Here is a 121896-nt window from a genome sequence, read left to right as displayed (position 1 = left end):
AAAAATATATTATTCTTATTAAAATTTGTAAATTTATTATAATAAATAAATTTAATAGATTTTTCTATATATTTCATAAATAATATGCAAAATCAATAAATCAAATATTAAAAGTATTATTTTTTCATCTAAAAGATTACTCATTAACTTACCAACGAACATGTTCACAAGCTAACGAGCCGAATACTGTAAAGTTTGAGTTTGGTTTGTTTATCTTAACGAGCCTCATTAAACGAGCTCAAACGAGCTTTTATCGAATCGAGTTTCGAATAGCTCACGAACGGTTTGGTTCGTTTACATCCCTAATGGCAGCTACTCAAACTTGCAAGGAGACAATATGGATTAAATGGTTATTGGAGGAGATTGGGCAAAACAAGAGAATGTTTCTTTGCTTTGTGACAGTCAGAGTGCCTTCCACATCGCAAAGAATCCAGCCTTTCATTCCAGGACGAAACACATTGGAGTCAAATTTCACTTTGTGTGGGAAATAGTAAAATAAAGAAGTGTGTATATGCAGAAGATCCATACAAAAAGATAACATAGCTGATTTTTTGACAAAGCCAGTGAACATTGAAAAATTTGAGTAGTGTAGATCCTCAAGCGTTCCAGCGGAAACGTAAGCAGCAAAGAATAGCAAGACTGAAAGGATGTGTAGAGATATGTTTGATTCTCAATCAAATCTTCAAGTGAGAGAAATGTCGGCAATTAATTGATATTGATGGGGGTTAGCAGTTGATTGGTGATTGGAGGCTGTCATAAAGACAGCCACAATACGCGTAGGGAGGGAGCTCTATAAATAAAGCTCCTCTCCTCCTCATTCCAATCATCACATTTTCAAGTTCTTCTCTCAACTCAATATATTCGTATTTTAGTGCTTAATTCTATAATATTTATGAGTTGTTTTGTTCTCGTGTATTAAGAGAGTGTGTGTTCTCTTTGAAAACACAGTGAGTTGTTGTACACCATAAAATATTATAGTGGAAATTTTTTTCATCTTTCCCGTGGTTTTTACCCTGATAATTTTTAGGATTTTTCCACGTAAATCTCGGTGTCCAATTTATTCTTTATTTTCATATTTATTATCTCAAATTGCCGCGCATGGAACCAACAAAACGTGTGCATTTGACATAAAAAATAATATTTTTCAATCAAATCAGAATATATTATATAATATACTTCTGACGGGAAAATCACAGTTTAAATCATCACTACTTTCTTATTAAAATACTTTCAGTCCATAAACATTTCTACTCGACACTTTCAGTCTTCTCAACTTTTAAAAATTTAACAGTTGTCCTCACCATTAGTTTTATGGTTAAATATAACTTATATTTATTAAAATTAGGGACAAAAATGAAAAAAATAGAAACTAAATTATGATTAAAGATAAAGAGCACAAACAATCACATATATACTATATATTATTATATATAAACAAAAATTTATAATAGTTTTAAATATATTATTTAAAAAATAAAAATAAAATAAAAAGATCAAAATTGATTAAAATGTGTAGTTAAAAATTTATATATCTAATAATATACCTAATAATCTTAAAATATAGAAATTATAAATAACGTATTATCTTTTATTAAAAAAATCATAATATAAATTTTATTAGCAAATACTAAATTTTATAATTTTTCATAAATATAATTAATTTTTGTTAAATATTAATGTAAGAATATTAAAATTTTCAAGTATTAAAAATTTCAAAACTTATTAAAATTAAGAAATGATCAATGTTAGAATATTATTATTTTTAAATCATGTGGTTAAGCTTATTTTTGAATTAAAGTATTATTTAATTTTTATGTTTTATGATATTTTTATTAAAATTAAAATTTAAAGTTTTAGGATTAAATTTTTACCATAGGGATTATTTTTTTAAAATTTATTATCACAATTTTATATTTACACATATAATTATATATATGACATGTTTGTATTTGATATTTAACACAAAAAGAATTGTATCAATTTTAATATATTACTTTTAAACAAAATAAAATAATTATATAGATTGTTTGACCGTTAGTATGAAATATATCGAATACATAATTTATTTTTATTATTATTATTTTTAGAAATTATTAGATAACTCGTCAAGAAAATTTTCATATTAAAAATTTTCTATATTATCTTGATCTTGAAAATATATCAAGTATTTTCCATGCAAAAATCCTAAAATATAAAAGTATATATAAAATTAAAATACTTTTTTATTTAACCATAAAATTAATGGTGAGTACTAATTGTGTTGCATTTTTTAAAGTTTAAGGACTAAAATTATTGTGTTGAAATGTTAAGGGCAAAAAAAAATTTATGTGTCAAAATATGGATGACTAAAACTGTATTTTTAACTACTTGTGATATAAAAGTAATATTTTGATTCAAATCAGCACATATGACATAATATGTCTTCATAACATATCTAACAAAAATGATATTCTTGCGATGAAAAACAATATTTTTGACATAAAAAAGTAATTTTCTCATAAATCAATCTCACAAAAGTTTTTTGTATTAAACTTGAGCATAATAGAGATAAAAGAAAAACGTTGTGATCTGTACGTCTTTATATTCGATACCATTTATCCTTGTGCATTTTGATATTTTCCCAAATTTTACCTTTATAAATATCTATAATTATAATATTATCTTATTTATAATATAAATCCAACTAATTACAAAACTTTATTAATTCCAAAAGAATCTTTAAAAAAAAAACAAAAATATGTGTGTGTTATAATAATAATAATTAAATAAGGATAAGAATTGGGAATGGTATGTGTCATATGATGGTATTGATGTAGGAATTGTACTCAAGGGTCCACTTCTTTTATATTCCGGCAGCCACCAAACAGGAGGCCACATTTTTGGTGTCGGAATTGAGTATCCTTTTCTTTAGATTCTTCTAGATTTTGTTTGAGACGATCTCACAAATCTTTATCTGTGAGATATGTCAACTTTTTCGATATTCACAATAAAAAGTAATATTTTTAGCATAAAAATAATATTTTTTAATGAATGACCCAAATAAGATATTTGTCTCACAAAATACGACTTGAGAGACCGTCTCACACAAGTTTTTGTCATACATTATATAACACACACATATATATATATATGTTAAATCTATATTTTTGAGTCAAGTGAGATGATCGGATTATCAAATTTATGAGTAAAACGACCTGATTAGATCAAGAGTTTTGTATAATTTTTTTACGAAACTCGATTTATCAATTAATTATACAAAGTCGAATACTCTAAATATATTAATACATAGATTTCATGAAAGATACATGAGTCTGGATTTGATTAATTTAATTTTTGATTGATGTCGTGTACAATGATTGTTGTCGCACGTTAATGTTCATGCACGCAGAAAGCAATTTGCCTAATTCTTTATAATTTACTACAAATGGTTTGGGGTATTCAATTAGTCGATCCTACTCCCAACATGACCTAATTATTAAAAATTGATTTCATCTGATTTTTTTTTTCAAATCAAATTAGACCAGCCGACTAATTTTATTAATGAATATTTATTATGTAATCTAATAAAATTACTTTAATCGTGAATATATATGTATAACAATTATCTTTATTTTATCAAGGAGGTGGGCTCCACACATGACTCTAAAAAATAATAGATCAATCGCGAAAAAAAAAAGGGGTCCTGTAATTAAATATATTAATTAGGAGAAGCTTTGAGGCACACACTTTTAATTTGATGCGACTGTACCATACTCTAAATTTTATATTGGTTTTATCTTAATTGGCTTTATATATATATTGCCTCACTTTTAATTTGATGCTACTGTACCATAGTTTAAAATTTATATTGGTTTTTATCATAACTGGATATATATATATATATATTTGTGTGTGTGTTGGATCAATTGAGTCAAACTGAACTGATAATGAGTTAAATTGATAATGAACTAAACTGAACATGAGCTAAAATGAAAATTTTGTAAGATAAATTCGTTTGAAACTTAACTGTTATCCAAGTATACCGAACTGATAGCTGAAGATCAACTGAACTAAAAGATAGTTGACCTAAACTAAAGAAACATCATCCGAAAAATCAGTTAGACTACTCAAATTTACAAAACTGAAATACTATATCAGATAATTATTGAGTGCTTAATATTTTTCATTTTGAAAATATTTGTAAACTAACAGATAGTTTGTTCTTTAGTATTATTTAAATGAGTAAGTTAAACTAGGAGTTTCAGTTGGATATTGATAAAGCATTACTGAATAGGATTGTTATAAAAATTGTAATTTCCAAAATATTATAGTGAACTTTCTTTTCACAATGAAGGAGGTATGCATATGAGTTATTCAGACCTCCGAAATTACATAAACATATTTGTGTTATTTAAATTTCAGTCAGCCTACTACTAACAATCCAAATGTTTTTCTTACTTAGTCATTTTTGAATGTTCAATATATCAGTCCAGTTTCCTTCCAAACAGAACTTATCTCATTGCCAACTGAATCAAATTAACTTTGCGAGAATTACAAAATTCAAAGTTGTTAATCCATCCGATTTTCGAACAAACTAGTGTGATGGTTTTATTCAACACTTTTTTAATCACTCGCATGATGCTAACTATATATATATTAGAAAACAATGTAAAAACATCAATATAGAGTCAAGAATATTTATTGTAATTTAATTATGTAGATAATATTTAAAATAATGCTATAAAACATACCTTTTTACATATTTTTAATTAATTTAAAATGAATTAATGTTTATATTTAAAAAAAATCCGACATATCATCATTGGACGCGTATCATGATTGCTGTTTGTACGATTTCTAATTTACATTTATTCAAGAAATTAAGTTCCATGTCTCTGTTCAAAATATTTGAATTTTTTAAAATAAAAAAATGCCACATATTCTAAAAAACGAAAAATAATAATTGTGAATTCTGTGTAATTATTGAATTCATATTTGTCATATTTATGAATATATATATATAAAAAAACAAACATATAATATTCCACTGGCCCTAATAATAATGCATATAGTGGGATAAAATTGAAATTGGCAAGAGGGGCCCACCCCTAAAACCCAACCCCCCCTCACCACCACAGGTCATTTGCATGAGATAATGCTTTTCTTTCCTGCTCTTATATTGATGCAATTGTCCACATTCAAATATTATTTTTTAAAATTCAATTTTATCCACACACTTATTTTTTAATTATATAATTTCTATGCGTCACAAATATTTTTATCATGTTATAAAAAAATATTTTGATTTTTTTATATACTTTTATGCTTTGTTATAATTCTTTTTGATTTATATTATTTATATGTCACAAATAGTTCATACGTTTGATTCAATTTTATAAATTATTAAAGTTATTAATTATTATATTATTTATATCTATCGATTTATCATTTATATATTATACATCTTTTAGCATATAATCTCACGGGCAAAACGATATATTTATACATATTAAAATTCAAATAAGCTGATGTCGTGAATGTATATGTAATATATTGTTTTTCGGTATTAAAGTGTACTTTTCAAGCAGAATACAATTAATACAAAATATTTTATGTATCTTGTTGATATTATTAAAGGCAAAAACTTGTGTGAGACGGTCTCACAGGTCGTATTTTGTGAGGCAGATATCTTATTTGGGTCATGTAATGCCTGAAGTAAATATTACAAGTTGTTGATTTAGTAATGTGAGATTACTAAATAATTAATGATTTTTAAAGAATGAAATATGACATATTTTGGTCATATGAAGTCCAAATGATTTGAAATTTTGATAAAACGTAGAAAACTGAAAGATATAGAAGTTCCATGTTTTGAGTTTTGGAAAATTTGATCGTTTGACTGGTTTAAAGAGATATACCGGTGTTAAAATGTTAAATATTAAATGTTATATTATATTATATTATTTTATTAATATAATATAATATAATATTTAAAAAATATATATATATAAAATATTAAAATTTGAGGCGGTGATTTCATTTCACGTGAAATGAAATGAATCACAATTCGTGTGCAGTGAACGAGAGGGGAGAAAAACGGAGACAGAAGATTTTTTTAGATTTTCTTTTCGATCGTGCGACTTATCGGTTTATCCAATCGACGAACCGACTTCAGTTCTGGAATCGTTGACATGAGGTCTTCGATTTGAGGTATAAATTTTATAGTTTTGGTGATGTTTGAAATTCGTCGATTTCTGGAATAAATCTGATAAATTGTTAAATCATACTGAAATTGAAGATTGTTGAATAGTGTATGATTGTAACGAAATAGATAATATTATTGTGTTGTTGTTATGAATTATTCCTAATTTGTTTTAATTAGGGATTTTTAATCGTTGGACTGAGATTGAAGAGTTGTTTTTCAGTTATTGTTAATTCTGATTATATATTCGGAGTCTACGAAGTATAGGCTACACATTGATATAAAGTTTTCGTAATTTGACGGATGTTGTAAAATAGCCTATTATTTGAAGTTAATTAATTAGGGTGTATTTGATGGTAGTATTTTGAATTAAATACACCAGATTATTAAATTGTTGAACAATACGAATTTATAATCGAGTTTTATATTTTGTTGAATTAATTGTTGTTGGGCTATTTGATGTTATATATTGAGGCTGTTATAACTGTGTTGATACGGTGACAATGATCTGATAATTATTGTTGAATTATTTAGATACATCACAAGCCTCAGGATCAAAGAAATAGCCAGATTGTATATATACTCGATTATCAGGTACGTGTTGACGTACGAGCATATGTTGTTATTGTTTAGTATTGATGAATACTATTGTGTTGAACGACGATAAATCACTGGATTTGGGTGATTTGGTATTATATTTGTTGTTTATTATTGTTGATGTTGTTGGTTATCGTTGTTGGGAGACGTCTCGTTGATGTTGTTTGTTCAACGATATTGCTGTCGCTGGAGTTGGGATGCGACGTATCGTGGATGTTGTTATTCGTTCGACGATATTGCTGTCGCCGGTGTTGGGGTGCGACGTATCGTCGATGTTGTGGTTCGTTCGACGATATTGCTGTCGCCGGTGTTGGGGTGCGACGTATCGTCGATGTTGTTGCATTGTGATGTTGTTGAGATTGTTGTTGGCTGATTGTCCAGAAACGGCAAAGGGGGTATTTCTGTTATGATTTCAGTTATATTTTATGTCGTTAATATAACTGTTATGTATTACGATGATAATTGTTGTATATGCTCACCATTTGGGGGCTGTTTCTGTTTGGCAGGTTACAGGACTATGCGTGAAACATGATAGTGGTGAAGGACTAGGTGTGTCTAGTCAAACAGTCCTGTAGTTAATAGTAAATAGAAACAATATGGTTCATTGTCTTATTTGAGTTGTATGTGTGTATTTATTAAACTGTTTCTGCTACACTGACGTAGATAGTGTGGTGATGGCATTATTTTATCGTATATGCATTATATTATTATGTCGTCGAAAAGAAAATTTTTATGCATATGACGTCATATGTTGTATGATTACGTGGCGAGATTTGGGGCGCCTACATTTGGTGGTATCAGAGCATATGTTAGATGTCTGTGATGGTTAGGAGTTGGGTTTGTGATGAGGGAGTTGGATGACGATATTATCTGCGTGTGTCTGTGCATTTGACTTTTTATTGATGATTTCTCGATATGATTGATTGTTCTTTAGTTGCGTGTACTTTCGTGCGAAAGGTGTGATGATGATTACTGGATTGTAATTGTTAAATGTTATGATTAACAATTTGATTTCCAGTGATGGCAGCTAGTGAACAGGTACATCCACACGAGGAAACAGACGAGGTTGACATTGGATTTGGACAGATAAATCCATTGCCACCTCCTCCTATGGGACAGGCACCAGCAGATCAGCCTTTATTGCCTGGTGAGTTGACTTTGGCACAGTTCAGCAGTTATCTTCCGCCGAGATTTGATAGTTCTGAGACCGATGAGCGAGCAGAGGAGTGGATTGAGAGGATAGAGTAGATATTTGTGACTACACCGTGTGCTAGGTCTGCTTGGTTACGATTGGCTACATTTCAGCTTTCGCGGAATGTACTATTGTGGTGGCAGACGACTGAGGCCGGATTGAGAGCTCAGGGTCGTACTGTTGATTGGGATGTGTTTCGGTCTCGTTTTCTTGATAAATATTTTTCTATAGCAGCCAGACAAAAGAAAGAGAAAGAATTTGAGGATTTGAGACAGGGTAGTATGTCTGTTGTTGAGTATGAGACTCGATATTCTGCATTGTTGAAATATGTGCCACATATTGCTACGAATGTTCATGCTAAGATGAGGCATTTCTTGAAAGGGTTGAAGTTAGAGTTATTTGATCATGTGCAATCAAACAACCCGGTATCATTTGAGGATGCAGTGACGAGGGCTGAGATGGCTGAGTTAGTTATGCAGGAGTATGGGGCTCAGGGACGATTATCAGAGCCGACTAGGGAGTCATTGCGACCTCAGGGACAGTCTTTTAAATATCAGAAGGGTTCATCTTCTTCTTCAGCTTCATCTGGGAAACGTCGATTTGATTCACGACGTGTTGAGAGTCGTGGGGGCAGTTCTCAGTCTGTTCAGGGGCAGAGAGGAGAGTCCAGAGCAGTGAGATGTTATCGTTGTGGGGGACCTCATCTGATCAGAGAGTGTACACAGACCGAGATCACCTGTTTTGAGTGTGGCGGTGTTGGTCATCTGGCGAGACAGTGTCCTAGTCGTGAGGGACAGCGAGAGCCTAGGAGTGCTAGAGGTAGATCCTCAGAGAGAGGAGGACGACAGCCTCAGCAGTTTACACCACGACCTTCTGGAGGACAGCCACGTATGCAGGGAGCTGGTCCGCCTCAGGCACAGGTGTATGCTTTGACCCGGGAGCAGGCAGAGGAGGCACGAGAGGAGATGATAGCGGGTAAGTGTTATTTGTGTTCTTATCCTGCTTATATTCTTATTGATACAGGTGCCTCACATACTTTTATATCGAAGAGGTTTGTGGTTGAGCATCATATGCGCTCGTCTCCATTGTCTATGCCTCTTTCTGTTTCGACACCTTCTGGAGTTGATATATCAGTTGTATCTATGATATCAGATGGTATTATTTCTTATGAGGGCTATGAGCTGAGATCTGATATGATTATTCTAGAGATGACTGATTTTGATTGTATTGTGGGAATTAATGTGCTGAGGAGATATTGTGCGACAGTTGATTGTTATCAGCGGGTGGTATATTTTTATACAGATGAGAAAGAGCGTTGGACATTTTATGGGAAGGGTTCTCGTCCCCGTGTTCCGTTGGTATCTGCCATCCGGATGTCTCGGTTATTGGAGCATGGGCATGAGGGTTATCTTATTTATGCTGTAGATGTGACAGAAAAGAAGAAGGAGGTGGGAATAGAGGAGATACCTATAGTTGCTGAGTTTGCCGATGTATTTCCTGATGAGATTCCAGGCTTCCCACCAGCCCGTGAGGTGGAGTTTGGGATCGATTTGATGCCAGATACTTCCCCTATTTCTCGTACTCCTTACAGAATGGCACCAGCAGAGTTGAGAGAGTTGAAAGCCCAGTTGCAGGACTTGCTTGACAAGGGATACATTCGCCCTAGTATATCGCCTTGGGGTGCACCAGTCTTATTTGTAAGAAAGAAAGATGGAACTATGCGGCTTTGTATCGACTATCGACAGCTGAATAAGGTAACGATTAAGAATAAATATCCCCTCCCTCGTATTGATGATTTGTTTGATCAGTTACAGGGAACCTCGGTATATTCGAAGATTGATTTGAGGTCAGAATATCATCAAATACGAGTTAGAGAGGAGGATATCCAGAAGACAACATTCAGGACCAGATATGGGCATTATGAGTTTTTGGTTATGCCGTTTGGGTTGACGAATGCTCCAGCTGTGTTCATGAGTTTGATGAATAGGGTATTTCAACCTTATCTCGATCGATTTGTTACTGTGTTTATTGATGATATATTGATATATTCCAGGAGTGAGGCTGAGCATGCAGGGCATTTGCGTTCAGTGTTACAGGTGTTGCGAGATAGACAGTTGTATGCCAAACTCAGTAAGTGTGAGTTTTGGTTGGATCGAGTGGTCTTCTTGGGTCATGTTATATCGAGAGATGGGATTTCTGTTGATCCAACGAAGGTCGAAGCCGTGTTACAGTGGTCTGCACCTACATATGTACCTGAGATTCGTAGTTTCTTGGGTTTAGCAGGTTATTATCGTCGATTTATCGAGGGATTTTCAAAGATTGCTAGGCCTTTGACACAGTTGACTCAGAAAGGTGTGCGATTTCTGTGGTCTGAAGCATGTGAGAGGAGTTTTCAGGAGTTGAAGCACCGACTGACGACTGCACCGGTTTTATCAATTCCTACAGAAAATGAGAGGTTTGTTGTTTATACTGATGCATCATTACATGGTTTGGGATGTGTTTTGATGCAGGATCGACATGTTGTGGCATATGCCTCGAGACAGCTGAAACCACACGAAACAAGGTACCCTGTGCATGACTTGGAGTTGGCAGCCATTATCTTTGCCTTGAAGATATGACGACACTATTTATATGGTACCTCGTTTACGATTTATACTGATCATAAGAGCTTGAGATTTTTGTTTACCCAGACAGAATTGAATATGAGAGAGAGACGATGGTTAGATTTGCTGAAGGATTATGATTGTGAGATTGAATATCATCCTGGTCGAGCCAATCTTACAACTGATGCATTGAGCCGTAAAATGAGTTGTACTGCAGAGGATGTGAGTCGTTTATCAACTTTGATGATGTCTTGTTGTTCCTTGGGATATGATTTTGATATCTCGACGACTCCTATCCAGGTATCTACCTTATTAGCTGAACCTGATATATATGGTTGTATTCGTGATGCACAGATGACAGACGAGAGAGTTCAGCGATGGAGGGAGTTAGTTCTCAGAAACAAGATACTCGTTTTAGAGTGGCTGATGATGGCAGTTTGAGGATGAATGATAGATGGGTAGTTCCTGATATATCTGAGTTGCGCCAGGGCCTGTTGCGGCGTGCACATTGTAGTCGATATTCTATCCACCCTGGTGGCAAGAAAATGTATAAGGATCTACGCTCTCAGTTTTGGTGGAAGGGAATGAAACGTGATGTGATTGATTTTGTACGTCGATGTCTTAATTGTCAACACATCAATGCTGAGAGGAGAAGGCCGGGAGGTGAATTGAGGAGTTTAGAAGTACCGACTTGGAAATGGGAGCACATATCGATGGATTTTGTGACTCATTTGCCAAGAAGCACTGGAACTATTGATGCTATTTGGGTGATTGTTGATCGATTGACGAAAGTTGCACATTTTATACCCTATAGCATGAGTAGTACGTACTTGACGATGGCACAGTTGTATATACGAGAGATTGTACGGTTGCATGGGATTCCTGTGTCTATTATTTCTGATAGAGATCCTCGATTTACTTCTCATTTTTGGGAAGGATTGCAGACTGCGATGGGGACAGAGTTGAGATTGAGTACGGCATATCATCCCCAGACAGATGGTCAGACTGAGCGTACTATTCAGACGCTGGAGGATATGTTGCGTGCGTATGTTATGGATTTTAAATCTGTTTGGCAGTCATCTATTCTATTGGTAGAGTTTGCGTATAACAATAGTTATCAGAGTAGTATTCAGATGGCTCCATTTGAGGCATTGTACGGGAGACGTTGTAGATCTCCGTTATACTGGGATGATGTTGATCGAGCTGCAGTTACCGGTCCTGATATGATTCATGAGATGGAACAGAAAGTAAAGTTGATACAGCAACGATTGAAAGCAGCTCAAGATAGACAGGCCGCCTATGCCAATAAAAGACGAAGGCCCTTAGAGTTTCAGCAGGGAGATCGAGTATTTTTGAAAGTTTTTCCTTTTCGTGGCACTGTGCGATTTGATATAAAAGGAAAGTTGGCACCGAGGTATGTTGGTCCGTATGAGATATTGCAGCGGATAGGCACTTTGGCTTACCGATTGTCTCTACCTCCATTTTTATCTGGTATTCATGATGTGTTTCATGTGTCGATGTTGCGGAAGTATGAGCCGGATCCTTCACATGTATTGGATATTTCTGAGGTTCAGTTAGATCCTGATGTGTCTTATGTTGAGAGACCAGTTTGTATTTTGGATCGATCTGAACGGAGGCTTCGTAGTAAGCTTATACCGATGGTGAAGGTTCAGTGGGAGCACAGAGGTGTCGAAGAGGCCACTTGGGAGACAGAGCGGCATATGAGAGAGCTCTACCCCTACTTATTCTGATGGTATGACGTATCTGTTATTTATGCATTTTATTACTGTTGTTGATTAATTTCGGGGTCGAAATTCATTTAAGAGGGGGTAGAAATGTAATGCCTGAAGTAAATATTACAAGTTGTTGATTTAGTAATGTGAGATTACTAAATAATTAATGATTTTTAAAGAATGAAATATGACATATTTTGGTCACATGAAGTCCAAATGATTTGAAATTTTGATATAACGTAGAAAACTGAAAGATATAGAAGTTCCATGTTTTGAGTTTTGAAAAATTTGATCGTTTGACTGATCTAAAGGGATATACCGGTGTTAAAATGTTAAATATCAAATGTTATATTATATTATATTATTTTATTAATATAATATAATATAATATAATATTTAAAAATATATATATATATATATATATATATATATATATATATATATATATAAAATATTAAAATTTGAGGCGGTGATTTCATTTCACATGAAATGAAATGAATCACAATTCGTGTACAGTGAACGAGAGGGGAGAGAAACGGATTTTTTTAGATTTTTTTTTCGATCGTGCGACTTATCGGTTTATCCAATCGACGAACCGACTTCAGTGCTGGAATCGTTGACATGAGGTCTTCGATTTGAGGTATAAATTTTATAGTTTTGGTGATGTTTGAAATTCGTCGATTTCTGGAATAAATCTGATAAATTGTTAAATCATACTGAAATTGAAGATTGTTGAATAGTGTATGATTGTAACGAAATAGATAATATTATTGTGTTGTTGTTATGAATTATTCCTAATTTGTTTTAATTAGGGATTTTTAATCGTTGGGCTGAGATTGAAGAGTTGTTTTTCAGTTATTGTTAATTCTGATTATATATTCGGAGTCTACGAAGTATAGGCTACACGTTGATATAAAGTTTTCGTAATTTGACGGATGTTGTAAAATAGCCTATTATTTGAAGTTAATTAATTAGGGTGTATTTGATGGTAGTATTTTGAATTAAATACACCAGATTATTAAATTGTTGAACAATACGAATTTATAATCGAGTTTTATATTTTGTTGAATTAATTGTTGTTGGGCTATTTGATGTTATATATTGAGGCTGTTATAACTGTGTTGATACGGTGACAATGATCTGATAATTATTGTTGAATTATTTAGATACATCACAAGCCTCAGGATCAAAGAAATAGCCAGATTGTATATATACTCGATTATCAGGTACGTGTTGACGTACGAGCATATGTTGTTATTGTTTAGTATTGATGAATACTATTGTGTTGAACGACGATAAATCACTGGATTTGGGTGATTTGGTATTATATTTGTTGTTTATTATTGTTGATGTTGTTGGTTATCGTTGTTGGGAGACGTCTCGTTGATGTTGTCACGTTGATGTTGTTCGTTCAACGATATTGCTGTCGCCGGAGTTGGGGTGCGACGTATCGTTGATGTTGTTATTCGTTCGACGATATTGCTGTCGTCGGTGTTGGGGTGCGACGTATCGTCGATGTTGTTGTTCGTTCGACGATATTGCTGTCGCCGGTGTTGGGGTGCGACGTATCGTCGATGTTGTTGCATTGTGAAGTTGTTGAGATTGTTGTTGGCTGATTGTCCAGAAACGGCAAAGGGGGTATTTCTGTTATGATTTCAGTTATATTTTATGTCGTTAATATAACTGTTATGTATTACGATGATAATTGTTGTATATGCTCACCCTTTGGGGGCTGTTTCTGTTGGGCAGGTTACAGTACTATGCGTGAAACAGGATAGTGGTGAAGGACTAGGTGTGTCTAGTCAAACAGTCCTGTAGTTAATAGTAAATAGAAACAATATGGTTCATTGTCTTATTTGAGTTGTATGTGTGTATTTATTAAACTGTTTCTGCTACACTGACGTAGATAGTGTGGTGATGGCATTATTTTGTCGTACATGCATTATATTATTACGTCGTCGAAAAGAAAATTTTTATGCATATGACGTCACATGTTGTATGATTACGTGGCGAGGTTTGGGGCGCCACAGGTCATCCATGAAAAAGTATTATTTTTTATTCTAAAAGTATTACTTTTTATTGTGAATATAGATAGAATTGACTCGTCTCACAGATAAAGATTCGTGAGACAGTCTCACAAGAGATCTACTCTCATTAAAAGGGTATATGTTAACAATGTTGAACTCTTTTTCCAATAAGAATAGCGACAAAATATTGCAGTTTTTTTTTTTACTTGGAAAATTCTTGTAGGCATGTGAACCTTAAAAAGTAAAAGCAAAGCATTATTAAGTCACATTTATCATCCTTGTAAAGGCAAAAACATGCCAAAGTATTTAGCTTAAAAGGTATTTTTATTATATACCCTGCATTCTTAAAGCATTTTTATGAATTTTTTTGGGTGATATAAAAACTCTTATGAAACTATTTCATTCTGCAACTCTATGACAGAGATCTCTGACCGACCCGATTAATGAAAAGTGATATTTTTTATGTCTGAAATATTAAATTATTATTTTTTTGTTAATTATGTTATGAAAAAATGTTTTGTAATATATGTTGATTTGGATGAAAATCGTTATTTTTTAATGTTAAAAGTATATATATTGTTAATTTGAATAAAAAATATTATTTTTTTATTACAAATATAAATTGTGTGGAGATATAAATCCTTGAAACTATTACTCATAATAATTACTTAAAAGTGTCTCGAATCAAAATATTTTTTTTGGAAATACAACATTAATATGACCATAGGGGTAAATCCGTCATTTCACATGAGGCTAAGCGTGTACGTACAGCAGATACTGTATATAAGACTCTGCAGTGTTTCTGAAAATGACAAAAATTAGCCCCCTCCCCACTCCCCACACCAACCTGTACATATATAAATTTGACCTCTTTCCACTATATATCATAACATATACATACACATATAGATATATGCATGCAGAAATTTTACATTGTTCTAAAATAATAATCATACGCATAATCAATGTGTTTTTGTTCCTTTGTGAGAAATATGTTTTTTCTTCACTCTAATCACTTCTTCAACTTTGGAACCATATATTTTTTTATTGGGGGTCCCCCATACCCCTTCCCCTACTACCCCACCCCACCCCCCATTCGCTCTTGTCTCTCTTTCATTGTTTCTTTTTATTAAGGGTGACTCCACAACTATACCTGATGAAGAAGCTGAAAACTAAAGAGGGGAGATAAAAACAAAGATAAAGTAAAATCTTAACCTATATTATATATAAATATTGCGTAGGTATTAAATATATATTCTTATTATAAAAAGCTGGGGTTGAAAGCTTAAAGCTGATATGTTACCGAAAGAAAGAGCCTTTTCTTTATTTTTCTTTTTTCCCATGGTTGTAGCTGTATATTCAGTAGCCCCATCTTCATATATCCAATCTTTGATTTCTTTAATCAAGAAAACAGAAATCACGTTTTAGTTGCATTTTTAGGCATATAATCCCTTTCGAAATCCGCACTGTAAATATTTTCGTGGAGTTTGATTAATGTTAGGCAACATTAATGACCCTTCTCTTTCTTCTGAGCCGTTCCCATCCCCAGAAGATGGAAGCATCAGTAAAAGAAAACGAAGACCCGCAGGAACACCAGGTAATTAATATATACTCTTTTTTTTTTTTTTTGTTTCTATGTATTTATGTGTGTGTGTGAGTTCAAGAAATCGAGGGTTTTCGTTATTTTATAATATTTAATAGTTTCTTGGTGTCGAATTTCTATTATTTTAATAGATCCAGATGCAGAAGTGGTGTCACTATCTCCAAAAACCCTTCTTGAATCCGATCGATACGTGTGCGAGATCTGCAACCAGGGTTTCCAACGTGACCAGAATCTGCAGATGCACAGGAGGCGGCACAAGGTTCCGTGGAAATTACTGAAGCGCGAGACCCCGATAGCTCGGAAGCGTGTCTTCGTCTGCCCCGAGCCCAGCTGCCTGCACCACGACCCCTGCCACGCCCTCGGCGATCTTGTGGGGATCAAGAAACACTTCCGGCGGAAACACAGCAATCACAAGCAATGGGTCTGCGAGAAATGCTCAAAAGGCTACGCCGTGCAGTCCGATTACAAGGCGCATCTCAAAACTTGCGGGACTCGGGGGCATTCTTGCGACTGTGGTCGCGTATTCTCCAGGTTCGAACCTCTAAAAACAAGTGTATATATACATACACGCTATCTTGGCTTGTTGGTAAAGATTATGTGGCAGAATGAAATCTGGGAGTACTGTGTCTTTTCAAAAGATTTTACATTGTATTCAGTGCAGAATGTTTTTGGTACAATTCCTTAGAGTTTAAGTAAATTTATTTCACGCCTCTTATTTATTCAATCAAGTGTATGCGTGCGTGTGATTGTTCTTGGAAGATTTTCTCGATCAACAAATTAATATTATTCTAGAACATTTATGATTAAAGCCAATTAAGTTTACAAACATTTATGTGTGTATAATTGCATGGAATATGTCATGATTTTATAATATTCTTTGGTTTAATTACCTATAAATTCATTATTTTTTAGACAGAATTGATAATTAATGAAGATTGGCTTTTATTGAGTAATTTAACATATTTTCTTCTGTGAGTATCGATCTTCAATATCAATCATATTCTCGGAATTTGTATTTTTTCATTTGAATTTTTTTCTTTTGAAATGTTATAAATAAATAAATGTATGTGTGTATTCATTATAGTCGGTACTTGATTTTTGTAGAGTGGAGAGCTTCATCGAGCATCAGGATGCTTGTAGCATGGGGCGGCTCCGCTCGGATTGCCACTCTCTACACCCGCCGCCGGTTTGCTTGTCTCGAACAGCGTCGAGCCCCAGCCCGTCCAACGGCGGAGCCACCAACATGAATAATTGCACTCGCCAATTACCGAATCTTGAACTTCAGCTCCTCACTGAACGCAACACAAGTACCGCAATCAGCATTCCCGATTACTCGATGAAACTCGACGAGGATCACTCTACACAGCTGCAGCTGTCGATCGGGTCTACCGAGAACATAGGAAAAAACGAGGCCGATGACCGTAGAAACGTCAGCAACCGATGCTCGCCGAGGGGGAGCAGCAGTACAAGTGAAAAACCCACTTCAGCGGCGAGGCTGAAGGACCTAGCGCAGGAGCAGCTCAGAGTAGCCGTGGCAGAGAAGGCTTACGCAGAAGAGGCGAGGCGACAGGCGAAGAGACAGATTGAGGTGGCGGAGCAGCAATTCGGCAACGCGAGAAGGATCCGGCAACAAGCCTTAGGGGAGTTGGAAAAGGCGCAAGCGCTGAAGGAACACGCGATCAAGCAGATGAACTCAATTGTGCTGCAAATAACTTGCAGTTCTTGCAAGCTTAAATTCAAGCAAAGTACTTCGGCGACGCCATTGCCGCTTGCAGAAGCTTCTTCTTCTCGAGAGAATTTGCCGGGGCTGAGTTACATTTCAGCTGCTCTTCGAGAATGGGAAATCAACAAAAGCGACCAAAATTGATATAAATTTTGTGGATTATCATGCAAAATATATTAACATTGTCTGTTTCGTGATATTTAGTGTTAATTTTACGGTAAATCTTTTGTGTATCTTCTCTCCACGTTGCGGTAAGACATGTGAGCAGAAGAAATTTAAGTATACAGGTTTTGTGATGATGTCAAAGATGTGTTTTTAGTGCTTTTTAAGTATTTTTCCCCTTAAAAAATAAGATATTGAGTGATCCATGAAATTTTTTTCCTCATTAAAAATATAAGGTTGTTACCGGCGAGTGAGCTCGGATTAATGGATTTGATGTCCTGGATTTCAAATCTTTTAATTTGTTATTTTACGTAAATATAATGATAATTATGATGAATTTGAAATACAACCAAGACAAAGACAAAGAATTTTCTGATATGGTCTCACGGATCGTATTTTGTAAGACAGATCTCTTATTTGGGTCATTCATGAAAATTATTACTTTTTATGCTAAGAGTATTACTTTTTATTGTGAATATCGGTAGGGTTGACCTGTCTTACAGATAAAGATTTGTGAGACCGTCTCACAAGAGATATACTCCAAGACAAAAACTTGTGTTGGACGGTCTCTGTGATCGTATTTTGTGATACAGATATCTTATTTGGGTCATCCATGAAAAATATTATTTTTTATGCTAAGGATATTATTTTTTATTGTGAATATCGGTAGGTTTGACCCGTCTCACAGATAAATATTCGTGAGACCGTCTCACAAGAGACCTGCTCTACAATCAATCTCACAAGAGACCTGCTCTACAATCAATCTCACAAGAGACCTGCTCTACAATCAAAACGAGTGTTTTTTCAAATCCATTCTTCAAATCCTATCCAAATAAAAAATGAGTAGGTCTCTTATGAGACGGTCTCACGAATCTTTATCTGTGAGACGGGTCAACCCTACCGATATTTACAATAAAAAGTAATAATTTTTCATGGATGACCCAAATAAGATATCCGTCTCACAAAATACGACATGTGAGACCGTCTCACACAAGTTTTTATCATAAAAAATTCTTTCATTCGAATGCAACATAATATATTGTGGCTTAGTGGATTTTATATTTCTTTTTCAAATTACACAGCATCAGTTAGTTAATAATGAGGTATGGTTAAATCAAATCGGTTTGGTATCGATATTCAAATCAAACTCTATTCAAATATATTTAATTCGGTTAAATCGGTTTGGGTTCGGTCTCGATTTTCGTAAAAAATATTCGGTTAATTGAATTATTAAATAATTAATTTTGAATTTTTACTAGGCTTTATATATCATTTATTATATTCATTTAATGTTTTTATATTTAATATTGTATATTATTATTTTTTTAAAGTTTTTATGAATAATATGTTTTATTATGATTAAAATAGCACATTTCAATTATGAATTGCACATATAATTTGTTATTTTATTTTAAAAAAAAATCTGGACTAAAATAACCGATTTTAATTTGGTTAGGTTAATTCGGTTGTAATGAGAAATCGCATCGGTTCAGTTAACCTCCAAAAAATGCGATTAAATCGATTTTAGTTCATTCGTTCGGTTTTTACCGAACTAATCGAATACTCACTCTAGTTATGAAGCGAACAATATATAATAGGATAACTATCGATTCGACCTCGTAGAGGCCAAAATATTAGAATTTGAACATTGGAAGGGTTTGTTAGCTTTTTAGTGTCTAATGATTTGGGGATTCTAGGGCCATCCCAAGGGCACACTCAAATTTCGAGAAGAATTGCCAAATTTGTCGGTTGTCATGTTTTTTAATTTTCACCTCAGTTACTTACCTTTTTAAAAAAATTAATTTTTAGTCATATTTATTAATAGAACGTGCTAACATTGTATTGAAAAATGTTAAAGTGATAATAAGAAATTGCTGAGATGTTTAACCCTATTTCAAAACTCCGGTGAAATCTGACTAAAAACTAACAAAAAACAAGTTACATGAATAAGACTCAACTCCGACAAATTAGAGGACGTAAAGATAAATTGTAATAAATTTAGAAACTAAATTGTTTATTTTCCTCTCAATTTCAGTTGTTAGGTCGCAAAAACCCTGTTATTGGGTTAAACTTAATATTGGCAGTTGCTCTAAAAAGACTTAAAATGGAGAAAAAATTGTAATTTTAGTTTTGTAAGTTGACTTATTTTGGATTTTATTCTTGTAATCTGTCAAAGTTTATTTTAAATTTGGTAACTTAGATTTTTTTAATCTTTTTTCCGTCCGAAACCACTAAATCCATCGAGTTGAGGCTTGAGTTATTATTCCAGTTGATCAAAAGGCTTCGGACAACAATATTATCAAAAACCCAAAAAAAAAAAAAAAAGCAAACAAAATTACCGAACGAAACCAAACTTTGACAATTATATAACTAAAATCCTATACAGATTAACTTACATAACTAAAATTTCAATTTTCCCTTAAGTGAATCATCTATATATTCATGATATGGATATATGGGATTCCCGCTCTTTTATATGTTAGTCGGAGTTTAGGTACGAGTCCTAATCTATTTTCATACATTACATAGATTGTTTTCCAAGTTTTTCTCAAAAAAAAAAAAGTTTCAATTTGCCCTACATTAGCATTATGCTAGTGATGTATATCTACCAAAATGTGTGCTTTAATTTTTTTGCAGAGAAAGCTTTTTTCAGGAACAATACTGTGAATTAAGGGGCTCTTACCTTTTCTCTTAGTTGTCAATTTATAAGGATAAAAGCTTGCAGCTCACAGTATATGTGTCCACATAGATTCGCATTCATTGCTATTTAATCTACAATATTTACTTTTTGGATTGGAACTGTTTTTCCATGTTCTTGTTTGGTTTCAACAAACAGTAAATCAAGCTCAATATGTTCAAAGGAGACTACAAAACAAGATCATTATTATTTACTTTTGTAATTTTGGTTTTTCATTTATTAAATTCCAGTTTCAGATCGTTATCTTTGATTTTTTTTCTTTTTGCATGTTTAATTCTTTTTTCCACGAGACGCTAGCATGGTGCTTACATGTGGTGTTAACGCATGCAATATCATGTCAGCACTCTAACCTAAAAAAAATAAAAATTTAAAAAATATATGACAAAAATGAGATTTTGTCAGATAGAAATATATGTAATAATGGAGAATAAGGTTTGAATACATTATATGGTCTACTCTCGACTTTTGGTTGGGATAGATTTTGTATTTGGACCATTAGAAGATCTTTGTTGGCTGAGGTGGTCAGAAAAATGTGAAGGTGACAAACCCCTGTCCTGACCCAGGCATTCCCATAACTGTTGTTACATTTGATGATGATGATAATAAAATATAATTCAATATTATTATTGTCATTTTGTAATTTTTCTCAAAATTAATTATTTATTAAATATTTCATCTTTCTGATAACTCCCCCTTCTGCGAGATTCTTACAACCAAAATGTACATATTATTCAAAATTCATCAGCCATTGTCAAGTACTGAGAGTTATATATACAGACAATACCTGGGGTGGCGTGGTGGGGGTGGGGGTGGGGGGTGGGGGGTTGGGCTGTATGTATTATCTATGTATATATATAACATGATTAGGAAAAGGAGAGGTAGTAAGAGTCCTTTAGGGGGAAGAGTTCTGAGAGGGTATAAATGTGAATGAAAGAGAACATGTTTTTCAGTGCCACAGTTGGGATGGACTCGTCTCTTTCACTTACAAACTCCCATTCATTTCAATTAATACCATCAATTTCAGTGGCCGATTCACGCAGGCATCTTTCCATTTTAGCAGACACCATACGTACGTACACACATATGTATATATATGTATACACGCTAGTAAATAGCGTGTTACAGTGTTACTTATGTGTCTTGATTGTTTGTCTTTTACGAATTTGGTCATGTCTGTTATCAAATTTCGATTTCGATTATCTATAATAATTTTTTATTTGAAGTGTTGTTGTATTGCTGCACATGTCAGTATTAGATTAGCGTGATTTTGATGTCACATCAGTGCCAAGTCGAAAAAATGACTACAATTGTCTTAAAAAAAAAAATTACCAAGCTAAAACTGAAATTTGACACTATAAATGATCAAAATCGCAAACATATTGAACCCACAATACAGATTTGCCCGTATATTATATGTTTTACATGGATTTGCTATACGTTTATTTTAAAAATATCAAAATTCGTTTTCTTGGCCAGTAACTTTATTTTATAAAGATTCGACTTGTTTAATTTTTCACAAACAATTGGCAATGAAAAAATACACGGGTTTGGTCTGGAAACATAAAACAATATATATATATATATATATAATTTTTTAGCGATTGAGTTTTGAATTTTTTTTATATTATTTAGATTATAAGGAAGAACGAGTCCCTTACTGTCCCTCTCAAAGTCAGTATATATTTAACGTATGTTTTTTTTAATATATTTATTTACCACAATAATGTGACTAATTTTTCAAATGTTGTTTGAAACTGATATTTCGAGTTTCTTAATGATCAAAACTGTATAAATTTTGTTTTTATTATGACAACAAATATACGCTTTTCTCCCACGGTAATAATGACATTTTTTTCCAGTATATATATTTTTTCCTTTTAACTTAAAAGGACAAATGTTGTATGATGGTTTGACTATATGTCTCATGTACTTTTCAAAGAAATCATCACTTTGTGGTTGGAAAAAAATTTAAATAAATTGGAGCACTTACTCTTTTGAATCCAATGCAACAACGTTATGGTTCCTTTGTGCAATTTTTGGTCAGGTTTCTACAATATTATCTGTATCGTTCTCTGTAATATTTATAATTATAGATATGTTATCATTATATTTGTGTCAAATCTTTAAAATGTAATATGATTGGGGGCATATTCCTTTGATTTATATATATAAAAAAAACTTGAATTTCCCTACATAAGCTCAGACAACACCTAATTATTCGTTTATAAGACTTGAACGTAAGATCTGGCTTGAAGATTTGTGAACTTTCTATGTTCCGAACCGGCAAAATGATACATAATACTGTTAAGATTAGAATTTGGACCTAACTCAACCCCAGAAGCTAGCTCAAGGGGGAGGATTGTCCAAGACCATATATACAACTCCCATGTATTTTATCCAACCGATGTGAGACAACTAACACACCGCTGGAATGAACATTTGGAGCGTGAAGTTTACAAATGACCCAATTATGGGCAGAACGGCTGACCCAACTATGGGCAGTCCAACACATAACGGTGGAACCTGAGCTCTGATACCATGTTAAGATTGAAATTTGGAATTAACTCAACCCCAAAAGCTAGCTCAAGGGGGGAGGATTGTCCAAGACCATATATACAATTCCTAGGTATTTTATCTAACCGATATTGGACAACTAGCAAATACCATAACTCAAAATGAGTATATCCCTACAAAGAAAATAAAAGAAGAAGAAGAAGCCATCTAAAGCCTTTGTAGTGTTGAAGATGTGCTTCAAATATCAAATTTGTCGCTGATAAATTACCTTAGAATATAGTATTTTTTCTCTAAGTTTCATTTCTATAATGTCACTCCCTTCACAACAGTAGTACTAACGGTAACAACGGAAAAATTAATATAAAGTAGAAAACAAATTTTATGACGTAGGAATCTGTGATCGTTATCTGTATGTGAAAATCCGAAAATTTTCATCAATGCGTGAAAGGAATATTTTATGCAGGTACATGTTTTGAGAATTTTAATATCACAAGCAGCAAAGAATAAACATATATTCAATTCTGAAATAAAAGAAGTTATCATGTTAATATATTATCCGTAATTTCAACACAAAACGCCCAAAAAATTCGAAAATATGAAGGGTCTCAAACAACTAAATTTTCATGCAGTTATGACAGGCATTAAGGTGGAATTATTGCCATAAAAAAGAGACATAATGGCAATCATTCAACTTCTATCCGTAGAGCCTATAAATAGTGGCTCAATACTAGACAAAATCCACACCAAAATTCTATAAATTCTCTTTTTATACAAAATTTGTCTAGGTGGTTTATCATTTCAAATTCATTCCAACATTCCGAAATTTTTTCTGTTTGATCTATTATCGGTAAGTGAGCTTATATATATTTTGATTAAGTTTGCATACTTGTTTTTCGTAATAATCTATTGTTTTAAATTACATATATTTTAAAAAGTACGATTTTTCTGAATATATGATTATTTATTACTAATTTTCATGTGCTGAGTAATTATCAACTGAATGATAGGGATGTATATTATGAACACTATTGATTACTGTTTACTATTGATTACTGGTCTCACATCTTAAAGGAAGTAACATATAGAAGACTGATATTAGTTTAACAATGAGAAACATAGTTATTTTAGTGCACTTGTGAAATATGATTCATGTTATTATTAATTACTAGATTTCGATTATTTCATTTACTGGCAAAATCTACTATTTTGTGTGTGTGTGTATAAATATATATATATATATATATATATATATATATATTGTTCTCAAAACAGGGATAATTCTCGCCCTCATTTATTAAGTGACGACTATATCATTCACTCACTCACCCACTCTAAACCCCTCTCACATAAGAATGAAGAAAAATTGAGGATGAAGAACATATCCAGTTTTGGGGATGTGAACAAAAATAAGATCGCTATTGTTGTTCATTTTCATTTTCGCTAGATTATACTTTATATTCCACTGCTATAAAACATTACGTTATTTTGGGGTTCTAAAGATAATATTTCGTTTTATGAAATAAATAGGCTGATTTGAAAATTTTGTACTTTTGATGCTTATCGTTTACGATTGTGTGATTGTTAAACAACATCGGTGTCGATATGCCTCGGTCTCGGAACATAATATTTAAGTGGCATCAGAGCTGTCAGATTCATAATCCGGTTGGGAGAAGTTTGGCGCCTTAGCGTTTATTTTAGTATTAAGTTGCGCAAACAAGGTACTTAAGTGCCTCAACGCCAAAAATTCGAGCTACTAGTGCCTCAGCACCGCTAAAAAGAGCATTAAAACAAGAAATTTGAGCCCTAGGTTCCTCAACGCCACTAGAAGGCGCCTCAACGCCTAAAAATTAGAAGTACATGCGACTCAGTGCTGCCAAAAGGCTCCTCAGCGCTTAAGTCTTTTCCTTTTTTTTTTAATGAAATTCTTGTAGACCTCATAACTTTGCGTAAGAATTTCGAAATTTGATTCCATAAAATGTTCAAGAAACCTCACGCCGTAGGCTATCCATCTCTGTCAAAATCTCCAAACTCTAAATTTTTGGAAAATTTCTCCAAAAAAAATCTCCTTCGACCCTGCATTGCAACGAAATACTTGAAATTGTTGGATTGATGCTACTTTCCCTCTATTTAACTTATTCTTATCATTTTGAATTATTTTAAACCCAAATTTCGAGCAAGAAAATTCTAATGAATAAAAAAAGATGTGAAAACCCGAAAATGTGCATCAACGCATGATGAAACTTCCAATGAATAGAGAGAGATGTGAAAACCCGAAAATTTTCATCAACGCACGAAACTTCCAATGAACAGAGAGATGTGTGAAAACCCGAAAATTTTCATCGACGCATGCAAAGAAAATTTATGCAAGAACATGTTTTGATAATTTTAATATCACAAGGAGCATAGAATGAATATGTATCAATTCTGAAATAAAAGGAGTCATTATCATTATCATCTCATAAGTAAGTCTAATCATATAAATATCAAGTTGGTGCAATCATATAAATTTCTAGTATGTTAAATAAATTGCCCACTGTCTGCCAGATACCTCTGGTTTAAATACAAACTGCACAGCTGTGCCACCTTTTTAATTAGTTAACACTCTCTCTACTGCTCACAAATAAAATAAAATAAATATTTTTTATAATAAAAAATTTAAAATATTTATAAAGGGTGAATGCTATTTGCTGGGCTATACAGGTAGAGATCCAGAAGTAATAATGACAGTAACATATACACAGACAGATACATACATATACATACATATATATGTGTGTGTGTGTGTGTGCTCTACAGTTGGTTTGTTACGGAAAATGAAGCCTAAAAACGTATAATTGTGCGGTTTGATTCTTTTGGAAAGGCGCTTTTTAATCTTTAAGATTTGATGCTTTGACTTTTGGACTCTCTCAGGGAAACTTCTCTTTTTGGATTTAAAGGTGTGAGGCTACCCCACCCACATGCTCTGTTTTCCCTTATACTTGATGCAATTCTATCATTCTTGGATAGCTCAATTATTATTTAAATATTGGGTTTACTTTATTGTTTCACATAACTAATCTCTATTTCACTAACATTAGAACATAAATTATCGAGAAAATTTCATTTTAAGTTTTATATGTTTGTCTCGTCGCTCGTACATCTTTCCTCTTGGCCATGAACCTCCTCCTTCTGAAACAAATCATGCAAAGATTTCTAGTTGTACAAATTATGCGAGTTCCAATTTTAATTTACCAACTATTTGTTTTGTTACTCTATGTTATTAAATTTTAGTATCTAAGTTTACAGTGTCGTATGTTAATGAGATGCAAAGAATCACGAGACTATTTGATCTCCATTACAATTGTGAGATGGGGCTTGTGTAGCTAGATTAGCAAGATTACCTAACCCTTAACAATTTGTCCGTAACGTTTAAACTGGCAAAAAGACACCCTCTAGAAATTAGGCCAATCAATCATACCCAAAACTATATCTCCGAAAACTTTGTAAACTTAATGAATTCGAAATCCTTCCGAGCATACTCGCTCCTCGGGTAAACTATCAAAACGCGATACATTATTTTATTTCTGAATTAGAACGTCTTTATGTAAAAATTAAACAATGAAATTAAAAGATTCCATTTTTTTTTATAATAATAAAATTGGACCCCATGTTGTTCATAGATTGATGATTAGTGTTAGTTGGGTGATGATTTACATCTCTATCTATAGGTTATATGTATAAGATAAAAAAGACTGACTCCTCTTCTCTTTAGATCCTTCCTAGCAAAGAAGATGTCATTTCAAATAAGCTTTTTGGTTGTAAATAGGACCTTTGCTAACTTTATTCCTTTTTCCTAGTGTGTGTGTGTGACATGTTACCACTTACAACACCCCTTCTTCTCTTACTTTTTGTTTGTTATTCATCTCACATATAAATACTTACATATATCTATATATATATATATATATATGTATATATATATATATATATGTATTGAGATACATACACCATATCAATTTATATCTTTTGCCCCATTTAATTTATGAAGATTAATCCAAGAAACTTTGAGATTGCTTTTGTTTGTGGGAATTTTCATCTTTTTCTTTTATGAATGTGTTTTGTCTTTCATATGAAATGAACCCACTATTGGAGATGAAGTTGATGGGAGCACATGGAGACTAAAAAGGTCTCATTCTCAAAAAAGTTCACCACTTTGCAACCAAAAAAGAAAAAAGAGAAAAAGGGATGGAGAAAAATATAAAGAGATTAAAGGGGGAACAAACCATGCTCCATCTCTTCATGGGTGAATGTACTTTCAAGTTTCAACCCTATTGTTTAATGTATATAACTTACAAAAGGATCAAAAGTTTTGATGTTCATAAATGATAGCACCCATGCAACTTAACACTATTTCTAAATACTTGTTGTTGTTACACCAACGTAAAATCGCGAAAATAATAATCGATAATCCCGCAAATATTATATTCGAAATAATATTAAATAAAAAAGGTTCTTATTGAAAATGACAAAGTTTAACGTAGACCACAATATTGCTGGTCGTGAAATTTGCCCCAAATGCTTTACATGCACCTCTTCTTGTTGCCCTCTATTTTTATTTTAGTGGCTAACACTTCCAAACTACATCATCAATTAGGTACACATATACAACATGAAACATGGATACATTTTTGTTTACAAATATGTGTCAACTTGAATTGATGGCAATATTAACGAAGCACGCCGAGATGCTGACTGAGAGAGGTATATGCTTCGAGCCTCCATTTATTTTCCGATCAAAAAAATATGAGATATTCATGATTTTCTTGATGTAATTTGTTTGTGGAGCATAGAATTCAAATTCTTTGGCTGGTGGGTTTAATTGAAATTGAACCTTTTTAAGACATACATTGGAGTAATGAGTCTGAGCAGTTAATGAGCCAAATATGGTTGTTTCTAATGTATAATGCAAGAATTTCCTACTAGATAACGACTTGTACCATCTTAGGGCAACAATTCTCGAAAATGGGTTGACACTAATTTGTTTATATGAATTTAAGCTGAAATATTCGAATTCGAGCCAAAATCGAACATGACGACTCAATCTAAAATTGAAGTACATGGGCCATATAATTTACCCAGTTAAACTTCTTAACATGAGCCCAACTAATTGAATTAAAATACAATTAGAAGCCCATTTAATATCCATGATGGATCAAATTCGTGGGTCAGGGTTAATGTGGTACACACATGATGACCCACATTTAAGGCCCATTTTGGTAACAAGACTGTAAAAGGCCCAAAAGAGCCCATCTAATGAGAACGGGCTTCTACAAATTGAGACTGTTATTATCTGAGGGTAGAATAGGTAGATCAATATCAAACTAGCCCGGTACCGGATCCGATTTGGTTAGCAAGAGATTTCATCTTTTAGATTTTGTAAAATTTCAATAACGTAGGTTCATCGATATGACGTCAGTCATTTTCCGAGGACAGCTAAATTGAACTGATTTTATTATTTTTTATTTCTAAAAAAATCTTTAGGCATTTTTTCACAGTGGTATATTTTGGTTTAGGCAAAAACTTGTGTGAGACGGTCTCACGAGTCGTATTTTGTGATACGGATATCTTATTTGGGTCATCATCCATGAAAAATATTATTTTTTATGCTAAGAGTATTACTTTTTATTGTGAATATCAGTAGGGTTGACCCGTCTCACAGATAAAGATTCGTGAGACCGTCTCACAAGAGGCATACTCTTTGTTTTAATATTGAGTATGTTGGGACGCGATAATTTTCCATGTTGATAGAGCGGTTGATACGCAACGCTTAAGTTGCAATATGTTTTAAAAATATTGAAATTGTACTGTTATCACTAACTATAATTTTTGATAAAACAGTAAACGCTCGAAGAGTTTAAAAGTTATTAGGTTGATTTCATGTACATTTATTATCTTTCTTATTAGCATAAATAGTTATAAAAACTCAATCATTTTCTAATTTTTTTTATTTTCTTTATTTTAAAAAATGATTATTCACCCAATACGAAAAAACAATCAAATTTAATTCGTTCCAAAAACAGTCAAAATTGACAAAAATGATTAATAATGAAAAGGCACATGCCAATTTGACTACAAAAGATATTTGTTAAGCCTGTTGGGAGACTGCCAAGTTGGTGTGATTTAAAACAAAGCTGTAACTCCATCATCACCTTCAGAGAGATGGGCCATCAAAATCACTTGTGACTTAGAAAAGGAAACAATATCTGGATATGTATGTTGGGTTTAGGCTGTTTAATGTAAGTTCTGATCTTGTATGTTTTTTTTTTTTTTTTGACAATTTAAATTCTTTTCACATGAGTGTGATAGAAGCGACACTGTATTCGTCGACGTCATGTATTGATGTGTAATAATTGTTCATGTCGATAGAATTTGCGTTACTTAATGATTTAAAATATTTAAGTTGAACTGTTACGATAAGTTGTATCTTTTGGTAAAGCGGCAATCGTTAGGTCCTACAATAAACATCAGAGTCAAGACTACACGTTCGATTCTTACTGATTACAATGAGCGCAATTGTTGAGAAGAAGATTGTTTGGGTGCAATAGCTGTCTGTACTGGGTAGAACAATCGAAACTCGATGTTTGCGTTGCTATATTGTTTAAAATATTTGAGTCGAACTATTATCACTAGCTATATTTTTTTTGTGAACGTCAAACTTTCGGTCCTGCGTCAGCGCACTTTTGCTGTTGTACAATTTAATAGATTTGAGTTGTACTGTTACCACCAGCTATAACTTTTGGTAAATAGCATTCCTACATAATGTCAACGATGCGTCAAAGTGCTTGTGATACTTTAAATTTTAAAAGAGTTGAGTTTGATCGTTATCACTTACTATAGTTTTTGATAAAAATGACAAACGACGAGTCCTACGTCATATAGTGTCACACCAATTTCACGTCAGATTAAGACACATAAAATTACAAATGGCTAAATATATATACTCGGATAAAAAATTTCCTTCAAATAGTATACTTTGATTATCAATATATTTGTCGGTAGCAATAGTATTTATAATATGAAGGTCCATCCGGCTTTAGCTGCCGATTGGTGGTCTGTGGGTGTTGAACCACTTGAGTTATTGACCATTATTCCATTTGACTTGGTTCACTAGGCAAATGTATTGGTGTATGTTGGATGTTATTTATAAGATTAAATTTGCATTAATTATCAACTTCGTGGCACTTCGAAAAAGAATGAAATTATTGAGATTTTTTTTTTTTCACTGAGATTTCCATTTTTAAGTAATTGTGAATTTTAAATTGACAAAAACTTGTATGAGACGGTCTCACGGGTCGTATTTTGTGATACAGATATCTTATTTGAGTCATTCATGAAAAAATATTATTTTTTACGCTAAAAATATTACTTTTTATTGTAAATATTGGTATAGTTGACCCGTCTCACAGATAAAGATTCGTGAGATCGTCTCACAAAAGACATACTCTTTCAAATTACCCTAGTGAGAAAGGAACACACGCACACGATGGATCGGCCCCATGACAAATTAGTTTCCATTTTGGTGTCACGTGAAAGCCTTTGAACACACCAAATAGAATACAATGCTAAAGTTTACTATGTTTCTAAATTCTGAGATATAATTAAGTTGTATTTGGATTGACAGATTTTAAATTCTTTGATTTGTTTGGATTGACGAAATTCAAATTCACTTAATATCAAGATAAACAATTTCAATAGTAACTGTGGAAAATTTTAAACACACCGAACATTTCTCAAATCATTTTCCAAATTAATTAACTTCATCAACCTAACAGGCTTTTAAATACTCTTTAACTTTCTTCAATTTAAAAAGAAAACAAGATGAAATATTTAAAATTCTTAAATCTAGATTTTTGGTGGGCTTTCTTCAAATGACCAAATCTACACGTCAAAAATCTCTGTATCGGATATTAAATGGCTTTCAAGATTAGGAAACAAAGGGACAAAAAATAGCACCCATATTGCTAAAATTTGGTTTCTTTCTCAACATTTTGAATGGATACTTACAAAAAAAATCCAGAGGTTTTGGTCTGTATTAAAGTTGGACCATCAAAAACATCAATAGTGGACCATTAATTTGCTTTTGCATGCAGTTCTTTTAATGACATAATGTCATACTTTGTGACCCTCACCAGCACTCTTTACCTGTGAGGATTGCAGGTATTTGTCACCTTCACTAAAGTTCAAATTTTCAAACTCTGAATTTATTGGTATTTAAGGAGAATTTGTTCCCAACTCCTCACATAATTTGATCCGCAGATACTAATAGAAATCGATTGACCAGTGGTTTGATTGAGTCAAGTTTCGATATGGCTGAGTTCAATTGTATGCAGCAAATATAGTCACAATAAGTAACTGTTGGCTCTCAATCAATACAACACAAAAGGATATAACAATGTTCAAAAAGCAAAAGAAAAAGGGTAAAGGTACAGGTAATAATTACAGCAACCGTATTCCACCCAACAAGAACAAATGGAACTCATGATAATGTAGGAGAGGGGGGAGTAGATGAGCTGTTAATTCTTGACAACTAAGAACCAAGCCCAACTCAACAAACAAATACAACTAAGCTCAAAAGGATTTAATTTCTTGGTTGGAAATGTCTAGATAGAACTTTTTAATCAGCTTCAGTTACATGATCAATCTGACCTCGCACGTCTCGTGAGCTTGATAGTCGTAGATCTTCGATCCGTCTTGCAACTTCAGAAATGGAGGGACGATTATCCGGGTGCTGAGCCGTGCAGTCGATACCGAGTTGCAAGAGTTGCACTAGTTCTTCCTCTACGTTCTGGTATCGGAGAAGTTCGAGATCAAAAACTTCAGAAGTCCACTCTTCTCGAACTACAGACTGAACCCATCTAGGCAGGTCGACTCCTTCGTCGTTTAAGAGGGCGTGTGTTGGCGCTTTGCCAGTAAGAAGCTCCAAAAGCAACACACCAAATCCATAAACATCAGCTTTTTGGGAGACTTTGCGAGGATCGGTCACTTCGGGTGCACGATAGCCGGTGACTCGGGTTGGAGAGGATGAAGGACCAACTAGATGGTTCAGTCCATAATCAGAGACTCTAGGTTCACACGACTTGGTAAGAAGTATATTTGATGATTTAATGTTTCCATGGGCCACATTGGGACCTTGAAAATGAATGTATTCGATTCCACGAGCAGCTCCAAGGGCAATGCTTGATCTCGTTTCCCAATTTAATGGTGTTCGACCAGCCCCTTTATTTCCTGAGCAGGGTAAAGGTTAAAATAGTAAGATAGCCCATTAGCACAGATAAATTATCACAAAATAAAGCAATTACTTGAAAATTAGAGGTTAAAGCTTATGCTTTTACGTGGAACACACCAAACTGCCAACTCTTACCAATATAACCAAGAAAAAAGTTACCATCCAAGAAAAAAGTTAACATCTTTAACTAAGATCAGACTTCAAGAGAACAAACAATTAATTAAACACAACAAGAAAACGAATAAAGTCAACTTAAATGAGAGAGCATTGCATATGACACTCAGCCAGCATGGATGAAGTTGTATGAATAGTAAAAGCGATAGTTTCATACCTAATCTCTACCAAAACTCTCATTTAATATATGACTTGATATGATTTCTTTTAGTGTAAAATAGCCTCCGTCTAAAATAAAAACTTTAATATAATATTTACAAAAACATGAAATTCTCATCCAACTTAAGCTAAAGTGGTCAAAATGAGCTCCTGATTTCATAACAGCAGATTTAGATAATTGATGGAGTTCTAGCCTCAACTACACATCACCGACAATCTATAAACAATTTATTCTTACCAACAATATTCATGCCAAAGAAGCGATTCGTCGATCTATCTATGCATTATGTATGATTATTACAAGCAAAAATCCATATCCAACATAGTATCACTCTAAAAGATTCTATCTTTGTAAGTTGCAACCAAATAGAAAAGCTACAATTGATATGTACAGCGAAAAAAATTAATGAGATTTTGTAGCCTTGACAATTCCCGTTGTATGATTTGAGCCAAGATCAACATAAAATATCATAAACAAAATTGAAACACGGAAATCTAAAAATCTGACTCACCATGAAGAAGTGCAGAAAGGCTTCCCATTTGCATGTAGTCATATACAAGAAGCTTCTCCTCTCTACTGTAGTAGTAAGCCCTAAGAGGCACCAAATTCTCGTTCTCCATGGTTCCAACCCCCTCAATTTTCTCCTTGAATTCTCTTTCCGAAATGGCAACATCTTTCAGCCTCTTCACAGCCACCACAGTCCCCACTTCCAAAACTGCCTTGTATGATGTCCCGAACGTCCCCTTTCCCAAAACCTCGGCCGAGGCCCTCAGCAAATCTTCCAAATCGAACACCCTCGACCCGTTACCAAAGAATACTAACTTCTTGGCAACTGCCATGTCAGCTCCATTTTCTGCCTTCCCATTCCCATTAGCACTCACTGCAGCAGCGGCTGCGGAAGCCACTGAAAATCCATTGCCCATTCCGCCATTTTCAGACTCCACAGGTTTTCTGCCCGAGTCATTTTCTTGGCTCTTGATCGCCGCTAAATCTACAGACCTAGCCTTCTTTCCGCTCCTCTTCATACACAAAAACAAAACAACAAATAGCAGCAAAATGAAGCCAACAACAGATCCTATCACGATTCCAGCAATTGCACCACCAGGCAACTTCTTTTTCCCACCTTTTCCCGAGTTTAGAATCCCATTTCCATTCTCTACAGGAGAAGCAGCCGGAGGTTCCCCGCCTACTTCAGCACATGCATTATCAAGAGGCTTCCCACAAAGCAAAGTTCCCAAAAACGCCTCTTTGGGCTTCCCCTCAAGCCCTTTCGGCACCGACCCATTTAAATTGTTAAAAGAAACATTAAACTGCGGAAGATCAGGAATATCAATGTCGGGTAAAACGCCACTAAATTGGTTATTCTCCAGGTAAAGCGTACGCAGACGAGTCAAATTGTTAAATCCAGATGGAATTTGACCCGAAAAATTGTTCGAAGCCAGATTCAACCGCACAAGGGCGTGAAGTGAAAAAATAAAATCGGGTACAGGGCCGGAAAACTGGTTCCCCTGAAGATAAAGATTACGAAGCTGAGAAAGCTGGGAGAGGTCAGAAGGAAGCGGGCCGGAGAGATGGTTGAGCCGAAGGCTGAGAGTACGAAGAGCCGTTAACCCGGCCAAAGTATTGGCAGGAATAGAACCAAGTAGAGAGGAGCCCGGGAGGCGGAGGGCCGTGACGCGGTTGTTCTCACACAGAACTCCCGGCCAGCTGCATGGGGTGGTGAGGGTGGTGTTCCAGAGCAGCGTTCGCCCCCCGACGGCGGAGCGGAAGGCCAAGAGGGCCGCCCTATCTCCCGACAAATCTGAGGAAACAGTGAAGAAGAACAAGAAAAGGAGAAGCAACATTCCGGGCAAGTTCCGTGAACCCAGCAGACGCATTGTGCTTGGGTGCAATCTACAGAATTATTGCCGGTAGGAGGAAAAAAGGGCGGCGAATCATTTGGTTGGGTGCTCCATTATGAAGTATGTGGGTAAGGAGAAAGTGAGTGAGAGTTTCAGTTGGGAGGGATGAACGCCATTAATGAATCTGCCATGCTGTGTGAATATATTCGTCTGTACTGTGTGTGAGAGAAAGAGAGATCCAGGCTGGGAATAGGGGATTGTATTAGAATATTAGTAAAAATTCGTCTGAGAATTTATCAAACGTCGTATTTTGTGAGATACATATCTTATTTTGGTCATCTACGAAAAATTATTATTTTTTAGGCTAAAATTATTATTTTTTATTGTGAATATCGATCAAGTTAACTCTTCTCACAGATAAATATTCGTAAAACCGTCTCACAATATAGTTGTGGTAGAATATTTATATTTGTAAAATGGTATTTATTATTATATAATATGATTTGAAAAATATAAACTCAGACGTGGAATTAGTTGTAAACAACACATTAACTAAATTTACAAGTTAATTATGTCTTAATTTACAAGTTAATTATGTCTTATCCAATCATATAACCAAAAACATCTTTTTTTCAAAAGCAAGAAATCAAATTTATGATCGTCAAATATATATTTTCTATTTCACAACCGCTAAAAAATATATGAATTTCTGCATTCATATCATTTATTTTATGAGTAGGTATCGTACGAGACGGTCTCACGAATCTTTATCTGTGAGACGGGTCAACCCTATCGATATTCACAATAAAAAGTATACTCTTAGCATAAAAAATAATAATTTTTCATGGAATGACCCAAATAGAGACCCGTCTCACAAAATACGATCCGTGAGACTGTCTCACACAAGTTATTTCCTTATTATATTTGACACTTATTTTTATTTTCAAGTTGGAAAATTATAATATACAATAGATAATGTAAATATAAACTTTATTAAATATAGGAAAGGTGAGTGAAAAAACTCAAAAAATTAATATAATAAAATTAGAGTAAATCGGAGAAAAATCATCATTTCAACTTAGGATTTGACCTAACATTTAGTTTGCTCCTCAATTTTTATAAAGTTATATATAAAAAAAAGCATTGGTTTTATAACTGAGCAATAAATGATATTAAAACCTCAGTAAATTATTTCAAACATGCGGAATTATTATTATTGAGGGATTAAATGTTCGAGGATATGAATTTTCTCAAATTATATAGATACAAACACATGTTTGAAATTAATTATTTGCATGACTTATTCCAAAGATAAAAATTATGATTCAGTCTAACAAGTTCCTAGAAATAGTATCAAAATTCTCTAAAATCTCTGGAAATCTTAAAGAAATCCAAAAGTCATTACATATGTGGGGACCCGGACGCGAATCAATTCTTAATCATCATCAGGATCAATTTATTAATCAAGTAATTATGATCATAAATTTTTTTCTTTTTAATGCGGAAAGTAGTGAGATCAAACTAATATACAACTCAATATAAAATAAAGTACAAGTCCTGTACTGTTTACAAATCAGTAAAGACTAAGGTTCAACATCTAATTATCAAGTGCCAAAACCCTATATACATCAAAGTCCGAAGTCTCCACTCTATCACGATCTCTCCTCATCTCCTGGACCCTGATCATGTCCCACCTGTTATCATGTACACATACAAACAAGACAACAGCCGGATAATTCCGGTGAGAATATAATCTCAATATAAATCAACGAAACATGCAATCATATGATAAACATAAAAGCATGGATAGATAACAGCAATATATATCAAAAGCTGAAACATAATCAATATCAAACTGTCGACAATGCTTGTGACTCCACGACTCAGACTAGACTCAATCCTAATCTAGGGATCCCAGTTTCCAGATGTGGGTATTCATATATCGACCAACAGTAATAGAAAAACTCCAGTTCTATCCATGTCGATATAACCAAACATCCAGTGTCCTGACCTAACCGTCATGGACTGTGGCCATATCGCCAATATCCTATCTTGTGACATCGTGCAATGTGCCCGTGGCGATCCCGTCACTATCAGGTACATCTGTCCCAAGATTTCTATACTATCTTGTGACATCGTGCAATGTGCCCGTGGCGATCCCGTCACTATCAGGCACTTCTGTCACAAGATTACTCGTCTAATACATGCTATCTATAATTCAAGAGAACAAGTACATCAATCAAATCAATGCAAATATCAATGCAATAAAGTAAAGTATGTGATTTAGGGAAACTCAAGTCTGAACCGACTCAAGTCGATCTCCCAATACCACATTGACTTATACCTTTCGTTTGTAGTCTCGGTCTGCAGCAATATCAGTTCTGAACTCAAGACTGTCTCTGTAAATCTGAAACGACATATCGAGAATCATAATATCAATGTTCTATTCTTAATTCAACACCGAATCTGATTAATCTGGATTTAATTCAAATCAACGGCATAACGGCACAATCTCAGTATCCCCGTCGATACCATATCAACCGACATAAATTACAAATCATAACTCATATCCGATATAATCTGTAATTCATTCATAATCCAAATCTGTCCGATTTCAAATCAATATACTCAGAAAATTCATAACAATTCCATAATCAGTCTGTTTCTTAGTCTGTCTTCGATTCTATGATGTCTAACATAACAAGAACATCATATATGAATCCTATTCAATTCTGACAATACCAACGTTGCATAATACACCACATGTCGATTTTTCCTTTTGCATGACTCGCGCATATGCGCGACATTACTGGCGCATATGCGCGAGACCTACTGGTCTCGGCCTTGGCAGCTCGCGCATATGCGCGAGGTCCTCTGGAAATCGCTTGCACAGGCTCGCGCATATGCGTGACATCTTCCGCGCATATGCGCGAGGTCTTCTGCCTGCTTGGCGCATGTGCGCGCATCCGGTCGCGCATGTGCGCCGATGCTACCGCCCTCGCACATTAATTTTCACACGCGATCTCATTTCGTGTCTCGGTTAGCCCTTTCATAATTATCTCGATTAAAATTCAATAATCGTAATTTAACACGATATAAAATCTCGGGCATTACATTTCTCCCCCACTAAGATATGATTTCGTCCCCGAAATCACAGACAATCGATCATATCAGTAAGAAGGAATGTAATAGCTACATCAGTGAAATAATGCTGGGAATTCATGTCTCATGTCTGATTCAGTCTCCCAAGTTGCTTCTTCAATGCCATGACGAGTCCATTGAACTTTCACAAGAGGAATCGTCTTTGTTCTGAGCTGTTTTTCTTTACGATTGATAATCTGAATCGGTTTCTCGACATAACTCAATGTCTCATCCAGTTCGGTCTCGTCTGGCTGAATAACATGAGAATCATCGGGGATATATTTTCGCAGCATAGATACATGAAAAACGTCATGTATTCCTGATAATGAAGGCGGTAAAGCGAGTCGATAGGCACGATCTCCTATCTTCTCGAGAATTTCATATGGACCAACGTATCGTGGAGACAACTTTCCTTTCTTGCCAAATCTGACAACACCCCTGAAAGGAGAAATCTTCAGGAATACTCGATCTCCTACCTCAAATACCAACGGTCTACGTTGAAGGTTGGCATATTTGGCTTGTCGGTCCTGAGCTGCCTTCATCTTCTTCTAAATCAACTTTACTTTTTCAATCATATCTCTGATCATATCAGGTCCAGTCTCCGGAACTTCAGAGATATCATCCCAATAGAGAGGGGATCTGCATTTCTTTCCGTACAACGCTTCGAATGGAGGCATCTCAATACTCGTTTGATAGCTATTGTTGTACGAAAATTCACAAAAAGGCAGTGCATCTTGCCAGTTAGTTTTTAAAATCAAGCACTATAGTTACTTAGCATATCTTCCAATGTCTGAATCGTCCGTTCTGACTGTCCATCAGTCTGTGGATGATATGCGGTACTCAGATGTAACTTCGTACCTAGAGCTTGCTGCAAACTCTGCCAGAAGTGCGAAGTAACCGGGGATCACGGTCTGAAACAATCGACTTCGGCACTCCGTGTAATCTAATCACTTCCTTGACATAGATATCGGCCATCTGATCATATCTGTACGTCATCTTGTATGGAATGAAACATGCAAATTTGGTTAATCGATCGATCACAACCCAAATCGCATCACAACCTCGGGAGGATCGTGGCAACTGTGTCACAAAATCCATGGAAATGTGATCCTGTTTCCATTCAGGAATCGACAAACTCTGTAATAATATTCCTGGTTTCTTTCTTTCAGCCTTCACCTATTGGCAGTTCAAACACTTGGCTACAAATTCAGTAACATCAGATTTCATTTGCTTCCACCAATATTGTGTCTTCAAATCATTATACATTTTCCTGCCACCAGGATGAATGCTAAAACGACTGTTGTGCACTTCTGCCAATATTTGTTGTCTCAATTCTGAAACTTTTGGCACAACAATACGATTTTCACATACAAAATACCGTTTCGAACCTGATATTCCGATTGATGACCAGTTCTGACCATTGCAATCGAATTCTGTACGTTCTGATCAACCTTATGTGCCTCTTTGATTTTCACTATCAATTCTGGTTCAGCTCGAATCGTACATAACCTCAGAGGCTGACAATCTGTTTCAAAGGTTAATCCAGACAAACAGCAGTCTTTTATCAAATTCGACACACCAATCGTCGATAAGGATAGAGAACATACCTTTCGACTCAGTGCATCAGCTGCTGCATTGGACTTCCCTAGGTAGTATTTGATTTCACAATCAAAATCTTTAAGCAAATCAAGCCATCTTCGCTGCCTCATATTCAACTCGGATTGTGAAAACAAATACTTCAAGCTCTTGTGATCAGAATATATCTCAAACTTTTCACCGTAGAGATAATGTCGCCATATCTTTAAAGCAAAGACAATGGCTGCCAATTCCAGATCGTGAATTGGGTAACGAGTTTCATGTGGCTTCAGTTGTCTCGAGGCATATGCAATGACATGCCCTCGCTGCATCAGAATACAACCCAATTCTCGATGAGATGCATCACAATAAACCACAAAGTCACCAGTACCTGAAGGAATCGTCAACACAGGCACACTGGTCAATCTTTTCTTTAATTCAAGAAAGCTGGTCTCGCATTCCTCAGACCAAACAAATGGAGCATTCTTCTGAGTTAACTGTGTAATCGGTTTGGCAATACTGGAGAAATCTTTGATGAATCGATGATAATATCCTGCCAAACCCATAAAACTCCGAATCTCGGGCACTGATGTAGGTCTTTGCCAAGAAATCACGGCCTCAACCTTGCTGGGATCAATGGGTATCCCGTCTCCGGATGTACTATGCCCCAGAAATACCACTTGTTTCAACCAGAACTCACATTTCGACAGCTTAACATATAATTTCTCCGCCCTCAAAATTCTCAACACAGTTCTTAAATGCTCAGCATGCTCCATCACATTCTTTGAATAGATCAAGATATCATCGATGAAAATAATCACAAAATCATCGAGATATTTCTGAAAGATACGGTTCATTAATCCCATGAATATCGCTGGTGCATTCGTCAAACCAAATGGCATGACAATAAATTCATAGTGTCCATACATGGTTCTAAATGCAGTTTTCGAGATATCAGAATCCCTGACTCCCAGTTGATGGTATCCAGATCTCAGATCGATCTTGGAATACACCGAAGAACCCTGCAACTGATCAAATAAATCATCAATACGAGGCAATGGATATTTATTCTTTACCGTTGCCTTATTCAGTTGCCGGTAGTCAATACAAAGTCTCATCGACCCATCTTTCTTCCTCACAAACAGTACTGGAGCACCCCAAGGAGATACACTCAGTCTGATATACCCCTTGGACCAGTAAATCCTCCAACTGTTCTTTCAACTCTTTTAACTCGATCGGTGCCATCCTGTACGGAGCCCTCGAAATCGGAACTGTTCCGGGCATCAACTCAATACCGAAGTCTATCTCTCGAATCGGAGGCAATCCAGGAATCTCATCTGGGAAGACTATCAGCAAACTCACACACCACTGGCAAGTCCGCCAATGATGGGCTCGACTTCAGTAAATCAACTGAATATACTAGGAATCCATCTGCTCCTTTCTACAATAATCGAGTCATATTTATTGCAGATATCGAAGGAATTCTAGCTCGAGAACCCTTACCGTAAAATTTTCACTCTATCAGCCATATCCGGCCTGAATCTTACAATCTTGTGAAAGCAATCAACAGTAGCCATGTACTTGGTTAACATATCGATACCGATAATACAGTCAAAATCAACAACTCAAGCACAATACAATCTATCTCAATCTCATGACCGTCATACTGTAGCATACAATGTTTCACAGACTTCACTGATATCAAACTTGTCCCTAACGGAGAAGAGACAGATACTAATGCAGCTAGGGACTCAACAGGCAATGCATGCATCAATGCAAATCTCTCATAAATAAATGTATGTGATGCACCAGTATCAATCAATACATAAGCAGGATAACCAGAAATGAAACAGTTACCTGCAACAACATCTTCAGGTGCATCCTGGGCCTGCTCCTCAGTCAAAGCAAAAACTCGGGCATGCTGTCTCGGAGGCTGGCTCACTGTCTGGCTTCCTCCTGGCCTCTGCTGTGACTGGGTCGACGGTGCTGGCTGGAAAGAATGAACAGCAGATGGTCGTCTTCCAGTCTGAGCCACTGATCCAGATGACTCTGTTGCCTGGGATCCCTGGGCACCTCTCTGGGGACATACTCGGGCAAAGTGTCCATGCTGTTTACAAATGCGGCAGTTGCCGAACACTCCTCGGCACTGTTCTGTGGAATGTTTCCCTCCACAAGTGCTACAGTAAGGTCCTGTATAACTCTGGCCTTGACCAGTCTGTCTCGAGCCACTCGAACTGGATGAGCTACTTCCAGATTTCTTGAATTGCTTTCAATTAGCTTTCAGGAAATCTTTCTTCCCACTACCACTGCCGCTTTCATATCGAGAAGATGGTGGAGACATCTGTGATCTTGGTGCTGCAGGCACAAACGAAGCCTCTTTCTGTCTCATCAGACCGGCTTCGGCTCCCTTGGCTCGGTTCAAGGCATCAGTAAAATTGTTTGGCCTCCCGGTATTCACCAAGGTAAAGATTTCAGGATTTAGGCCATTAATAAACTGATCAGCAACGGACTCATCATTTTCAGCCACGTGTGGAGCAAACCGCAACAGTGAAGAGAACTTGGCCACATATTCCTCAATGTTAAGCTGGCCCTGTCTCAAATTAGCAAATTCGGCTCCCTTGTCCTTTCTGTAAGACACTGGAAAGAACCTTTGATAAAATTGAGTTCTAAATACATTCCAGGTGATAGTCGTACCTCGTTGTTCCAAGGCCCGCTTTGTGGTAATCCACCAGTTCTTTGCCACATCGTGTAACTGGTGTCCTATCAATTTCACCCTCTTCTCATCAGTATAGTCCAAGGACTCAAACAACATCTCGATATCATCTAACCAACTCTCGCATTCCACTGAATTCTCAGTACCCTTCAGAGTTGGTGGATGGAACGACTGAAACCTTTTTAACAATGTCTCCATTGGAGTGGCTGTCACATCCATTGGAGGATTGGACGTGCTACCCTGTTCTGGTACTCTTCTCGGAGGCATATCTGATAATTAAATGGATTAGTAACCCAATTCCAACAGATCAGTTTCAATCCTCCTCGGATCATCTTACATCAGATCCATTCAAGATAATACACAATACCATATCAAAATCAGATATTTCAGGCAAGCATGTATTAAAACAATAAATCATGCTAGCAATCAAAAGCAGGAAAGAAAACTCAATCTACCCCGCTCACTAGCTTCTATCTCAGTCTAAAGGATCTATCGCTCTGATACCACCTGTTGTGGGGACCCGGACGCGAATCAATTCTTAATCGTCATCAGGATCAATTTACTAATCAAGTAATTATGGTCATAAATTTTTTTCTTTTTAATGCGGAAAGTAGTGAGATCAAACTAATATACAACTCAATATAAAATAAAGTACAAGTCCTTGTATCGTCTACAAATCAGTAAAGACTAAGGTTCAACATCTAATTATCAAGTGCCAAAACCCTATATACATCAAAGTCTGAAGTCTCCACTCTATCACGATCTCTCCTCATCTCCTGGACCCTGATCCTGTCCCACCTGTTATCATGTACACATACAAACAAGACAACAGCCGGATAATTCCGGTGAAAATATAATCTCAGTATAAATCAAAGAAACATGCAATCATATGATAAACATAAAAGCATGGATAGATAACAACAATATATATCAAAAGCTGAAACATAATCAATATCAAACTGTCGACAATGCTCGTGACTCCACGACTCAGACTAGACTCAATCCTAGTCTAGGGATCCCGGTTTCCAGATGTGGGTATTCCTATATCGACCAACAGTAATAGAAAAAATTTCAGTTCTATCCACGTCGATATAACCAAACATCCAGTGTCCTGACCTAACCGTCATGGACTGTGGCCATATCGCCAATATCCTATCTTGTGACATTGTGCAATGTGCCCGTGGCGATCCCGCCACTATCAGGTACATCTGTCCCAAGATTTCTATACTATCTTGTGACATCGTGCAATGTGCCCGTGGCAATCCCGCCACTATCAGGCACTTTTGTCACAAGATTACTCGTCTAATACATGCTATCTATAATTCAAGAGAACAAGTACATCAATCAAATCAATGCAAATATCAATGCAATAAAGTAAAGTATGTGATTTAGGGAAACTCAAGTCTGAACCGACTCAAGTCGATCTCCCAATACCACATTGACTTATACCTTTCGTTTGTAGTCTCGGTCTGCAGCGATATCAGTTCTGAACTCAAGACTGTCTCTGTAAATCTGAAACGACATATCGAGAATCATAATATCAATGTTCTATTCTTAATTCAACACCGAATCTGATTAATCTGGATTTAATTCAAATCAACGGCATAACGGCACAATCTCAGTATCCCCGTCGATACCATATCAACCGACATAAATTACAAATCATAACTCATATCCGATATAATCTGTAATTCATTCATAATCCAAATCTGTCCGATTTCAAATCAATATACTCAGAAAATTCATAACAATTCCATAATCAGTCTGTTTCTTAGTCTGTCTTCGATTCTATGATGTCTAACATAACAAGAACATCATATATGAATCATATTCAATTCTGACAATAGCATAATTTCAAAACATGTCAAAACGTAGTAAAACTTACGTCTAGTTGTAGCTTACGTCGATAGGATTACAGTACTGAGATCAGATTACGATTTGGATAGACGGATTTTGAACGATTGTAACTTGAAGCACAAAATCAATTTTCCTTCAGAGACTCTCGGTTCTTCTTCTGAGGAAAGATTTGCATGTACATATATATATATATATATATATATATATATATATATATATATATATTACCAACGTTGCATAATACACCACATGTCGATTTTTCCTTTTGCATGACTCGCGCATATGCGCGACATTACTGGCGCATATGCGCGAGACCTACTGGTCTCGGCCTTGGCAGCTCGCGCATATGCGCGACTCATTTCCGCGCATATGCGCGAGGTCCTCTGGACTTCGCTTGCACAGGCTCGCGCATATGCGCGACATCTTCCGCGCATATGCGCGAGGTCTTCTGCCTGCTTGGCACATGTGCGCGCATCCGGTTGCGCATGTGCACCGATGCTACGGCCCTCGCACATTAATTTTCACACGCGATCTCATTTCGTGTCTCGGTTAGCCCTTTCATAATTATCTCGATTAAAATTCAATAATCGTAATTTAACACGATATAAAATCTCGGGCATTACAACATAATTATGGCAATATGTTGTATGATGTACCACAAAATGCGGAAAAAATTCTTGAAAAACAAGAAGAAATTCTTGTAACAGTAAATGATATTTAAACAAGAATCCAAACTTTAGAACAAGAAATTTCTAGTAAAGGACTTCGATAGGAAGGTTCCTACCATTCTTTGGTACTGAACCTTTACACCAAAGGAGGACGACCAAGGTGATGTCAAAATCTTTAACCGAAAAAGAAAAAACGATCAATCTAATTAAAAATATATCCGACAAAAAATTAATCTGATGATAATTTTAGAAATTTTTGGACTTGATGATCTCTAAGACCTTGCTGAATCTTTTGCAAATCTCAGAATCGTAGATATGAAGATGAACACAACTGGGGGTGAACCGCCCGCAATAACCTGGTCATCTTCTTATGAACCACGAAGGAAAAATGTGGGATATCTTATGAACCGCCCTCGACCCGTCATCTCAGATTTTCATGTTGGTGGAGAAGCACACCCTGTGGCAATCAGGTCAAAGATAAGCCAAATTTCTTTGCACCAAGCACCTTATGGGAAATCTATTTAGAACATATACATCCTTATGAGATTATGCTTAACTTTGATGTACTGGATTTGAAAAAACAAAGAAGATATCATAGATGATTGAACATCGATTATGAGAATCGCAGCAAGAACACTTGATCTTAACAGAGAATGATTCATTAAACTTTTAGAATTGAATCTTACAAGATAAGTGAAAATAACATGAGACACGACTTCGGTAAAAACCAAAGAGTCAGTCTTAGCCAGAGCATCTCTCGTGAGGTAGCCAGAAGAATGGCTACCCTATCTAAAACATAATTTACATGGGTAAATTATTTTAACATTCAACATACAAAGAAGAAAAATAAATATATTCAAGCTCTATATAGTCTTGAATTATATGAAATTTGTTTAGTGGATGAATATATTATATCATTCACTAATATAGATGGAAAATTTCACGGGTCGAATAAATATAAAGATGCAACTTTTCCTCGCCAAAATGCCAAACCCTTGGAGAGAATGCTAATTAGGGAATATGTCACTGACAATCCAGATAGTTTGGCATGAAGTGCCTCTTTTCTCAAAGAAAAATTGGCACAATGGTGTCATATGGTAACATTACAAAAAAATTACAAACAGCTAATGGGTATTAAAAAATATTGTAAGGTCCGAAAATTCAAACGACGTAACCTGACTGCATGCAAATCTAGAGTTTTATAAAATGTCTGAGTTATTATTTTTGAATGCATCAAATACACGATTAGGACATGATTAGATGTTTTTATTTCATGAATTTCTAGATCTCATAAAATAGGGCTTTTAGTAGTATTCACGCTCGGGCGAAGAACAGAGATCGGAGACAGTTGAGGAAAAATAATTTATTAAATAATTACCTTTAATTATTTAATATATGGGGTATTTATTTTGCAATTTTCAAAAATGATCATTTTAAATATTTTTCACGTTGATCCATATTTCAAATTGGTAGGCGATTTTTAGCAAAACACAAGACCATTTGAAAGCTCGGGTGATATTTTTTAAAATAAATTTAAGCTAAATTTTTTACGGGTGTGCTTTGGGCTTGATGAGCCTATTTTTAATATATTTTTGGGACTAGACTCCTGCACATTTTATTTTCATTTTCTAAAACCTAAGCCCAAAAACCCTATTTCTATGATTCAAAACCGCCCACCCCTCAACCCTAGTAGCACCCACCTCCTCCAGCAGCTTCTCCACGAGTTCCAGCAGCAGGTTTGATCGGTTTTCTCAAGAATTTTCATAAGAAACAGTTGTCTCGTCCCTCTGATGTCCGTCTCTTTCATCGCTTACATTGTTTTTCGAGCGCTTAATCGCAAAGTCACGCCTTAAACCTTTGTTTCTCATTCATTACATATAAGGCCAAGGCTCAGTGGACGGATAAAACTGTCGCTGATGTCTCCACTGCCGGTTACCGCGGTTATACGTAGATGGATCCATCGACCTAGAGCTGATACGAAAGTCACAATTAATGATCTGAATTCAATAAATAAAAATGAATGCACATACGATGATATGATATGATATGAAAATGTTTATGTTTATGTTCATGTTTTTGAAGATCATGAAAGTTACTTTGTTTATAGTACTTTCATTGTTGCATGATATATGTGTACTTGTTATAATGGTTCATGTGTGTTGAGTCTTTAGATTCACTAGGTGTGATTGATGCAGGTGAGCAGTTTTTTGATGAGGAGACTGGAGGTGCTGAGGACTAAGTGGACTAGGGCTGGTGGTGCACTAGAAGCCCGAGGACCTTGCGTTTCTTCCGCATTTTTATGATGTTACACGATTTGATGAGGGCATTGGTTAAACAATATTTCAAACATATCGTATAAATCTGAGCAGAGAAGTCCACCATCAAGGAGTAGGATGTCATCCCAAATATCGAGCACATCTCGAAACACTGGAAGAACACCTACAAAGAAAACTTTCAGAAGAGCTCATACTCGAGCTAATGAAAATTTTAAATATTGTAATTGCTGAACATGTGGAGCAAGATGTCACATTTCGACCAATTGTCTAGAAAATGATAGAAGAGGAATAAAATGCTTTGATCCAACCTCGGATATTGAAGAAACAGTTTATTACCAAGATTTTATTCAAGTGTACCAATTTAAGGATATTGCCTTGGACAAAAGTATATATGAAGATGAAGAAGAAATCTTGAGTTAGGAAGAACATAATGTAATAGAATCAGAATCAAAGTCAAAATCAAAATCTAACTGAAGACGAAGTTTTTCCACAATAAACACGTGAATACTTGTCTAATTTCTTTAGCCAGAAAACAATATCTCATAACATGGTACAAAAGATCATGAGAGAAAAACTCTAACCTATATAGTTGTCAAAGACCCTCTACAGTGTATATAAAAAAGTTATTAGGAAATATTGGCATAAGAAATAGAAATCACCATCTTAGAAAAATTCTTAGGAAAACCCTAGCCCAGAAACTTTGAAAAACCCTGGCCTACAAAGATATCCTAAGGACATCCAATTGAGAGCATATAAGGACCTCCGACCAGAAAAAATAAAATTCCTCAAGATAGCTCTACACCATAATTTGTAAAGTTTGAATCGAAAGTATCTCTAAATAACAAAGAAAATTATAATAAAGATAATTTGACAAGGTGGGATAAAAATCAACTCAAAGTCAACCTTAAAATCAAGGAAGACAAATAATATTAATTTTTCATATGAAGCATATCCAGATGAACATAATTGATCAAAATGATATATAGATTATTATCAAGAACATTTGGACCTTAGATTAATAAAAGCAGGAATATCATCATAAAACAATCATGTTTTACAGTAAGAAATCATAGTGAGATCAAAATAAACAAATCCAGGTTGGTTATTAATTATCAAGAAATTAATAAAATTTTGGAATTTGATGAATATTTCATACCTAGCAGAGGACATTTGATTAGTTGTATATGCAACCCTAAAAGATTCTCTAAATTCGATTGTAAGTCCGGTTTCTATTAAATTTGGATGGAAGAAGAAAGCAAGAAGTTCACTGCTTTCTCGACACCACAAGAACATTATACTTGGGATGTGTTATCAATGAGATTGAAGAATTCACCCCAGATATTTCAAAGAAATATGGATAATCTATTTAAAGATTATTTAGTTTTATGTTTGTGTATATTGATGATGTTTCGATAGCAACTAAAAATATGGATGAACATATTAAAAATTTAGAGATTTTGTCTAAAATTTTTAAAAAAGAATTACTAGTCTTATCTGAAATGAAGACAGTAATTGCTACAAGTATGAATGAATTCCTCGGAATAAAAATGGATGAGTTAGAAATCGCAAAATTTTCCGGATATACTAAAATAAAATAAACAACTTCAAAGTTTCTTACGATTTGTTAACTTTATTAGAATATTCATTAAGAACCTTGCAAAATACATTAAAATGTTTAGTCTATTACTGAAAAAAGATGTAATATTTATATGGACAGAAGGACATACGAAGAGACTTAGCCACCTAAAGAAGATTTGTGAAAATCTTTCAAAAAAGGTTATTCCTCAAGATGGAGATGATCTAGTATTATACATAGATGTCAGTGACAATTGGTGGGCAGTTGTTATAACAAAGCTCACAACAGAAGAAGAACAATCATGCAAGTATTGCAGTGATCTATTCTCAGAAGCAGAAGTCATACGATGACATATCAATGAAAAAGAATTTTATACAGTAAAAATGTTTTTTCAAAAATGACCATTATTTTTACTAGCAAAGAAATTACTTTAAAGGTTGATAACACATATGTAAAAGCTATATTGAAAAATAGAATATAATCTAAACCCGAAATGATTAGATTATCAAGGCGGCGAGCTTTATGTCAAAATTATAATTTTGATATTGTGATTATTAAATCTCATGAAAATATTTTTGCAGATTTTTTAACAAGAGATGTATATTGGTTATATCGATGTCATCATTAAAATGCAAAGATATTTGAGAGAACACATTGAAATTCTTTAAAACGAGTTTAAAAAGCTTGTTACAAGCTTATACTCGGCTATGATCTATAATGCAAAGGCCTTTCTTCCAAGAAATTGAGAAGGCACTTGTTTCCCAAATGAAGAAGTTTCGAGTACGAAACTCTATACATGTGACAGTGGATTCAAGTACACCGAGCACAAGTGTTAATCGGGATCATCTTTGAATGAGTTGATCAAAACAAAAATTGAAGCTCCAGATCTTTATCTCAAGTTTTCAAATCAACCATTCACCTCAGGGATCGAAAATGGGTAGATCAATCTTATACTTCATACAGACAATGGTAAATATAAGGTTGTTACTAATGAATATGCAGTTTCTCCATTTCAAGTATATAAATAAAACTGAGAGATTAAAAAAAATAATAAGCATTAACCCAACCACAATCCATATTGATGTAGCAAGAAAATATCTCTGAGAATGGATGAAACGAAATTCATATACAAAAAAGATCAAAGCATGGTATGAATTCGGGGCTCTTGCCTCAGTTTATACTATATCACCGAGTTTCCCAGAAATTCAAGATTATCTTAGTGGATTCAGAAAACAGCGCACGAGACATGGACAAACAATGATGATTTTCCATAGTAGATATTCTGGAACTATATTTTTCATCACCAGAACTAGCTAGAAAAAGCTCACTCAAAGTCTTCTATTTTATCAACCTAAGGAGGCCAAATACAAATATTTAAAAATTTACCAAAGATCCCCCAATAGAAGAAACACACATTGTTGTTTCATTAACTGAAGATGACATCTTTACTAGAAGATAATAAGATCTATGAGTCTGTCTAACGGAGATTGACAGAGTTAAGTTTTCATTTATGTTTATCAGAATTCTATAAAACGATCTTTTCTGCTAAACAATATGAAAAGAAAAACAAGAAGGTTTAGAATATCTATTTAAAAAGAAAGAAATATTTTGTGGAATAGCAAGCTGTCGGGGAGCAAAGAAACTCGCTAGAAATTCTGTCACATGACTCATGTGGGAAGATTCAGAAAGCATCTGCCCAGAATGCCCGAACCAAAAGAAATCAAAATTCGGTGAAGACTTTCGACCGAGAACGGATCGAAAGCATTTGCAAGAAAAAGACCAAGTGATGAGAGATCACACAAAAAATAATTTATTGAGGACCATACAAATGCAGAATATTTCTCGACAAAGATAAAACAAACATATGATCCAACCACTCTACAATGAAGAATGGACCACCACTAAAAGATGATTTCACTAACCAGTTGGAGATAGACCACTCAACTATTCATAAAGACAAGCTACTAACTAGTGGTTTAAACAACCACCACTCACAAGATATTGTCGGCCACAACTAGCAGTGTAATTCACAAAATTTGAAGTTCGGATTTCAAATCCACAAAGACTTCTGTATATATCAATACAGAAAGAAAATTAAGAAATCAAACAAACTCTCAAAATAAACTTGTAATAGTTTTTTTTATTGTACGTGTGTTGTAATTGCGGCTACTATATGTAGCTAAGCAAGTTCTTTCTCTTCTACAGAAGGTTACTATTTAATAATAGTTTGTATGTTTGAATAAAAAGACAAATGTTTACTTCTCCTCTCATGTATTATTTTTAAATTAATCTATTTTACTATACACTCTGAGGTAGAAAACAAAACGCAGTTGTGCTAGGTGTTGTTGAAGGGATTTACGTCAGAAACCATCTATTGTGACTGTGTGGTTAGGCTGTAAGGAGCAATCTGTAAAACTCGGTGAATACAACTCGACGACACTCCAGTCAAAGATGTAAAATGTTCAATTTATTTTACAGAAGAATGATGGTACATTAAAATAAAAAATAAAAATTTAATCATGGTATATAGGTTGAAAACCTTGTGTAGTTGTATGTATTTATTTTATATACATTTAAGAACAAGTTTGATATATACAATGATGATTTTGCAACATTTTAAATAAAGGAAGAATCTTAAACTAACTTTTAAAGAAAGAAAGAGTAAAACCTAAATGAAACTAGGTCTAGATATTTGTTTACAATTTGCCCATAAAATTATACTTAATTAAATTTATACTAAAATTTGATATATATGAGAACATCACGTGCAATAGATGCTAGTAATAATTTAACTAACATTTTTACAAGCAATGTATACCATTGAAAATATTATATTTTCGAAGGATAAATCTTACATGCTTATCTAGATGAAAAATTATATGTGTGCTAATAATTATAAGACCGAATATTTGTCAATTTATAAAAAATTATAGCTGATGGTAACGGTGTAACTCAAATATTTTAAACCATATAACATTCAAATATCATGTTTCTATTACTCTAATCAGCAGGGACAATATTGCACCCAACAATTTTTCTCTCAATAATTATATTTCTTGACATCAATGATAATCGAACGCGTGACTTTGTCTTTGATACCAATTGTAGTATCGAACGATTGCTGTTTTACAAAAAATTATAGTTAATGGTAACGATGCGAATCAAAACTTTTAAATCGTATATTAGCTCAAATATCTCATTTCGATTGTTCTAACCAATAAAGACAATTATTGTACGATTGCACCTAATAATAATAATAATAATAATAATAATAATAATAATATCACGCGTAATTAATAAGAAAAGGGCGAGACATAAAAATATGAGCACTCAAGTAGATTTCTTGAATTGCATGTTTTACGGAATGTTTCAAATTAGCGGGGATTCGTATTATAATATAATTCGGAAATTTAGTCATACTTCTAGTGAATTCTATGTGTATAAAAAATTATATTTTAAAAATAATTTTAATAAATTATTTTTTTTTAACTTGAGAAATCACAAGGGAATTTCCTTTTTAAGGATAAAAAATAATAGTCAAGTAACGCCGTAAAATAACTTTTTTATGTTAATTTCATAGTTACTAATTCAGAATATAACGTACTATAGAATTATATAAACTTTTTTAAAAATTATTTCGCTAATCAGTCAAAATTATTTATTTATATTTTAGTTCAATTTGAGATCAATAGATAATAATTATCAAATGAAAAATTATTACTTTTTATTATATTGATTTATAGAAGTCAATTGTGTAGCCAAAATGGTGGCTATAAATGAATTTAAATACAAGTAATTGGCTATAGATCCTTCGAACGTGTGAATAATACATATATATTAATTAAATAATAAATACCACAGACAGGATTTTTATTACATTATATTCACCCTTCTTTCAACTTTTTTTTAAAAAAAAAACGTCATTTCAAGTGAAAAATACATTGCAAAACATTAAAATCATGGTATTAATATATGATATTTGAGTATTGACTATTTCAAATCTGTTATTAATATATGATTAATGAGTACTCGAATATGTATAGCAAATATTGATATTATCATTTGTCTTTTCATATGAAAATCAACATAGACATTGAAAATATATTATTAGTATATGACATTTGAGTACCATCTATTTTATATACTGATATATTATTTTTGAATACTCGAACATATGTAACAAATATTGATATTAATAAAATTGTTGTAATTTTATATGCAAAATCTTGCTGCAGTTGTTAGAAGGATTTTTTGTTTAATTTTCCTTAAATTTACTGTTTTCTATTGCTAACTTTTCTGTGCGAATTTATTGGTTGAATACTTGAATCAAAAGTTTCTTGGATTCGGTGTGAGTAATATTTAGTTAATCGGTTTTGGGAAACGTGAGTCACAATCAAATAATATGGAATTACTAAATAAATTAAATGAGAACAAAAGTTTCGAGAAAAAATTGTTAACTCGATAAAAATAAATTGAGTCAAATAGATTAATTAATCAAATCAGTTCGGAAGGAATTTTGTTTAACATATAAATAAGAATCGTGTGTATCGTATATAAATGTTATCTCGAATATTATAACAATTTGTGTAACATGCCGTTGAATAATATAACATATAACCAATTAACTTAATATAAATAATACAAAGATAATTATGTACAAATAAACACATTTGTGCTATCTCAATACAAAAATAATCATTAGAAAATAAATCGAGTTTACAAAAACAATATTAATTAAGAAACGAAAAACTATCATATTTAAAAGGTCAATGAATTAAATTATTTCCTAAAAATATCATTAACAAAAATAACCAACATTTTGTCTTCAAGTATCTCTAACATATCACGACAATTCAAGTGTCTCCAACATGTCACAACAACGCAATGAAACAACAGTGCTTCGTCTATGATAGTTCTTCAAAAAATTCTCCCAATCTTTATAGTCTCTCTGTTCTCTCGTATCTCGCATGTACATTGTGCATTAACTTTTTTCAATATACAGAGATTTGTTTTGACGGTGATTAAATTCCTTAAATAGATTCCTACAAGTTAAGAAAAATAGTATTTCGCTATGAAACAAAATCATTTAAATATTAAAAATTTCTTTTAAACGAAATCTTTTAAACAAAATCTCTTAATATATAATTTCATTTAAACAATAATAATTTTAAGAAGGCAAAGACTTGTGTAAGATCGTCTCACTGATCGTATTTTATGAGACAGATCTCTTATTTGGATCATTCATGAAAAAGTATTATTTTTTATGCTAAGAGCATTGCTTTTTATTGTGAATATCAGTAGGGTTGACCCGTCTCACAGATAAATATTCGTAAGACCGTCTCACAAGAGACCTACTCTTTTAAGAAATTGTCTTACAATGCAAGTGACGTTTCCTTGATAAATGACTAATTAATTTTTAAATTTTTTTGGTTGGTTAGATTCGATTTGATAATTTTATCTTGAATAAAAAATATACAATATATCACACTTGTCCAAAATAATTGCGATTTCTTTTTGTTATTAATTCTACGTGGAACAAATAGAATAATGATATTGTACGTGGGACTAAAATATTTGAATTTTTTTTATTTTTTGTAAAAATAAATTCATTATATTTTACTTAATAATTTACAATTAATGGTAGGTTTAGGGTCAATAAATTTTGTAGCAGATATTTGTAATTTTCAAATAATTCGTGTTCGGGTAGGTCCGATAAGACAAGGCCTTTATTTGGCATGTCCCTTTACGATTTCGTTGGTACAAATTATATATCCACATAATCATAAGATTTTTATTTTCAAAAAATAATTGCATTCTAAAATAATCATGCCAGGTAAATGATACCACATTATTGAATTTCAAGCTCTTTTAAAAATATATAAAAATATAGATAATGTCTCTTGTGATACGGTCTCACGAATCTTTATCTGTGAGACGGGTCAGCCCTACCGATATTCACAATAAAAAGTAATACTCTTAGCATAAAAAGTAATACTTTTTCATGGATGACCCAAATAAGAGATATATCTCACAAAATACGACCCGTGATACAGTCTCACACAAGTTTTTGCCAAAAATCTATGGAAAATTATTATTTTTATTATGTAACTTAAGAATTTTTATTTGCAATATTATTGTCCATCAATTCTATGGTTTTATTTTAATATTTTATAAATTTTTTATTTTAATCATTTTTCAACCGACATATAATAATTTCCCGACTTCATGTCAGCATTCCAATAAAAAAATTGAAAAAAAATGCAAATCAGTGATTTAGGATTATAAATTGATCGATAAAACAGAAAAAAATTATATCGTTAAACAGTAAACATTTTGATTTTGTATCTATATTTTTTCAAAAAAAAAAAAAATCAATGATTGTACATTACTTGTGTTTATACATTGAATATGTCTCTTGTAAGACGGTTTCACGAATCTTTATCTGTGAGACGGGTCAATCATACCGATATTCACAATAGAAAGTAATACTCTTAGAATAAAAAGTAATATTTTTCCATGGATATAAGAAATCTGTCTCACAAAATACGACCCTGAGATCGTCTCACACAAAATTTTTGCCTCATATATTTAAAGATAGTGAAATGTTATTGAGTTATTCATGCTACATTGAGTAAAACACATCTTATTATCTCGTAATAATTAGATTATTCACCAAATATATGATTTCCAATCAAACCCTAGTTATTAAAATTGCATGGGACATTTTTATATATAAATTGCCAGATGAATTAATTTATATTTAATCAAATATAAAGACCATAATTCATCGGGACACAAAGTTTGGTAACAAGTCATTATTCTTGACAGCGAGAGTTATTATAATTATTTAATTTCGACGACAACTATGCAAAGTTCATAAGACCCTTGCAATTAATTATTAGTGTTTATACTTTACAGCATGTTAAGTCATCAACATAAATAAATTTATTCTGTAAATGTTGATTATTTCCTACTTATGTTTCATATATAGATAAATCGACGAGATTGCAATCACAATTACGTGTATTCAATAAATTTCTTTCAAACCCGACAGAGAATCCGATACTCGACCCCAATGAAATATGATATAAAAATTATTTTTTATCGGATTAAATAAATAGATAATTGAATATGAGGATAGACAAAGGTCTTAAAGAATATAATATTTTTGTTATTTTTTTATAATGTTTAATTTGCTAATTTTTAAATTTTTTCTCAACGATTTATTAAATATTCATAATTTACTCGAAATAACTAAAATATGAGAGAATGCATTTATAGGTATTGATGTGATATTGGGTGAGATATGAATATTCAATTCTCTGATGTGTGTGAGAATGAAGATGAAATTTAATACCCAATAAGGATGAAGATGATAATGATTATGAATACAATAACGAGGATGATGACGGATGACATGAAATCATGTTCAAACCCGACTCATTGCCATCTATATAGATGTAGTATTGAAGATGCTTAATGCGGAGAAGTTCAAAACTTAATGCGGAGAAGTTCAAAATGAGAACATGAAGTTTGGAATTATATAAAGATAGATTAAATTATTTATTTATATTATTGAGATCTGATTGATCACAATTACGTGTATTCAATAATTGTGACCAATCTATGAATTTACTTGATGGGGGCAACAAAATTCGAAGTTGTTCCAAGAATAATTTGACAACTGAAGTCTCCCTTTTTTGGTTGCGGTACATATTTACTAGATTTTGTTTACTCTTTAAAGTATAAACTTGATTTCTTGATCACAAAAATTTCTAAGAGACGGTCTCACGAGTCAATTTTGTGAGATACATATCTTATTTGGGTCAATTATGAAAAATTATAGCTTTTTATGTCAAAAATATTACTTACTGTTGTAAATATTAGCAAGATTAACACGTTTTAGGAATAAATATATGTACTATTTCTTGATTATGAAAGCATAGCTTGGCAGAATTTCTTTTAAAAAAAAATTAAAATGTTTCATTATCGCTCAATATGATTTACTTGAAGATTGGAGGGGATAACTTAAAGCAACAATAATGAGACTCAAATTTTAGGTAAGAATTTTAGCTAACTTTGTCACAATTTAATTCGAAATAATATTACTAAGCAAAGCTAAAATCACACCCAAAAAACAAAAAATAAAATAAAGGTAATATTGTGCTATTCCAAAAAGGGCATGACAGCTTTGTCAAGGCATATTGTGTTTTTTGTCGGCAAAGTTGAGGGCATTCCCGTCTACATGAACTTTGGACCACATGGGAAAATGGATAATTTAATATAAAGTAACACTAAATATTTGCCAAGTCATTTTTAAAAAAACCAATATATAAATTATTTTTTCAGTCCTCTCTAACTCAAATATGCAATATCCAGTGACGGAGCCAGAAATTCGATTCTACCCGGACTAAAATTTTAAACACTAAAATCCTTAATATTTTAAATTAATCTACCCGAACTAATATCAAATTTATCAAAAATTATACAAAAATTTACATATAAATTTTTTAAAATTTTTTTGGACCATCCTGGCTTAAAGCACACTAGCTCCGCCCTTGCAGATATCTATATACCAACATTTATTATATTATCATTATTTCATTTTTCCCCTTAAAAATGGAGAGATATTTCATAGGTCTTCAACATCGAGGAACGTAGACGTAATATGATCTATAAGTCCGTGCTTCTTAAAATAGATTCGTGAGCACGTCAAGTGTGTAACATAGGAACGATTAAACTTTTGTTCAATCTTTCAAGTCAAGTTATTGTTAAACGAAGGAAAACTCTATTTGGCTCGGCTTTTAGTTTGATCGTAATAAGAAAATTTAAAAATAATTAATGGTTCATTAATTAAAAAAGCGGTATTCATCCTTTTAATTAACTACCATTAGAGTATGTTTTTTGTGAGACGGTCTTACGAATCTTTATCTGTGAGACAAGTCAATCATACCGATATTCACAATAAAAAATAATAATCTTAGCGTAAAAAGTAATATTTTTTTTCATGAATGACCCAAATAAGAAATTCGTCTAACAAAATACGACTCGTGAGACCGTCTGACACAAGTTTTTGCCCTACCATTGATATAACACATTTCCTCCCTATTCCCTCTCACCGAATTTAAGGTCAGTTGGAACGTCACAACTCCGCAATTTTAAACTTATGTTAGCTGTATGTTATCGTTGACAAGTCAAAATAATCAAGATTATCTAACTAAGATTTGTTCGATTAATATAGAAGATAGCATAACAACAACAACAAAAATAAAATAACAATTGCTATAGATTGAAATATTAGTCCCCCAACATTTTTATATATGAAAATGCTTTTTGCTCCAAACAAACAATGCTTTAGTGCTTGAAGACATATGCATGTAACAACTATGTCTAACAAAACTGTATTGATATGAGTAGGTCTTTTGTGAGACGGTCTCATGAATCTTTGTCTGTGATACGAGTCAATCTTACCGATATTCACAATAAAAAGTAATAGTCTTAGCATAAAAAATAATGAGTATGTCTCTTGTGAGACGGTCTCACGAATCTTTATCTGTGAGACGGGTTAACCTTACCAATATTCACAATAAAAAATAATATTTTTAGCATAAAAGTAATAATTTTTCATGGATGACCCAAATAAGAGACTCGTCTCACAAAATACGACCCGTGAGACCGTCCCACACAAGTTTTTGCCAAAAATAATACTTTTTCATGGATGACCCAAATAAGAGATCTGTCTCACAAAATACGACCCGTGAGACCGTCTCACATAAGTTTTTGCATATTGACATTCTTCTCCAACCCAATTTCAGGAAAAAAAAAAACACAAGAGAACAATTGCAAGAGATATTGTATATACCGCAAGATTTAAACGATTACTGTTTTACCAAAAATTATAATCAAAGATAACAATGCAATTCAAATATTTTTCAAAATCGTAGTCTTCGGTGATTTCACACATTTGGACCATATTTGTTCACTAAATGAATAAAAAGCCCAGATCCGTGAAAGAGCACACGGCCCAACAAAAAAGTTCGAGTCGGATTAGTTGATTACTATTACTTTTAATGGACATATCTCAATAGGTTTCTTGATTTCTACACTAGATCCATTTGGCTAGTTTGCGTATCTTCCACCCAACAATTATTATTTAAAATTGGCCCAAGTGAGACCCGGGACCTTAGGCCAAGTCCAAAGCATCTTTTAAGTACTTAAAATACTATTAGGAATTGCAGCAATACAATTTGGATTGTAAAAGTTGTATGCATATATAATAAACTATTCATCCCGGCATTCAAAAATTCAAATTTCATATGTAACTTAGCTTTTAAAAATGTAGGAAAAGGAAGCTGTATTTCTCAATTTGTCTCGAAAATAGGCCTAAAGTTCACTAATTCAATGTTAATATGCAATAAAACGGACGGAACCAAGATTTTGCTACTATTGAGGAGAACAAGGTTTTCACACACATTTATTTAAGTTAAATTGATAATATACAAGTCACCCTAAATGCTGCTACACACGAAACTAAGCTCGACTCAATCTCGAACTCGAATCATACCACACGAATGGTGTAGTAAAAGAATCAAAGAATGATGCTGGTACATAATCTCTGCTACTCTCTCCATGTCTATTCTACGAACTCCAATTCATTAGAGCAACACCTTTTCGCCCGTATGCCGCGATTTTAACAAACCTTGGAAAAGTCGTCGACTTGTAGTTTAACAATCAACTAACTAATCAAACAACGATCAACATCATCATCTCCATTTTGAGCCCGCCTGCTGAATCTCAATTCGTCAACTCTGCAAGATCCTAGTCTACTCGACATCAGAGGCTCTTCCGCCATCCTCTTTCGGGCCGAAAATTGGCAGACAAAGGTCTCTAAGGCATCCGTCATCCAAGAATGTGAGCATGCTTCTCTAGCTTCGTTCACAGACATCTGTATGGATCATATGATCAAACTACATGTTAGAGATCGTCACACAGAATACGACATTGGATCGAAACAATTGGTATGGGATTCTGAACATACCCAAACTCGTCGGCGGACGTCTTTCTCCGGCCAAACATCGAGTTCCTCGGTTACAAGGAGGGGGAACATCGATCCCTCGTGGTATTTATCTTGGCTTTTGCTCTTGAAAACCCATTCGCCTAATTTATCCTGCAAGAAAATGGCAACCAAGAAATCTTTAGAATCACACAAGAATTCATGTACATAAACACCATCCAAATTTCCAATGATTCTACAAGAAGGCGAGATATTAACCTCGAGCAAGCCGAGCACACCGGCTTCTTCGATGGTTTCTCTGGAAGCAGCCATTCTGATATCTTCATCAAGTTCCCAACCACCCTGAAATTCCATAGTAAAAGATCAGTCTCAAACCAAAGATCACGGGCCTTCAATAACTACAAATTCTTAACTTTTGCAAAATTTTAACTCAAAGTCAAGTTAGATGTGCAAAAAACTACCTTAGGGAACATCATTCTTGGACTCTTTTGAGAGCTAATCAAAAGAACCTCCAAATCATCAACTGAAATCTCATGGATTTGAGCTGATTTGTTGGTTTCCCTGATTCTATAAGGTATACATCTGCAAAATTCGTCAAAAGGGAAGCGATCATCAGACAGATACAAAATTTTCAGCTAGTTATTGTATATCAGCAAATAAAATAACCAAAAAAAGTTCCATCTTTGAAGCTTAAAATCCCCATTCATTATTTACAATCCCCCATTCATTATTTTCAATCATAACCAGGGACCCTTCTCCCAAAATTTACAGGGCAAATCCCAAAACTTGTTCTTTTGAAAAGAACAAAGGGGTTTCAAGAAAAATACCCGACAACCAGACGAAAACCCTGGCTGTAACGCTGCAAATGTCTCCCAGTGCGGGAGGGCATATCCACCAATTTCTTGATTTGCATGGTCATAATCACTAATCAATCTTCTATCTTTTTTTTTTTTTTTACAGAGAACGAATCTCAAAAACTCCCCAAGAAAGCCAAGCTTTCGACACCGTTTGAGGAATCACCTTAAAAATTTCCAGTTGCTTAATTATTAGCAAGAAAACTAATGGCAGGTAATTTGTCTTGAAGGTCTGTGGATAACTGATGAGATGAATCAGCCTGTCCACTCGCTTTATAGGGGAAGATACATCAATTTAGTGGGACCCAATAACCAAAAAACTCCATGATTGATGTATTATCTTGGTTAAATGCGTGTGGATATATAATATTATTGAAATTATATCACAAAGTTATGTATTTTTGAATATTATATCAATTTTTTCTTGCGTGTCTGCCATGCGCGATTTTCAAAACAGGCCCGTGTTACAAACGAGGCGTATACCGTCGAGGAACTGGTCCCTGACCCCCCCTTGCATGTTTGTTTCGTCTTCCTGAAATTGCACTTTGACCCCTTTACTATGGAGTCATTACAATTTCAGTCCATCAGTCATTCCATTTCTCCCACTTTTCGAAAAAGCAACAATTAACTCGTAACTGAGTGAACTGAACTGAAATTTCGACTTCAAGCTGAGCTGAACTCAAGCTCAAGATAGTTTTTTTTTTTTTACTTCTTAGTAGAATAGAAACATCGAGTTCGAGCTCTACTATGAAAAATATGTATTTATCTCAACTCGAGTATGAAGGAGAAACTAGTTTTCAATTTTTTGACGTCATTTCTAAATATAATAATTTGAAAACTTATCGAATTCATTAATATTTCATATACATACACAATTAACTCATCACAACAAATCGATCGACTTACCTTGTAAATTAGGAAGTGGCATGAACACAAAATACCACAACAAACCAATTGGCCAAATATGTAAGTGGTATGAACACAAAGTATCATTATGCCAAATTCAACTCATTAAATGAATCTCTACGAATTACCAAAACCTTGGATAATGAAACAACAATTGAGTTCCCACTAACCCATGCATATGGGTAATAAATAGACTACATGAGCTTAACTAACATTGATTGTAGCAGCAACTTTAATTTTTTATTTATGTTTTTTGTATTATTCTTCCTATACTTGATGTATTTTGCATTTGATTTCTTCGTTGTTATAATTTTTGTATTTTGACGTCTTATGCCCCGGAATGTACCGGGTCAGGTCCCTAGGACTTCCCAGGCCATGGATCATATCCATGGTTAGTGCCCGGGCCAGGATGGAAGCTCTCGGGCCGAAAGCATGACAAAATAGATTAATGTCTCGACCACCCGGGACACGATTTCCCCGAGATGTGGAATACCCGAGTTCTTCTGTAATTAACCTGAGAGGCATTCTGCTCGGTCACCTCGATATGAGTGAAGTATTTAATGCCGCCGATAGACAGTGTGTATAGCCGACCTATCTCTGACACTAATGCAAGTTGACAATGAATCAAATAGACTGGATGTGACAAGTGTGCGATTTGACATGTCAGAGCAATAGGGTATAATCAGCCGCCTTATTATAATTAATGCTCAAACACAAAGAACGAGGTTATTGTTGCATCCTCTACTATAAATATCAGGTTCTTTACTTGCATTTATTCTCTATTCAGATATTAAGTACAAACATTGAATACTCTCATTTATTGCTCATTTACTTCCACTCTCCACACCAATTGCACAGCCATCACTTGGCTACATTGGTTTTATTGCTCGAGTACCCTGCTGACTTAAGCATCGGAGTGGTCACGTCGGACACCCCTCCGGCACCCATTCACGTGGTTACTTTCTTGTTCGCAGATCTCTCGGATCTCTGAGGAGGAAGTTCAATCTAGACACCCAACTCATATTTTCTTTTAATAACTTGATTGCAAATCCGGCTGAGTACCTGACCCGACTCATCCATTTCGCCCGGGTTGCATCAACGTCATCTAAAATTGATGCACCTGGGTGGATCCGAGCCCACGCTAAAACGGATCCCCTGCCAAGGACCCAAGCCCACAATCCCTAGCCCTAATAATACCTAGCTCTATCAGGAGTCCAAGCCCGCAACCCTAGCATTATCAGAAATCAAAGCCCACCAAGGGGTCGGGAAATCCGAGCACACCGAAGAGTCGCGAATTCTCAAACCCGACGTGACTTAAAGATATAAAGATATTCGTTAATAGATAAGGTCCGACGAATACGGGATTCGAGTAAACCTAATCAAGATAAGATAAGAGTACCAGACGTCCTAGTTCTAGAGTCCTAGTGTTTGAAATCTCCTATCTCAGGTATGATTCTATCTCAGCAGGAGTCCTACTCCAACAAGGAAACTAATCTCCTACCTCTATAAATATCAGGTATGTGTTACGGTTTTACAAATTCATATTCTCCTGCTCACGTAACACTAGTATATTTCACTTTTAAGTTTGCTATTAGGACCGACTTAAGCATCGGAAAAGTTACACTAGAAAACTCTCCAGCGTCCCCTAAACATGTTTCTGTCTGTGTAAAACCTAGAGATCCGACCCGACCCAATCAACAGTGAAGATTTGAAGATCCGCTCTCCAGACCGAACCCGAGATAAAAGTTTGGTATCATCATATTTGAGAAAGTAGACAAGTGACAAATACACTAATTACAGGCAGGTGAACGCCAGAAACCCATTTATTTAGTTAAATTATTTTTGGAACAAAGTATTTAACATGTTGAATATTTTCAGGGGTCGAACGGGGATTTACTTATAGATCGGGGACCAAAGGGCGAACTAACCGATTAATTTTCTACAAGGTGGGTTAGATCTAAACTTGGTTCAATTCAAAGTCAGACACCGCCCCTAGCACTAGAATCGGCGAATGTCTCAAATGCTTTTATTATTATTATTATTATTATTATTATTATTATTATTATAAATTTATAACTAATAATAACTAAATGGGTCCATTGTTAATTAATTATCTTAAATACATGCAATTACCTAGAATCACCACCTTTTTTAATCTAATAATGATGTATCTAGACTCTAATATTATATTAAATGCACGAAAATTACCTTCAAATTCTAAAAATGTAAGTGAATAAATAAGCATTTAATTGCACAAAAGGCAAATGGAAAATTGTGTACTTTTTAATCAAGAATGGATCCTTTCTTCTTATTAAGTTTTCTACGAAATTAATGATTTTATGCTAATAGACAATGTCGACTTATGGGGCCTATAAGTGTACACTCTTTCAAATATATTAATTTATACTAGTCACCGACGTATAGCATGTTAATAACATAAATAATAAATATTTAATTAAGTGGTCATGATATTATAAAAAAAAACAATTATTGTTTTTTATATTTTTTTAAATTTAGTGTTCGAACAAACGGAAATTTTCACTTGATAATTAAAAAGAATAATATATTTCATTCAAAATATATTCTCAATTTTCAATTTGAAAAAAAATTGCAGATATGAGAAGTTACATTTATATAAAAGAAAGTGATATTTTCGGGAGTAAGTAAAGTGTTGGATCATGACACTATATAGTTTTTTTTTTTTATAGAAAACTCAAATTTAATTTAATAGTAAGAGATAAATTTTTTTGATTAAAATCATATTTATTTTGATTACATTTTAAATCCATCGTAATTCCCAATTTTGTTAAACAAAAGAAGAATAAATCGAAAATTCAACATAATTAAATTTATTCAAAGAAGTCAAACGGATTTAAAAATTTATAATTTCATGACTCGATATATCATTACAAAATCTAATTTCTTATTTACTTCAAATAGCTTAAAGAAAAAAGAATGAATATATATATATTGAAATATTAATTTTCGAACAAAATGGGGATAAAAATGTCAAATTACCAGGCGCCCGTTAGATTTATTCGCTGATTTTAGAAAGAATTCGCTTCTAGCATATATTTATTTATAGTTTCTAGAAATAAAGAATTTTAGAAGGTTAGAAAATGTCAAAAAATGGGGCCTATAATCAGCTAAAAAAAACCAGTGTGCAGTCATTTAAAAACATGTATATTATCTAGAACGAGACCTCAACAACAATAGGATAATATTACTGAGAAATAATGGATTAAATTGTGAGAAAATTATCCCTTGTTTATTATTATTTTTATTTCACTTTCTTCCATAAAACTTTGACTTTGTCTGTTATCTAAACATAAATGAAAATTTTGGTGCTTTATAGTTCATCAGACACCAAATTTCAAGTTTGAGTCGAGATTACATGTTCGAAACTCAATTATAACAATCATCTCTTTCAAGTGAAATATATAAATACGGTAAAAAAATTGTGTGAGACGATTTCACGGGTCGTATTTTGTGAGACATATCTCTTATTTGGGTCATCCATGAAAAAATATTACTTTTTATGCTAAGAATATTACTTTTTATTGTGAATATCGATAGGATTGACCCGTCTCACAGATAAAGATTCGTGAGACCGTCTTACAAGGAGACCTACTCTATAAATAGCTTCGTGTTCTCGTTTTTAGGAATTTATTTTTGTCGTGTAGACTGTAGAAAGGGTCGTATGTATGGTGGACATATTATTACAAGGACAAAGTTGTGGAATATGTCATAACAAGTTGTATGGTAAGATTAAACAATATATTATAAAAAGTCTTATATTCAAATGAGGAAAATGATCTCTGATTAAATAATACAAGCACATCGAGTCAAGAGCTTGAAGTGATACAACAACTAACACTTGCTTTTTTAACTAAAATTTGTATCTTTCAAATCAATTACGACAACAAAGATCATTATCATTATAGTTTTCTCCTTTTTAAATAAATTTTTGTTTATAGTAAGTTTTTTTTATAGTCGTAACGTAATTATATAAACAACTTCGATAATACCAAAAATATATCGTGTTCTTCGGAGTATCTAATTGTAAAGACGACGCGAAAGTTAAAAAAGAAGTGGTTTTTGATATTTTTGTTTTGAGTATAAATAGATAAAAAGTTTTAAAAAGCGTGAAACATATTAAATATTATAAGTTTAAAGTGATTATTTAAATAATAAGCATTGAAGAGCAATTTTTTTTAACATAACTTTTGTTATATCAAGCAAAAATAATAGATGAAATAATATGGAAACATAACAAAAATCAAGATTATGTGTATTAATTTTTAAATCCTCAAAAGTAGAAAAATATCAAAATTATAATTATCAGTAGTTTTTTAAATTAAATCAAATACCAAAAAAGATTTTTTATAACTCTTTATTGGATTCGGATTCGACTCATCTTTATGTGATCTAAAAAAAGCTACTTTTTTTTCCCCAAGTTTTATTTGGAGTAAATGAGGCCAGAATTCTTTTGAGGAAAAAAGTTCAAATTGTTTAAAATAAATATGAAAGTTTTAATATTATCTATCTATTTATACATATTATAAAATGTGAATCAAGGTCAAAGTTTTCCTATTGTGTATTGTCAAATTTGTTCTTAGTTTGTACATACATGAAAAATTTAGTGAGCATGTTTTTGTCAAATCAATTATTATGATAATGATAAAATTATCAAACTACATTTATGTTAGATAATGATCAAGTTGCCAAAAAAGCTGAAACTTTAAAATTTTTTGATTTTTATTTTCTTGTAGATGAATTGAACAAATTTTTTTCACAATAAATATTAACTTGAAAAGATTGAAATACCAAAATATATTGGTTTTATTTACTTATAGATGAAGTGAAAAAGAATTTTTTCACAAAAAACTTAATTTGTAGATTTTTTCACAAAAAAGTTAATTTGTAGAAGATTAAAATAACAAAATTCTTTTGTTTTATTTTCTTATAAATAAAGTGAAAATATTTTTTCCACAAAAACTTAATTTGTATAACGATATGATGTTAAATATCTTTTATTTTACGTTCATTATGATTAATTATTTTAAAACGAAGAATTAAACTAATGAAGCCAAATAATTAAACTAATTTTGTTTTTGTTTTAACAAGGTTGGTGTCATGAAGAAGGTTCGATATTTAATTACATTTACAAAATGATACAAGAATTATCAGATATAAATATAGATAATTCTAATAAATATTTCATTGATATTTATTTTATCTATATTTCTTTATCAAAAAGAAAGTCAACTAATATTGTTCAAAGCCTTGGTTTATTATGAAAATTTAACGATATAAGATTGAATAATATATTTGTATTAATTTTAACTATATTTTCCTCTTTTTAAAGGCTAGAAACTATAACAATTATTTTATGAGAGATTCTTGCAATTAACGAATGATAGTTTTTGTAACATTAAAATATATATATTTGAATGTAAATTTTTAAAATTATGATAAATAATTTTTTATAAAAATTATTCATTAGCAATACTCACTACTTCTCCATAGACAAAGTCAAAGTTATTTGGTTTTTATTTACTTGTAGATGAAGTGAACAAATGTTTTTCACAAAAATATTAATTTGAATGTGATTTATTTTATTTTGCAGATTTATAATCTTTTGAATGCTTTTATATATGCAAGAAGTTTATCTTTAATTTGGTGAGAAAGTTTTTGTAAATCAATTATTATGATAATGTCAAGATTATCAATCTACGTATGCTAGGCAAGGGCCAATGATCAAGTTGCTAGGAATGTAATCGAGTTGAGTCGAGCCGAACTCTTGAATGTTTGAGCTTGACTTGTTTATAATCGAGCCGAACTCGAGCTTTATTTAACAAATATATTCATGGCTCACGAGCTTATTCAAGCTTTTATCGAACCTAAACGAGCTCAATAAATATGAATTATACATTTAAATATTCATTAAATTCATTAAAAGATAAATTATACATTTAGAAAAAAATATAATATTTTTATTAAAATTTGTCAATTTATTATAATAAATAAATTTAATAGATTTTTCTATATACTTCATAATTAATGTGTTAAATCAATAAATTAAATATGAAAATTATTATTTTTAATCTAAGATATTACTTATGAATTTACTAACGAACATGTTCACGAGCTAACGAGCCGAATATTGTAGAGCTTGAACTTGGTTCGTTTATCTTAACGAGCCTCATTAAACGAGCTCAAACGAGCTTTTATCGAATCGAGCTTCGAATAGCTCACAAACGGTTTGATTCATTTACATCCCTACAAGTTGCCAAGAAGATTGAAACTCCACAATTCTTTGGTTTTTATTTATTTTCTTGTAGATGAATTGAACATATTTTTTTCCGCAAAATATTAATTTGAGAATATTGAAATACAAAAAATCATGGTTTTATTTGTTTATAGATGAAGCGAAAATAATTTTTTCCCAAAAAAATTAGTTTGTACAATATTGAAATACCAAAATTTTTTTGTTTTATTTGGTTGTAAATATAGTGAATTTTTTCCAAAAAAACATAATTTGTGTAAGGACATGATATTAAATATCCTCTATTTTGCATTAATTGAGCATAAATATGTTATATCATTAAGAGTTGAATAATTTTTGATAAATATGATAAAATATTAATTAAATCATATTTTGTTAGTTGTCTAGAAGATAGAATAACCAAAATTCATTGATTTTATTTGCTTGTAGATTAAGTTAAAATATTTTTTACAAAAAATAAATATTTTGTAGAATACTGAAATAACAAAATTCTTTGGTTTTATTTGCTTGATGATACAAACATTTTTTTTTCTACAAAACACTTAATTTGTGTGGAGATTTGGAGAGGCATCGAATAGAGAAGAATATACATTTCTTTTCATAAGATTTGCTAATGAAGATGGCGAGAATATTGTTTTTTCACAGAGAAGAAAAAACTGATGACAAAAAAAAAAATCGTGAAAGCAATATATATTGAAAATATAAAAGAAGAAAACATTTTTCGCAATAATTTAATTTAAGGTTTAGAATATATTATCTATATTATATTTTTATTTTTCATAAATCAATAACACGTGGTAAAATAAGTGGTCAACGTTATGTATTATACTTTTTTCTTCTCTCAAATTTAATTTTAATAACTATTGTGATATCAATTTTATATTATATTTTCTCCGATGTCTAATTTATACAAAATTATAATATTTATTACTGATATGTTTTTCAACAATTATTAATTTATTTAGATTGCGCTTGGATAAATTGATTTCAAATTTATGTATTAGAATTATAATTTTATTGTTAACAATGAAATAATATATCAAATCTTGAATTTACATATGACTTATTTACATATTATTATTTATATAAAGTAGAATAAATTTCAAATAACATTATTATTGGGTGGACTTGAAAAATATCATAATTAACATGAAATACTACTATATAAACATGAAATGAGTGGATTTGAAGTTTATGATGTTACTTCTCTAAATAACAAAAATACATTTGAATGTATTGAAATCCATGTATTGAAATCCTTCCATTCAAGAATATCCTCAGATTTATAACACATAAAATTTTTAAACAAATATATTTTGCACTCATTTTATAATACATTTAGTACAAATTATATTACATTGAATTTCCTACGGATAATGTTAAAGGTACAACCAATATATCGTACTGCGATATTTACAACAATTATATCGTGAGATTTTGTTATTATCTAATGAGATTTTATATTTAATTTATCATGAGATTTTGATAAATGAAATTTCTGTATTGATTTTTTTTGAATTGTAAGAATTATTGTACAAATTTGGTTGCACATATAGCATTACTCATTTTCATCGACTAATATAGCATGAAATCATTAATATATAATTTTTTGTAAATTAATCTCTTCTGATCTCATTTCTTTAACAACAATTATTGATAATAGAAATATATTTTCACGTGCGTTTAATTTAATTAAATTAATGTTTGTGCTTTTATTGAGCATTAGGCGTGCTTAATACGGTCAATTATGAATTTGGCTCTTTTTTTCCCCACAATTTTGGCAAAATCGTTGCATGTTTTATCAACGATTTGACGCTTAATCTCATATTTAGAATGTTTTCAAGAATATGCATGAAAAACTTGAAGAAATGACATAAAATTTGTAGCGAGTTGAGGCTATTGTTCAACACTACGTTCTTAAGAATTTTTGTCCCGCTCTTGGTACTTCATGAATGTGACATTCTTCTCCCGAAATACAACAACTTGAACTTATGTTATTATCAGCAAAGAAAAACACAAGTTCTATAACCAGAAATGTATAACTTCTCTTCTGTACATAAGAAAGGAAAAGAAGTAGAAAATATATATTCAAATGCTTGATTTTTGTCTGAAAAGTTGCTCAAAATTGGTTTGATCTTCTCCATTGAATGTTTTTGTTACAAAAAGAGATGTTGATTCAATCATATGTGTGCCTTTTGGTCCATAAAACTGATTTTAACCATCAAAGAACACTAATGAGATGAAAGGATATCAAGAAAACTCAAAAAGACAAGCACCTTTTTGTGGAACAGTGTGCCAGCCTCAATGCTTCCTTCACTGCCTGGAAAAACCAGAAAACCAGGAAGTTCCACAAGCGCATGGGCACTCTGAAAATGCCTGGAAGTTCCAGGTAGTCTTTGGGAAGAACCACAGTCCAAGGCGCGCAACGAAACAGGGCCCATGTGCTACCCTTGTTCCCTGGAAATTCTAGACAGCTCTTGTAGTGCGGGTTCTCCCTCTGGTTAAATTATTTTGGGTCGTTTCGAGTTTTCCTTAACTTCCTAGCTTAATTTTCATTAATTAGGCCTTCAAATCCAACATAAAAAACTGCGTATGCGTTTAAATATGTATATATGTGTGCACACATTCGATCGATTTGGCGTCGAAATATGAAAATTTTGAGATTTAATTCGTAAATTTTTGAGAAAAGGGGAAAAAAATTCCCTTGAATATAAAAAACTGTCCCTCCTTGTCGGCAAGTTAGTCTTCTCTCGTCCTCTTCTTCAAAACATGTATATTTATTGAGTCTGAATATGTATGTGTGTTTCTCATAGTCATTAATGTTAAGTGCCTATTTTCTTAGAGCAATCACATGCAAGTGTTTCTTAGATATACACATGCATTATGGTGGGAGTTGACTATAGATACATAGAGTTTGTGGATATGGATTGACATACTTTTTTACATAATTTTTTTGAATTTAAATAGAGAAAATTGCAATTTTGATTTTAAAATTTGTTTTTTGGGGATATTTTTATTTATGTTTTAGTTCATTTTCTCACATGACGCTAATCTGGAGCTGACGTAGTGCTGACACGGTGTTGACGTAAGTAACTGTACATCGGCACTCTCATGAAAAAAAGAACTAAAATTATAAAAAATTAAAAGATATTAGACCAACACTGAAATTTGACAATATATAAGACAAAAATAACATTATTAATTTTAACCAATTCGTGTCAGACGTATTTTTACGCTAAAATTTGAAAAAATTATACTAGTATATATATTTTTAAAACATAACTCCATCTACGTCAAATTTCAAAGCCTGTAAACGACACAAGGGAAAAAATGAAAGAATAAATTTTTTTTTTCCCGTGTGCTTGCCACTAACTAACTAGGACACAATGGGACCTTGAAACATAACTCGATTGGACCTTCAAAGCATGTTATGAGGTAGGATTTTAACTAAAATATGTGATTCGTGTCACACTAGGACTCCAATTCGTTAAACATATACCTAAAGATTGTGATAATGGAGGTCGTGACATCAAACGATGGGCACTCTTTTGGCATCAAATTATTGCATCTTTCTGTATTGTCCGAGTGGTAGAAAATTCCAATGCTCGAGTTAGGACCACATTGAACATGAAAGTATTCGATAATTTTTTTTTTTAATACACCACTTGGCTTGTCATTACAAGAGATAATAAAATATGTATAAATATAAATATATGGGTAAGAAAATGATGTATGACTCCAACTATGCCAAAAAAAAAAAAAAAACGGATGAAATTAGTACACGTGGAAACAATCAATATCTAGTCTATCTAATGGTATCAATTCGGGTGGGTTGGTTGGGTTGAGCAATAGTACTATTCAAAAATTGTTTAATTCGAACTTGAGTCAACCAAAAACTCTCAACCAGAATCTGAACTCGAATCAACCCGATCAACACAACTAACCCGAATTTGATTTTTTTAAAAGAAAATTAAATAAAATTTCAAAAAAAAATATTTTAATTTAAACACATAATAACAAAATCTCCCTCATATATATGATTTAAATTTGAAAGTCTAATTGTAGAAAAATAAAATAAATTTACTAAATCAAATAAACAATTGTTTAAAAAATAAAAAATGTTCAAAATAAATATTAAATTATGATATTTTATGATATAAATATAATATAAATATTTTTTCAGACATACAATATATAAAATTTAGGCAATATTTATTAATTATATATTTTTAAAAAAAATTAAAATTTTCCGGTCAACCCGGGTTGACCCGAACCCAACCCAATCCGATTATTTTTTTTTCCGGGGTCAGCTATCGGGTCCAACTGATCTGACCCGAATCCGAAAACCCTAAATCCGAACATGATTTTTTTCGGGTTAAACCGTATCGGGTTGGTAGATCGTGTTTGATTTTGACACTCGGGTCCATCCCAGCAAATGATACCTGATTTGCTTTTCCGAGGCTTTAAGGACAGCTTAATTTCATTTCAATTTTTGTCATTTCCCCCAATGTTTTACTTAAACATTAGAGTTCCATAACAAAACACCTTTTTCTTGATTTATCGATTGAACTAATGTAATAAACAACAATAATTCAATTTTTATAAGATAATTTGTCACACACAGATATTGATTGTGCTACTTGAATGGTAAAGACAGCAGAAAGCAATCAAATGCACAACAAATGAAACAGATATGAGTTGTTTTAGAAAGGTGTAGTTTCATCCAAACATCAAATGATATTGGACAATGGTTCAGCTGATATCTTTATGGTTGCCAGAGGATGGTTGTTTCCGCGACCATAGACGTGACAACGTATGGATCCATGTTCGAAGCAGGCCTGCGATCCTCAAAGTAACCTTTTCCATCCCTTTCGGTCTCCCTTCCGACCCTGATGGATGCTCCACGGTTCGCCACACCCTGTTGACACACAATAACTTCAACAAACTCAAACAAGCAAGGGCAATGTATGAGGAAGGGTAGTGGAAGAAGTGTTCCAACTTTGGACTTTTCGAAATCTTTTACTAGTTTGCACTAAAAATATGAGTAATTTCGATAACCATATAGTCGTAGATACCAACAACTAGCACCATATAACTGCAGTTTTTCTGTAAGGTGTTGAGGCAAGGATGGAATATCAGAGATCATTTTTCCCAAACCCTCAAGTTCATTGGAAATGGGCAAATAATGATTTCATATTTGAGCTAAAAGAACTAAATGGTTTACCCATGAGAATGTGTCTATGCTTGCTGTCTCATGTTTTCCTGTAAGACGACGTTCGTTGCCTTCTCCATAGGCAGCAATGTGTTCCTTGTGCCTTAAACCAAGCTTACGGATCGCCTCCTTAATGACTTCATAGCCTCCATCCTCTCTCATGGTCTTTGTACTGGATATTTTCATACGTTTCGCTTAGGGGGAATGAAGGGAAATTTAACTATGATAACAGCGTTAAAGAAGTTGAGATGAAAGAACATAATGGATGAAGAACTGAACCTGTAATTTGTATGAGCGCCGGCACCATTCCAGTCACCCTGTCACATAAAAGATGACACCACAAAAACCACCACAGATTCGATACAATGTGTATTGAATATTACAAAGTTCTAACCTGAATAGGCTTGGGATCCAGGGAGAGGACGACTCCAGCTATTTCAGTAATCCGCTGTAGAGATTTCAAGAATGTGTGAAAAACGGTGCAATTAAAGGTGACCAATGTAGGATGAATCCAAGAATAGTTTTTCAAATGAAAAAAACAGAAAGCCACGTTTTGGGCAGAGTGTGTACCTCGAGAATGTAACGAGCAACCCATATTTGGTCACCTGCCGAGATACCAACAGACGGCCCAACTTGGAATTCCCACTGAGCAACAGAAGCACAAGCATGAGCACATTTGATGGTGCAAACAACATTGTGATATAATCCTATTGGATACTACAATGTTTTTTTACCTGCCCGGGCATCACTTCTCCATTAATTCCACTAATGTTTATGCCAGCATAGAGACATGCTTTGTAATGAGCATCAACAACATCACGGCCAAATGCTTTTTCAGCACCAATCCCACAATAGTATGGTCCCTAAAACAACAAGGGAAAACTATGATATGGCCGTAAATTCAGTTCTGAATCTGGTAAATAGAAACAACTAGACCACGACTAGAGCTAAAATGCCACAACATGATAAAGAATTGGGGAAATGTCACTTCAGTACCTGTGGTCCTGGGAACCCTCCAAGGGGCCAGCCCAATGGCCAGACCACGTCTTTCTGCAGCAAAGTGTATTCTTGCTCGATACCGTACCTGCATTTTGATAGTTTTAGAAACAGAATCTTGAGGAAAATGTAAAATGTAAAAGAAACAGGAATCAGAACATACCAGGGTACCTCAGCAGCAACCTTGGGATCACTAAATATTTGAGCAGCTCGATGCCTCTTGTTTGTGGGAATAGGTTCTCCAGATGGAGTATAAGTATCACACATGACCTGTGGAAAATGAACAAAAATATTTGGCAAATTTTCACCAACAAGGATAGCAATATAATTTCTTTGTCGTGCTAGGATATGAAGTGACGGGACTTACAAGCATGTGGCTTCCTCTCCTGAACGGATCCGGAAAAATCGCCTGAGGGCTGCATAAAAACAGAACAAGAACATGTTTCCACTTCATTCGGAAAAAATGTTCAAAATCTTCCATTGAAATACAAGGAAATGGTTGCTACGTTTCCCGTAACTAATATCTCTAGTTCCACTTTTCAATACACGAATATAACAAGAAAATGGTTGATCATAGTGGAGGACTTAAGGTGAATGAAGCATTACTAAACAAGAACTTCACTATCCGCGCCAGGGGCTTGACCGGTACTTGAACCGTCAAAGTTCCATTTCGGAATCTCTGAAACATCAGTAACAGGACCAGGTAGAGTCTGATACATAGCACAATAAATGAACAATCAAACTTCACAGAGAACTTTATCTTTTCAACTTACTAATGTGTAGTAAGGAAAAAACTTACTCTAGCCTTGCTTCTGAGCCTCCCAAATCCATCAATCCTGGTATATGATCAAAACATACATATGAGAAAATGTAAACTTCCCGTCGAACCGAGACACAGAGAGTTCTAAAATGTGGAGCCGGAAGGAGCGGGAGCCATCACTCTCTCCACTCAAAATAAGAAAAATTCAAATTTCATTGGTTTATTTTTTTCAAAATATAAGTTCTACATATAACATTCATAATTTTACATTTAGGAAATATCAAATTTAATAAGTCAGATGACTTCCTTTAACTTTCCATAATCAAAGTTTTCCGACACGAAGTAACAGATAACAACAATGAGAAAGTTACACAACACGGACATCAAATCAACAGGAACCCTATAAAGTTCACAAATTTAAGGTTCCTACAAACTAAAAACATGCGGCATAACACCAAAGCTCCAAACTTTTCGTCAATCTCATCACGCAAGAACATTAAACAACCAATGCCCAGCATTTTTCCGAAGAATGAAACGAAGCCCACAAAACCAAAGCTGGTAAAAATCAAACCTTAAGCATCAAAACACCAAAAAAGGGGGCAAACACAGAAAAACAGAAATATAAACTTGTAAGAACTGACCATATATACTCGTAGATGGATTTTTTAGTGACTCCGGAGAGGTCCAAATTGATGAGATCATTCAGAAGGGACATTTTTCCTCGTACAAATACAAAGGAATACTAAACAATATAGCACCCTTTGAGCTTGGCCAATCGGTGGTGTTGTAAAAATGTGGACGAATGAGCGTTTTATAGCCATTTAAGGCGTGGAAAAATATGAAAGCATCTACATATGTTAATTCTCACTGTTTATTTTTCGTATGGAAACATGCTGCAGTTATTTTTTTAACTGTGGATTGAACTTAACGACAAGTCTCCAAAACACTCCAAATTATGTGAGAAAAACATATAAACTCGATCGAGAAAATATTGTTACAGAGTATAAACAAAACAAATGAATTTCAGGATTATCTATTGTCAACATTTTATTTCAAAATGATACCAAACAATTAAGCAAAGAGTTGAAACAAAATTTATACATATAGATTGTTTGATTTTAAATAGTCTTCAAATTATTTCATTTCTTCTTCGATCGTGTATATTATATGGCAAGGAATGAGATTCAATAATCAAATGATGGATAAGAGTAAAATCCACCCTTACATTTGGTATGATTATGTGATTAATATTTGAATTCTGTCACGCCCCGAGCCCAGGCTTGCGGCTACGTGACTGCACAATGGGCCCATATATCAACTACTTCGTATTCGTTCTCGCTTTACGAAAATGATTAATCCAAGTTGCTATAGAAGTCCATTGTAAGCCATCATAAACTCATTTTAAATCTTTCATTTTTAAGATATGGAACAAGTCACAAGGCCCATTCTATCACGCCTCGAGCCCGGGTCCGCGGCTACGTGACTGCACAATAGGCTCCTATAGCAACTATTTCATATTCGTCCTTGCTTTACGAAAATGATTAACCCAAGCTATAGAAGTCTCTATTGTAAGCCATTATAAACTCATTTTAAATATTTTATTTTTAAGATGTGGGACAAGGATATCACAAATTCGTAAACGATAATATATAATTCATCCGATGCTAAGATCTCAAATTTAATATTTTTTTTTAGATTTTATAATTTACTCATTCATGTGAATCCAACAAGGAATCAACAAGGAATCAGTCCTCTACTGCCAACCATACGTTATATTCCTCTTATCGAGGGTCCAACATATAGATACGCCGCAAGCTAATGGAACACATTTTTTTTCAATATTTATATAATTTGAGGCTCTAAATTAAAATATGAAAAAGATCTTTCTCTGATAACTCAACAACAACAAATATAACAAACTACTAATAAATTGAGTCTCGAACTGAAATCTCTGCTCAAAGCGAGAATATTGGATCGAATCAAAAGTTACATTGATAAATAATCGAATTTATATACCGCGAAGTTTTATTTATCCAAGAGTTTCTTTTGCTTTACTTGAAAATTAGAAGTAAAATACCATCAACGACATAAAAAACTGCAAAATTTGGAGAAAGAAGTTTGTGCAATAAAATTTATTTGGCTCGTTTGTAACCAAAAATTTAATTGTAATTAGGCCAGTATTATAATTTGTTGGACGTATTTTCTTTTATTATGAATTTTTTAACCCGTCCGAAGATCATGTTTGTTGGGTGCGATAATTGTCCTTGCTTGGTAGAACGATCGAACCGTCGTGCTTGAGGTGCTGTGTGGTTTAAAAGATTTGAGTTGCACCATTACCACCGGCTATAGTTTTTGGTAAAGCGAGAAGCGCTCGGTACTCTAATAATGTTTAAGGATAACTACCTTTGCCACTACATAGAATTTGACAAACAGTCTATGTGACAACTCATTCCAATGGCATCAGTGGATACCAATATAGAGAGATAGATGAATTAAAAAAAAAAATTCTCGAATAATCTTATAATTTTAATTATAGTGGGTTTTATATCATGAATTATTAAAATATAAACATGCATTTCCAACATATATTTTTTAAATTCTTATGTCAATATAACAAAAAAATAAGAGAAACTAGTGATTCCATTGGCTTTCTTGTTGGTAGTTGTGTCCTAATTCTTTTTCTTGTTGCATAACCTTAAAGGCAGCACTAAGGCACAAATCAACTTTGTTTTCTTGGATTTTGCCTTGAAATTATTGGCCAACTTGACTCTTTGTTCTTGTAATATTCTTGAAGCCAGCAGGATCAAGGATTCAAGGCTTCCTCTTGTTCTTCTGTAAACTTTGTCTTCATCACCATTGAAAACGACGATTTATTAGTTTATGTCCAAAGACTTGTGTGGAACTTAAAATTTATAAAGATAATAGCAATACAACCACACATGCAACTCAAACATTTAAAACGATACAATATTGATCAGAGCACATATAGACCACAAAGGCACACGATCAATCGATGATATTTGTATGGACTGAATATGGATAGTTATTTTATGGACTAGTTGATCTCTCCGTATGATCTAATAATGCATACAGTTTGTTCATTTAAGGAATCTTATATAGACCACAAAGGCACGAGGATCAATCGATGATATATGTATGGACTGGATATGGATAGTTATTTTATGGACTAGCTGATCTCTCGGTATATATGATACAATAATACATACAGTTTGTTCATTTAAGGAATCTTGTCTAAATTATGTTGAAGGTATAACAATTTTTACCACTCAGTAAGAGTAAAAGATGAAGTAATGGTGCTGTAATTAATATTCAACTAATCATACAAGTAACACAACATAATTTCTCCCATAAACCATAAAATAATTTAAGAAACTTAAAACATACATCCACTGGTAAGAATGTAGGTACAATGGATATCTGCTAGCAGCTAGTATCATAAAGATGAAGCCTGTAAAAGATTGGTTTTGGACCAGAAACATCAGAGTCGGGCCTATACATCGGAGGCCGGTTCTAACTGAGAGCATTGAGGGGCCAAGTTGAAAGAACGAGCTAAATCTATTCTGTCAAAGATGGAGGAGATGGTTTGGGAGGACTGGAGGAGCCCCTCTGCTTTAGAAGTATATGTGGCCATCTGAATCAACGTTCAGGGTGATTGAATCGCCTTTTTTGACATCGTGGGCAAGCATTTTCTCATCCATGCTGTCCTTCCTCGAAAACTTGATCTCTAAACCTATCAGTAACTTGAAGTTCGACGTCCTTGTATGCTTTAACATGATATCATCTATCTCCTTCATGTTCTCCAGCCTGGTATGCAGTCGGAGAACGATTATCTCATCTAACCGGTTCAAGAAATCCAGCCTGAAATACTGTTTCAGCTCCTCTGTCACCAGGCTCTTGATTCAGTCGTAGCTGCTGTCCTTTTACATCAAAGCCTATTCGACCGCCTCCCTTCTCGATTACACTGCTGCTAACTGTCCAACCTTTGCTGTCAGTCAACTTCAATGCTTCACTTTCGGACTTAGATTTTGGTGAATTTTACGTAAAAACAATATTTAATATTTTATGATTTTATCCAATTATGATATTTACTTTATCTGTATATTTTTTAAAATTATATACATAAAGTTCTTGAATATATAATAGGTATCAACATAAGATCATAAAACTCATTAGAAAACTACTGTATATTCAACACTGGTTCATAGTCGATTCAGCCACCTAAAATAAAGATAAAGTTCGTTCGAGCTTGAGACTATCATCTATGATGTAAATGTTATGTTCATTGGTAAGAGCATAGAGATATGCATTCTTATAGATAAGTGATCATTTGATTGTGCACAGAACAATCTTCCTTCGGACTTTCCAAGTGGTTATCACTTGTCGCTTAGAAAAGTCCATGGTTATAGTTGTACACCATTAGTCATTTGACCCAGGACAACGTGGAAGCTCTACGTACTAGCATACACTTTGATCCGTTTACCGACTCTATCGAGGGTCATCAGGTAAAGAGGTTGGATGTAGTTTCGAAATACGTAAGAGTCAATACATTGTAGTCAGGATTCACCGCTCACTCACGGGTGAAGATATTCTACGTGATCTGATGTGTTAATAGTGGAAGGAATCTCTAGCCAAAATAAGACGTGTGCATTTTGAAAATGGGTTTCCTCAATTACACTTAACTTGTTACTATTATTATTCAAAGATACATCATATCATTATCGAATTTGTTTGTAATTCTCGATATACAAATAGCTGCATATTCGAACATGATATATGAGTTGAAGAGTATTGTATGCAAATCATAAATTAATGTTATTTTTATAAACACTATCGGTGATAGCTAGAGGATCATGGTCGATGCTACTAGACGTTGTTGGAACTTTTCAAGTTCGCAATCTTGATTTTGATGTTAACAAAACTCGATATTTTGTTACTAATAATTTACCTTAAGTGTTCAGAAGCTAGGATCAGTTACGATCGCAAACTGAAGACAAAACTGATCGCACCAACTGAATCAGACCAACTGATATGTCATATGAGCAGTTCAGCTGATGGTCCAGCTGATAGGCAATTCAGCAGGAGAACCGCAGAAGCCTGGCCAGCCGAAGGAGTGTTCAACTGATTAAGAGCCCAGCTGACTAGTTCAACTGAAGAAGAGTGAAATCAATTCAACTGACGAGTCAACTGATTTCACTAGCCCAACAAAAGATCAGTTTAGCTGATTAGTTCGGAACATCAGTTAAGAATCTTTCAGTTGTAGATAAAGACAAACTCATTCAAGTGGATTCCAGCTATACACATAGGTACACAACAGATGTCCAGTCAAAGGACAATAATGAACGTTGCATCATAGCATTAAAGACAAAGCGTTTGAGAAGGGCAGTCGAAAAGTTGAGACACAGAGTCCAAGAAACAAATTCAAGATGCAACAGATACATTTATTGAGTCTCACTGTACAATCAGTTTTCCCGCCTATAAATAGAAGATAAATGAAAATTTGAAGAGAGGCATACAGAAGAGGAGAGGGCACGCTAAATGCTTATCAGCTTTCAAGAAGCAAATCATCCCAGAGGGACACTTCAACGTATTATCAGCTTAGTTTAGAAGCTTATTTCTCTCAGTGTACGAGAACACATTTGTTCAGTTCTCACACACAAACACCACCACCACCACTCCAAAATATAGTCTTGCACAAAGACGTTAAACTTGTGTATGTAGTCTTTCTCACAGAGACGTAAAGAAGTATTGGCTGGAAGGTGCTGCCTTCAGTCTAGATTAAGAGTTCAGTTAGGCAGTAGGTAAGTCCTAAGCTGGGTGGTTTTGTACAAGTAGTTGTATAAATCAAAGTCTTCTAATGAATCCTACCCGAGGTAGTAGAAGGGGTGATGTCAGAGCAGTTGAAGTCTCCGAACATCCATAAAATATCTTGTGTACTTAACCAATTAACTGTTGTTTTCAAACTGATTTGATAAGTTAAAGCATTCGTCGGTTCAGTTCTCACCATAACTGAACTGATATATGCGACAAATGATCCCCTGCTTTTCAGTTATTTAGTTTACATAAGTTAAAACATTTTCTAATATAACAAGTTTCTTCACGAAGGATTAATTCGAGTTTCTTCCGCTTGGTTTAAACCAAAACTCGATTTAATTCACTCGGTGTTAACATTCTTAGAACACTAGCTATTGCAGATCATTGGAGAATATTTTGTTTGAAGGACCTCGCGGTGCCCAGCAATCGATCCTTCAGACGCTCTTACCATGATCAGATAGGTGCAATCAGACTCGAGTTCTGGCGTTCTTGATCAAAAAGTTGATGAAAAGAATGATGTTAATTAGGATAAGTCTGAATAGGAACAAATATTGTTCTGAATCATATGAAGTTACGGACCCACGGCTAGTTCCTCTGAACCATTGAGGGTCACACAAATATTAGATTATGTGTTCACATTGAGATAATCAAATTCAGTAAGTTGAATTTTTGGTGACTGTAGTTTGATGAAAATCAAACAAATTGCTTATCGATGAATTTATGCGTTGCTTCCACGTACTAGAAATTGTGAAATTTAGCTTGACTGTTAGTTAAATAAGGAGAGTGTAACTGCCTGTTTAGTTAAGAAGTTCACAAAACTGACAACTATCAAATTAGATCAGTATAAAATTTTGTTATTCGAAATTTTCATTTTTCATTATGTGAACGAGATTTGTATCATCGATACATCATTGTTGTCTATCGGGGTTATAATGAGTTCACAATTATTTATTTAGTAAATTTAAAATATACTAACTAAATAGCAAATTACTAGTAGTGACTACTAATTGCAAAACTCTCGTGGAACATTCTAGAAGAGTTTAGAATATATTAATTAATTAATAATTAATTGAGTAATTAAATAAATGTTATTTAATTTAAAACATAAATAAATATATACATGTATATGTATATATGTATTATCAAATATTGATAATAATTTAATTATACATGATATTTTCAAGAGTGAAAATATATACATGAGAGTTTTTGAATAGTGAAAAACATTATTTTAATGAAATGAGAGTCCTGATTAGATCGGGAAGAGAATTTTAATATATGTATAATTAATAGTTGAATTACACAAATAACTTTTACACATAAGTTTTTATCCACAAAAAATTTTCTCTCTTTACCTCACACAAGGAAATCAGCCACCTCTCTCTTGGAAGCACATGCCGCTCCTCCACTGCATCGTCGCGCCGCTGCTCCTAAGCTGTCACACCGCCGTTGGATTTTTGAAATTCCAGCTATCAAATCTCGACGCAAATTTTGTTTAGATCTCTAATGCGATCTATACGAGGAATTCAATTTCTGATCGAGGACCTGATTCAATCTGCTAATCTCAGTTTGGTATGGTGTCCGACGTTTCTTAAAAGCAAAAGTAAATCAAATCTGAACGACTTATGAATGGTTTAAATCGATGACCAATAGAGTTTTGATTATCAAAACACAAAATTTTTAAACTTCTGCTTCTTCTTGGGTGCGAAAAAACTATATATAAACACTTCCCGTCTTCAAGAATCTGAAGCATCATTTTAAAGACATCAGGATGGGCCTTTTAGATTTCATCTATGAAGTTCATCCTCCATATTGAGGTAGTGGGATTCATTGGTCGACGACTCAACGGGGATGCCAGTCCAAGAAGAGACAGTATGCTGAATGACAGCTTTTGTCACGGCATGCTTCATTTGCTGCCATGGTCGACCCCCTTGCTCCTATCAACAAGAGTAGATATATTTTCCATGAGATTCATTTCTCAGTCCCTAAGCTCCCCAGTCTAAAATTTAATTCAAGTATAGTAACTGAGATACGAACCGTTGTTGGGAAATTACCCCGAAGCGATGCCGACCACGAAGATAATATAGTACCCAAATTGCGGAATAAAATAATCAATCAACAAGAACACAAAGATTTACGTGGTTCACCCAAAATAGGCTACGTCCACGGAGCTACTGCAGATCTTTTATAACAGGAGAAATATTACAACAAGTGTATACAACAATACACTAAATATCTCACACTCCCAACCCGAGTATAACCGAGAAAAAATATTTTCTCTAACTCACACAAGAGATACTCACAACTCTTTGTTTTCTAAAGCTTAAAAGCTTCTGAATGGGATACAATAAACTGAAACGAAAGAACTCTATTTATAGGTGCAAAAACGCGTTTCCAACGCGTTAAACAATTCATTTCCTTTGTCAACAAATGCTGCACGATTCCTTGTCAAATTCCATTTCCTTTAACAAAGCATGTCGACAACACATGCAATATATTAATTTGATTAGGACAGCTTACCTAACATTTCTCCCACTTGAACACTTGATTTCAATCATGACTTCACACCATTAATGCAGCAGCTCATATGTCCTCATTTATTCTTGCAGTCCAACTGAAGTTGAACACAACTTCAGTTTGTCAATGGTTACCGTCTTCGTGAGCATATCGGCTGGATTTTTACTTCCAGGAATCTTTTCCAGCATCAAGACTCCATCTTCCAGCACTGATCTGATGAAATGGTACCTAACCTGTATATGCTTTGTCCTAGCATGATAAACAGGATTTTTTGCTAAATGAATAGCACTCTGACTGTCACAGTGTAATGTGCTATCTTCAAGCTTCTGACCCAATTCTTCCAGAAAGGATCTCAACCATATCATCTCCTTGCTAGCTTCTGTAACTGCAACATACTCAGCCTCAGTAGTCGAAAGCGCAACAATCTTTTGCAGCTTAGACACCCAGCTTACAACTGTACCACCTAATGTGAACACATATCCAGTAGTACTTTTCCTGCCATCCAGGTCACCACCCATATCGGCATCGACAAAACCCTGTAAGCCCAATTTTGACCTCCTGAAGCATAAAGAACAACTAGCAGTACCTTTCAAATACCTGAGAATCCACTTAACTGCTCCCCAGTGTTGCTTTCCTGGATTACTCATAAACCTGCTCACAAATCCCACTGCATGTGCTATGTCTGGTCTTGTACACACCATTGCATACATGAGGCTTCCGACAGCAGAAGCATAAGGAACCTTATTCATATAAGCCTGCTCCTGCTCCGTCGATGGTGATTGTGCTTTGGTTAGTTTGAAATGACTAGCCAAAGGAGTACTCACAGATTTAGCTTCATCCATGTTAAATCTGCTAACCATCTTTTTCACGTACTCTTCTTGAGACAACTTCAAGATTCCATTCACCCTGTCTCTTAAGATCCTCATTCCAAGGATTTGCTTTGCAGCACCCAAATCTTTCATTGCAAATTCCTTTGATAAATCTTCCTTGAGTTTATCAATTTTTTCCAGACAAGATCCAGCTATAAGCATATCATCTACATATAGCAGTAGTATGATATAAGAATCATCAAACTTTTTCACATAACAGCAGTGATCAGCTTGACACCTTAGGAAACCATTTTCACTCATGAATCCATCAAACTTCTTGTACCACTTTCTTGGAGCTTGTTTGAGACCGTACAAGCTCTTCTGAAGTTTGCACACCATTCTCTCTTTTCCCCGTACTTCAAAGCCCTGTGGCTGCTTCATATAAATTTCTTCATCTAGGTCACCGTGAAGAAACGCAGTCTTTACATCCAACTGCTCCAAATGTAAGTCTTCGTTCGCCACTAGTCCAAGTACTGTCCTGATAGTGGTTAATTTAACCACCGGAGAGAAAATCTCGGTGTAATCAATTCCTTCCCGTTGTTGGAAGCCTTTTACAACAAGTCTTGCCTTGTACCGCTTGCTACCATCATGCTCTTCTTTTAACCGGTACACCCACTTGTTATGTAACGTCTTTTTTCCTTGCGGAAGTTCTGTCAACTCCCACGTCTGATTGGATGACAGTGAATCCATCTCATCTTCCATGGCCAACTCCCACTTGGTTGAATCATCATTTTGCATTGCCTCTTCATAGGTCTCCGGTTCACCTTTGTCTGTCAGCAAAATATAGTGAAGTGCGGGGGAGTATCTCTCAGGTGGTCTGATGGTTCTCAAAGATCTCCTGAGTTCAATCACCGGAGTTTGTGGGTCATCGTCTTGTGCAGTTTCTTCTTCATCTTCCTGGTTACTGGTTTTCAATTCATTCACAGGAATATATGTCAATGGCACTTCATCAGTCTTCTTGATTTCAGGACATTTATCTCCAGCTCCAATGTCTGACTTGTCCTTGTACAAAAGTTGCTCATTAAATATTACATCCCTGCTCCGAATGATCTTCCGATTTTGGTCATCCCAGAAACGATAACCAAACTCATTATATCCATAACCAATAAAGAAGCACTTCTTTGATTTCGGATCAAGTTTTGTTCTGCTTGCTGAATCAATATGAACATAGGATAGACATCCAAACACTTTCAAGAAAGAAAGGTTTACTTCTTTGCCGCTCCATACCTCTTCGGGTATTCTGCAGTCAAGCGGTATCGAAGGTCCTCTGTTGATCAGATATGCTGCAGTGTTAACAGCATCAGCCCAGAATGATTTTGGCAATCCAGAATGTAATCTCATGCTCTTTGCGCGTTCATTCAAGGTCCTGTTCATCCTTTCAGCTACACCATTCTGTTGAGGTGTACCAGGAATGGTTTTCTCCATCTTGATCCCATTCTGTGCACAATATTTCTTGAACTCATCATCTTCATATTCTCCACCATTATCAGACCGTAAGCACTTCACCTTCAAGTTGGTCTCATTTTCCACCATGACTTTCCACCTTTTAAAGGTCTCATAAACATCAGATTTATTTTTCAGAAAATAAACCCAAATTTTTCTACTCGAATCGTCAATGAATGTGACATAGTATCTCGAGCCTCCAAGGGATGTAACAGGAGATGGTCCCCATACATCAGTATGAACCAGCTCCAACTTTGCTGCTTTCGGTTCTCTACCGCTTTTTGAAAAGCTCACCTTCTTCTGCTTTCCAAAAATACAGCTTTCACATAGTTGGTGTTCAACAGTCTTTAATTCTGGTAGCTTTCCTTTTGACACCAACATCTTCATTCCCTTCTCACTCATATGTCCAAGTCTATAATGCCATAGACTTGAATTGGCTCCAGCATCCACATCTGCTAATGTGTCTCTGCAACTGGAAGTCATACACAGTGTTCCAGTTTTCTTTCCTCGAGCAACGATCATGGCTCCTTTGTTCACTTTCCAGGAACCATCACCGAAGGTCACATTGTGGCCTTCATCATCGAGCTGTCCCACCGAGATCAGATTGCGTGTCAATTTTGGTACATGTCTGACTTTGTTGATTTTTCAGACAGATCCATTTGACATCTTCATTCGTACATCACCCATACCAACAATTTCCAAGGGTTTTCCATCAGCCAGGAAAACTTTTCCGTAATCTCCAGCGATGTAATTATCAAATACATCGCGATCACCAGTGGTATGAAACGAAGCTCCCGAGTCCATAACCCAAGAATCAACAGGGCTTTCCATGGATAATAGAAGAGCATCATGTACTTCCTCAGTGACAGCATTTGCATTATTCTTCGTTGATCTGCAGTTCTTTTTCAGGTGACCAGTCTCACCAGAGCTCCAGCACTTCATATTCTTTTCAAAGATGTTTCTGTCTTTTCCATTTCTTGATTTGGATCTACCGCGCCATCGGTTGGAACTCCTTTCACCACTCCTGCCTCTTCCTCTGTTATCAAGATTTAGAGCAGATCTCGATGATGTTGCTTCACCCGAGTCTTTCCTGCGAACTTCTTCAGCAAGGATTTGATCTCTAACATCATTGAGTTGTAGTTTCCCTTTTCCAACAGAGTTGCTAACCGCTGCCCCCATCGGTTCCCAATTGTCTGGTAAAGACGCCAGAAGAATAAGTGCCCGAATCTCATCATCAGATTTGATGTCCACTGATGTCAGCTGGGAGACAATCGTGTTGAATTCATTTATGTGTTTTGCCACCGAAGCACCTTCTCCCATCTTCAAGTTGAATAACTTTTTCATGAGATGTACTTTATTATTTGCTGATGGCTTTTCGTACATGTCCGACAAAATGGACATCATCTCCTCCGTGGTTTTGGCCTCCGCCACGTTATGCGCCACGTTATTTGTTAGGGTCAATCGTATGACACCTAAAACCTGTCGGTCAAGGAGCTCCCAATCATCATCCTCCATCTTTTCCGGTTTCTTTTCCTGATAGAGGTTGATGCAGCTTCTTACTGTACATATAATCTCTTATATGTAACCGCCAGAACGAAAAATCTGTTCCGTCGAACTTGTTGATTCCCAGTCCCGATCCATCATCTCCGGCCATCACTTCTCTAGCCTTAGCAAAAAATCTAAAAAATCTTTTCTGATGTGGAAGATCAGACAAGGCTGCAACCACAGAGCATACTCAGAATTTTTAAAAATTTTCACAACAAGGCTCTGATACCAGTTGTTGGGAAATTACCCCGAAGCGATGCCGACCACGAAGATAATATAGTACCCAAATTGCGGAATAAAATAATCAATCAACAAGAACACAAAGATTTACGTGGTTCACCCAAAATAGGCTACGTCCACGGAGCTACTGCAGATCTTTTATAACAGGAGAAATATTACAACAAGTGTATACAACAATACACTAAATATCTCACACTCCCAACCCGAGTATAACCGAGAAAAAATATTTTCTCTAACTCACACAAGAGATACTCACAACTCTTTGTTTTCTAAAGCTTAAAAGCTTCTGAATGGGATACAATAAACTGAAACGAAAGAACTCTATTTATAGGTGCAAAAACGCGTTTCCAACGCGTTAAACAATTCATTTCCTTTGTCAACAAATGCTGCACGATTCCTTGTCAAATTCCATTTCCTTTAACTAAGCATGTCGACAACACATGCAATATATTAATTTGATTAGGACAGCTTACCTAACAACCATAACAATGTACTAGAAATTCAAGATCTAAATCTTTATTATCCATATAGTGATAACGATACACAATCACATTGACAAAGTCATGGGATTGCCCATTAATTTGTAAATGTGAGTGTGTATCCTTATCATATAGGACCATAGAAGTGGCATAGAGATCATAAAACGTCTCGACTCCGAACATCTTCTATCGGAGACGTGCTGCCACACCTTCACCCTCACGAAGCAAGTGCTCCAATCCAATGTAAGAATGCCCTGAATCAACAACATCAATAACAACAGTCAACATATACATAAAAAAAAATATTAGAAGGTACTGTCTTGAAGACATAAAGATTCTTGAAATATTATCTTTAAAATATGGAAATATTTTGAAGGTAATTGTTGATTGATTCATGATTACATTGAAATATCCAAGAAATCTGCCTGTGGAGGGTTTTAGTATATGACAAAAACTTGTGTGAGACGGTCTCACGGTCGTATTTTGTGAGACGTATCTCTTATTTGGGTCATCCATGAAAAAGTATTACTTTTTATTCTAAGAGTATTACTTTTAATTGTGAATATCGGAAGGGTCGACCCTAAGACCTGCTCTTAGTATATTATAGACATGCTTATTTGAGTAGAAAAATTCAGTAATGTGTTGGATAGAGATTTGAGATTGCATGTGAATCTATCGCTGTATTTTGTGGCAACATCTTTTTTATACAAGTTCAGGATTTGGTTTGATTCTGATCGATGAGCTTTCAATGTCAAATCTGTGATATAATTCTGTGATAATGTGAAGCAAAACGAGATGGAGCATATGTATTTTAGAATTTCTTGATTCATTGCTAGTGAGAGGAAGGTGTTGTTCCGGGAACGCTCCGCACATCAAAGAGAGTTGAGAAGACGGATCGAAAAGTAAGTGTTGCTGGCCAAACAAAGATCTGCCTGAGTGTATTCAACACTGAGGCGCCAAGGGTCTTTACTTGTGTAAGTCCATTGGTTTGCTCAGTGGTTGGAATAAGTGAACTAGATCGAATCACGTTGGAATTGTTTGTGTTCTAATTTTCGCTCTCAATTTGTACGTTAACTTCTAGCAACAGATAATGACAGGAAAACTCGACATCAATTCCTGCGGATAGAACTTATTGTTGTCTGCATTCCACCCCTTTTTCGGGCTAAACAAATTAAAGATTTGTTGTCTTGTGCTGGTTTTTCCATTTACAATTTTCACCCCACACGAGATTCTTGATTTTTTCTTCATATTACGAGTTAAATTGAGATATAACACCAGTGATTCCAGAATTACTTTTGAGATATAATATGTAAAATATCGAAAATAATGTAACTTGCAAGTATTAAATGAAATTAGGAAAATTGGAAACAGAGGATCAATGTGGAACCGCTACAAGATTCACATCATTAATATTACTCGCAAGAGGAAAGACCAAGACAGACACTGAACTCTTTGTATCACTTCTTAATTACACATCTGCTGGGAATTTGCAAATATATATTTACAAGCCGAATGGTTGAGAAACTAATGATACTTCTATCGCGTCATATACTACTTATATCAAACATAAAGCACCATATGTTGGCACCAAAACTGTATAAAAATAAAGATACTAGTCGTTTTCGTCGAAACTTCATCACATAAGCGTTTCTTTCTCCATTTGATGTCCTCAAAATTGTAACCGGTTTGATGATATTATATTCCTCCCCCCTACATATATCTGTAAGGTTGCAAAGGAATATGTCAGAAGCATGGTATAAAAATTGATGGATGAGAAAGAAACAGATCGAGGTTACTCCATGCATGAGAAAACAGGTCCCAGTGGTGATCACCCCCCTCTCCATCGTGAAAAACCCTCCAGTAGATACGTACCAGGATAGAGGTGGACAACTAGTAATTTCCCAGGTTTGACGAAGAAGTCGTGGGTATGTTCATTTCTTTAGCATCTGTTCCTTCTGCAAAAGATGAGGTTTCTTCTCCTTTAGAAATCAAGGTGCCTGGATTCATTTTCTGGACCTCCTCTTTTGTAACAATTAAGATTTTGCGAACCATTCTACAGAATTCTCTGTTTTCAACAGCAGAAACCACTGGTAAAGAGCAAACAACAGCATGGAATATAGGTACGTAAGGTGTGTTCAAAACTGCCTTAAATACATAAATTCCAAAGGAAATCTTACTCCCAGGGGTCATCTCCAACAAGCATCATATCATCCTCGTCATCAGTATACACAACAAGCCAATCACTGGTCCGAGCTTGGAGTTCACCATTAAAGTCAAACAGATTATCCAATTCACTAATCAAATCGCTATAGTTGCTGAACTTGGCAAGTTCCACAGATCTACCAAGGGCTGTCCCCTGCTTGTGAACCTAAATTCGGAAAATTTTCATTAAGAAGTGAAGGATTTTAAGAGAGAAAGAAAGTGGTTAAGCTGAAACCTTGGTACAACTCCTTGTCGAACCATGCCCTTTGCTTTCTCTGTCTCTAGATACAATATTGAAGGTTTTGAATTGCTTCTCCTGCTCATTCGTGGCAAATGGATCCACCAGTTTTCTTCCCTTTACTTGATCAGAAGATTCAATTGCAGGGGTTTGATGAACATGCTTACAATGCTGCATATGACTCGATGGTTCAATCATCGCATTGGCGTGTGGCATTGCTGTATCCAATGGCACAGAATCACTTATGAGAGAAATACCAAAAAGCTTACAGCTCCCTTCATTTAGCTTCGTGGCGTCATGCTGCTTTGAGAATAAAGATTTAGGAATCAGCTCTCTTGATTGGGATGACATTTGGAGGAATGGTGAAACAGGTGGAGGCTTCAGCCAATTCTCTTGCTGATGGTCACTTTTGGGATCATTAATTATTGAAAAGTCTCTAAAAGCACCGTATCTAACGTCCCCATGTGTCTGATAAGAAGTATCAGCACCTTGTCCATGGGTCTTCAAACTTGAATCCATCAGATTAAGTGAGAAACCACAAGGCACTGTAGACCACGTGCTCCCAGTTAAGCTAAATTTATCTTCATGCACTAATGCTACTTGCTTTGAAGTCATTTGATCACCAGGAGGCAAACAGAAATCACGTGGTGAATTAAGCACCTGAAAACCAAAACCTGATACAAGATCCGAGTGTGAGGACTCGGGTCTTCCTAAAGGTGACCACTTCTCTGGCCCACATCTTCTTGAAGCAGAGGCATCGATCTTCCCATCGTCCAATGAGGGGTTCCATGGTAGTAATGGCCTCTCAGAAGAATCTGATTCATTATTGCCTCTCAAGGTCGATAACTCTTGACCTTGGAAAACCCTTGGAAACACACCAGCAGGTGAAGGGTCTACTGTCATCTTGGATGGACCTACATTACAGAAAAAATTTAATGGAAACAAATTTCAATCACCAGTAGACCAGAAGGACGTGGCAAAATAGCCATTGCATAAGCAACACACCTTCCATAGTAAGAACAGAAGAGTCGGGGGATGAGGCTAAGACATTTGATCGCCTTTTTTGCCTGGGCACCGGAAGTGAGTTCAACGCAGGAGGAGAAAGAGCAGGTTCTATTTTCCACGGTGAAACTCTATCTGGTCGAGGAATTGTTGAAATTTCATCCCACCGCACCTTAAGCAAAATTGAGAGATGAAATGTCAAAACTGAGATAATGAAGGGACTTTTGGAAAAACAGGGGATTGAGTCACGAACTAATGATATATTGGCACTTGTTACCTTTAGGCACCTCCATTTTGATTCAACCCACCTTGTGGGCTCCGCATCTTCAATACCAACGATAGTTCCAGTAAACCTACAAAATTAATATCAGTAAAAATATATAAACTATGCCCACCGCATTCATGACAAATGTCACATATCATCATTCAAGATGCTAAAAAAACTGCCTACCTCTGCTCTGGAGCTTCTTCACCTTCGAATCTCATTTTGAATCTCATCCCTATAGAATAATTGTTTTTAACAGACTCCATGTACTGATCGAAAGGAATAATAAACTCAGCTGGGCTGGTCCTGTAATATGTACAGCAAACACATGGACAATAATTACAACTCCGAAGAGTAGAAAATATGCAACCGGCCATATTTATCGACAGCCCACTGTTTTCAACTATTCATTAAGTTATCTAGGTTTTTAATCAAAGAATTTTCGACATCTCAAATGTCATTTTGACGTCAGCAGAATCATATGCTTCCGATAACAAGGTTACTGTGTTAATTACCAACACATAAGCAGCTGATTGTACTTTCAGATGTAATTGGAAAACAACACAAAGACAAGGGGTGTAGTCAAATCACATACCTGGGCTTGTAATATACAATGAACAAGCTTTTGGTCTGAACGGCATGCCAAGCTGTCGCCAAAACACCAAGATGCATACTGTGGCTTGATATGACTGATGATGGAGCAACTCCTTGTTGTCTCAAGGCACGCCTAACTCCAACTCGCATCTCCCCATTCTCCCCTCTGAAAATTTTCCGCACTAATTTAAAAAATGCTAAATAATGATGCAGAAAGATGCATAGGAAGCTAGTAGAATCAAACCTCAAAAATATAAAAGCATCACCAGCAACAAGCCTCTTCGAACTAACAAAGACGCTCCAACCACTCTGAAGGAGGTGTCTTCGCGGTTGACCTGTTGCACAAATTCGTCAAAACCATCATCCCCACTCTCACAATAGACATGCAACGCTTCAAAAATTTACATACTTGGAAAAACTTCAAAGATACAACGTGAGGATATGAGCAATTCATCTATCTATTATGTTGCTTTTGCGCTTATTTTAGCTGTTTCTCCATAAAAACAAATAGTATCGGCTTCTAATGCATTAGTTAACTTGGTACAATATGTTTAACACGGCCATAATCAATCAGTCACTATTCTCCAGCCTTCTCTAAATGAAGATTTCTAAAAGGATTGAATCAGGAAGTAAAATATAGTCCAAGAAATAAAATACACCAAAATAAAAGATATCAAGGTATTCAACATATAACATGGTCAAACGGTCAAAGGCTGCAATTGAGACATAATTCCAAAACTTAAGCAAAGGTTACAAAATCATGTAGATAGATTCAATTTTACCTCGAAAAATATGCCTGAATCGCCACTCATTCCCATGCAAATCTTTGGCCACTAATTCTTGAGTGGGGGGTTGTCTTGACATGTCCTATTTTTAAATGAAATCAAACAATCACTATGGCCACATAAATTAAACAATTTTCAGCTTGATTAATTCTAACCAGTGAAGGAAGACATTCATCAGCATGCCGCCTCAACACCGAAAACCCGCCATGTGTGCTTGTATCTGATGCAGTAAGGGTCTTACAAAAAGAATGAACGTGAAAGTATGGTGGCGGAGGGGGTAGAGGTTCCTTCTTTACTGTATTCTCATCTTGCTGCAACACCAAGCTTCTTTAGAATTAACCCAAAAATCTCAAAATCTAAATTCAAAGAACAATACATTTACACGAACAATCGATTATCTTACCTCAGGTTCGGGCATCAAAGTAACTTGAGCATACACCTCATCAGTATCAGGTTCAGCCTAACCACACAGAAAGCCCGTAACTCAACATGAACTCATTAAAAAGGGTAAACTTCACAAAAAATTTCCAAATACCTTCAAATCTACATTAACCACTCGACAAAGGATCTTGGAAGGAAGATTGTACAACGGCATCTGCTGGTCTGCGCTCTGATTAGTCGATGCCTCCACCTATTTAAAAAAATACCCCACAAATTACATTCCGTAAACAACAAATCAGCACAAAACTACTTGCTCGTGTATCGTGAAAAGTCCGAAATCAGAAATGAGGTAAATGAAACAGTAATTAACTTAGATCAATCTAAGATGAGAAAGAAAACTGGCACTCTTACAAAATTTGATAAATGATAATGAATTACAAAACAGTAAGAAAGGATGTAAGAGGGAAACCTGTTCTATGTGACCCTGAGGAAAATAGAAAACGAGCTCGTTTTTACGAGGAACAGTTACTAAAGGACCGGCGCAGGCCTTCCACAGCTCCGTGTACAACGCCATCTCAGCATCCACTGAAGAAAACCCACAACAAACGAGAGAAAATGGAGTCCAGGGAAACCATCAAACCAAAAAAAAACTAACAGAAATCCATCACAATTACCTTCTCCGGTGCCGAGGCTCCCCATTTCCGGCCTAGAAGCACAACCATTCACCTCGCTATAGCCCTTGATCGATACTTCGGAAGCAGCCATCTCGTAAAACCACAATTTCAACTCAGATCTCACATCTTCCCATATCCAGATTCCCAGTAAGAATCACGCAAAACCCACAAAAATTCACACTGCCAGAACTACAAAACGCGCGTCCACCCCAATACAGAGAGGAATTCCACAAGAACTGAGAGGAAATCTCGGAAGAAAACTTGATGGGTATTCCTGGGTCCGCGTGCGAGTATCGGAAGCATATCTCCAGATGGAGAGCTAAATGGAATGGGACTGATAGCTAATTGGTGAGGAGAGAGAAGAAACAAAGCTTGTCGAGAAGAAGAGGAGTCCAAAACTGATGTGGACTTGGTAATATCACGTTACCATTATTTTCACTTTTCATATAAAAATTTAAAAGTAAATTGAAAATAAATCCACAATTAAAATATAAATTTATCTTAATTTTCTAGGTTTAAATTTTTTTGTTAAACTCCTAAAATACTAAAAATAACAAAATCTCTTATATTTATTACTTTTAATTGATTGATTTATCTAAACCAAAAATGATATCAAGGTCGAAGTAAAATTAGTTCAAACATACAAAATTATTATTACTGTATAATTAAATATTTGAATATGAGAATTTTTTCAAATAATATAGATCCAAACATAGATTCGAAATTAATTATTTACATGAATTATTCAATGCTTTGGAATATTTGAAATAAGAAGTAGATATAACGAGTAAAGTGGAACTTACCATTATCCAAATGTAAATGTATGATTCAGTCTAATAAGTTATGGAAATAATATCGGATTCCTCTGAATTTCTGAAGATCTTAGGGAAATCTAAAAATACGATACAAAATTATGACAGTATGTTGTATTATGTACCACAAAACTGAAAAAAAAATCATTGAAAAACAAGAAGAAATTCTTATAAAGTTAAATGATATTCAAACAAGAATCCAAAGTCTAGAACAATAAACAAGTTCTAGTAAAAGAATTTCAGTAGGAAGGATACCATCATCTTTCGTTACCGAACTCTTATTACCAGTGTTCTAAAAAGCGGTAGGCGGTAGGCGGTAGGCGGGCGGTTACCTACCGCCTAGCGCCTAGGCGGTTGCCTGGGCGGTTTTTTTTAAAGTTTAAATTCATTAAGTGGTTCATGAATATTATGTTTGTATATGAAATATATATTATTATAAAATTTAAAATTGTAATAATAAATATATATTAATAAAATTTTATATATGAATCACCCACATCAGTTTACTACTTTACTACAACCGTTGTACAATGAAAATTAAATTTGTTCAACATTTTTTCCAACATAATATATTGATATTAAACTTAAACATCTAACTCTTCTAGTTCATCTCCATATTTTTCCAATACTTCTTCTGTATCAGATTCAAACTCAAAATCCATGGCTTCTTCCTCCTCTTCATCCAATACAAATTCCTCTTCGTGAAGTTCCCTTACATCTTCAACATGTTTCTCAACATCTTCATCTCCACCATCAACAATCCATCCTTTTGCCATAGTTGCTTCACTAGCAAATAGAACATCCACTCCTTTTTCTTTTTGCCTTCTCTTCTTGTTGATGATCTTGGCATTGTGATATGAATCTGGCTAGGCACTGTGTGCAAATATTTGGGGGAAGATTTAAGTGGCATTGTTGTTTTGGAATTTCAAGTATGATTGTGATTAATAATGAAGAATCAAACATATTCAAGTTCTTGAAGGAATTAAAAGAAGAAACACTTCAAGGATTAATGTTGAGTTACCAAGGAAGTTCTACAAATTGGGTGTCTAAATTAAAAGAGCTTGGGAAACATGGACACAACAATGGAAGTGTTTGGAATGTCATTCAAGTGATAAAAGCCATGAGGGCAGCAGCATGCGCGCCCCAGCACAAGATTTCGTGCAACCGCGCACAAGACAATGAAGACGCATGCAGCAGGCCAGCAAGCGACGCGCACCCGCGCCACTTTCAGCGCGGCCGCGCGCGCGCCATGGCGCGACTTCCGGCGCCACCGCGCGCAGGGTGTTGCCAAAGGCCGTAACTCGCGCGCCACCGTGCGCACTTCCGTGTAGAATTTGTTTACAACTTCCTTTATGACTTTTTACACTACTTTTCTTGTATTTTATTGATTATATAATGATTGTATAAGACCAAAAACGAACCAATTCAAATTGATATCAAATATTTTGAGGTTCTCTCAATTTTCAAAGCTTTTAGCTTTGTTCTTCACAAGAAGAAAACCAAATCAAACTTATCAAAGATTTTCATCTTTGTGGCGTTTGTCGATTGTTTTTCGTACGGATTGTCAAAACAAGATCTTTGAAGGTTCGTTTGAAATTCAATTGTTCTTATCGTTGATGTTTGTTGCTAAGTGTTAATCGCTTAGAGGTGAATATCATAAATCTTTACTTGTTTCAAAAGATCGGGACAACATAATCAATCCTTGTTGGTTATTGAATTGAGGGCTCGATTTCAATAATCGTGTTTGCTTTTCATTCGTACAAGGATTCGTATCATTTGGTATCAGAGCTTCTGGTTCTGTTTGATTCAAGTAAGTTATCGTTGTTGTTGTTATTTTCAGATCTGACTAAAATTTCGTTCTGTTCTCAGATCTGTGGTATCCTTTCGTTTCTATTGTTAAATCTTTCTATATAAAAAAATATATAAGAAAAGAAAAACATAAATTTCGTTCTGTTATCAGATCTGTGTTATTCCTTCGTTTCTGTTTTCAGATATGTGTTATCCTTTGTATTGTTGTAAGATCTGCTTTATTCTAGTGTTCTTTGTTTTGTGCAGTCCAAGTGAGACAGTTGCGAGTGTCCACGAGTTGAATTTTGTTAGTTTGATATACAAGTACAAAGCTTGAGCACATCTTAGAGAGAACTATCAAATTCGAGTGAAAACACTTGAGTGCGAGCGTTATTTCTTTGGAGTGACCGGTGAGTATTTTGTATTGAGAAAAAAAAAAGAGTCGAGTGAATTTTCATTGGAGTGACCAGTGAGGATTCGTGGTGAGAAAATTTATTCTTTATTATTTTATACTAACCTTTTCTTGCAGGTATAATGGTTGACGATCGTCAATTTCAAACAATGTTAAAAGGGTTGGATAAAATATGGGAGAAGTAGTTTAAGCCTCTACATGAGAGATATAGGCGGAGTGAAGGAGATGAGAGGTATGATAGGCAAGATGATGGGAATAGACGAGGTAGTAGAATTGGTGGGGATAGAGCTTTGCACGTGGATCATGGTGATGATAGGCGATGTGATGAGAATAGAGGAGTAGGCCGAAGAGGTGAACATGATGTGCATAGGGAGTCTTTGACATCTACTTGGCGGACGAGCTTGGAAGAGAAAATTATTGCTAGGCCAATGAATGAGTCGAGACGAGAAGCTACCAAATATGAATATCAAGGTACAAGTAAAAACTCAAATTCTAGTACTTTTGATATTATATGTTTTTGGTGTTTAAAATTTGGGCATGATACTAGCCAATGTCAACGTAAGGAGCTGACAGTAGTAGAGTCGTTGGTTGAACTTAAATCTCAAGTGGAGGTTGAGATTGTTGGAGAATTTGAACATGAAATTGAGGTTGTAGAAGAATTTGAATTTGAGGTTGTGGTTGAGAAAGTTGTTGATGATAGTATTCCATAAGTTGATGAGTCTAATGATGTTAAATTGTGTATAGTGGAAAGTGAATCATTGAGTGGTAAAGAAATGTGTGATTTGTCTATTAAGGAGGAGGAGAATAGGCAAGAAGAAACTTTGTTGCTCAAAACATTTGAAGAAAAACATATTTCTTTTGCTCAATTGAAACGAAAAAAAATTATTAATGATCAATTGAAATGTATTGAAAAGAGTCGAAAAAAATGTGATATGGTCGAAAGAATGAGTGAACAAAAGAGTGAGATGACCATAGAAATAAAAAGAGAAGAAAAGAATGAGATAAAAGAAAAAGAACAAGAAAAAGAGGCCAAAGAAAATAAAAAGAAAAAGAACTTTATGGCCCAAAAGAGTGAGATGGAGAGATGCTTATTATTGTATAAACCCTTTCATGTACATTTGTACAAAGTGGTTTATTATCATTATGATGATATAGCCGGTTCAATCCCGAGCATTATTATTTCTCCTTTCCAGGATTTCGATGAAGACATGATGAGGAGACGAGCAAATGAGGAAGGTGTAAAAATGCAATGGGATGATCCATTTGATGTTGAGAACACTCACCGTGAGGTAAGGTTAGTTGCCAACGCAACAACCATGAGGTATGATTTTCGTCCTTATCTTACTTCGTTGTTGTGTTGTATTCAAGCGTTTGGTGAGAGAGTTGAGAGTGGGATGTCTAAAGGGTCTAACTGTGAATTAACCTTTGTGCCTAGAAGTCATAGATTTAAGAATGATGACATATTGAATATATCAAATTTAAATGTTAGTGATTGTGATTTTTCAAGAGTTGTCAAATTGATGAGTTTTAGTCATAACAATGAATTGTATGCATTATGTTCAAATCTTTGTGATGAGTTAAATGTTTACATGGGTAGTACATCTAGTGTGTTCTATTTGCATGATTCATACTTGTTTGATGATGGCGTTGTAAAGAACATGAATGAATATCAGAATTTTTATGTTCATAATGAATACAATTTTAAGGAAAATAAATTCTTCATTCTATATTCATTGCATGAGTTACGTACTAGTGATGCATATAGTGGTGATTTTATCTTTGATAAAATGCATGATTATACGTGTTGATTGCATATGAAGAGGTATGTTGAGTGGGATTGTGAAACATGCATTGCATATAAGAGAATGACATTTTGGAAAGATTCTTATATCGTGCATGAACTATGTCTTATTCCTAGTGAGCTATTGTCGTACACGTGTATGAATTTCATTTGTGTGTTAACTAGGTCTAAGAAGGGGAGAAACCTTATTTTTGTGATAGTTAATGATATCTTATCATTTGGTGTCACTTGTCAATTGGTGTATGTTGAGGATGATGAATACATATGGAAGGCGACCGTAAATTTGGGTTTTCTAATGCTGATGGAGCAAGTAAATGATATCGTCTACAAACTTGAACCTGAAGGTAAGCATGTTGGTCATATAAATTTTGTTATTACTAAATTGCTTCGTTTTTGCGTAGGTAGACAAGATTTGAGGACAAATCTTTTTGAAGAAGGGAAGTATGATATGAATCTGGCTAGGCACTGTGTGCAAATGTTTGGGGGAAGATTTAAGTGGCATTGTTGTTTTGGAATTTCAAGTATGATTGTGATTAATAATGAAGAATCAAACATATTCAAGTTCTTGAAGGAATTAAAAGAAGAAACACTTCAAGGATTAATGTTGAGTTACCAAGGAAGTTCTACAAATTGGGTGTCTAAATTAAAAGAGCTTGGGAAACATGGACACAACAATGGAAGTGTTTGGAATGTCATTCAAGTGATAAAAGCCATGAGGGCAGCAGCATGCGCGCCCCAGCACAAGATTTCGTGCAACCGCGCACAAGACAATGAAGACGCATGCAGCAAGCCAGCAAGCGACGCGCACCCGCGCCACTTTCAGCGCGGCCGCGCGCGCGCCATGGCGCGACTTCCGGTGCCACCGCGCGCAGGGTGTTGCCAAAGGCCGTAACTCGCGCGCCACCGCGCGAGAACACGCGCTACCGCGTGCACTTCCGTGTAGAATTTGTTTACAACTTCCTTTATGACTTTTTACACTACTTTTCTTGTATTTTATTGATTATATAATGATTGTATAAGACCAAAAACGAACCAATTCAGATTGATATCAAATATTTTGAGGTTCTCTCAATTTTCAAAGCTTTTAGCTTTGTTCTTCACAAGAAGAAAACCAAATCAAACTTATCAAAGATTTTCATCTTTGTGGCGTTTGTCGATTGTTTTTCGTACGGATTGTCAAAACAAGATCTTTGAAGGTTCGTTTGAAATTCAATTGTTCTTATCGTTGATGTTTGTTGCTAAGTGTTAATCGCTTAGAGGTGAATATCATAAATCTTTACTTGTTTCAAAAGATCGGGACAACATAATCGATCCTTGTTCGTTATTGAATTGAGGGCTCGATTTCAATAATCGTGTTTGCTTTTCATTCGTACGAGGATTCATATCACATTGAATTGAACATAAACTAAATTGTTCAACCTTTCAGTATCTAGTCTATTTCTTTTCTTAGTATGGATCTACATTAAAAAAATATTAATATTGAATACATATATAAAAATATATAATAATAAGTATAGAATAATCAATTAAGTAATTACTCCCTCAAAAGTACTCCAATTAAGTGTAAAATCGTTCAACCTTCTGGATTTTTAATTGTAAAATCGTCTAGGCGGCTTTCGCGCCAGGCGGCCGATTAATATGGTGGCGCCTAGAAGTTTCGACTAGCCTAAAATCGGGGCGATTTTGGACCGCCCAGCGCCTAGGCGGTCTTAGGCGCGGATTTTTAGAACACTGCTTATTACATCAAAGAGGGACGAGCAAGATGATGTCAAAACATTTAACCAACGAAGAAAAATGATCAATTTAATTAAAAAAATATCTCAGAAAAGAAACTAATATTATAACAACTTTAGAAAAGATTGATCTCGATGACCTCCAAATTCTTACAGAATCTTTTGCAAATCTCAGGATAGTAAACACAACTGAGGGTGAACCACTCACAATAACATTGTGGGGACCCGGACGCTAATCATCTTATTAATCGTCATTGAGACTAATTTAATAAATTATAATAAAAAGGGTCTAAATTTTTTTTTTTTAAATGCGGAACGTAATGGCATACATCTTAACATACACGTCGTTATTAAAAGTACAAATCTTGCACTATATACAATCAGTCTCAACTAAGGTTTAACAACTATATAACAAGTGTTTAAACCCTAACTCTAGTCCAAGTCCGTAGTCTCCACTCTAACTCGATCTTTCTTCACCTCTGTGACCCCGAACCTGTCCCACCTGTTGCCATGCACACATACAGACAAGACAACAGCCGGATAACTCCGGTGAGATATAAATATCCCAATATAAACAATGTATCAATGCAATCATATATAAAAGCATAAACAATCATTAAAACATGTATCCAATCTGACTACATGAACCAATACGAATCTGTATTTAAGTCAATGACTTATTATCTTATCTCAACTTATTTCTAACCTAGGGATCCCGATCTAATTTAGACTTTGGTATGCTGTATCGAATGTCTACAATAGACGTCGATCTACATCTAAGCTCATCGATACACCGTAAGTCTAGAGTCTTTGCGGTTCTGACAAAGACTCGGCGGTTCTGCCCTAGCTAGGCTGATCTGCCATAGACTCAAACTCTGGCTCTGCTATAATTCAATAGACCAAACAAATCAATCTGATAATCTGCAAATATCAATGCAATAAAATAAAGTATGTGATTTTGGGAAACTCAAGTCAAACCTAACTCGAGTTGTGCAATCCCGAATCAACATTTATTTATACCTTTCTTGCTGTCGCTCTGATACAATCGAAGTCTCGACTCAAAGTCAGTCAATGTTCAATCTGGCAATGACAATATCAATATACTGCATTAATATTCTATTCAAATCAAGACATCTCTGTCTTATCAAATTCTGACGGTACAACAGTACAATCTTGCGATACCGGTGATACCACACCAGTATATACTAATTCCAATAACTTATAATCAACCACCGTACGAATCTGACATCACATCTCAGTCAATTTAACTCTCAAATTCATAACAATTCCATAATCAATCTGTTTCTTAATCTGACTTCGATTCTATGATGTCTACTATGTCAAGAACATCATATATGAATTTCATTCAATCCTGACAATATCATAATTTCAAAACATGTCCAAACGTAATAAAACTTACGTCCAGTTGTAGCCTGCGTCGATAGGAACTCAGTACCTAAGTCGGATTCAAAATTTAACGAGTAGATTTCACAAACTCATAACTTGAAACCACGGTGAAGTGTTGAGGGAATTCTCGATTTTTGCTGTTTCTATCTGATCAAATTCGAAGGAAGAGGCAATATATATATATATTATATATTGCATGTAATTGATACGTGTCTTCCTCAAAATCCATTCAAAGCCTCTCGCGCATATGCGCGTACTGTCCTCACGCATATGCGCGAGACTTAAGTCTCGGCGCGTAGCTTCACGGAGACTCGCGCATATGCGCGCCCTTACTCGGCGCATATGCGCGAGGCCATTGCTCAAATTTGCCAAGTCTCAGGTACCCTCGTGCATATGCGCGAATCTACGTCGCGCATGTGCGCCCAACTTTCTGGACCTCTCGCGCATGTGCGCGTATACATGTCGCGCATGTGCGCCTAGTGTTCTGTCCCACATCATGGCTTCCGCACTACTCGCGCATATGCGCGCCTACTCTTCGCGCATATGCGCGAGACCTTCGGCTCTCGCACCAACAATCTCACATGCAAAATTTCAATCTGTGTCTCAATTAGCCCTTTCATAATCGTCTCGATTAAAAATTAATAATCGTAATTTAACACGATATAAAATATTGGGCATTACAAACATGGTCATCTTCTCGTGAACCACCAAGAAAAAATACGAGATCTCATAATACAAATATGAGAGAACCTTAAACAGATTTTCATGTTGGTGAAGAAGCACTCCCAGCAGGAACCAGGTTAAGGAGAAGTCAAATTCTCTTGCACCAAACAACAAATAGAAAATCGGTTTTAGAACATATGTATCTTTATGGGGTTATGCTTAACCTTGATATACTAGATTTTAAAAACAGAGAAGATCTAATTGATTATTGGACATCGGCTATAAGAATCACAGTAAGAACAATTGATTATTAGAAATGAGTCTTATGATATCAGTTAAAATTGCTAGGGATATGACTTCGGTAGAAACCAAAGAGTCAATCCTAATAGGAGTGTGAGAACCTGAATTTTCAGCAGCAGCTAGCATTTTTCAGCAGCTAGCAATATTCAGTAGCAAAGAAAAATTCCAGCAGAAGCTACCAATTCCAGCATCAGCTAATATTTCAGAAGCTGATATTTTTCCAGCAGATAGAATTCCAGCAGATAGAATCCAGCAGCAGACAGAATTCCAGCAGACAGTTACTAATTCAGCATATGACTTGTAACTGAAACATTTAACACGGAATAAAGGCTGTTAATGGCAGATTATAGCCATTAATTGGGAGGCTACCAGTCAGAATTTTGCCTATAAATAACACCCTCAAACCTATGAATTGGTGTTACACAAATCTTGAGTTATCACTTGAATTTTCGAGATAAGAGAGTGCTTATTTTCGAGCAGTAGAAACCAGTGGCGAGAGCAAACATATTTCCAGACTTAAACCGAAACTCTCCAGCAAATTACTGTAAGTGGGCTTATGTATAAATATCTTGAATCCAGTTTGACGATTTATGTTTTAAAGCAAAATTTCTGTATGATTGATTTCTGATATCTGATTTTTGAAGCACTGAAACTTAGTGAACTAATGGTAGGAATATATATTATGAACATTACTGATTACTGATTACTGGCCTCACCCCTTAGAGGAGAGAACATATAGGGGATCGATATCAGTTTAGCCATGAAATTCACAAACGTGCTCAGTTTTTACTTGATAATTTCTGATTACTGATTACCGAATATTGATTTCTGATTACTGATTTCTGAATACTGATTTCTATTCTGAAAATAAGAATTTCTGTATATCATTCGGATTACTGTTTCTGTTTAAAAATGGTTTCGAAAACTGGGAGTTATTCCCGCCCCCGCTTACTGAGTGACAACCATATCACTCATCCACCAAACTCATCTCAGATAAGAACGAAGAAGAGTTGTTAGAAGAGGAAGAGCAGACTCAATTCTGGGACTGGTGAAGAAGAATGCTATTTTCAGTTTTAGTTTATGTTTTCCGCTGCATCTGTTAAGACGTTATTTTGATAGGTTTTACATTTCCGCTGTAAATCATTATTATTCGACTTTGTATCAGACAATGAATATTCAGTATTATGAATGAAAGACTGGTTTCCGAATTTTGTACTTCTGAGGCTTGTTGTTTTCGAATGTAAATTTGAGAGCAACGCCGGTGTCGACCAACCCCCGTCCCGGGGCGTGACAAGGAGAATCTCTCGGTGAGATAGCCAGAAAAATGATTACCCTATTTAAAGCACAATTTATAGGGATTGACTATTTTAATAGTCAAGATACAAAGAAGAATAAAAAATATACTCAAGCTTTGTATAGTCTTGGATTACATGACATATGTTTAGTAAATGAATATATTATGTTATTCACTAAATATAGATGAAATTCAGAGGTCGAAGAAAATATAGCAATGCAACTTTTATTTTCCAAAATGTCAAGTCCTTGGAGAGAAATACTAATTAGGAAATATATCCCTGGCAATCTAGATAATTTGACACGAAGAGCATTTTTTCTCAAAGAAAAATTGACAGAATAATGTCATCTGACAACATTACAAAAAATTACAAATGATTAAGAGATTTTAATAAATAAAATATTTTATGTAGTAAAGAAAATTATCTTCCAAAAATCATTGATAAGCCATAAAAGCAGAAAAGGGAAATTTTCATATCTCACCCTTATGCTAGGGTGGAAGAAGTAGAATTAGTTCTTGGAAACTAATAACAATATCGTCTAGAAAAAAGATAGATTTTACAAATCTGGGCAGAAAAGTGAACCATTAAATGAGTAGAATGTCATCCCAAGTATCGAACACATCTCGAAGCACGGAAAGAACAACTACAAATAAAACTTTCAGAAGAGCTTACACCTAAGCAGAAAGTTTTAAAGATTATAATTGTTGGACATGTGAAACAACATGTCATATTTCAACTAATTGTTCGGAAAATGATAGAAGGAGGGTAATACTTCGATCCAACACCGAATATTGAATAAATAGCATATAAAAATCTTGTTCAAGTATACCAGTTTGAGTATATTGCCTCAGACGAAAGAATATATGAAGAAGTTGAAGTCTCAAGTCAGGAAGAATATGATGGAATAGAATCAGACTGAATACAAAGTGTTTCAACACGAAACACATGAATATTTGTCAAGTTTATTTAGTCGGACAACAATATCTAATAACATGGTCTAAAAGATCATGATAGAAATCCTAGCTACAAATATATCAAAGATTCTCTGTAAGACATGTAGAAAAGTTCTTGTGAAATTTTGGCCTAAGAAATAGAAAATATCATTTAATCTATTAGTTTTCAGAAGAGAAATGACAATCCAAATGGAACTTACGGGAAAACAGATAAAGATGCAATTAATTCTTTCTGAAGAAATTAAGGAGGTATTAAAAAATTCAAGATAGAAGTAACACAAATCATGTCATGGATTCATATCGGAGCAATCCGGATATGATAAAAGTTACTTTTAAAGAAGAAATAAATTCACTCAATGATATTGTTATATGCGATAAAAGAATGGGTAGTTCTCACGATTCAATACTGGGAACTATTTCAGGGAATCTACGTGCATGAAAAATAGCAAGAATAATTTATCTAAGAATTGTCTACAACCTGATATATCTAGATTTCAGTAGAGCTTTGACATTGTATCAAAACTTCAAAGAAAAAAGACTAATGAATGTCATATTTTATTACCTATCAAATTTCATTTGCTCTATCTAATACATATAATTCAGAATTTTTTATTAGAAATGAGTTTATTGAAATATAAGAAATATTTGGAAATGTTGTTCGGTAAATTTATCTGGAAAGAATCGAGTTTTCTTAATACATAAAACGGATATACAGATTCAATACAAACCGATCCTACAAAGTAGTCAAAGTCTTAAACCGATCCGACTACTACAGGTAGCTAAGCAAGTTCTTCCTCCTCTACATGAGTTTACTATATATTAATAAATTGTACGTTTGAATAAAAAGACTAAGGATTATGCCCCTCTAATATATTATTTTTCAAATTGAACTATTTTACTATACATCTTGAGGTATAAAACGAAACAGATTTGTACTAGGTTTCGTTGATGAATCTGCGTCACGAACCATATGTTGCGACTGTGTGGTCGTGAGTAACAATCTATAAAACCCGATAGATATAACCCGATAACACTCCGGTCAAAGAGGTAAACCGTTCAATTTATTATACAGAATAATGATGGGTCATAAAAAGAAATCAATCATCTGAAACATGGTATATAGGTTGGAAACCTTCTATATATTTTTTGGGCTACATCCATTTAAGAACATGCTCAATAGATATAACAAAGACACACATCAAAATTATGAAGATTGAGGATATTTTTTGAAAAATTAAAAGATTAGGGAGCTCATACAAACATTTGGGAGAACAAGGATTGACGAGAAAATTTTGTTTGGAGATAAAAAGTTATTAATAGTTTGCCTGATATTTAGATGTATAATATATAATTTAATAATTCTTATGAAAATTTATTTTAGTTTCTATTAGATTTAGCCCTCAATTTTTTTGGGCATGGTTTTCTTGAATCAACAATAATATCCATTTATATGTGGATTAATACGCCAAAACATTTGAATTGATAAAGAGAACGGCCGGAAAAACGAAAATTGGATAATGAATGATTCAAAATAGCAAACTTATCGTTGCATATAATTTTTGATAAAATAACAAACACGATCATACCACTAATGCAAGGAGAAAAATTATTCAAAGATCGAGCCTACCTAACTATACAAATAATATCTCATTTTCAGGGACAGTGTTTAATGTCGGATTTTAACAACGTCAGGCAGCGCCGATATCCGATTGTGCAAGAACTTAACAGAGTATGTCTCCGACGTTAATTTCGTTCGCTTGGTCTTGCTATTTACGGGCACAGTACGATGACACCCCCGCTAATCAGGGTCACGCCTTTTAACCATGGTTACTTTTATTTTCCCGATGTCCCCAGCTTCCTTGCGCCTGGGTGGTACAATAACCACCCCACCACCACAACCACCACCACCCACTTTTTTGTGATTTTTGTTTGATTTTAATTATAGAGTACCAAATTTGGTAATGTGGTGGTCCTCTGACTGTTATTGTCTTTCTTGTCACTAATAAAGCTTTTATTTTTGAGTGGGTCTTACGTGAGACCGTCTCACGGATCTTGATCTGTGAGACGGGTCAACCCTACCCATATTCACAATAAAAAGTAATACTCTTAGCATAAAAAGTAATACTTTTTCATGGATGACCCAAATAGATACCCGTCTCACAAAATACGACCCGTGAAACCGTCTCACACAAGTTTTTGCCTTTATTTTTTTATTTAATACGTTGGAAGTCCTTTAATTTATTAAGTAGTTAATAATTAACTATTTGGTTAGTCAATTGTATCCTTCTGGCTGATCCGAAACAAAAAGTTGCTAGTAACTGTTGCCCCTGTTAGGCATTGATTTTGTGATGTCTCATTTCTACTTGATCCCCCGAATTGATATGGCAAACTTGTACATTACTATCATTCTTATTATTTGCGATCTCTCTGTTGTGAGATGATGTAATAAATCTTTATTCGTAAGATGAGTCAAATTTGCACGTATTTACAACGAAAACATATATATTTGGCATAATATTTTTTTCATGACTTACCCACATAAAATATGTCTCACAAAAATTGACATGTGAGACCATCTCACATAAATTTTTGTGTTTCACTTGACGTTGACATGACGCCATGATGCTGACTTGTGTAATAAGCGGTCTAATTTTAAAATATAGTAAGAGTGAATTCATACAGGTCATTAAGTTTTCGCAATTCATTTTTGCAAAATGTTCTTGATGATAACATTCTTTTATCAAATAAATATAAATTTTTAAGGATAAGTTCGATCTTAATTGTAAAAATTCTTATGTTAATTTTCACTTATAAATTTCTTTATTTAATTAAAGGCAACACTAAGAAATTTAATTATATTTTCTTGACAATGTTATATCAAAAATTGACCACGTTTAATTTACGTGCAGAACACGTGTGCTTTCTCCCTTTCCTAAGCTAGGTAAATATAGCTGCTGCCTCTATACGCAGTAACTGATTCAAAATATGTTCAAGTAGACATTTTGAATCATAATCCCGTGCCCACCAAAAAAAAAAAAGAAAGGAAAAAAACCATACGCTTAACTCGTATTCGAGTCGAATTCGAATGCGTTAACTACGCTTAGGAGTTATTTCTTCAACAAATTAGTGCTGGTTATTTTGTGTGTGTGTGTGTGTGTATATGTATATGTAGCTAATTTTTTAATTAATTAAAATTAGTGAAATATTTAAAATTTTGATTATTCAAATACTGAAACAGTGCTTAAATTGAATCGGTCCTAAATTCAATCGGGTGGATTCGAAGGCCTAGCTTATAACAAGGCTGTGTCCCGAAGGGTCCCAACCAAATTGTCCACTAGCAGTTCTGTGAGGTCTGAAAGTTGGTAGTGGATGAAGGAATCTAGCACGCATGTATATTAATAACATTTTAATGGTTTTCTTTAAATACGAAAAAATAATATATTTGTGAAAAAAGCGTTTGTTTGATGACAAATCATGTGTTTGTACTGAACAAGTATATTAAAAAAAAGTAGCTCCGTATGATAACTTAAGTTGGTCGAGTACGTGAAGTTTGAGGTTAAGGTCTCAAGTTCGAGTTCATATGTTTGACTATATCTGCAATCATTTGCAGGTCTACGTGATGTTTATGGTTTACAGACTACTGACATATCCGAGATTTATCCGGTGCTGCGACCGTGGGGTCCTAGTCCTAAAAAAAATTATTTGTTTTTTTTTTTAAATTTTAAATAATGTTGCACTATATTGTAGGCTTATGAAATGATAATATCGTTGTTTTGTAAGTAGGAAATAGTAATTGAATTGCTAATGTATTTTTAAAGGCACCTATCAAAAGGACACAAAATCCCTCGAACGGGTCTTTAATTTTTATACCTCCACGTTTTAAAAAATAAGGCTTAAAACCCATAGCATATTCAATTATATTTACACACACTTTATGTGCAAATATTTGTGTTCTTGGGGCATATATATATATAGTGTAGAGTAGGTATCTTGTGAGACGGTTTCACGAATCTTTATATGGGATACGCATCAACCGTACCTATATTTATAATAAAAAGTAATACTCTTAACATAAAAAGTAATATTTTTTCATGGATGACCCAAATAAGATATATGTCTCACAAAATACGATCCGTAAGATCGTCTCACACAAATTTTTGCTAGTATGTAATACAACTGAATGTGCAAGGGAAACATAGAAGCGTAAAAAACTATTAATTTAATATACAGAGTTTTAAGTCCTTTAGAATTTATACAAGGAGGGTAAATATCATTACCCCATTTGCTCAATAAATCATAGAATCATATAACAATTTGGGTTAATCATTTTCGCAAAACGATATTGAATACAAAAGTATTACTATAATAATTCACTGTGTAGTCCCATTTCAATTAAAAAAAATGAAATTTTATATATAAAAAATATCAAACTTTCAACTCCCTAGTTTCGTCGAGTCGTCGCTAAGTTTGGGTATCACCCCAAAAATCTTAGGTGAAAGAATGAAGGGGAAGTGTTTTGGTGAATATTTTTGAAGAATTCCAAATTTATTTTGTAGCTATATATATATATACGTATATCAAATTATACATAATTTATTATATAAATCATTCTAAAACTTCAAGATTTTTTTAAAGATATTGATCGAGGTTATCTGGGGTCTAATAATGGAGAAATGAGATGTTATTCTTATAGTATTAAATATTATAAAGGTGCATTTAAATATGAATATTTAACGATACATGTGTGAGCTAATGATTTAATATCGAACTTACACCTTTTTAGAGTTTATTTATTCAATCAATCATCGGCATGTTAAATTCATGCAATGTCCGATCAGTGCATCGAATTAAGGACATTTATTCTTAAACGTCCGAATTTTTTAAACTGAGTCGAACTTAAAAAGTTAGGCCGCTTTCAAATTTTTTAGTTGGAATATATACATATGCACGAAATATAATTGATAATCATATAATTTTCATAATATTCTAAACGATATATAAATTAACTTATATCCTCGATTTGCTTATTTTTTTCAATCTGAAAAATCAGCTATTACTTCAATAATATTACAATAGTCACTCAACTGTAGATTGGCTCTCGTATAAGGAGAAGGCAACGAGGTATTGATAAACGCTTGCTCGCAAGACATAGCTCCCTGATCTGCGTTGTCTGCATGTCGATAAAGGTCCACGTAATGCGCTTTACTCACATCGACTAGTGCCATACCTAGAGCAGCCAATGCGTCATCGTACGCTTGTGCGCATCGGGTTAGCACATCTTTTAGTTTCGGATCCGATGCAAAGAATAATCGTTTGTTAATATCTGCCTTGGTTCTCGCAGATTTATGTATGGCTCGAGAGATGGCCATTTTCCCTAGCAAGGGCAGGGAAGCGGTTCGGGTGGCGGGATCGGACCCGAACACCTTCAAGCAAAAGTTTCTATCTGTAGTTTTATCGCATACCTTTTCGAGAGGTGTAGGCGTAGCATGCGTTGTTACAAATAAACATCCATTGACAACAAGGAGAAAGATCGCCTTGTAATTAAGGGAGGATCCCATTTTTTCTTTTCTCAAGAAACTTTTTTTTTTTGTTGATTTGTGGTTTGTGGGATTTTTAATTTTTGAATTCGGATATATATAATTAGGTAAATCTTTCTATCAAGGTAAGTGGATTAATGTGTGAAAAAACCTATTAAATCAATGGGATTTTCTCGATATCTCTAGACCAATCAGCCCCAAATCATAGTTATTGTTCAAGATTTATTCCAAAATTATAGGTTGAATTCTTGTTTAATGAATAAGATATGGGTGTTTCATTCATTCATTCATGACATTTCAAATATGAGATTAGATACTAACAACACGATTGAAATTAGAAATAGGAAAATAATTTTTTCCCATTAACTTTTTGTATTTCCAATTTTAATCAAGTAAGTTTTCGAAATTTGGTTTTGCTGTGCTAACTTTGATTTTTTTTTTGGCTTTTGATTTGATATATAAAATGCTGATGTGACATTAGAAAATACGTAAAATGAGATTAAAAATGCCGATGTGATATCAGAAATTACTGAATTTCCGATTTCACACAAATAATTAGACCAAAATAGTTAAAAATTAAATTTTAATGTACCAAAACTAAACTTTGAAAACTTTATAGAACAAAACTCAAAATTGGACAAATTAGACTTTTAAAAGAAGAGTAGGTCTCTTGTGAGATGGCCTCACGAATCTTTATCTGTGAGACGGGTCAACCCTACCGATATTCACAATAAAAAGTAATACTCTTAGCATTAAAAGTAATACCTTTTCATTGATGACTCAAATAAGAGATATGTCTCACAAAATACGATCTGTGAGATCGTTTCATACAAATTTTTCTTTAAAAGATATCAGACAAATTATTAAATCAAAAAATTATTTTTCCAATGAAAAATATGAGAATTTTAAGGTTAATTTATTTCAAACACAAAATTTATTATTAACAAGTAATTTAATGTTTGAGGAGGAGAATTTTCTCAATTTACATGAATCCGAACCCAGGTTCGAGATTAACTTTTTACAGAATTTATTCCAGAACTCTGGAATATTTGCAACAGGAAGATCTAACTAAGGTCATATATCAAGAAGGAACTTATCAGAATCCTAAGGTAAACTTATGATTCAAAATAATTAGTTCTCAGAAATAGTACCGGATTCCTCTAAACTCTCCAGAGATCTTAGAGAAATTCAAAAGACGGTACAAAATTATGGCAATATGATGTATTATGTACTGAATGTGGAGAAAATCTTTGAAAAACAGTAAGAAATTCTTGGAATATTAAAGGATATTCAAACAATAATCCAAAATCTAGAACAACAACCAAGTTCTAGTAAGAAAACTTTAAAAGAAAGGTTACCACCATCCTTTGGCACTAAACCCTTATTACATCAAAGAGAGAAGGCCAAGGTGATACCAAAACCTTTAACTGAAGAAGAAAAAATGATCAATCTAATCAAAACAGTCTCAGAAAAAAATTAATCTGATGACAACGTTAGAAAGGATTGGTTTAGAGGATCTACAAGAGCTTGCAGAATCTTTTGTAAACCTCAAAGTTGTAGATCTAAAGATGAACACGACTGGAGGTGAACAACCTACCATAACCTGGTCATCTTCGCAAGAACCACCAAGAGAAAGTGTGGGATCTTAGAATATAAATATGAGAGAATCCCAATCAGACTTTTATACTGGTGGAGAATCACACCCAGTGGGAACAAGGTCGAGGAAAAGTTCAATTCCTTTACACCAAATACCCTATGGGAAATCTGTTTTAGATCCAATACATCCTTATGGGGTTATTCTTAACTTAGATGTATTGGATTTCAAAAAAATGAGAAGATCTCATAGATGATGGACATCCGTCACGAGAATCGCAGCAGGAACACTTGATCTCAACAGAGAAGGATTTATTAAACTTTTGGAAATGAGTCTTATGAGATCAGTTAAAATTGCTTGGGACATGACTTTGGTAGAAACCAAAGAATCAGTCCTAGCAGGAGAATTTCTTAGTGAGATAGCCGGAAGAATGGCTACCCGGAAGAAATATACTCAAGCTCTGTACAGTCTTGAATTACATGATATATGTTTATTGAATGAATATATTATTTTATTCACTAAATATAGATGAAATTCAGGGGTCGAAGAAGATATAGCGATGCAGCTCTTCTTCGCCAAGATGCCAAGTCCCTGGAGAGAAATACTAATAAGGGAATATGTCTCTGGCAATCCAGATATATTGGCACGAAGAGCCTATTTCCTTAAAAGAAAATTGGCAGAATGGTGCCATTTGGCAGCATTACAAAATAATTACAAACGTTTAAGGGATATTAACAAACGTACTCATTTGTGTTGTAAAGAAAATGATCTTCCAACGATTATTGGAAGTAAACCACAGAAGCATAAGAGGAAAAATTTTAGAACTCATCCCTGTGCCAAAAATGGAAGAAGTTCTTGGAAACCAATAACAGTTTGGTCTAGACAAAAAGTCAGATATTACAAATCGGGGCAAAGAAACGGACCATCAAGAAGTAGGATATCATCCCAAGCATCGAGTACATCTCGAAGCACAGGAGAACACCTACAAAAAAAACTTTCAGAAGAGTTCATACTCGGGCTAATGAAAGTTTCAAAGATTGTAATTGCTAGACATGTGGAGCAAGAGGTCATATCTCAACCAATTGTCCAGAAAATAAAAAAAGAGGTATTAAACACTTCGATCCGACCCCGGATATTGAAGAAGAAGTTTATTACCAAGATCTTATTCAGGTATACAGATTTGAGGATATTGCTTCAGAGGAAATTATATATGAAGAAAAAGAAGTCTTGAGTCAGGGAGAATCTGATGGATCAGAATCAGAATCTGAGTGAAAAAGAGGTGTTTCGACACAAAACACGTGAAGATTTGTCTGATTTCTTTAGCCAGACAACAATATCTCATAACATGGTTTAAAGAATCATGAGAGAAAATCCTAGTCTACAGAGATATCAAGGATTCTCTGCAGAACAGGTAGAAAAGTTCTTAGGAAGTCTTGGCCTAAGAAACATAAAACATCATCTAATCTATAAAGTTTTCAGAAGAGAAATGGCAATACCAATGGAACTTACAGTAAATAGAATGGAGATGCAGTTAATTACTTCTGAAGAAATTAATGAGAAATTACAAAAACTCAAGATAGAAGTAGCAAGGACTATGTCCTGGATTCATATCGGAGTAATCCAGATAATGATAAAAGCTACTTTTAAAGAAGGAATATATTCGCCCATTGATATTGCTATATGTGATAAACGAATGGGGAACTTACAAGATTCAGTATTAGGGAACCATATTAGGAAATCTCTGCGCAGGAAAGATTGTAGGAGTAATCTATCCGAGAATTGCCTACAACCTGACAGATCGAGATTTTAGCCGAACCTTGACATTGCACCAGAATTTCAGGGAAAAAAAGATGATGAAAAAAGGTAACAGACCATATTCTATTACCTATCAAATTTCATATGTTCTATCTAATACACATCATTCAGAGTTGTTTATTAGAAATGAGTTTATTGAAATACCTGAGATATTTGGGAAAGTTTCTCAGACAATTTATCCAGAAAGAGTTGAGTTTCATTTAATACAGAAAACAGATATCCAAATACAAGACAAATCGATTCTACAAAAGAATCAAAGTCTTAGATTGGAATCAAGAAGACTATCTTTTCAAGGAGATAGAATTACAAGTCATAGGTGGGGAAAAAAACCTGTCCAAGAAACCCAACGGGAGCCAAAAAGCTTTTCGACAATAGGAAAGCTTAGATGCCCAGAAGGGTGGAAGGAAATAGAAATAGTATTTGATATTACAAAACAAAGGAATCAATTTCTTTGTAATACCATATACTATTTAGAACAACCGATGATAGGAACTTACCAAGGAATGATACAAATTGGAAAATTGGAAGTTCATATCAAAGGAATTTCAGAAAAAGAACCAGATAAATTGGTTCTTGGACTAAAGTTTCTCGAGGAACATAAACCTTGGAAACGTCTAGAGTATTGATTGAGGTTATGGCAGATGATAGGATGTGAAAAATCTAATGACCACAAGTCCATTCTCGATATACATTCTTGTAGGAATGTTGTATGAACAATATAAAACAGAATATTTTACTGCTTATATTGATTCAGGTGCTGGAATCTGTACAGCAAAACGAGGAGTTTTTCCAAATAATTTGGAAGAAGAGTTATCAAAGATTGCTTGAAGAGATTTCTCCAGAAGAATCTTAATCTTATGTAAGGTGATTAAGATGACTGAAATTATGATCGGATGTGCTGGACAACCACCTTGGTATAAGGTAAAAATAACACCGATTTATTTTCATGATACATGAGCTGGCATTTTGCTAGGAAACAACTTCCTACAAATGTTCAAATCCCATATGCAAGAAAATGAGACTAGAAGATTAGTGTTCACAACACCTTATGATCACAAAATCATAGTCCAGCGACTACGAGAGACATTTTACCGAAAATTGCCAATCCAGTTTCGCAACAAGCGTGGTGATGAAAGAAAACTTCTGAACACAAAAATGAAGGATTCTAGACGGTTTGGAGAAACAATGCTCCAATTAAGAGCATATAAAGAACTCAAACTAGAATAAATAGAATGCCTTAAGATAGCTCTACATAAGAATGAGGTAGAGTTTGAATCTAAGGTATCATTGGAAGATGTCAAGAAAAGGATCAAAGAAAATTACAATGAAGATCCCTTGGCATGGTGGGACAAAAATCAACTCAAAGCTTGTCTTAAAATTAAGGAAGGCAAATAATATGAATTTGTCCGTTGCAAGCCTATCCCAATGAACGTAATTGATCAAATGGATATACAGATTATAATCAATGAACATTTGGACCTTGGTTTGATCAAAGCAGGAATTTCACCATACAGTAGCCCATGATTTCTTGTAAGAAATCATGGTGAAATAAAAAAAAACAAACCCGGACTAGTTATTAATTATCGAGAGATTAATAAAATTCTGGAGTTTGATGGATATTTTATACCTAGCAGAGAACATCTAATCAGTTGCATACGCAATGCAAAGATATTCTCTAAATTCGATTGTAAGTCTGGTTTTTATCAGATTCGAATGGAAGAAAAAATCAAGAAATTCACAGCTTTCTCCACACCCCAATGACACTATATCTGGGAGGTATTACCAATGAGATTGGCTAATTCACCACAGATATTTCAAAGAAAATGGATAATATATTTAAAGATTATTTCAAATTTATGTTTGTCTATATTGACGATGTGTTGATAGCATTTAAAAATATGAAAAAACATATTAAGCATATAGAGATTTTCTCTAATGTTTGTAAAAAAGAAGGACTGGTTTTATCTGAAAAGAAAGCACTCATTGCTACAAGAAAAATTGAATTTCTAGGAATAAAAATCGATAAGTCTGGAATAATTTTGCAAGATCATATAGTAGAAAATGTGCAAAATTTTCCAAACGAGTTAAAAGAAAAGAAACAACTTCAAAGTTTTCTGGGAGTTGTTAATTTTGCTGGGATGTTTATAAAAAAACTAGCAAAACACAGGAAAATATTTAGTCCATTATTAAAGAAGGATGCAAGATTTATATGGACAAAAGAACACACATAAAGGCTTGTCTATTTAAAGGAGATTTGTAAAGATCTTCCGAAAATGGCTATTCGTGAAAATGAAGATGATCTGGTATTATATACGGATGCCAATGATCATTGGTGTACGGCAGTATTAACAAAGCTCACTTTAGAAGGAGAACAACCATGCAGATATTGTAGTGGACTTTTCTCGGATGCAGAAGCCATAAGATGACATATTAACGAAAAGGAATTTTATGCAGTAAAAAGGGCTTTTGAAAAATGATAATTATTTTTACTTGCAAAGAAATTTACTTTGAAAGTTAATATTACACATGTAAAAGTTTTTCTGAAAAATAGGATTGAATCCAAACCAGAAAAACTAGACTTTTAAGATGAGAAGCTTTATGTCAAAATTATATTTTTGATATTGTGATAATTAAATCTCGTGAAAATATTCTTGCAGATTTTTTAACAAGAGATGGACAGCGTTGATATCGATGCCATCATCAAGATGCAGAGGCATTTGAGAGAACACCTTGAAACGCTTCAAAACGAGTTTAACAAGCTGGTCTTAAACGCAGAAGTTGCGGGAAGACTACAACAAACCGATAAGAGAGTTGTCTCTGATCGAATCACAGGATGTTTACAGGCTTATACTCAGTTATGGTCTGTAATACAAAAGCCTATCCTCCAAGTTATTGAGAAGCCACTGGTTTCCCAAATAGAGAGTTTTCGAGTACATGACTCTATACCTGGAGCAGGGGATTCAAATACCCCAAGCACAAGTGTTAAGTTGAGATCATCTCCAGATGAGTCGGCTGAAATAAAAATTGAGACTCCAGATCATTATCTCGAGTTTTCAAGTCAACCCTTCACCTCGGGGATTGAAGAAAGAAAGATCAACCTTAGGCCTAATACTGACAAGGGCAAATCTAAGGTTGGTAGTAATGAAGCTACAATTTATCCATTACAGGTATACCAACAATTGTGGGAGAAATTAAAAACAAGAGTAGGCATTAACCCCGCTACCAACATGGTTGATGCTTCAGAAAAATATCCTAGGGTATGGATGAAACCAAATTCATATCCAAAAGAGGTCAAAGCATGATATGAATTCGGAGCTCTTGCCTCAGTTTATACCACATCACCCAGCTTCCCATAAATTTCAGGATTACCCAAATGGATCTAGGAAGCTGTTCATGAAACTTGGACGAATAATGATTATTTGTCCAGGGGAGATATTCTGGAGTTATACGTTTTCAGTACAGCACCAGAACCAACAGGGAAAGGCTCACACGAAACCTTTCATTTCATCAAGCTAAGGAGGCCAGATACAAATGTCCTAGAAATTTATCAAGAATCCTCCGTCATAAGAAACACCCCTTGTTGCTTCATTAACTGAAGACGACATTTCTACCAGAAGAGCATGTGGTATATGGGTTTGTCTTACTGATATGGACAAAGTCAAGTTTTCATTTAAGTTTTATCATAATTCAATAAACTGATCATTCCTGTTAAATACTATGACAGGAAAAACCACAAGTTTTGCAGAAGATATATTCGAAAAGAAAAGAAATCTTCTGTGGAATAGCAAGTTGCTGGGGAGTAAAGAGACTCGTCGGAAATTCTGCAACATGGCACATGTGGGAAGATGGTCGAAAAACATCTGTCCAGAATGCCAGAACCAGAAAGAACCAGAGTTTGGTAAGGGATTCAAGCTGAGAATGATTGGAAACACTTTACCGACACCAATACAAGTGAGGAAGGACCACAAGAACGTTTTTCTCGGGGACATCGAAAGCCAAAGATTCCCCGACAAAGCTAAAGTGGACATATGACTATCCCACTAACAAAAGGAAAGACCACCATGTGAGTGGAATACAAGGACCACCAATAATCGGTGGTAAAGGACAAAAGACCATTGGATTCCCTATCTTTAAAGATAAAGGAAATCCAATTAACAGACAAGAAACTTTAACCCCAAAAATCATCTATAAAAAGAAGTAAAAACGAGGTAAAAGAAACATACAAGAAAATATACGAAACTTGAAAAATACCAATGTTCTTTGCATATCTTAAAGCAGTCAAGAGACGTATAAAAGGAAAAAGACGAGAGCTGAGACATTTCCAAGCCTATCATAAACGATTAAAAGATGAAGGCAAAGAAATTTGTGCAGACATTATTCAAATCCATATTGACCGAATATGCCGGAAGATAAAGCGAGAAGAAAAAGCTCTGTCTAGATTCATATGCTAGACAAAAACAGGACCACCGAAGAGATACTACTCAACCACTACAGAAAGTGGTCTACATGCAAGCTGTAAAGGCTCATCAAGAGTTGAAATCCGAATTTCGAATCCGGAGAGTCTTCTATAAATAAGCAATATGAATGAAGTTGAGATCATCGAACATTTACTCAATTTCTTTCAGAAATGAATTGTAATATTTTCTAGTTTATGTGTTTTGTAAAGAAATCCTTTGCTCTAGTCCATCTCATATATTATTTTCAAAATTTTATATTTTATTGTACACCCTAAGGTAGGAAACGAATTTGGGTTGTGCCAAGTGCTGCTGAAGGAATCTGCATCGGGAACCATCAGTTGCGACTGCGTGGTTAGACTGTGAGGAGCAGTCTGTAAAATACGGTGGATATAACCCGGTGGCACTCCAGTCAAAAAGATAAAAGATTTAATTTATATTACGGAAGCATGATGGATCTTTAATTATAAAAGAAAATCAATTAATTAAAAATAAGGTTGAGGGGTATTTTGGGAAAAAGGGGAGTTTAAATAAAGATGAAACATTTAGGGTACTGAACTTAAAGTTGTCCTTGAAAATATAGTTACTTGCAATTCTGGATTTTTTTAAATATGTAGATTATCTCTCGGAGAAGGCATCGAGATATTGATAAATGCCTGCCCGCAAAGAAACAAATTCCTCAGTTGCGTCATCTACATGCCCATAAAAATCATAGAAATAAAAGTTTAAAATATTTTATAAATATTTATAATAGACTCATATAACACCTTTAGTTAACCATTTTCGTAAAGTGGTGACAGATACTAAATAGCTTTTATATGGGTCTATTGTGCAATCGCAGGCCAGGACCAAGGCGTGACATAATGGTATCAGATACGGTCACCAGCAGAAACACCGAGAAATAAGTGTTATGTAGGTCAAAGTGTTACGTGGGTGTGAGTCACCCCTTGAACATGCATGACAAAGTGTTACATCATGAGAGCCACCTCTTGAACTTGTAGGAGTAATCTCTAGATTCTCGTTGTTGGTAGGTCTAGAGATAGGCAGCGAAGAAGACGTCACGTTCTGTAGGATAGGTGATTTTTGTAATACTCTTGTCTCACATTGGTTGGAATGCTTTATAAAAACTTATAATAGACTCATATAATATATTGGGTTAATCGTTTTTCGTAAAACGAGGACAAGTACGAAGTAATTTCTATATGTACTTATTGTGTAGTCATGCAGGTGTGAACCTGAGCCCGGAGCGTGACATATGTAACACCCTTTTCTCATATCAATTGTCTCTATTCATAGAGCACCAAATGCATACCACAACTTTTAGTTTCGAATCCCATTCGAAAAATAATCATTTGCTAATATCAAACTTGGTTTTCGTAGCTTTATTGTGGCTTGAGCAATGGTGATTTGCCCTAGCCCGGGTAGGGAAGCGGTTCGGGTGGCCGGATCGGACCCCAACACGTTAATATTCCATATTTTTGGAGAAGTGTACACGGGCGGAGCCATAGTCCTTGTCACCCGGGCTAATTTTTTTTAAAAAAAATTTATATGTAAATTTTTGTATAATTTTGGATAAATTTGATATTAGTTCGGGTAGATAAATTTAAAATATTAAAAAATTTTAGAGTTTAAAATTCTAGCTCTGATAGAATCAGATTCCTGGCTCCGCTACTGGAAGTGTAGGCGTAGCATGTATTGTTACAAATAATTATCAATTGACAAGAAGGAAAAGTATCACATTGTAATTAAGTGAAGATCACATGGTTCTTTTCTCAATAATTTTTTTTATTAATTTGTAGTTCAATATTTATTGCAAATTATAGGTTGACTACTTGTCTAATGATTCACTTTTGGGTATTTCATTAATTCATGACATATGTCGTCAAAGATGAGATTAGATACTAACAACATTAATGAAACTAGAAATGGGAAAAAATAAGTTTTTTTCCACCAACCTTTTTCTATTATGGATCTTAGTGAATTAAGTTTTCAAATTTTAGTTTCAATGCAATTTTTTTTCAGAGTGTTGACGTGACACCAAAAAATATTAATGTTACACCAAAAAATAGTAACATGACATTGAAAAATATTGACTTGACATCATAAATTACCGAATTGTCCGATTTCACATAATAAGCAATTAAACCAAAATAGTTAAAAAATAAAAGTTATTGCAGCAAAATCAAATTTTAGAAATTTAATGAAACAAAACCCAAAATCGGACAAGTTAATGAACACAAAAAATTATTTTTCCCAATTAGAAATATAAATACGAAAATATAAAATTATATTGTTTCATTAAAAATTACAATCATATAAATTTTTTTTTTAAATGGAGCACTATCAATTCCCTCGGAGGGCTTCTGCCCTTACATTAAATTTCAAATTACATATATACGTATGGTATAATAATTCTAACTATAAAAAGTTCTACTTGTCGAACAATTCAAAACAACGATAAATTATATAATATAGATATTTAGAAATGTAACCAAAGAAATGAAAGGAATAAGATTTCTGACCAATCAAACTTTGCCCCGTGGCCTTTGACATATAATAACTTACATTCTGGACTTGTATTATTTTTAAAAATATGAAGCAATAATAGTTAATAGTTATTATTTCAACAATATTACAGTAGTTACCCAAACGTAGATTAGCTGTCGTAAGAGGAGAAGGCAACGAGGTTTTGACAAACGCCTGCTGGCAAGAAACAAAATTTTCAGTTGCGATGTCTGCATGCCGATAAACGACCATGTAACGCCCTTTTCTCAGATCGACGGGCGCTATTTCTAGAGCAGCCAATGCCTTATCGTAGGTATGCAGGCAATAGGTTAGCACAACTTTGATTCTAAGATCCGATGCGAAAAATAATCGTTTTTTGATATCTGCCTTGGTTTGTACAGCTTCATTCATGGCTTGTGCAATGGCGATTTGCCCTAGCCCGGGCAGGGAAGCCGTTCGGGCGGCCGGATCCGACCTGAACACGTTCAAGCAAAAGTTTTTGTCTATGGTTTTATTGCATACCTTTTCGACAAGAGTGCGCGTAGCATGTGTTGTTACAAATAAATATCCATTGATAACAAGGATAAATATCACCATGTAATTAAGTGAGGATGCCATTGTTCTTTTCTCAAGGAATAAAAATTTGTTGACTGTGGTTTGTGGGATTTTTTATTTTTAAATTCAGACATATATATATATATATATATATATATATAGACAAATCGTTCTATAAAGGTAAGTGGATTAATGTGGGAAACAGACAAATAAATTAATGGGATATACTCGATATTTCTAGAGCAATCAGATCCAAATCATAATTATTTTTTCAAGACTTATTGCAAATTATATGTTGAAATTTGACTACTTGTTAAATGAATAAGAGATGGGTGTTTCATTCGTTAATGACATTTCAAAGATGATTTTGGATATTAACAACATGAATGAAATTAGAAATAGGAAAATAAATTTTTCCCTAATTTTTCATTTTTTTTTATTTTAGTCAACTTAGTTTTCAAAGTTTGATTTTAGTATACTAACTTTGATTTTTTCAATCTTATTTTATAAAGCTGTTGACGTGATATCAATTGCTTAACTTTTTGATGCAACATCAGCAATTGAATCAAAATACCAAAAAATCAAATGTTATTACGTAACAAAATCAGACCTAAAAACTTTATGTAACAAAACTCATATGATGTTAGTTAGTTGAAATTTTTTTTCCCTCAATTAAAATATAAAAATTTTAAAAAATTAAAAATCAAAATTATATTGTTTTTTTATAAAAAAAAATTACACTAATAATATATTTTATTTAATAAAATAGAGCAATATCGATGCTGACAATATGGCCCTAGGAATATGAGTAAGTCTCTTGTGAGAAGGTCTCACGAATCTTTATCTGTGAGATGGGTCAATCCTACCTGATATTCACAATAAAAGTAATATTTTTA

At 34.2% G+C, this 121896-nt stretch overlaps 5 protein-coding genes across 6 annotated transcripts; 1 reads left to right on the top strand and 4 right to left on the bottom strand.

Moving 5' to 3' along the window:
- Positions 1–15529: 15529 nt before the first annotated feature.
- LOC142529952 (protein indeterminate-domain 14-like) lies at positions 15530–18013 on the top strand. Its single transcript, XM_075635683.1, has 3 exons — positions 15530–15930; positions 16068–16467; positions 17041–18013. The coding sequence occupies exons 1-3, from the start codon at positions 15828–15830 to the stop codon at positions 17801–17803; spliced, it is 1266 nt and encodes a 421-aa protein (XP_075491798.1). The 5' UTR covers positions 15530–15827; the 3' UTR covers positions 17804–18013.
- A 13396-nt stretch (positions 18014–31409) lies between these two features.
- Positions 31410–34724, bottom strand: LOC142528710 (putative inactive receptor kinase At1g48480). Its single transcript, XM_075633820.1, has 2 exons — positions 33144–34724; positions 31410–32297 (listed from the first exon to the last, which is right to left on the bottom strand). Exons 1-2 carry the CDS (start codon positions 34507–34509, stop codon positions 31687–31689), a joined length of 1977 nt encoding a protein of 658 aa, XP_075489935.1. The 5' UTR covers positions 34510–34724; the 3' UTR covers positions 31410–31686.
- A 24001-nt stretch (positions 34725–58725) lies between these two features.
- LOC142529268 (nudix hydrolase 17, mitochondrial-like) lies at positions 58726–60423 on the bottom strand. Of its 2 annotated transcripts, XM_075634752.1 has the most exons (5): positions 60121–60412; positions 59755–59875; positions 59552–59635; positions 59318–59446; positions 58726–59224 (listed from the first exon to the last, which is right to left on the bottom strand). In XM_075634752.1, exons 1-5 carry the CDS (start codon positions 60210–60212, stop codon positions 59015–59017), a joined length of 636 nt encoding a protein of 211 aa, XP_075490867.1. In that variant the 5' UTR covers positions 60213–60412; the 3' UTR covers positions 58726–59014. The 2 variants fall into 2 exon arrangements, with proteins under 2 accessions (XP_075490867.1, XP_075490866.1); XM_075634751.1 differs by having other exon boundaries at positions 59318–59635; positions 60121–60423.
- An 11497-nt stretch (positions 60424–71920) lies between these two features.
- On the bottom strand, positions 71921–75110 carry LOC142528834 (glutamine synthetase cytosolic isozyme-like). Its single transcript, XM_075634048.1, has 12 exons — positions 74952–75110; positions 74350–74386; positions 74157–74260; positions 73918–73966; positions 73714–73820; positions 73551–73638; positions 73289–73417; positions 73125–73199; positions 72949–73002; positions 72834–72871; positions 72567–72726; positions 71921–72260 (listed from the first exon to the last, which is right to left on the bottom strand). The coding sequence occupies exons 1-12, from the start codon at positions 75023–75025 to the stop codon at positions 72108–72110; spliced, it is 1068 nt and encodes a 355-aa protein (XP_075490163.1). The 5' UTR covers positions 75026–75110; the 3' UTR covers positions 71921–72107.
- A 13500-nt stretch (positions 75111–88610) lies between these two features.
- LOC142528610 (auxin response factor 2A-like) lies at positions 88611–93773 on the bottom strand. Its single transcript, XM_075633674.1, has 15 exons — positions 93377–93773; positions 93172–93287; positions 92857–92952; positions 92725–92781; positions 92477–92632; positions 92319–92403; positions 91781–91871; positions 91538–91702; positions 91129–91248; positions 90955–91030; positions 90681–90849; positions 89673–90589; positions 89413–89603; positions 89108–89300; positions 88611–88955 (listed from the first exon to the last, which is right to left on the bottom strand). The coding sequence occupies exons 1-14, from the start codon at positions 93465–93467 to the stop codon at positions 89126–89128; spliced, it is 2505 nt and encodes an 834-aa protein (XP_075489789.1). The 5' UTR covers positions 93468–93773; the 3' UTR covers positions 88611–88955; positions 89108–89125.
- Positions 93774–121896: the final 28123 nt, after the last annotated feature.

Source organism: Primulina tabacum, chromosome 16, assembly GCF_025594145.1.
Source record: "Primulina tabacum isolate GXHZ01 chromosome 16, ASM2559414v2, whole genome shotgun sequence".
Lineage (NCBI taxonomy): Eukaryota > Viridiplantae > Streptophyta > Magnoliopsida > Lamiales > Gesneriaceae > Primulina > Primulina tabacum.
The sequence above is the reverse complement of the archived record's forward strand: the minus strand, read 5'-3'. Positions and strand labels throughout refer to the sequence as shown.

Coding starts and splice junctions, on each gene's coding strand:
- LOC142529952 (XM_075635683.1), top strand. CDS start 15,828: ATGTTAGGCAACATTAATGACCCTTCTCTTTCTTCTGAGCCGTTCCCA. Junction 15,931..16,067: donor AAGACCCGCAGGAACACCAG/GTAATTAATATA, acceptor TTATTTTAATAG/ATCCAGATGCAGAAGTGGTG. Junction 16,468..17,040: donor TGTGGTCGCGTATTCTCCAG/GTTCGAACCTCT, acceptor TGATTTTTGTAG/AGTGGAGAGCTTCATCGAGC.
- LOC142528710 (XM_075633820.1), bottom strand. CDS start 34,509: ATGCGTCTGCTGGGTTCACGGAACTTGCCCGGAATGTTGCTTCTCCTT. Junction 32,298..33,143: donor CCTTTCTGCACTTCTTCATG/GTGAGTCAGATT, acceptor TACCCTGCTCAG/GAAATAAAGGGGCTGGTCGA.
- LOC142529268 (XM_075634751.1), bottom strand. CDS start 60,212: ATGACCATGCAAATCAAGAAATTGGTGGATATGCCCTCCCGCACTGGG. Junction 59,876..60,120: donor GGTTTTCGTCTGGTTGTCGG/GTATTTTTCTTG, acceptor CGAATTTTGCAG/ATGTATACCTTATAGAATCA. Junction 59,225..59,317: donor ACGTCCGCCGACGAGTTTGG/GTATGTTCAGAA, acceptor TGATCCATACAG/ATGTCTGTGAACGAAGCTAG.
- LOC142528834 (XM_075634048.1), bottom strand. CDS start 75,025: ATGTCCCTTCTGAATGATCTCATCAATTTGGACCTCTCCGGAGTCACT. Junction 74,387..74,951: donor TCCATCTACGAGTATATATG/GTCAGTTCTTAC, acceptor ATCATATACCAG/GATTGATGGATTTGGGAGGC. Junction 73,639..73,713: donor GTTGCTGCTGAGGTACCCTG/GTATGTTCTGAT, acceptor ATCAAAATGCAG/GTACGGTATCGAGCAAGAAT.
- LOC142528610 (XM_075633674.1), bottom strand. CDS start 93,467: ATGGCTGCTTCCGAAGTATCGATCAAGGGCTATAGCGAGGTGAATGGT. Junction 92,404..92,476: donor ATGAATGTCTTCCTTCACTG/GTTAGAATTAAT, acceptor ATTTAAAAATAG/GACATGTCAAGACAACCCCC. Junction 91,031..91,128: donor GAAGAAGCTCCAGAGCAGAG/GTAGGCAGTTTT, acceptor TTAATTTTGTAG/GTTTACTGGAACTATCGTTG.